The sequence below is a fragment of the Primulina eburnea genome, chromosome 5 (genome assembly GCF_022965805.1).
Source record: "Primulina eburnea isolate SZY01 chromosome 5, ASM2296580v1, whole genome shotgun sequence".
Lineage (NCBI taxonomy): Eukaryota > Viridiplantae > Streptophyta > Magnoliopsida > Lamiales > Gesneriaceae > Primulina > Primulina eburnea.
The window spans coordinates 27590702-27734880 of NC_133105.1; the positions used below are offsets into that span (position 1 = coordinate 27590702).

The 144179-nt window shown below is 40.2% G+C and overlaps 1 protein-coding gene and 1 pseudogene across 1 annotated transcript; one reads left to right on the forward strand and one right to left on the reverse strand.

Moving 5' to 3' along the window:
* Positions 1-4320: 4320 nt before the first annotated feature.
* On the forward strand, positions 4321-79234 carry LOC140833158 (nuclear transcription factor Y subunit C-3-like; annotated as a pseudogene).
* Positions 79235-121384: 42150 nt separating this feature from the next.
* On the reverse strand, positions 121385-124411 carry LOC140831473 (uncharacterized). The gene is made up of 5 exons (XM_073195227.1): positions 124266-124411; positions 123867-124107; positions 123104-123276; positions 122947-123019; positions 121385-122080 (listed from the first exon to the last, which is right to left on the reverse strand). The coding sequence occupies exons 1-5, from the start codon at positions 124409-124411 to the stop codon at positions 121385-121387; spliced, it is 1329 nt and encodes a 442-aa protein (XP_073051328.1).
* Positions 124412-144179: the final 19768 nt, after the last annotated feature.

Consider the following 144179-nt stretch of genomic DNA (forward strand, 5'->3'; position numbering starts at 1 on the left):
AACATTACTTGAATTTACTCAAGTCCACTAGTTAAATAATTTATTTAAATTGGGCTCTACAAGACTCAATATGATTTAATTAATTCAACACTTGAATTAATTTAATTATTTGGACTCTACTAGGTCGACTAGTGTTTAATTAATTCAACACTTGAATTAATTTAATTTAGTCCATAATAATGTTCATGAAAATCACAATATTCAAATACATTATTTATTTGGCCAACTTTTAATTTAGGAACACATTCATAAATTAAAAGTTACATTCTCATCATAGAAGTCATACTTCTAATTTTCCTTACGCTTATAAACTCCTTTATAAGCCGTTCAACACATTGAACTATTTTACTTCTCAACGGGATCTAGAATGTTAGCACTTACCCTCAATGGTTCATTGATACAACTAGTCGTGGGTTCACATCTCCATGTGATTCGGACTAAACATGTCCTTATACGAGCATACCCCAATTGCCCCATTCTTACTTATCAACACCTTGATAACAAGAACGTCAGAACTCAAGTCTGATAGTACCCAACCAATAATGTTAAACGCCTAGCAGCATCGCTTACATGATTCCCTAGGTATCAAATGACAGTGCTTGCAAGAACCATTCTATTATGGTTAGCGTACAGTACGGTCCCTTCAACTCATATATCCCGACCGATTCGACAACCATTGGTTTATCGAGAGTTGTCAATGAATCGATACTATGTGTCATGTCGTAGTTGCATCGATGGTGTAATCTAAGATCGAAACCCCTTTCTTAATTACCACCATACTCTGATCAGAGATTTCAAACTACATATACATGAGAACACATAGGATATCCATACCCGAAGGTAAGCGGTGAATCCTCGACTACAATGCATCGACTCATATGTGTTTCGACAGAACACCCAACCTTGCCACCTGATGACCCCATGAGAGTCGGTAAACAAGTCAAAGTGTAATTCTAGCACATAGAGTCTCAATGTTGTCCCGAGTCATAAGGACTAATGGTATACAACCATAAACTAGGACGTTTCCACTCGATAAGTGAGAACCACTTGGAAAGTCCTTTATGGAGGGTTGTTCAGTGCACTCTACAAGGAGCACCTATCTGCATGTTCGGACATCACAATGTCCCCTACCAATGAAACATGGTACTCACATCACAGATACTAGTCTCGATCTCTAGCGGCCTATATCATTCTTAGTGGCGGCTGAATCGACTAGGAACCGTTTAGAATATACAGTATTACAAATATGAGTTTCAAGATACTCATCATATGAGCATCTCATATTCTTTCTACTATTTGTATATTCAAGGGCTTTATCTATGCAACTAGCATGGGTATACAGATAAAGATGTGCCAAAATAATAATTTCAAATATTACTAAAATAAAGATTGCTTATACATAGAGTTTCATTGTGAACCCTCGGCCAACACTTGGCTTGACGGGCACCTACTCCAACAGTTATGTTCATAGTTCATTCAGCAAAACCGAAATCATGGTAGCAATTTTCGAAAATCATGTGCAGATTTTTCGGCTCTCACTTGTTCTTCACGGTTTTGTAGTGTTTTTGTGATTTCAGGGGTTGGCTTGGTTCCAGGCGTTCAAGACTGCATCTAGGCATGTGCTAGGGTGAGTTTGGATCATGTTGGTCCATTATTTTAAGCGCCCAACTCGCTGGATTCAAGACTTGACAGCAACTCCACCATAGTTGCGAGTTGAGTCTCAAAATTTCTGGTTTTGATTGTTCAAGGAGGTTCGAATCTTGGTTTGCTTTTGGGCCTGTAACCATGGTTAGGACCTTCCCTTAACATGTCTAGGACGTGACCAAGATGGTCTTTCATGGCTTGGTTCATGATCCCATCAAAATTTTAAACAAACAAGACAAGTCCCTCGGTTTCTCTTTTCTGATTTGTGTGTGTGTGAGTTTCGAATTTTTGGGTGTTGTGTTGATCTTGGTTGGCTTCTAGCCATTAGCCATGGTTCACATAATACTTCATGATTTCTAGATCAAGCCATGGTCGATCATATGGCTACCGGAATGATATATGACAACAAAATGAAGCAACACCCCCACGGTACATCATGGTGTTCTCGGGTGGAACTTTGGATTGTCGTAGGTGTTTGTTTAGATTGTGGTTGGCCTAGGGCCCTTAGCCATGGTTCAAGCCTATACCTTAGGATGTTGGGAAGAGGCTCTGGTCGGTGGTTCAAGCCTCAATGACCATTAGCCTTGTAATCGAAGCGAAGCAAGCACAGATGCTGCCGCTGGAATTTTACAGCAGCTTTGCTGCGGTTCAGAGGTCACGTACGAGTTCTTGGTTGGCTTTTAGCCTATGGCCTTGGACTAGACAGTACCTTATTGATTTAGAAAGATCATGTTTTTGGCCGTTTGTGATTTGGTTAAGTTTAGAAGTCGTATGAGAATTTACGTTGCAATGTGCCAAAGTGACTCTCGAAAGAGCGTTCCATAATTTTGGCCTCCATGCACAATTTTCTTGTATTACAGCCCTTGGTATGTATTTTCTATCATTTTAGGTGTATTTTCATCACGACTGAACGATGGTTCAATGTTGATTCGGTTTGATACGAAGCCATGGATGGATACTAAGTTTGTTGGGCATAATTGTCTCGTTTTGGGTTCGGTTATGAAGTGTTGGTCAAGTTGAGATTATTTTCATGTGTCTCATGTTAGAATTAGGTTGCAGCGAGCCTGGAAACGATCCAACCCATTTGGTAAAAACATGATTTTAATTATATTACGTGCATAAAAATAGAAAAATGTTTATTTTGAGATATATGCGATATGTCTTGTATGCACCTAACGCTTATGGGATTATTGCTTCACCCGGTGATTTACGACCGGTTCTTGTTCATGTATGGGTACGGATATCCAGTCCAAGGGCTGTGATGATCTCTACCGCCCAGTATACTGTGGTTTAGTCTGATCAGACGTGCATGTTATGCTATGTTATGTTAGGGGCCACTTTCGTAGAACATTATCTCAACAGACAATTATGATATGCTATTTTATGACAGGACTCTATCGAGCAAACATTTTACGTACGATTTTTCAGATATGCACGTATTTATAATTATCCATGACACGATTTTTACCTCACGCTTTATGATATTTTTACATGGCATGAAATTTTATGATATATTTTACTTGTTATTCGATATATGCATGCTGAGTCTTTAGACTCACTAGACTTGATTGTTGTATATACTGATGAGGTCGGGACCGAGGACGGGGATCAGTGAGCTAGCTTGGGTCGGCAGTAGTAGGAACCCTAGGACATCATGTTTATCATTTACTATTTTTGTTCAAACTCAGCTTTTTACTTTGAAGAATTATTTTAATGTGTGGTTTTGAAAACATTATTTACTTCCATTGCTACTTTAAACATTAAATATTTTATCAGTTTATTTATGGATGAGGCATGTTATTTATTTAAAGAGAAATTTTTTAAATAATTCCGCAAATTTATGTTTACGAAATACGGGCCTCTACAGTAAGTTTCTTTAAAATATAATAAATAATTATTTTCGTTAAAAGTTTTAATTTTTTGCATTGTAATACTATTACTATTATTTTCATAACATAATGATGTATTGTGGTCATGATATAGTCTCTTGGAAAAGAAATTTCAAGATCGAAAGAAATAAAACTTAATAATGAGTAATTAATTAATAATTTTGAAAAAAATGATAAAGATAGGTTAGGGCCTTTAAGCTTGCCTACCATAACTCGGGGTGCTACTTTTGCAAAAGGTACTAAAAGGTGTTTTGAACTGAAAATATAAAAATGGTTTAAAACATTATTTTAAAAGTTCATTGGGTAATGGTTAGTGAGTCAAGCCATGTGGAGACAAGCTAAAATAGTTTTGATATGGTTTTTTATAATAGGTGTTGAGTTTGTGAAGTTTGTGAAAGTTTGATTAATAGTTATGAGTTCGATTTCTCGTACCAAATGATTCAAAATGAATTAACAATTTAAATTAATCATGTTTAGATCTTCTTCATCCCATCTATGAGCTTGACATAAATTAAAATTAATATATTTTTTAGTGATATCTTTATTGCTATCCAATGGGATAAAAAAATTTGTACAAGATGTAATATATTTAAATATAATTCATCCCATAGATGAGATATGCAGTTTGATTTAAGTTTTAACACATAATATTAGTACATATATATTTTGAATTTTATTTAAAAATCATATGAGTAGGGTTATTCTGGTAATTCACAAAGAATCTAGTTTGACAAACCAAACTTTGTCCTCGGAAGGTTGCTTTAATTAAAAAAAAATAACAATAAATGCAGCTGGATTCAAATTGGTTATTCCAGACTCCAGAGGCCCCAATTCAATCACAAATTCCAGCTTCCACTGACTGGTAAAAGCCCTAATCTTTTTCTTGACTTTGGTTTTCCTACATTTTTTATCAGAAACTTATTGTTTTATGTCTCGTTCAGAGATTTTTATTGCTGGAAAAGGTCTAGATTTGATTTTGATATTTTGCTAAACTATGGTTTTTTCTTATTTGTGGGTTTTTTCTCGATATTTATCTACTTTTGTTCTGTTTTTTTTTGTTTACCCGTTGTAAGTTATTTTTCTATGATAGTACGTACCTATACATGCTTGCAAAATGCAAGTTAATTGAATTTTTGGTATGATTATTTATATGCGAGAGGAGAAATGGAGCATGAGATGAGTTTTAATTTCTGCAAGATAGTGAGGAGTCGTAATTCTTTACACCTGGGGGAAATTATTAGTATTAATAGGTATAAGGTGTGATTCCTTTACTTGTGTGGGGACCCGGACTATAACTTAGTTCTTTTCGGGATTAATCGGATCTTTATTAAAAAATGTGGGTCAAAATTTTTCTTTTGACATTAAATCAAATGTACATAAAACAAACACAAAATAGTTCTCTATTTTATTTCCACAAACATAATTACATGTCTTGTTCTAATACATTCATACAAACCAGTGTTTAATAAAATCTACAATCCACCAATAGTACAAGTCTAATAAAAATCACTAGCAGCTCTCTGCGCCCGAAGTCACCACTCTATCTCGATCTCATCTCTGTCGTGACTCTGATCCTGCCCCACCTGTTGTTATGCACACATACAGACATAACAACAGCCGGAAACTCCGGTGAGAACAAATCCCAGTATAAAACATGGTATACATGCATATACAAAATATAAATCATGAAGAATACTATCATGAATAAAATCAAAAGACATAGGTTCCATAGTCTTTGAAACCCAATCCATATAAGCATGCAACTCAAATCAAATCATGTCTTGACTCGACTCAACTATAACTCTAGGGAACCCGGCGTGAATAAAACGTCGCTATCTGTCACCTACCCTCCCAATCGGGGTGACGTTACATCTTATTCCTAGACTTCGGTCATGTCTGTATCGAATGTCTACAATCAGAGGAAGTCTGCTCCTATGCGTCGATACACCGAACATCTAGAAGTTTGACAAATCTGCCGATGACTCTCCTAACTTAGATGCATGAATATAAATCTATAAATGCATAATCATATCAAAAGATTTGAATATAAATGTATAAACAAATCATAATCATATCAGAAAATAAACAGCTATTCTAGTATGTGATTTTGTTGGGAAACTCAAATTGAATCTCATTTGAGTTATATCTCCCCAAAGTCACATGAATTATACCTTTCTTATCGTAGTCTTTGCCGAGGTCGAAGTCTCGAAGTCGAATTTGTCGATATATCAAATCTGAAATATCAATGTCGGATAACACTCTATCAATCAATAAACCAACACGTTTATGTGAAGTGTAATACTCAATCCTGATGTTATTTCGACGGCATAACAGCGTAATCTCAAGATACTGGTAATGCCAACAAATCAAACATCAATATTTCCATATCACCAACTCGTAACACAAGCATATACATCTAATAACTTCAATATGCTTCATAAACTCATCACATATATGCTGTAATTTCATAACAAATGCATGCGATACCATTTCTTCGATCCGTTTTCGAATCTACAATCACTATAATCATATAAAGATATAATCTCAATTATATCAAGCTTTCTCCAGCATCTATACTTCAGAAGATGCTGAAACTTACCCAAACTTACATATCCTTGTAGCCCTTGATGAGAGGAGCAAGAATTATGCTTGGAATGAAGTTTAGATGGTTGGATGTTATACAATCTAAATTCTAAAATGAGAGAAGCCTTGCACCTTTCTGAAAATGCTCTCGGTTCTTGATGTTGATTTCTGTAGGAAATGAAGACACATATAACTCATATTGCATGGCAAGGACAAGTGTTATTATTTTTCAAGCACCACGTATGACCGCGGGTGCAGTCATCTACTGCCGCGGGTGCGCCTAAGCTTCGGCATCTCATCCTAAAATTCTGGAAAGTCCACCATGGGTGCGGTCCCTCTATGACCGTGGGTGCGGTCTTGATTCTGCAAATTTTGCTACCCTACTGGTCATCAACCGCGGGTGCACTCTTTCTTTAACCGCGGGTGCAGTGTCCTTTCGGCCTCACCTTCCAAAATTCAGAATTTAATAACCGCAGGTGCGGTTTATGTTTAGGTGCGGGTTTATACTCTCATAACATGCATACTCATATCTTCCGAGTCTTACATCAATGAAGACTAATAAATTTCAAGCCTTACAACTTGAAACTTAGATCCACATATCTGATTTCATTTTAACTAGTTTTCTTTAATCGGAACGTGCAGTTAAATGTTTTACTAGTTTTATTTAATCGGAACGTGCAGTTAAATGTTTTACTAGTTTTTCAACAATCGTGGTTTGCACCGGTTTGGAGCTGGGGCATGATATTCATCCTTTTCTGCCATGATTAGTTTCTTGGGATAGAGTTTCTCCTCTTTGTTCTTGCGCTTGGTTGACTATAGTTTCAATTTTTGTGCTTTTTCATAGCTGTTTCCATTTAATTGTCCTACTTGTAGAAAATAGTTGTTTTCGTGGTCCTTGAAGAAATTTTGACGAAGAGATCAGTTTCGAGTGCTTTATACATGGAACGTGTGCAGTTAAATGTTTTGGTTGCATTTAATACTTCGAACAAACAATTTCTCGTAAATGAGCTGGTGCATTAACTACCGTGGTTGCATGCGAGACACAGTTTAATTATTCTTTATGACATGTCTTTATTATGAAATGACTCGTATGTTAGTTTGTTTTGGAAACTAAGGATAAAATGGGTAACCTTTAGTTCTATTCTATCCAATACTTCCATTTTGAAGCTCTGAAGCAATCTGTCTTTAGAGTGAGAATTTACGGAAGCATCATTGACCTAGCCTTGGGAACTTTGTGGTTAGTTTTTCTTTGATTTTAAGTTCTATAATACGTATTTTGTTGTGAAGCATGAGATGCGAACTGAGATTTAGAAATGTTGAGGTCTCTCGTTTTATTCTTCATCTTTTCCTTGGTTGTAGAGATGTGTATATTTTCTTGAGAGGGTGTGCATATGTGTGTTTAATTCTACCTTATTTTACCCATTTTAATTTGCCAATGTATATGAGATAAGATACATAAATATAACCACAGATTCTATAATTGAAAATTTTAGTTTCCATTTTTCTATTAAGATTTGACACCACGTTTGGATTCCATCACAAGCGAATTTTTCGTTTTAGTCATTTGGTTTAAAAGTTATGCAGTACAGAAGTACGCTGTTTATCCATGTCTTGCAGCTTTATAATGTTTTATCATGTGGAGGGTTCATATTTGTTTTTATCGTATTTCTGTGCTTCAGGGGAATTGTGTTTGTTTCAAGCACTTTTTATGCTTTGTCTCTTGAGAGCATTATAACTTTATAGTTTTTATCATGTGGAGGGTTTATGTTGGTTTTTATCGTATTTCTGTGCTTCAGGGGCATTGTCTTTGTTTCAAGTACTTTTCATGCTTTGTCTCTTAATAGCATTATAAAATTATTCAGTGGCTAATCTTGATTATTCGATATTGGAGACACGTGTGTCCTGTGTAGTGAAGATATTGTGATGCTGAACCATGATTATAAAAGCCGTCAATCAGAAATTCAATTCTTAAATTTTTAAAAATTTGGAGTGTCGTTCTTATCATGTGTTACTGGTGATTTAGGGAGTTTGAAGAGTAAAATATTTCCGAAGATTATAATTTGTAATGGAGCAGAAAGGAAATGGACAGTCGCCGGGTATTGGGGTGGTGGGTAGCTCTGCTCAGATGCCATATGGCATGATGTCATATCCGGCCAACCAAATGGCTGGAACCTCTTCTCCAGCACCGGTTGGATCGATTCAGTTGTCCCAAGCTGGTGGTCTTTCTGCTTCTCCAGCTCAGATGGCACATCATCATCTGCCTACCAGCACATACATCAGCAGCAGCAATTGCAACAGCAACTCCAAAATTTTTGGGCCAGCCAATATGAAGACATTGATCAGGTAACGGACTTTAAGAACCATAGCCTGCCACTGGCTAGAATCAAGAAGATAATGAAAGCCGATGAAGATGTTAGAATTATCTCAGCTGAAGCACCTGTTATCTTTGCACGAGCCTGTGAGATGTTCATCCTTGAGTTGACACTACGTGCATGGAACCACACTGAAGAGAACAAAAGGAGGACGCTCCAGAAAAATGATATTGCTGCAGCGATTACAAGGACCGACATATTTGATTTTTTGGTTGACATTGTATGTGGGGACCCGGACGCTAATCATCTTCTTAATCATCGTTGGGATTTAATTATCAGTTCTGATAAACAGGGTCTAAAAATTTTTCTTTTTAAAATAAAGTGCGGAAGGTAATGGCATCTACATGATATACATATCTGTATAAAACTACATTTCAGTATAAAGATACAATAATGTACAACAGTCTTTTTAATTAATCTAAGGTTCAACTACTGAAGTTCAAGTAGTAAAATCCAATCTACTGTAAGTCCGGAATCGCCACGCTAAACTCGTCTTCTCTCGTCATCTTCTCGACCCTGATCCAGCCCCACCTGTTGTCATGCACACATACAAAACACGACAACAGCCGGATAACTCCGGTGAGAATAAATCCCAGTATAAAACATGGTAAGCATGTATATACACAAACTAATTCATAAAACATGCGATCATGTATAAACACAATATATTTCATAATCTATGAACTTAAGCATGCAGATCAAATCAGATAAACATGCATATAAACAATCTAAATCATAAAACATGCTAGCACAACTGAAAGCAATAACGATGGGTCCCATGATCTAGGAGCCACATCCATATAAGCATGAATTCCTAATCAAATCATGTCTAGACTTGACTCGATCTATAACTAGGGATCCCGGGGTGAATAAGACGATCTATCACCTACTCTCCAATCGGGGTGACGGTACGTCTTATTCCTAGACTTCGGCCTGATCTGTATCCACGTCTACAAAGGGGCGGTGATCTTCCCCTAAGCTGAGATATCGCCGAACATCTAGAAGTCTGCCTGATCTCCAGACTGTCCTATCTTAATGCATGAATACACAATCTGTAAACAAGCATAATCATTCTAATACCATGCCACATGATCTGTAAACAAAGTATAGCAAGATTTGTATACAAGTTCTATAAACAAATCTATAAACAATCATAATCAAAAGATAAACAATAGGTCTAGTATGTGATTTAATTGGGAAACTCAAATAGGATCTGATTTGAGTTATATCTTCCCAAATATCACATGAATTATACCTTTGTCGTCCCCGTCTGAGGAAGACGAAGTCTTGAAGTCCAGTCTGTCCATATCCGATCTGAAATGACAATATAAATACACTGTATCAATGTGTAACTCAATTCACAATCTGTTCTGATCAATACTCAATTCAGTATACAATCTGATCAATGTCTGAACAAGATACAATCTGAGTCATATCAATAATATCACAATCTAATCGAAATCATATCTGAATCTGATCAATCTGTTTCCAGCATATGAATATCTAACAATTACATCTTCAGAGATGCTGAAATCCAAAACACAAACATACGGTATTCTTTCTTCGATCTGACTTCACATATCTACTGAATAATCTATCCAGACATACAAGAATAATCATCTCTCTATTCTTCAATCAAGAACAATACAAATCTAGTGTTTAATCTCAATCAATATCTTTTGAAAATCATCACAATTGTATAACCAATCTATTCTTCAATCTGTCTTCGATTATACAATGATCACTACAGCAAAAACACCATATCTGAATCATATTCAGTTCTAACAACATCCTAATTTCAAAACATCACAAAACGTAACGAAACTTACATCCTTGTGTAGCTCGTGTCGAGAGGAACACGCTGCTGCGTTCAGATTCGAATTCTGATAGACAGATTCTTCCACAATCGCAAATTGAAAAGGCGTAAGGATTTTCTTCCAAGATTCCGCCTCCTTTTCTGCATTTTCTGAAGAATAAACGTGCCATCACCTCTATATATACTACATGCATAAAGGAAAACGTGGCACGCTTCTTTGTGCAGCACGTCGCACCGCGGGTGCGGTCATATATGCACCGCGGGTGCGCTCCATGCAATGTCTAACCTTACTTTTTCGGCAGCTCAGACCGCGGGTGCGCTTCCTACAAGACCGCGGGTGCGGTGTCATCAGCGCGGGTGCGCTCCGTCTACTACCGCGGGTGCGGTGTGTCTACGGGATTTGTACTTCATTTTCTGCACATGCACCGCGGGTGCGGTCGTGCTAGCACCGCGGGTGCGGTCGTGCAAACTTCTAAATTCTAGCTTTCTGATCATGCAACACCTGGTTTCTCAAATCTTTCTTCCCTCATTGCATGTCATGCATTCTCATATCTTTCGAGTCTTACATTAACGAAGATTAACAATCTTGGTTTATCAATTCTATAATTCTTGGGCATTACATTATACCTCAGGAGGACTTGAAAGATGAGGTTCTTGCATCAATGCCGAGAGGACCAGTTCCTGTTGGATCTCCTACTGAAGGGCTTCCTTACTATTATATGGCACCACAAGGTGGCACTCCAGAGATGTTCTTGGGGAAGCCTGTGGATCCTGCTCTTTATGGTCAACAACCTCCTCCTTATATGGGTCAGCCAATGTGGGCGCAACAACCTCCGTCGCCTGCAGATTCTTAAGCAGGTTTGGTATCTACATAATTTATAGTCTGTGCGCCATCTAGAAACCTAAGTTCTATTAATTGCTCTTCTTGGCTTATTCTCTTGATATTTGTTGTTATAAATTCAATTTTCCTTTATTTTTTACATTTAATCTCCATGATTGCGGCGTGTCAGTTCTTTAGGACCAGGAACTGGATTGATGCTCTCTGTGTGATCAATCTTTCAGTTACAAGGTTCCATTTTTAAGATAACTTGGTTCAATGATTTAGATTACCCGAACCTTTCTTCTATTAGTTCAAGTTCGGTAATTGATAAATTGTTTGCCATGGCCCGTTTATACACAAGACAAAATTCAGACTAGTAAATTGTCTTTCCACTTTCGAGTATAAAATTATACTTTTTAATATGTCCCTATGTTACTATTACCAATTATAGGCTTGGTACATGTGGGGACCCGGACGCTAATCATGTTCTTTAATCATCATTGGGACTAATTAATCAATTATAATAAATATGGTCTAATTTTTTTAAAAAATACAATATTAAATGCGGAATGTAATGACATTCATTCTAATATACATATCTGAAAGGATCGGTGAATCGGGTGAAGAGTGTTTAGAAGGGGGGGTTGAATAAACACTGCCCAAATAAAATTATTCTTCGACAAACTGATTTCAGTTGTGTTACAAACTGAATCTATATATCCCTTCGATCAATAACAATCAGTTAAATTGAATAAAATAGTTGCAGGAAATCTAACTGAATGAAATATAGAGTATCTAACTGAAAAAGATAACTGAAAGTAATAACACCACAATTTGTTTCTAGATGTTCGGAGACTTGAATAACTCCAACGTCACCCCTTCTATCACGAAGATAGGATATTCACTAAAAGACTTTGATCAAATACAAAATGGTATACTGACCCACTTCAGTTTGGACTTATCACTTTGCCAATACTGAAACTCTTAGTATACAACAATTTTACAGATCGTAACTGATCTTAGCACAACTTAGAAAATCTATCAATAGATTACAACGTGCTATTTGATGTCGAGAACGTAGTCTTGAATACTACTGATATAACTGATAAGCATGAGCTTTGATTTCTGAATGTGAGTAGATATTTTTGCAGCGTAACAGCAAGTAAGATAAGATAACTGAGAGTCGGGGTATTCTTCAGTTGTTGCCTTCGACTATTTATAGGCTTCCCTCTCAACGGTAACATTAAAGATATTTGAATATTCTAACCGTTAATTGCCACGTCGATATACTCTGACAATCTTACACTGTTCATTCTGAAATGCGACGAGCCACTACCAGTTGCAGATAGCTGTACTATTTGTCGGTTGTCGCTTTCAACTGATGAGACGATGGAATAGACTTCAGTTGAAGCGATCAGCTGACTGATGACGTGTTCAGTTACGTCGATCAGTTAGTTGCTGGATTCAGTTGGTAAATCTTTTGTCAAACTCCGGAATTACGTTTCCAACAATTTCCCCCTTTATGGTGTTTGACAAAACTATAGTGAAAGAGACTTGATTGAATTCAAAGTAGATAAAATAAGATGTCGATTAAATGAATCAACTGAATTCACATTTCTTCAAATAAATACAATAGATACTGCTCTTATTGTTTCTTCTGCTGTTCTAAGATCTCCTTGATCTCTTCCCTCTTTTTGTCAAACAGCTCCATCTTGAGAGATAATTTTCGAACGTCAGTGGAAAGGAGCTGAACAGAGGTTGAAATGTTGTCAATAGCAGTAGACATAGTGACTTGTAGCAGTTCGATTTTTCTTGATACAAGTGACTCCACACTGTCGACTCGTTTGTTAATAGAGTCCTGAGTGGCAGTCAGACTTGAAAAAATTCCTCTATTTTTCTGAATCTCATCAACCGCAAACGAAAGAGAAGTAACAGCAGTTTGTATGGCGTTCAGTTTCTATAAGGACTGCTGATTATGGTCCATCTTCAGAGTATGTGATAACTGCGTATTTTGAATCTTGGAGATAGCAGTAAGCATTTGATTCATAATGTCCTGCATATTCTGAACTTCTTCAAAAATAAGATCAAACTCTGATGAAGATGGAGGAGGAGACTGTCGAGAAGTTCCTGGTTCACTTGTAGTAAGTTTAGAAATTATTAAGGCTTGGTCAGTTGAGACTGTTTCAGCAGCATCTCGAACTGAAATATCAGCAGCAGTGATTTCTCCTTGATCCCGAGGTGGTGAAGGAGGATTCTGTTCAGCAGATGGTGACAAAACTGAAACTGGTGCCTCTAAAAGATGATCGATTGAATCAACTGGTACATCAGTTGGGATTACCTGATCAGTAGATAGATCTGGATGAACAGGTTCTTCTGAATGAATAGTGACCTCTGGATTGATTTGATCAGCAGAGTGATCAACTTTGTCAGAAATGGGTTCACTTATCTGGGATTCTTCCACAACGGCCTGAATAACTTCATCAATGTGTGCGAAAGAAAGCCCGGCTTCAGTATACAGTTGATGTTCACCAGGAGGTGAAAGCGGCTGTAAGGACCGTGTATCGTATTATCGTAAATCTTATATGATTATCGATAATTAATGAAATTGCCATGGGATTATGTACTTGATGTATATCATGACAATGGAATTGAGAAAATGAATATTGAATATGAATTGAGATTGTACAAACTCGAATTGAAAGGCCGGACGCCAATATAGTACAAAAAAAATCCAATGTTTGTACAGAACATGTGGCGCCCGGGTGGTAGAAAATAACCGCCCGAGCGCTAAGGTATGTAAAGTTAGTGTTCGGGCAGAACACTCCGCGCCCGAGCGGTAACTTTTAACCGCCCGAGCGCGGTGTAAACATTTCTCGGGGACAGAACACTCCGCGCCCGAGCGGTAGTTTTTGACCGCTCGAGCGCGGTGCATTTGAAAGCCGGGGGCAGAATGTCTCGCGCTCGGGCGCGAGAATTCTACCGCCCGAGCGCGAGAGGCAGGTGGGATGAGGATAAATTCTTCTTTCCTTTTCCTCCGTCAGTTAATTTCAGAGAATTCGAGAGACGCGAAGGAATTTTGATTTCTTTCTTCCAAATCGACTTCGAAACGCTGTCCAAACGCGAAACAAATTATATATTTGTGATCGTCGCGTCGAGGGCTTCTGAATGAGGTAAATTTCTTCTAGTTCCAGCAGCTATAAATATCAAGATGCTGGAATAGAATGTATTTGAAGTTGAATTTCTGATATGTAGTAGAATAACCGACAAGAAACTCATATTCGAAGTCGGAATTGAATTATGATATGATTTTGATTTGATATGAATTATTGAAGTTTCAAATGATATTTGAAACTCATATTATTGATTTTGGAGTATGTTATTGACTGGAATGAATATGTTATTGATGTAGATAAAGTATTATATCAATATCTTCAAGCTACATCAACTGGAACGAAGAATTGAGGTATGTTGCGACCGGGTAATATACGACAGGTATATGATTGGATTGGATTGGATTGGAATACGTGTCTATGTGCCTATTTGATGATTTGATATGGCATACATGACATTGAAATTTGAGTATCGATGTATAAAATAAATGTTTTGTTAACACACATCATTTTATGCATACATCGATACATGACATGCACGTTGAGCTATGATCCTTGGATACCCTGATATGATTTGATTGGATTCCGGGGTTTGTGAACACAATCGCTATGCCGGTATTATATGACCCGTAAAGCATAGACAATTGTGGCCCCATATGATTGGATATGAGATGTGAGATTGACGGCGCTTCGTCGACGCTGTCATATGTGTATTCCCATATCGGCCGGTGTGCTAGCTCGAGCATTGATTTGATTTGATAGCGATTCGATTGATTCTGACATGTGCTCAGTGGATGGGCATTTGACCTGATACCTCCACGACATACATGCATTGCATACCATATATCATTGTTTAGATATCTGTGGTATATATGATTGGTTGTTCCATACGGAGCTTTGCTCACCCCCAAGGGGGGCTGTTGTTGTCTTTGTGTGTGGACAATGGCAGGTACTCCAGGATATCAGGAGACCAGAGAGGGTACTTCTGGAGGGAGCCACAGCTTGGGCTGAGGTTTTATGTTTATGTCTTGTTCCCAGTAATATGTATATGTATCTATATACCGGGGCATGTCACGAGGATATGAGTTGTTTGTATATGATTGGTTTTGATTTCGTGTGGGCATGTTTTATGATTTGAGATTAAATACTATTTTTAGTATTATAAATCTAGAAGAGATGTTTTGGGCTCGTCGTAAAAGAAATTTTAAACCCGTTTTCCGCTGTGATTAATTAAATCCTAATCTGATTGCATTGTAATAACGATTAGGAGCTAAGGGCCCCACACAAAGTGGTATCAGAGCATAGCTGGGAATGCTCGATTGAGTCTTGTGTACACTTTTTATAGGCACAAATGAACTGTGCGTATGTGTTTGAATTATTTGTATTACTTGCTCTTATGTGATTTGATTTGAGTAAGTATCTGATGAGACTGATGACATGAGATGATGATATTATGAATTGATATGAAATTGTGATATTCATCTTTTGATTTGTAGATGGATCACACAAATGAAACTGTGAGTAGCAGTACTGAGAGGATTGTTGGGCAATTTGAAGGATTGTCCATGGATGTTGTGATGGCTCGATTCCAGGATCTGAAACCACCGAAGTTCTTTGGCACTGAGAGTGCTGAAAGAGCTGAGGCCTGGCTAAAGGATATCGAGCACTTGTTTAATATTGTTGAGTATTCCAAGGCTCGGAGACTGAAACTTGCTTTGTATCAGCTGAAAGACCGAGCTAAATCTTGGTGGGAAGTCGCTGAGATTGGATTGAAAGAGGTCCGGGACTGAAGTCACATGGGATGTCTTCAAGGCCCAGTTTTTGGAGCAGTATTCCCCTCCTTCTTATTATACTGCTCAGGAGAATGAATTCAATAATCTGCAGCAGGGAACGATGTCTGTTGCAGAGTATGCTTCAAAATTTTCTACTTTACTGAAGTATGCACCTCACGTAGCTGGGAATGCGAGGACAAAATATAACAGATTTGTAAATGGTTTACATCCTGCTTTATATACATATGTTGTTTCTGGATTGCCTACCAGCTACGCAGAGGCAGTTGAACGAGCTAAGGCAGCCGAGGCTAGACTTATGCGGGGAGGTCCACAATATACTCCTCCACCACCGGTGTCAGCTCAGCAGCCTACTTTGCGACCGAGAGGTAAGAAGTTCAAGAAGACGGGCTCTGCTTCTTCGTCTTCTTCGAGCTGTAGTGGATCACAGAGAGGGAGTCCTGTGATTGCTCCCTATTGTAGTCATTGTGGGGGTAAACATACTATCGAGCAGTGTCGAGGTATGTTTGGTACTTGTTATCAATGTGGGCAGGAAGGCCATTTCTCTCGAGTATGTCCGAACAGGGGTACGACTTCTGCTCAACCCCAGTCAGGATTTAGAGGTGGCCCTAGTACGATGAGACCTGCTATTCCTGTTTCATCTTTTCAGAAGTCGAGTGTCCCACGATATCGAGGACCGGGTGGTCAGAGTGCCCAAGTTCCTCCTCAAGTGAGAGTGTACGCCATGACTAAGGATCAGGCGAGAGAAGCTCCTAGGTGGCGTGATTGCAGGTATTTGCACGCTTTGCGATTATCCTGCACGTGTTTTACTTGATACAGGAGCATCTCATTCATTCATATCTCATGCATTTGTTGCATCTCACGATATTGAGTGCACCCCGTTGTATGATACTTTGTCGATAGCCACGCCAGCAGGGAAGATTATTTTGTCTGAGAAAGTTGTGCATAATTGTGTATTGATATATGAGGATAATGTGGTATTTCTGAATTTGATTGTCCTCCCAATGCACGACTTTGATTGTATTGTTGGCATGGATATCTTGATAACAAATCGAGCTACCGTTGATTGTTGTCATGGAGTGGTTCGATTTCGACCAATTGATGGACCCAAGTGGAATTTTTATGGCAAGGGTTCCCAAGCCAAAATTCCATTAGTATCTTCCTTGGAAATGTCTCGATTGTTGACTAGCGGAGATGAGGGTTATCTTATCTACGCTATTGATATTTCGAAGAAGGAATCTTCTTTATCTGAGATTCCTGTTGCGAAAGAATTCCCGGATGTATTTCCCGATGAGATTCCTGATTTTCCTCCTCATCGAGAAGTTGAGTTTAGTATTGATCTTGTGCCGGGGACTGCGCCTATTTCTAAAGTTCCCTATCGCATGGCACCATTGGAATTGAAAGAATTGAAAGAACAATTACAGGATCTTCTCGATAAGGGATATATTCGACCGAGTGTATCACCTTGGGGAGCTCCAGTTTTATTTGTTTGAAAGAAAGATGGTACGATGCGAATGTGTATCGACTATAGGCAACTGAATCGGGCTACTGTGAAAAACAAGTACCCACTTCCTCGTATTGATGATTTGTTTGATCAGCTTCAGGGTACTTCTGTTTACTCGAAGATTGATCTTCGCTCTGAGTATCATCAAGTACGAGTTCGAGACGAAGATGTACCCAAAACTGCTTTTCGTACGAGGTATGGCCATTAGGAATTTCTGGTTATGCCTTTCGGTCTTACGAATGCTCCTGCTATTTTTATGGACTTAATGAATCGGGTCTTTCGAGATTATCTTGACCGATTCGTTATTGTGTTTATTGATGACATTCTTGTCTATTCGAAATCGAAAAAGGAGCATGCTGAACATCTGAGATTGGTACTTCAAACCCTTCGTACTAGTCATTTGTATGCCAAATTGTCCAAATGTGAATTCTGGATGGACAAGGTGGTATTTCTGGGCCACGTCATTTCGAGACATGGCATATCTGTTGATCCTGCGAAGGTCGAATCTGTATTGAATTGGCCGAGACCTACGAACGTTCCTGAGATCCGTAGTTTCATGGGTTTAGCCGGATATTATCATCGCTTTATTGAAGGATTTTCAAAGATAGCTAAACCTATTACTCAACTGACACAGAAGAATCAGAGATTCATTTGGTCAGATGAATGTGAAGCTAGTTTTCTTGAATTGAAGACGAGATTAACCACAGCACCTGTGCTTACTATTCCCTCAGGTACCGGAGGATTTGTGGTGTGTACAGATGCGTCTGGTAAAGGTTTGGGCTGTGTTCTGATGCAACACGGCAAAGTGGTTGCTTATGCATCTCGTCAATTGAAATCTCATGAAACACGTTATCCGGTTCATGATCTTGAACTGGCCGCCATTGTATTTGCTTTGAAAATCTGGCGCCATTACTTGTACGGAGAAAAGTTTGTTATCTATTCGGACCATAAGAGTCTGAAATATCTCTTTTCTTAATCTGATCTGAATATGAGGCAACGCAGGTGGATGGATCTCCTGAAAGATTTTGATTGCGAGATTCAATATCACCCTGGATCGGTGAATGTTACTGCGGATGCCTTGAGTCGTAAAGTTTATGATTCTGTTTTATCTTCTGTCAATATCGCCAAAGTACATGAAGATATATGTACTTCTGGTTGGACTTTTCACTCGAATTGGAATTCTGTCACTGTCTCAGCATTGCAAATTGAGCCGAATTTGATATCGAAAATACGAAAGGCCCAACGAAGCGATGCTCAGATTCAAAAGTCGAAAGAACTGGTATCTGCTGGACATCAGTCTGGATTTCAGATTTCTTCTGATGGTTCTTTACGACTTAATGGTCGGCTGGTAGTTCCTGATGATTCTGATTTGAGATCTGCCCTTCTTCGAGAAGCACATTGTAGCAAATACAGTATTCACCTGGAGGTCGGAAGATGTATTTGACATTGAGACCTCAATTCTGGTGGAAACGTATGAAGAAGGACATTGCTGAGTTTATCTCTAAATGCTTGGTCTGCCAGCAAGTGAAAGCCGAGAGAATGAAACCAGGAGGATTGCTCCATAGTCTCAAGATCCCGAAATGGAATTGGGAGCATATTGCTATGGATTTCGTGACTCATTTACCTCGTTCGCCCAAGGGCTGTGATGCTATTTGGGTTATTATTGATCGGCTTTCGAAATCTGCACATTTTATCCCGTATGAGCGGACTTATCCTTATAAGAGAATGGCCCGTTTATACATCGAGAATGTTGTGAGACTGCACGGTGTGCCAGTCTCGATTGTATCTGATCGTGATCCCATGTTTGCTTCTAAATTCTGGGGTAGTTTTCAGGAAGCGATGGGTACGCGTTTGGCTATGAGTACTGCTTATCATCCTCAAACTGATGGCCAAACTGAGCGTACGATTCAGACTCTAGAGGATATGTTACGTGCGATTGTGATGGACTTTAGAATGGGATGGCAAGATGCCTTACCATTGGTTGAATTTTCGTATAATAATAGCTTTCAGACGAGTATCAGTATGGCACCGTTTGAAGCTCTATATGGGAGACGATGTAAATCACCGTTATTCTGGGATGAGATTGGTGAGAGACAATTGACTGGACCTGAAATGATACAGGAAATGAATGATAAGGTTCAGTTGATTCGGCAGCAGATGAAAGCTGCTCAGGATCGTCAAACGAATTATGCAAATAAGCGAAGACGACCCTTGGAATTCCAGAAAGGTGACAGAGTGTTTTTGAAAATATCTCCCTTTAGAGGCACTGTTCGATTCGGCATGCGAGGGAAGTTATCTCCTCGATATGTTGGTCCGTACGAGATTCTCGATCGAGTTGGTGATCTTGCGTATCGATTGGCATTGCCACCAGCTCTATCTGCTATTCACGATGTATTTCATGTTTCTATGTTGAGGAAATATGAACCTGATCCATCACATGTACTTGCACCAGATGAGGTTGAACTTGATCCTTCTCTTTCCTATGTCGAACAACCTGTTCGTATTATGGATCGAAAGGAAAAGATACTGAGAAACAAATCGATTCCTTTAGTACGAGTGCAATGGACAAGACATGGTGTTGAAGAATCAACGTGGGAATTGGAGAATAAGATGCGAGATTCGTATCCGCATTTGTTTGATTCTACGACATCTATTCCATTATATTCAATGTATTCTGATCCTTATTATGATTTTAGTTTTGATATGTACTATAACTGGTGACATATGTATGTTTGCCAATGTTATGAATATTGTGATGTTTGAGATTTCGAGGACGAAATCTTTTAAGAGGGGGAGAAATGTAAGGACCGTGTATCGTATTATCGTAAATCTTATATGATTATCGATAATTAATGAAATTGCCATGGGATTATGTACTTGATGTATATCATGACAATGGAATTGAGAAAATGAATATTGAATATGAATTGAGATTGTACAAACTCGAATTGAAAGGCCGGACGCCAATATAGTACAAAAAAAATCCAATGTTTGTACAGAACATGTGGCGCCCGGGTGGTAGAAAATAACCGCCCGAGCGCCAAGGTATGTAAAGTTAGTGTTCGGGCAGAACACTCCGCGCCCGAGCGGTAACTTTTAACCGCCCGAGCGCGGTGTAAACATTTCTCGGGGACTGAACACTCCGCGCCCGAGCGGTAGTTTTTGACCGCTCGAGCGCGGTGCATTTGAAAGCCGGGGGCAGAATGTCTCGCGCTCGGGCGCGAGAATTCTACCGCCCGAGCGCGAGAGGCGGTGGGATGAGGATAAATTCTTCTTTCCTTTTCCTCCGTCAGTTAATTTCAGAGAATTCGAGAGACGCGAAGGAACTTTGATTTCTTTCTTCCAAATCGACTTCGAAACGCTGTCCAAACGCGAAACAAATTATATATTTGTGATCGTCGCGTCGAGGGCTTCTGACTGAGGTAAATTTCTTCTAGTTCCAACAGCTATAAATATCAAGGTGCTGGAATAGCATGCATTTGAAGTTGAATTTCTGATATGTAGTAGAATAACCGACAAGAAACTCATATTCGAAGTCTGAATTGAATTATGATATGATTTTGATTTGATATGAATTATTGAAGTTTCAAATGATATTTGAAACTCATATTATTGATTTTGGAGTATGTTATTGACTGGAATGAATATGTTATTGATGTAGATAAAGTATTATATCAATATCTTCAGGCTACATCAACTGGAACGAAGAATTGAGGTATGTTGCGACCGGGTAACATACGACAGGTATATGATTGGATTGGATTGGATTGGAATACGTGTCTATGTGCCTATTTGATGATTTGATATGGCATACATGACATTGAAATTTGAGTATCGATGTATAAAATAAATGTTTTGTTAACACACATCATTTTATGCATACATCGATACATGACATGCACGTTGAGCTATGATCCTTGGATACCCTGATATGATTTGATTGGATTCCGGGGTTTGTGAACACAATCGCTATGCCGGTATTATATGACCCATAAAGCATAGACAATTGTTGCCCCATATGATTGGATATGAGATGTGGGATTGACGGCGCTTCGTCGACGCTGTCATATGTGTATTCCCATATCAGCCGGTGTGCCAGCTCGAGCATTGATTTGATTTGATAGCGATTCGATTGATTCTGACATGTGCTCAGTGGATGGGCATTTGACCTGATACCTCCACGACATACATGCATTGCATACCATATATCATTGTTTAGATATCTGTGGTATATATGATTGGTTGTTCCATACGGAGCTTTGCTCACCCCCAAGGGGGGCTGTTGTTGTCTTTGTGTGTGGACAATGGCAGGTACTCCAGGATATCAGGAGACCAGAGAGGGTACTTCTGGAGGAGCCACAGCTTGGGCTGAGGTTTTATGTTTATGTCTTGTTCCCAGTATATATGTATATGTATCTATATACCGGGGTATGTCCCGAGGATATGAGTTGTTTGTATATGATTGGTTTTGATTTCGTGTGGGCATGTTTTATGATTTGAGATTAAATACTATTTTTAGTATTATAAATCTAGAAGAGATGTTTTGGGCTCGTCGTAAAAGAAATTTTAAACTCGTTTTCCGCTGTGATTAATTAAATCCTAATCTGATTGCATTGTAATAACGATTAGGAGCTAAGGGCCCCACAATGGCTTATCATGAACTGGCTCTTCAGTTGGAACAACTGCCAAAGCTGATGATGGTTCTGTCTTCTCAGAGGATGGTTCTTCAATTATTTCCTTGTCGTCATCATCTGAATCTCCTTGATGGAGAACCAATTCTTGATCCAATTCCCAAAATTTGATTCTAGATTGTAACCCTATAAGATCAGCGTCTAGCTGAGTAATTACAGCTTGATCAGCATAGGCAGTAGGGCTTGTGGGTAAGTAGTTGGTCTTCAGCTTGGTAACAATTTGAGCCAACTTCTTCGCTCTCATCCGATCAAATAAATAACTCTTCCTCTCCATATCTTGAGCAATTGAGGCAGCTTTGACTGTCTTGAGGACAAAAGCCTCCAGTTTGATAAATTTGCTCAGTACAGGATTTCTTCTTCAGTTGCTTGGCAAAAATCTCAGTACGATAGACTGTCCAAGCATCATAGGACTTAGTCTTTGAAGCAGCAAAACTATTAATCTTTGACCATACAAGGTCAATATGAGTCTGAATTGGGTTGGAGGGTCTGGGCTCTTCAATCAACTTTCCATTCCCTTTATCAGTACTCATGATGTGAGGGATTTCCAATCCTGTACGAGTGGATTCCACCTGCTCTATAAATTTTGATGCCTTTGGGTCTAGCAGGTGCCACACCAGTAGGACGAGAAATCTGAATCAGAGGGGCTTTGGTCCTAACTGATTCCTTTTTGGTACCAACTGAAGCTTCTGGTGGAATGATCTTTAGAGGGACTGCCTCTATAGGCTGTTGATCATCTGTCGAAATCATTGTATCAGTCGGAAAGTATACCTCCGAAGTTGTTTTAACCCTTTGGGTTCTTGGTTTCTTAGCAATCTGAGGAGATGGAGTTTTCTCAGACTCATATGCACTCAACACTAATTTTCTCTTGGTGGCCTTCAGTTGAGCCAATGTTTTGGCCTTCTTAACTGATTTACGAGCTGCTAGCTGAGTCCCAATCTCCTGTTTGATTTTCACTAACTGAGCAGGAGTTATGTCCATTTTGGTTTTGAGTGGCATCGTGTTCTTTGCATTGAACACCTTAAATTTCGATGACCTTTCAGAATCATCAGCCACTAATCCTTTCACTTTCAGTAAATAACTGATTTGTACAGCAAAACCCTTGGACTGTTTTGAAGACAGAAACATATTCTTCAGAATGTTAAAGATAAGATGCTTCCAGTTGAGTTTTCGATCAGCCATAATAACCGAAATGGCTTGAAATTTCTTCAAGGTGAGGGCAGCAAACGATCCAGCTTTTGCCAAAAGCCCTTTGGATACTACATCAGCAAACAACTAAACTTCATGCTTCAGTTCCTTCTTAGGATCGGAAACCTTAATCTTCCGTCCATCAGCAGAGAGAAGGGTTTGCATCTTTTCAATATCAGACGCCTTAACATCCGAGAGTTGTGCCAAACCATCAGAGGGTAAAGAAAATAATTCCCCAAAGGAGTCTTCAGTGATGGTCAGCACGACCATTGGCAGTAGAATAGATGTTACCATCAGAATCAATCATGTCGGTGGAGTAGAAATCCTGAAGTTCTTTGGGATATATGTCCTGTGATGATTGTCCCAAAAATGTTCTCAGACTAGCAGTTTCAAGCTTCTGAAATACCTTCTTGACTTCAGCATCGCCGAAAGATAAAATGGATCCAAAGTTAATAGCCATAGCATTCAACATAAAAGCGGGAATTTGGGTTGCCATTGTGAACTGAGTGAATTCCTGAAATAAAATTTGAAGGATGAAATAGTTCTTGCTCTCAAAAGTTTGTGAATAAACGTAAGGTAAAACTGAAATGAAGCGGGTAATGGTACACATGTACGTGACTATTCAAATTCTGGACACGTGTCAATCCGTAGAAATTTTGGAAAAACAAAGTGTGTACGTGTGCTAAAAGCGTGTGTACAATTTTGAGCGGTTAAAAATGTGTCCACGTTATAAACTGAAATTCATCATGAGTTAGCAGACAGTCACGTCACTTGATTTGGAATATAATAAATTTAATTGGTTAACTTATATGAGAAGATTAGTGAAATATTCAACTGAACGATCAGTTAGTAAAACTGAGTCCTTTCAGTTGAGAATTTACTAACTGTATTCTCAGTTAACCTCTTAAACCATTATTCCCCCTTAATAGATGCATTAAAGAAAATGACGATAATATAAGCAAGATTAATTAAGAAAATCCTGAGGCTTGGTAGAGTAATCGTCACTTAAAGAAGTTTCCTTTCATCTTCCTCGACTTGGCCTATAAATAAGAGTTGAGGAGTTAATCACAAGTATCAGCAGATAATATTCAAAAAGAAATGGAAGGTGCAAGTAGCTCAAACGTCTCTCCATTCTCTCTTGACGCCCGAAAAGCTGCAATAGAGGACAACGTCTTCTATGCCAATCTTCCCTACTGGGAAGAGTTACAGGAGCTGGAGCTCCTGTACAACTCTGGGAGGGCTACCACCTTCAGGCGGATGGCCCAGCTGAGAGAAGTGCGGGAGCACTTAAACATTTCTGCAAGGGTGGATGTCTTCAAGGAGGGCCACCTCTACCAGCTGATACTTCGCAAGGAGCTGGAGACTCTTAGGGGAATAGCTTCTTCGCACAGCTTCTGCAAGACCTCTTCCTCAGCTCTAGCTGTTTGGTTGAGGATGTGGATAGCTAGTGTAGAAGAAACTTATGAAAATGTAGTCATCTCCAACATTTATGGATAAATAAAATTTTTGTTTTGTTTAAGCACCGTTTCTCTTATTTCTGCACGTAATGAGCTATATGAGATACTATGCAAACATATGAACTGGTGAAATGCTAACTGATATCAGTTAAAAGTCATATGAATAAACAACTCACTGAATAATCAACAAGAAAACAGTAAAACTGACAAATTAATTACGAGTTAAAATAGCAATGACAGCTGATTAAGATAAATCAATTAATCCAAGTATATTGCGAAAATGAGAAAAATTAGTCTCAGCCAGTAGTTTGGTGAAGATGTCAGCCACTTGCTGTTCAGTTGATACATATTCTAATCTGATTTTCTTCTTTAAAGCATGATCTCTGATGAAGTGATGTCTGACATCTATGTGCTTAGTCCTGGAGTGAAGAACTGGATTATATGTGATAGCAATTGTACTCGTGTTGTCACAGAATATTGGCGATTCCTTTGCATCAACACCATAATCTTTCAATTGTTGCTGAATCCAGAGCAGTTGGGCACAACATCTTCCAGCAGCAAGATATTCTGCTTCAGTTGTGCAAGTTGCTATGGATGTTTGCTTCTTACTGAACCAAGAGATCAGTCTGTCTCCTAGAAACTGACATGATCCACTTGTACTCTTTCGATCAAGCTTGCATCCTGCATAATCTGCATCTGAATAGCCAACTAAATTGAAAGATGAGTCTTTAGAGTACCATAATCCAACATTTTGCGTGCCTTTAAGATATTTCAAGATACGTTTGGCAGCAGAAAAATGTGATTGCTTAGGATTAGCTTGGAATCTTGCACACATACATACAGCAAACACAATATCAGGACGACTAGCAGTTAGTTACAATAATGAACCTATTACACCTCTGTAAAGCGTCGTCTCAACTGATATTCCCCCTTGATCAGTGTCTAATTTAGCTGATGAGCTCATAGGGGTGCTTGCAGCTGAACATGATTCCCTGCCAAATTTCTTCAGCAATTCCTTAGTGTATTTGGTTTGACTGATAAAAGTTCCTGAATCCAGTTGTTTCATTTGTAGACCAAGGAAGAATGTCAGTTCACCCATCATGCTCATCTCGAATTTTTCCTGCATTAACTTGGAAAACTTCTCTCATAATTTGGGGTTAGTTGACCCAAAAATAATATCATCAACATATATTTGAACAAGTAGAATATGATCATTCTTGGAGAATTTGAACAAGGTCTTATCAACTGATCCAACAGAAAAGTCATGATCAGTTAGGAATTTTGAAAGGGTTTCGTACCAAGCTCTTGGAGCTTGTTTAAGACCATATAAGGCTTTGTTCAGATGATAGACATGATCAGGAAGGTGATGATTGATAAAACCTGGAGGTTGTTCAACGTAGACTTCTTCTTGCAACTGGCCGTTCAGAAATTCACTCTTTACGTCCATTTGATAGACTTTGAAGTTTTTGAATGAAGCATAGGCAAGGAATATTCTGATTGCCTCCAGTCTTGCAACTGGTGCATATGTCTCATCGTAATCAATTCCTTCTTCCTGCCTATATCCTTGTGATACTAGCCTTGCTTTGTTGCGCACAACTGAACCATCTTTGTTCATCTTGTTCCTGTACACCCACTTTGTATCTATAACAGTTTTTGAGAGTGGTCTTGGAACTAAGTTCCAGACATTGTTATGGATAAACTGATTTAGCTCTTCTTGCATTGCATTTATCCAGTTAGGATCAGCAAGAGCTTCATCAGTTTTCTTTGGCTCCAATTGAGATACAAAGGATGAATGAATAAATAAGTTAAGCATCTGATTTCTTGTTCTTACCGGATCAGATGGATTACCTATCACCAGTTCTGGAGGATGTGATTTCTTCCATCTAAGTTCAGCATTTGTTTCTTCTATATTAGCGATTTCCTCAGTAGGTAACTGAGTGTCTTCAGTTTCAGTTGGAGCTAATTCAGATGGCAACCGATTCTCATTTGTATGCTCCACTAACTGATTGTCAAGATTTGCTTCCAATTCAGCTGATTGATCCAATACTTCAGGTTCAGGTGATTGGAGGTTGTTTTGATTAAGATGGATATCTTCTTCATCATCATCATCCAAGCTTATATCTGTAAATCTATCAGCTAGCTCAACTGTATAAGTTGGCTTAAAAGTTAGTGTAGATTCATCAAAAACAACATGAATAGTGTGGGGACCCGGGTTCTAACTCTTTTTCTTTGGGATAAAATGGATCGTTAATATAAAAGTGGGTCAAATTTTTCTCTTTTTAATATTAAATCTAAGGTATATAAACAACATACATGCCTTATTTAAAATACAAACAAAAGGTACAATATGTCTTGTTCCAACTACTCTGAACAACTAGAAATAAAATACAGTACATGTCAAAGTACAACTACTAGTTTTTCTGCTAAACCCGAGATCACCACGCTATGTCCATCTCTCATCCTCTGCGTGACCCAGATCCTGCCCCACCTGTTGTTATGCACACATACAGACATAACAACAGCCGGAAAACCGGTGAGAACAAATCCCAGTATAAACATGTATACATGCATATAATCAATTAAACATGAAACATGTTATCATGAATGACATCATATGCACATGCAATGCAATGCGAATCAAACCATGTCTGGACTCGACTCGACTAGAACTCTAGGGATCCCGGGGTGAATAAGACGTCACTACCTACCCTCCAATCGGGGTAATGAACGTCTCATTCCTAGACTTCGGTCTGAGCTGTATCAACGGCGGCAATAAGAGTAATGCCTACTCCTATGCTGAGATACACCGAAACGTCTAGATATTTGACAATGCCTGTCAAAGACTCTCCTATCTCAAATGCAATGAATATCAATATGTAAACAACGTATAATCATATTCATGGCTGAATATCACACTGATCATACATGCTTGAATACAATTCTGAAATCAAAGCATAAACATGTTAAAAGATTGAATATAATACTATACACAATTCATAAACATGTTACAATATATCTAATAATACTCGTATGTGATTTTGGTTGGGAAACTCAAATAATATCTTATTTGAGTTACATCTCCCCAAACAAAACATGACTTATACCTTTCGTCGCACACTATCTGTCGATGCCAATTACTCGATGTCAAAGTCGTCGACACCAATCTGAAATAGCAATGTAATATGTGTTTCATCAATTCCTAACCCAATCAATACATATACTATCAATTCACTAGTACATTTCAACACCATTGACGGCATAACGGTGTACTTCTCGATACCGGTCAATCCAATTCTCCCTAATCAAAATTGTATCATTCCTCAATTCATAATCATCACCATATCCAAGACAAGATCTCAAAATCTGCATATACTTCCTTCTATACATGCTGAAAAATCATAATAATACCATACGATATCCGTTCTTCGATCCGTTTACGGTCCTACAATATCTACCATCTCAAGAACACAATATAACTATCATAATCTAATTTCCCAATCATCTGAATTTCGAAACTTGCTGGAAATGAATGAAACTTACCTCACTTTGTAGCTACTAACGAGAGGAGTTCAAAACCGAAGTCAGATTTAAGGTTGGATGGCTAAATCTTGTAAAAGCACAAATTATAAGCTAAAGGAAATGAAGCTTTTCTCCTCTGAAGTCTACCTTTTCCCTGCTGAATGAAGAAGAAATCGTGCATTTAGTATATATACTTTGCATGTTTCAAGACACATGGCACATCCTTTGGTGTACACGGCTCTCGCTCGGGCGGTCCAAAGTTGCCGCCCGGGCGAGAAACTCTCGGCCCTGGACTACTTGTACACGCTCGCTCGGGCGAGCAAAAACTTCCGCCCGGGCGAACAACTCTCGGCCTTCGCCCATGCCAGCAGCCTCGCTCGGGCGGTCAAAACATCCGCCCGGGCGAGTGACTCTCGACCCTCTTCTCCGAGGCATTCTCGCTCGGGCGGTCAAAAGCGTTCGCCCGGGCGAGTCACTTTCGCCCAAAAATTTACATATTTAACTTTTAAATCTCAACATAATCTAGTTGCATTCATATCTCAAACTAACGTGTTATAAAATCTTGGGCATTACATTTCTCCCCCTCTAAGACATAAGTTCGTCCTCGAACTTGATATAAATCAATTAGAGTATTTAAAACAGCATTATCATCTAAAACTGGATAAATACTCACATCATTGAAATAACTCGGGGTGTTTCTGTCTCATGCTGGCTTCTGTCTCCCAAGTCGCTTCTTCGATGCCATGACGACTCCACTGAACTTTCACAAGTGGAATAATCTTCGTTCTGAGTTGCTTATTTTTCCGATCAAGAATCTGTATCGGTTGTTCCACATAGCTCAACGTCTGATCAAGTTCAGCTTCGTCAGGTTGAATGACATGAGAAACATCTGGCATATATTTTCGTAACATTGATACATGAAACACGTCATGTATTCCGGATAGAGAAGGAGGAAGGGCAAGTCGATAAGCTCGATCCCCAATCTTTTCAAGAATCTCGTAAGGACCAATGTATCGAGGAGATAGTTTCCCGCGTTTACCAAATCGAACAACGCCTCTGAATGGAGAAATCTTTAAGAATACTCTATCTCCTGCCTCAAATACTAACGGTCTACGTCGAATATTGGCGTACTTTGCTTGTCGATCTTGTGCTGTCTTCATTCTCTTCTGAATGAGTTTCACCTTCTCTGTCATGTCACGAATCATATCTGGCCCAAGTTCTGGCACTTCTGAGATATCATCCCAATATAGCGGAGATCTGCACTTCTTGCCATATAACGCTTCAAACGGTGCCATCTCAATGCTCGTCTGATAGCTGTTATTATAGGAGAATTCACAAAGAGGTAGGGATTCTTGCCAACTAGTACCAAAGTCTAGTACTACGGCTCTCAACATATCCTCTAATGTCTGGATAGTCCGCTCTGACTGTCCATCTGTCTGAGGATGATAAGCAGTACTCAGGTGTAAAGTCGTACCTAAGGCCTGCTGTAAACTGTGCCAAAAGTGTGAAGTGAATCGTGGATCACGATCTGATACGATAGACTTCGGCACACCATGTAATTTGACTACCTCTCGAACATATATCTCCGCCATTTGATCATGTCTGTAAGTCATTCTATACGGAATAAAACAAGCGGATTTGGTCAGTCGGTCGATAACGACCCAAATCGCATCGCAGCCTCGAGAAGATCGGGGTAACTTCGTCACAAAATCCATGGAGATGTGGTCCCATTTCCATTCAGGAATAGACAAACTCTGAAGTAACCCTCTGGGCTTCTTCCTCTCGGCCTTCACTTGTTGGCAATTCAAGCATTTAGATACAAATTCCGCAATGTCTGACTTCATCTGCTTCCACCAGAACTGTGTCTTCAGATCATTGTACATCTTTCGGCCACCAGGATGAATACTAAACCGACTACAATGTGCTTCAGACAAAATCTGATGTCTCAACTCTGAAACATCCGGCACAACCAGACGGTTATTTACGTACAACACATTCTCACGCACCCGATATTCTGATACGTGTCCTGTTCTGACCATCTGAATCGATCTCTGCACATTCTGATCTGTTCTTTGTGCTTCTTTTATTCTTCTGATCAAGTTTGGCTCGACTTGAATAGTAGCAAGTCGTAGTGGCTTCCTATCTGTATCAAATTCTAATCCAGAAAAACAGCAATTTTCAACGAGTTTCGTAACACCTATCGTCGACAAGGATAAGGCACATACCTTTCGACTCAAGGCATCAGCTGCTGCATTCGACTTTCCTGGATAATATTTGATTTCACAATCAAAATCTTTTAACAGATCAAGCCATCTACGCTGTCGCATATTCAACTCCGACTGAGTAAACAAGTACTTTAAGCTTTTGTGGTCTGAATAGATCTCGAATTTCTCGCCATAAAGATAATGGCGCCAGATCTTTAGCGCAAATACAATAGCCGCCAATTCAAGATCATGAATGGGGTATCGCGTCTCGTGAGTCTTCAATTGTCTCGAGGCATATGCAACCACATGCCCTCGCTGCATAAGAATACATCCCAAACCTCTGTGAGAAGCATCACAATATACAACAAAATTACCCGTACCTGAAGGAATCATCAGGACAGGTGCGCTGGTCAGCCTCTTCTTCAATTCCAAAAAGCTAGACTCACACTCCTCAGACCATAAGAACGGTGCATTCTTCTGTGTCAATTGCGTAATTGGCTTCGCAATACGGGAGAAATCTTGGATGAATCGTCTATAGTATCCCGCGAGACCCATGAAACTGCGTATTTCAGACACGGAAGTCGGTCTCGGCCAACCAATCACAGCTTCCACTTTACTCGGATCTACGGAGATACCATCTCCCGATATGATATGTCCCAAAAAGACAACTCGGTTCAACCAAAATTCGCACTTTGACAATTTGGCATACAATTTCTCATTTCTCAGTGTTTGCAACACAATTCTGAGATGTTCTGCATGCTCAATCCTGTTCTTAGAATACACCAAAATATCATCGATAAAGACAATAACAAAATCATCCAAATACCTCTGAAAGATTTGATTCATCAAGCCCATGAATACCGCCGGAGCATTTGTCAAACCAAAAGGCATAACAATGAATTCGTAATGCCCATACCTGGTTCGAAATGCTGTCTTCGGTATGTCTACATCTCGAACTCGAAGCTGATGATATCCGGATCGTAAATCAATCTTGGAATATACAGACGATCCTTGTAATTGATCAAATAAATCATCGATCCTAGGCAATGGATATTTATTCTTTATCGTGGCCTTATTCAGTTGCCTATAATCGATACACAGCCGCATGGATCCATCTTTCTTTCGCACGAATAGCACCGGAGCACCCCAAGGAGATACACTAGGTCTGATATATCCCTTGGCTAGCAGATCTTCCAACTGTGCCTTTAATTCTTTCAACTCTATCGGTGCCATCCTATACGGAGCTCTCGAAATAGGAACGGTACCGGGTGCAAGTTCAATGCTAAAATCTACCTCTCGAACCGGAGGTAATCCTGGGATTTCGTCTGGAAAAATATCTGGAAATTCCCGTACGACTGGCAGATCTGACAATGCCGGGCTCGACTTTTGCATATCTACAGCATAAATAAAGAAACCATCCGCTCCTTTCTGTAGCAATCTATTCATAGTAAGAGCCGAAATCAAGGGAATCCGAGATCTGGAACCCTTCCCGTAGAATTTCCACTCGTCTGTCATCTCGGGTCTGAATCTGACAATCTTGTGGAAACAATCCACGGTGGCTCGATACTTCGTTAGCATGTCAATACCAACTATACAATCAAAATCAGCTAGACCCAACACTATACACTCTAGGTCAATCTCATGCCCCTCAAACTGTAGAATGCAATGTCTAAACGTAGTTACAGATATCAATCCACTTCCCAACGGAGAATTAATAGACACAACATCTAGCAAAGACTCAACAGGCAAAGAATGCAACAATGCAAATCGCTCTGAAATGAATGTATGCGATGCACCCGTATCTATCAATATATAAGCAGGATAACCGCAAAGGTAACAGTTACCTGCAATGACATCATCTGGGGCATCCTGTGCTTGCTCTTCAGTCAAGGCAAACACCTGAGCCTGTTGTCTCTGAGGCTGACTCCCTGGCTGGCCACCTCTGGCTCGAGGCTGGGTTTGTGCAGGTGGCGGCAGAAATGAGTGAACAGATGAAGCTTGCCTCTCAGGCTGAGTCACGGAGGCAGACGATCCTGCAGCCTGGAATCTTGATGCACCACTCCTCTGAGGACAGACCTTGGCATAATGCCCCTGTTGTTTGCATACGTTACACCTGCCCACTACACCTTGACATTGTTCTGTGGCATGCTTACCTCCACAAGTACTGCAATATCCACTTGCCACCTCTAGACTCTGGCCAAAACCTCTCTGTCTTGACCCGCTGGAGCTCGAAGAACTGCTCCCTGCCCTCTTAAACTGTTTACCCTTTGCTTTCAACTGATCTTTGCGTCCGCTACTGCTACCACCACTTTCGAATCGAGGAGGAGGAACTGGGGATGGAGGTAGTGGCGGTCTCGGACTCGGAGCCACATACGGAACACTTCGTTGTCTCAGCAACCCTGCTTCTGCCCCTTTGGCACGATTCAATGCATCCGAGAAATTATCGGGTCTCCCGGTATTGACCAACGTAAAGATATCTGGATTTAGGCCATTTATAAACTGATCCGCCATGGCCTCATCATTACCGGAAACGTGAGGTGCAAAACGAAGCAAAGAAGAAAATTTAGCAACGTACTCTTCGATATTCAGTTGCCCTTGCCTCAGGTTTGCAAATTCAGCGCCTTTATCTTTCCGGTAGGATACAGGGAAGAATCGCTGATAGAACTCAGTCTTGAACACTTTCCATGTAATCTCAGTGCCACGCTGTTCTAGTGCTCTTCTCATATTCACCCACCAATACTTAGCCACGTCTTGCAGTTGATGGCCAATGAGCTTCACTCTCTTCTCATCACTGTACCCTAGAGACTCGAACAACATCTCGATATCCTCCAACCAGCTTTCGCATTCAATTGCATTTTCTGTACCCTTTAAGGTCGGTGGTCGGAATGACTGGAATCGCTTTAATAGAGTCTCCATGGGCGTAGCAGTGACATCCATCGTATCTCCGGATGTGCTACCCTGCTCTGGCGCTGGTGGTCGTACTGGCACAACTGCTCTTCTAGGAGGCATGTATCTACTAATCCAACTGATTAGAATACAAGATATACAACTATCTCAGCCCTCCTCTAGTCAGTTACCTCTGATCTAGAATCGGTTCTGATTCAGTTTATTACATGCTGTAATCACATCAGATACAATACAACACATAATAGGGAAAGCAATAATCATGCTAGCACACAAAAGCAAGGAAGATGACTCGATCTACCCCGCTCATTCTACTCTATTTCAGTCTACAGAACCTAAGGCTCTGATACCACCTGTTGTGGGGACCCGGGTTCTAACTCTTTTTCTTTGGGATAAAATGGATCGTTAATATAAAAGTGGGTCAAATTTTTCTCTTTTTAATATTAAATCTAAGGTATATAAACAACATACATGCCTTATTTAAAATACAAACAAAAGGTACAATATGTCTTGTTCCAACTACTCTGAACAACTAGAAATAAAATACAGTACATGTCAAAGTACAACTACTAGTTTTTCTGCTAAACCCGAGATCACCACGCTATGTCCATCTCTCATCCTCTGCGTGACCCAGATCCTGCCCCACCTGTTGTTATGCACACATACAGACATAACAACAGCCGGAAAACCGGTGAGAACAAATCCCAGTATAAACATGTATACATGCATATAATCAATTAAACATGAAACATGTTATCATGAATGACATCATATGCACATGCAATGCAATGCGAATCAAACCATGTCTGGACTCGACTCGACTAGAACTCTAGGGATCCCGGGGTGAATAAGACGTCACTACCTACCCTCCAATCGGGGTAATGAACGTCTCATTCCTAGACTTCGGTCTGAGCTGTATCAACGGCGGCAATAAGAGTAATGCCTACTCCTATGCTGAGATACACCGAAACGTCTAGATATTTGACAATGCCTGTCAAAGACTCTCCTATCTCAAATGCAATGAATATCAATATGTAAACAACGTATAATCATATTCATGGCTGAATATCACACTGATCATACATGCTTGAATACAATTCTGAAATCAAAGCATAAACATGTTAAAAGATTGAATATAATACTATACACAATTCATAAACATGTTACAATATATCTAATAATACTCGTATGTGATTTTGGTTGGGAAACTCAAATAATATCTTATTTGAGTTACATCTCCCCAAACAAAACATGACTTATACCTTTCGTCGCACACTATCTGTCGATGCCAATTACTCGATGTCAAAGTCGTCGACACCAATCTGAAATAGCAATGTAATATGTGTTTCATCAATTCCTAACCCAATCAATACATATACTATCAATTCACTAGTACATTTCAACACCATTGACGGCATAACGGTGTACTTCTCGATACCGGTCAATCCAATTCTCCCTAATCAAAATTGTATCATTCCTCAATTCATAATCATCACCATATCCAAGACAAGATCTCAAAATCTGCATATACTTCCTTCTATACATGCTGAAAAATCATAATAATACCATACGATATCCGTTCTTCGATCCGTTTACGGTCCTACAATATCTACCATCTCAAGAACACAATATAACTATCATAATCTAATTTCCCAATCATCTGAATTTCGAAACTTGCTGGAAATGAATGAAACTTACCTCACTTTGTAGCTACTAACGAGAGGAGTTCAAAACCGAAGTCAGATTTAAGGTTGGATGGCTAAATCTTGTAAAAGCACAAATTATAAGCTAAAGGAAATGAAGCTTTTCTCCTCTGAAGTCTACCTTTTCCCTGCTGAATGAAGAAGAAATCGTGCATTTAGTATATATACTTTGCATGTTTCAAGACACATGGCACATCCTTTGGTGTACACGGCTCTCGCTCGGGCGGTCCAAAGTTGCCGCCCGGGCGAGAAACTCTCGGCCCTGGACTACTTGTACACGCTCGCTCGGGCGAGCAAAAACTTCCGCCCGGGCGAACAACTCTCGGCCTTCGCCCATGCCAGCAGCCTCGCTCGGGCGGTCAAAACATCCGCCCGGGCGAGTGACTCTCGACCCTCTTCTCCGAGGCATTCTCGCTCGGGCGGTCAAAAGCGTTCGCCCGGGCGAGTCACTTTCGCCCAAAAATTTACATATTTAACTTTTAAATCTCAACATAATCTAGTTGCATTCATATCTCAAACTAACGTGTTATAAAATCTTGGGCATTACATTTCTCCCCCTCTAAGACATAAGTTCGTCCTCGAACTTGATATAAATCAATTAGAGTATTTAAAACAGCATTATCATCTAAAACTGGATAAATACTCACATCATTGAAATAACTCGGGGTGTTTCTGTCTCATGCTGGCTTCTGTCTCCCAAGTCGCTTCTTCGATGCCATGACGACTCCACTGAACTTTCACAAGTGGAATAATCTTCGTTCTGAGTTGCTTATTTTTCCGATCAAGAATCTGTATCGGTTGTTCCACATAGCTCAACGTCTGATCAAGTTCAGCTTCGTCAGGTTGAATGACATGAGAAACATCTGGCATATATTTTCGTAACATTGATACATGAAACACGTCATGTATTCCGGATAGAGAAGGAGGAAGGGCAAGTCGATAAGCTCGATCCCCAATCTTTTCAAGAATCTCGTAAGGACCAATGTATCGAGGAGATAGTTTCCCGCGTTTACCAAATCGAACAACGCCTCTGAATGGAGAAATCTTTAAGAATACTCTATCTCCTGCCTCAAATACTAACGGTCTACGTCGAATATTGGCGTACTTTGCTTGTCGATCTTGTGCTGTCTTCATTCTCTTCTGAATGAGTTTCACCTTCTCTGTCATGTCACGAATCATATCTGGCCCAAGTTCTGGCACTTCTGAGATATCATCCCAATATAGCGGAGATCTGCACTTCTTGCCATATAACGCTTCAAACGGTGCCATCTCAATGCTCGTCTGATAGCTGTTATTATAGGAGAATTCACAAAGAGGTAGGGATTCTTGCCAACTAGTACCAAAGTCTAGTACTACGGCTCTCAACATATCCTCTAATGTCTGGATAGTCCGCTCTGACTGTCCATCTGTCTGAGGATGATAAGCAGTACTCAGGTGTAAAGTCGTACCTAAGGCCTGCTGTAAACTGTGCCAAAAGTGTGAAGTGAATCGTGGATCACGATCTGATACGATAGACTTCGGCACACCATGTAATTTGACTACCTCTCGAACATATATCTCCGCCATTTGATCATGTCTGTAAGTCATTCTATACGGAATAAAACAAGCGGATTTGGTCAGTCGGTCGATAACGACCCAAATCGCATCGCAGCCTCGAGAAGATCGGGGTAACTTCGTCACAAAATCCATGGAGATGTGGTCCCATTTCCATTCAGGAATAGACAAACTCTGAAGTAACCCTCTGGGCTTCTTCCTCTCGGCCTTCACTTGTTGGCAATTCAAGCATTTAGATACAAATTCCGCAATGTCTGACTTCATCTGCTTCCACCAGAACTGTGTCTTCAGATCATTGTACATCTTTCGGCCACCAGGATGAATACTAAACCGACTACAATGTGCTTCAGACATAATCTGATGTCTCAACTCTGAAACATCCGGCACAACCAGACGGTTATTTACGTACAACACATTCTCACGCACCCGATATTCTGATACGTGTCCTGTTCTGACCATCTGAATCGATCTCTGCACATTCTGATCTGTTCTTTGTGCTTCTTTTATTCTTCTGATCAAGTTTGGCTCGACTTGAATAGTAGCAAGTCGTAGTGGCTTCCTATCTGTATCAAATTCTAATCCAGAAAAACAGCAATTTTCAACGAGTTTCGTAACACCTATCGTCGATAAGGATAAGGCACATACCTTTCGACTCAAGGCATCAGCTGCTGCATTCGACTTTCCTGGATAATATTTGATTTCACAATCAAAATCTTTTAACAGATCAAGCCATCTACGCTGTCGCATATTCAACTCCGACTGAGTAAACAAGTACTTTAAGCTTTTGTGGTCTGAATAGATCTCGAATTTCTCGCCATAAAGATAATGGCGCCAGATCTTCAGCGCAAATACAATAGCCGCCAATTCAAGATCATGAATGGGGTATCGCGTCTCGTGAGTCTTCAATTGTCTCGAGGCATATGCAACCACATGCCCTCGCTGCATAAGAATACATCCCAAACCTCTGTGAGAAGCATCACAATATACAACAAAATTACCCGTACCTGAAGGAATCATCAGGACAGGTGCGCTGGTCAGCCTCTTCTTCAATTCCAAAAAGCTAGACTCACACTCCTCAGACCATAAGAACGGTGCATTCTTCTGTGTCAATTGCGTAATTGGCTTCGCAATACGGGAGAAATCTTGGATGAATCGTCTATAGTATCCCGCGAGACCCATGAAACTGCGTATTTCAGGTACACGAAGTCGGTCTCGGCCAACTAATCACAGCTTCCACTTTACTCGGATCTACGGAGATACCATCTCCCGATATGATATGTCCCAAAAAGACAACTCGGTTCAACCAAAATTCGCACTTTGACAATTTGGCATACAATTTCTCATTTCTCAGTGTTTGCAACACAATTCTGAGATGTTCTGCATGCTCAATCCTGTTCTTAGAATACACCAAAATATCATCGATAAAGACAATAACAAAATCATCCAAATACCTCTGAAAGATTTGATTCATCAAGCCCATGAATACCGCCGGAGCATTTGTCAAACCAAAAGGCATAACAATGAATTCGTAATGCCCATACCTGGTTCGAAATGCTGTCTTCGGTATGTCTACATCTCGAACTCGAAGCTGATGATATCCGGATCGTAAATCAATCTTGGAATATACAGACGATCCTTGTAATTGATCAAATAAATCATCGATCCTAGGCAATGGATATTTATTCTTTATCGTGGCCTTATTCAGTTGCCTATAATCGATACACAGCCGCATGGATCCATCTTTCTTTCGCACGAATAGCACCGGAGCACCCCAAGGAGATACACTAGGTCTGATATATCCCTTGGCTAGCAGATCTTCCAACTGTGCCTTTAATTCTTTCAACTCTATCGGTGCCATCCTATACGGAGCTCTCGAAATAGGAACGGTACCGGGTGCAAGTTCAATGCTAAAATCTACCTCTCGAACCGGAGGTAATCCTGGGATTTCGTCTGGAAAAATATCTGGAAATTCCCGTACGACTGGCAGATCTGACAATGCCGGGCTCGACTTTTGCATATCTACAGCATAAATAAAGAAACCATCCGCTCCTTTCTGTAGCAATCTATTCATAGTAAGAGCCGAAATCAAGGGAATCCGAGATCTGGAACCCTTCCCGTAGAATTTCCACTCGTCTGTCATCTCGGGTCTGAATCTGACAATCTTGTGGAAACAATCCACGGTGGCTCGATACTTCGTTAGCATGTCAATACCAACTATACAATCAAAATCAGCTAGACCCAACACTATACACTCTAGGTCAATCTCATGCCCCTCAAACTGTAGAATGCAATGTCTAACCGTAGTTACAGATATCAATCCACTTCCCAACGGAGAATTAATAGACACAACATCTAGCAAAGACTCAACAGGCAAAGAATGCAACAATGCAAATCGCTCTGAAATGAATGTATGCGATGCACCCGTATCTATCAATATATAAGCAGGATAACCGCAAAGGTAACAGTTACCTGCAATGACATCATCTGGGGCATCCTGTGCTTGCTCTTCAGTCAAGGCAAACACCTGAGCCTGTTGTCTCTGAGGCTGACTCCCTGGCTGGCCACCTCTGGCTCGAGGCTGGGTTTGTGCAGGTGGCGGCTGAAATGAGTGAACAGATGAAGCTTGCCTCTCAGGCTGAGTCACGGAGGCAGACGATCCTGCAGCCTGGAATCTTGATGCACCACTCCTCTGAGGACAGACCTTGGCATAATGCCCCTGTTGTTTGCATACGTTACACCTGCCCACTACACCTTGACATTGTTCTGTGGCATGCTTACCTCCACAAGTACTGCAATATCCACTTGCCACCTCTAGACTCTGGCCAAAACCTCTCTGTCTTGACCCGCTGGAGCTCGAAGAACTGCTCCCTGCCCTCTTAAACTGTTTACCCTTTGCTTTCAACTGATCTTTGCGTCCGCTACTGCTACCACCACTTTCGAATCGAGGAGGAGGAACTGGGGATGGAGGTAGTGGCGGTCTCGGACTCGGAGCCACATACGGAACACTTCGTTGTCTCAGCAACCCTGCTTCTGCCCCTTTGGCACGATTCAATGCATCCGAGAAATTATCGGGTCTCCCGGTATTGACCAACGTAAAGATATCTGGATTTAGGCCATTTATAAACTGATCCGCCATGGCCTCATCATTACCGGAAACGTGAGGTGCAAAACGAAGCAAAGAAGAAAATTTAGCAACGTACTCTTCGATATTCAGTTGCCCTTGCCTCAGGTTTGCAAATTCAGCGCCTTTATCTTTCCGGTAGGATACAGGGAAGAATCGCTGATAGAACTCAGTCTTGAACACTTTCCATGTAATCTCAGTGCCACGCTGTTCTAGTGCTCTTCTCATATTCACCCACCAATACTTAGCCACGTCTTGCAGTTGATGGCCAATGAGCTTCACTCTCTTCTCATCACTGTACCCTAGAGACTCGAACAACATCTCGATATCCTCCAACCAGCTTTCGCATTCAATTGCATTTTCTGTACCCTTTAAGGTCGGTGGTCGGAATGACTGGAATCGCTTTAATAGAGTCTCCATGGGCGTAGCAGTGACATCCATCGTATCTCCGGATGTGCTACCCTGCTCTGGCGCTGGTGGTCGTACTGGCACAACTGCTCTTCTAGGAGGCATGTATCTACTAATCCAACTGATTAGAATACAAGATATACAACTATCTCAGCCCTCCTCTAGTCAGTTACCTCTGATCTAGAATCGGTTCTGATTCAGTTTATTACATGCTGTAATCACATCAGATACAATACAACACATAATAGGGAAAGCAATAATCATGCTAGCACACAAAAGCAAGGAAGATGACTCGATCTACCCCGCTCATTCTACTCTATTTCAGTCTACAGAACCTAAGGCTCTGATACCACCTGTTGTGGGGACCCGGGTTCTAACTCTTTTTCTTTGGGATAAAATGGATCGTTAATATAAAAGTGGGTCAAATTTTTCTCTTTTTAATATTAAATCTAAGGTATATAAACAACATACATGCCTTATTTAAAATACAAACAAAAGGTACAATATGTCTTGTTCCAACTACTCTGAACAACTAGAAATAAAATACAGTACATGTCAAAGTACAACTACTAGTTTTTCTGCTAAACCCGAGATCACCACGCTATGTCCATCTCTCATCCTCTGCGTGACCCAGATCCTGCCCCACCTGTTGTTATGCACACATACAGACATAACAACAGCCGGAAAACCGGTGAGAACAAATCCCAGTATAAACATGTATACATGCATATAATCAATTAAACATGAAACATGTTATCATGAATGACATCATATGCACATGCAATGCAATGCGAATCAAACCATGTCTGGACTCGACTCGACTAGAACTCTAGGGATCCCGGGGTGAATAAGACGTCACTACCTACCCTCCAATCGGGGTAATGAACGTCTCATTCCTAGACTTCGGTCTGAGCTGTATCAACGGCGGCAATAAGAGTAATGCCTACTCCTATGCTGAGATACACCGAAACGTCTAGATATTTGACAATGCCTGTCAAAGACTCTCCTATCTCAAATGCAATGAATATCAATATGTAAACAACGTATAATCATATTCATGGCTGAATATCACACTGATCATACATGCTTGAATACAATTCTGAAATCAAAGCATAAACATGTTAAAAGATTGAATATAATACTATACACAATTCATAAACATGTTACAATATATCTAATAATACTCGTATGTGATTTTGGTTGGGAAACTCAAATAATATCTTATTTGAGTTACATCTCCCCAAACAAAACATGACTTATACCTTTCGTCGCACACTATCTGTCGATGCCAATTACTCGATGTCAAAGTCGTCGACACCAATCTGAAATAGCAATGTAATATGTGTTTCATCAATTCCTAACCCAATCAATACATATACTATCAATTCACTAGTACATTTCAACACCATTGACGGCATAACGGTGTACTTCTCGATACCGGTCAATCCAATTCTCCCTAATCAAAATTGTATCATTCCTCAATTCATAATCATCACCATATCCAAGACAAGATCTCAAAATCTGCATATACTTCCTTCTATACATGCTGAAAAATCATAATAATACCATACGATATCCGTTCTTCGATCCGTTTACGGTCCTACAATATCTACCATCTCAAGAACACAATATAACTATCATAATCTAATTTCCCAATCATCTGAATTTCGAAACTTGCTGGAAATGAATGAAACTTACCTCACTTTGTAGCTACTAACGAGAGGAGTTCAAACCGAAGTCAGATTTAAGGTTGGATGGCTAAATCTTGTAAAAGCACAAATTATAAGCTAAAGGAAATGAAGCTTTTCTCCTCTGAAGTCTACCTTTTCCCTGCTGAATGAAGAAGAAATCGTGCATTTAGTATATATACTTTGCATGTTTCAAGACACATGGCACATCCTTTGGTGTACACGGCTCTCGCTCGGGCGGTCCAAAGTTGCCGCCCGGGCGAGAAACTCTCGGCCCTGGACTACTTGTACACGCTCGCTCGGGCGAGCAAAAACTTCCGCCCGGGCGAACAACTCTCGGCCTTCGCCCATGCCAGCAGCCTCGCTCGGGCGGTCAAAACATCCGCCCGGGCGAGTGACTCTCGACCCTCTTCTCCGAGGCATTCTCGCTCGGGCGGTCAAAAGCGTTCGCCCGGGCGAGTCACTTTCGCCCCAAAAATTTACATATTTAACTTTTAAATCTCAACATAATCTAGTTGCATTCATATCTCAAACTAACGTGTTATAAAATCTTGGGCATTACAAAAGTTGACTCAGAAGGTATCATAAATTCTACTGTCAATAATCAGTCGCTGACTATATCTGAAGATTCTTTTGGGGAATTATTTTCTTTACCTTGTGAGGGATTAGCACAACTGACGGATGTCAAAGCATCTGATATTGATGAAATTCAAATACTTTTATCTGCTGATGGACGGAAAATTAAAGTTTCCGATCCTAAGAAGGAACTGAAACATGAAATTCAGTTGCTTGCTGATATAATTGCTAAAGGGCTCTTAGCAAAAGCAGGATCATTTGCTGCTCTTACATTGGAAAAGTTTCAAGCTATTACCGCTATTATGACTGATCAAAAATTCAACTGGAAACGGATCATCTTCAACATACTGAAGAATATGTTTTTATCGTCAAAACAATCCAAGGGTTTTGCCGTACAAATCAGTTATCTTTTAAAAATAAGAGGTTTAGTGGATGCTGATTCTGAAAGATTATCGAAATTCAGGTGTTCAATGCAAAGAATACCATGCCACCAAAAATCACCATGGATATTTCTCCTGCCAAATTGTCAAGATTAAGAAGGAGATTGGAATTGATCAGGCGACTACAAAATCAGAAAAGAAAGTCAAAAATCTACCTCCACGGAATATCACTAAAAGAAAATTGATTCTGAGTACAACTGATTCAGAGAGAACCCCATCACCCTCAGATTGTCAAGAGAACAAGAACTCAAAGAGTGAGGTCAGTTGCTGAAGTCACCATTGTTGCTGATCAGTCAATGACCACAGAGAGTCAGCAACCGATAGAAGCTGTTCCCCTTGAACATCATTGCACCTGATGATTCAGCCAGCACAAAGAGGAATCAGTTAGGACCAAAGCTCCCTTAACTCAGATATCTCGACCATTGGTGTCGCACCTGCACGCCCGAAAGGCATCAAGTTTGTAGAAGTGGTGGATTCAACTCGAACTGGATTAGAAATTCCACACATCATGAGTTCTGACAAAGGAAAAGGGAAGATGATTGAAAAATCCCGACCAAAAATCCGATTCAGACCACATTGACCTTGTTTGGGCAAATGTTAATGATTTTGCAGCTTCAAAAATCCAAGTCTATGATGATTTGAAGGCCTACCGAACTGAAATTTTTGCCAAGAAACTGAAGAACAAATCTCAACTGAATAAAATTCATTAAACTGGAAGATTATGTTCTGAAGACAGTGAAAGCAAGCCTCCATTACTTTGGCTATGCAAAGGAAAAACTACTTATTTGATCAAGTGCGAGCAAAGAAGTTGGCTCAAATTATTAGCAAATTGAAGAACAAATATATTCCCACAAATCCAACTGCCTATGCTGATCAAGCAGTGATCACTCAACTAGATTCTGATCTGGTTGGGTTGCTATCTCAGATAAAATTTTGGAAATGAATCAGGAATTAGTTATTCATCAAGGAAACTCAGACACTGATGATGAAAACGAAGATGATGAATCACTTACTGAACAGCAGCAACCATCGTCTGAACTGGCCCTTGTTACAACTGACGCACCAATTATAGAAAAACTTCCATCACCTCCGACTGAACAACAACTATACACCGAAGCTGAGCTTTCTTTTGCTCCCATTGACGAGATCATTTCAGTAATCGTTCAGGATTCTCACTTGAATAAATCTACACATGATAAAATTGATCATCCAGTTGATCAAACTGATGAAGAGATCCCTATCTCTGCAAAAGAACCAATTCAGCAAGCTTCATCTACTGACATGAATACTCCAACGGAAAACCCTCATGCTTGTCAAGATCCTCCGATACAAGAACCAGTGCTTAATTCTCCATCTGCTATTCTTCAAACCAGTCTTTCTACTGAACAGAATTCATCTCCTCCACTTACAGTTCAAGGAGAAATAATTGAAACTGATGTTTCAATTCAAAATGTTGATGATCCAGTCTCAACTGATCACACACTAGTCGTTTCTGAACAAATCACCAAAGAAACAGGATCATCCTATCAATCTCCTCCTCAAAATGCTTCAGATATTGATCTTATTCTGGAAGAAGTCCAGCATTTACACAAAATTTGGAGCAAATGATCTCTGCTATCTCTAAAATTCAGAACACCCAATTATCTCATACTCTAAAATTGGATCATCTAAATGAGTCCAACTTAGAGAAAATGAATGCTCTTAGAGTCAAAATGGACTCTCTTGTCACAACTATGGATCAAACAAAGAAGGGGTTACTCGATTCCTTATCTACAGATCAAAATGTAAACAGTCAACGATTTCAGCGACTGGAAACCTTTGTTTCAAAGCAAATGGAGTTACTACAGATCTCCTTCAACACTGTTACTTCAAGCATCACATCAGACGTCAAAATTCTCTCCCTTCACGTTCAAAAGCTAACGGACAAAATGGAGGTATTTGACAAAAAGGGGGAAAACAGCTAAAGAATTATCAGAATTTATCAGATTATTATCAACTGATGTTATTTTCTTCAACTGATGTTATTCTCTCAGAATTTATATTATCTACAAGGAATTCTGTTATCTTATGATTCAGTCGCACAATCCATTATTAACAAAGAGCTGAGTCAAATCTCTTGGTTTTGTCAAACACCATAAAGGGGGAAATTGTTGGAAACTGAATTCTGGAGTTTGACAAAACATAAACCAATCAACTAAATCAACTAATACATGAAAGCATATTCGGCAGCTGAACATTCAACTAAAATCAGTTGACACAAACTGATCAGTTGAGAACTGATCAGTAAAACATTCAGCCGAATATATTAAAGCTTCTCGACTGAAGATACCTTGGGAAAGATCATTCAAACAGACAAAAAGACATATCAGACAGTAACTGAATGTGGAAAGCCGCACTGCATAGAACAATGTGTTTCGGCTATCAAGATTTATACGCCGTCTTGCAATAAATGATGAAGCAGGCAATCAAGAACATTGTCCAAGAAAAATAAAAGTGGCAATCAACGGATACGAGAATTAAAAATTACCGTTGGAAGAGAAGTCTATAAATATGACTAAAGAGCAGTTGACAATGACGATCATTGACCAATCTTAAACTTGCCATTACTCTGTCAAAATCTCTGCTCACTCGTATCAGATCTATTCGTAGCAATCAAGGCTACACATTGAGCAAATTAGCACTGTGAAATATTGAAAATTCAATTAAGTGCTAAGTTCAGTTACTTACAGAGATCATTGTATTATACTAAGAGTTTCAGTTCAGGCAATAGATAAGTCCTAACTGAAGTGGGTCTGTACAAGCGTTGTACTCGATCAAAGTCTTCAAGTGGATCCTTCCCAAGGGGAAGAAGGGGTGACGTAGGAGTGTTTGAAATCTCCGAACATCCATAAACAAATTCGTGTCTATTTCTTTATTGCATTTACTTATCATTTCATAGTTTTAAAGATGCATTGTTGAAGCATTTTATGTGTTCTTCAAATACCAAAATATTGTACACCAAGTGTTTGATAAAATGCTTCAACTGAATATTTTAACTCATTCAACGTGCATATATTTTAAATGGTTTACAAATTTATTCGGTTTCTACGAAGGATTATTTCGAGTATTTTCCGCTTGGTTTGTGTTAGAGTAGGTGCCCGTCGAGCCAAGTGTTGGCCGAGTGTTCACAATGAAACTCTATGTATAAGCAGTCTTTATTTTAATAATATTTGAAATTATTACTTTGGCAAATCTTTATCTGTATACCCATGCTAGCTGCATAGATAAAGCCCTTGAATATACAAATAGTAGAAAGAATATGAGATGCTCATATGATGAGTATCATGAAACTCATATTTGTAATACTGTATATTCTAAACGGTTCCTAGTCGATTCAGCCGCCACTAAGAAGGATATAGGCCGCTCGAGTTAGAGACTAGTATCTGCGATGTGAGTACCATGTTTCATTGGTAGGGGACATTGTGATGTCCGAACATGCAGATAGGTGCTCCTTGTAGAGTGCACTGAACAACCCTCCATAAAAGGACTTTCCAAGTGGTTCTCACTTATCGAGTGGAAAAGTCCTGGTTTATGGTTGTACAGAATTAGTCCTTATGACCCGGGACAACATTGAGACTCTATGTGCTAGAATTACACTTTGACTTGTTTACCGACTCTCATGGGGTCATCAGGTGGCAAGGTTGGTGTTCTGTCGAAACACATAGGAGTCGATGCATTGTAGTCGGGGATTCACCGCTTACCTTCGGGTATGGATATCCTATTTGTTATCATGTGTATGTAGATCGAAATCTCTGGCCAGAGTATGGTTGTAATTATGAAAAGGGTTTCATAGATTACACCATCGATGCAACTACGACATGACACATAGTATCGATTCATTGACAACTCTCGATAAACCAATGGTTGTCGAATCGATCGGGATATATGAGTTGAAGGGACCGTACTGTACGCTAACCATAATTGAATGGTTCTTGCAGGCACTATCATGTGATACCTAGGGAATCACGTAAGCGATGCTGCTAGGCGTTTAACGTGATTGGTTGGGTACTATCAGACTTGAGTTCTGACGTTCTTACTATCAAGGAGTTGATAAGTAAGAATGGAGCAATTGGGGTATGCTCGAATAAGGACATGTTTAGTCCGAATCACATGGAGATGTGAACCCACGGCTAGTTGTATCAATGAACCATTGAGGGCCACACAAGTACTAGCTTTGTAAATCCCGATGAGAAGTAAAAATAGTTCAATGTGTTGAACGGCTTATAAAGGAGTTTATAAGCGTAAGGAAAATTAGAAGTATGACTTCTATAAAGGAGAAAATAGTTCAATGTGTTGAACGACTTATAAATGAGTTTATAAGTGTAAAGAAAAATAGAAGTCTGACTTCTATGAGAGAAATGTAAATTTTGATTTATGGAAGTGTTCCTAAATTAAAATTTGGCCAAGAGAATAATGTAATTGAAAATTGTGATTTTCATAAACATTATTATGGACTAAATCAAATTAATTCAAGTTGTTGAATTAATTAGACACTAGTGGACCTAGTAGAGTCCAAATAATTAAATTAATTCAAGTGTTGGATTAATTAAATAATATTGAGTCTTGTAGAGCTCAATTAAAATAATTATTTAAACTAGTGGGACTTGAGTAAATTCAAGTAATGTTTAATTAGTCTCAAATGTGTTTGAGATAATTAAATTTAGTCCAAAGTTTTAATTTGATTAAAAACTATATTATATGCATGCATGGGAGGTGAAGGGTTGGAGATTACTTTTTATTAAAAATAATGCAAGGCATGCACCTTTTGTTTTTTGCTTTTCTCACAACCAAGGCAAGGGAATTAACCATTCTTCCCCCCCCCCTCCACATGCATATGGCCGAAATCTCCCTCTCCCATTTCTCTCCAATTTTTCTTCCATTTTGTGTTCTTCAATTGTTGGAGAATACTCACTTCTCTTTGATAAATCCTCAAATATTTCTAGTGCAATATTTGAGGGGATTTACCTAGTTGGTGGTGGGCTTAATTTTGGAGTAAGGAGGAGGCTTGAAGATCTTCATCCATTCAAGAGCTTTGTTGTTTAACAACAAAGTTGGAGCCACAATCAATCTTTTAAAGATTGATAGGTATATTTTCTAAACACACTATGAATGTCATTTTTGTGTTTTATTGTATTGTTGTGCACAAAAGATAGGGGTGGCCGAAATTTTTGATTATAAACTTGATTTTTTAAAACTTCCGTTGCGCTTCCGGCCACCGTAACCGATCCGCTTTCAGTTTGAACACCAAACTCGATTTAATTCATCGGTGTTCAATATTTCAAGAACCGAGCTATTTTAGCTCAACGATTACCCCCATAATCGATCCTATCACTATTGGATAGAAATAGGGAGATGATAGAACTCGAAGAGGTTCGAGAGACACCCACAATTGAAGAACCCACACCCGAAGAGCCAAGAGAGGAGATACAAGCTCCTAGAAGATACGAGAAGTCTCGAGACCACCTATGAGGTATGGTCAGCTTCTTGAAGAGGGCCATGATGAGCCTAACCATGGATGTGATCCAAGGACCTTCAAGGAAGCGTTATCTGATGCCGATTCATCCAAATGGCTTGAAGCGATGGAATCTGAGATGAATTTCATGCATCCGAACCAAGTGTGGGATCTTATAGATCCACCTGAGGGAAAGGTTCCCATAGGGACTTGGGACGGATGGGAAGGTATTGACCTTCAAGGTGCGATTGGTGGAAAAAGGATATACTCAAAGACAAGGAGTTGACTTTGAGGAAACCTTTTTCCCCAGTCGCAATGTTCAAGTCCATAAGTGAAGAACCTAAAGGGGGGGTGAATAGATTCTTTAAGGCCCTTTAGCGTTTTTAAAACGAGTTTGCAAAAATTGCAAGCGGAAGACTTGAGGGACAATCACAAATAAAATGAATGCGTAAAGTAGTGCGTAAAATAAATGCGTAGTAAAGTAAATGCGTAAATTAAAGGGATAGAGATGTTTATGGAAGTTCGACGAAGAATCGTCTACGTCTCCCCTTCTCGATGAGGATCGAGGTATCACTATGACGACTTGGCTTTAGGAGCTCCAAGCTAGCTTTTACAACCACGCCTCGATGCGTCTATTTGGCCTTGAGGGCTCCAAGGATAGCCACGAACTTTACAACCCACTCGAGAGTATTACTTCCACTCTTTTTCTACAACTCTTTTGATATTACAACTCTTTTAATCAACGCAGACAAGAGATAATAGAATCTTACGTACAACAAGAAAAGCTATGCCACGTTTTATATGGTTGCATGCAATATATATATGATAGTTACACGTGTTTTCTCTCAGAATTCATCAAAGGGTCGAAGCTTTTGGAGAGAAAATCCTTACGCCTTTTAGATTTGAGGTTTCGAAGAATCCGTGCATCAGAATTCGAATCCGAACGCAATATCGTGTTCCTCTCGACACGAGCTACACAAGGACGTAAGTTTTATTACGTTTTGAGATGTTTTGGAAATATGATGTTGCTAGAATTGCATGTGATTCAGATATGATGTTTCTGCTACCGTAGACATTATAGAATTGAAGTCAGATTAAAGAACAGACTGTTTCTGTAATTGTTATGATTTTTGAAAGATATTGACTGAGATTCTATATCAGAATTGCGTTAATATTCAGATTATGAATTGTATTGACACAGATTACGGGTTCTAGATTTATATCTGTGATGTTCAGAATTGACGGAGTTATTCAGATTGTATTGTTATGCCGTCGAAACATCAATATTGATTTAGATTGATCAGATATGATATTGATTGAAAATCATTGTTATATTGTTGACTTGGATCAGATTGTGTACCGAGTTGAGTATTGATCAGAACAGATTCTGAACTGAGATATATACTGATATTGTATTTATGTGATTTGTCATTATCAGATTGATATGGACAGATTTGACTTCGAGACTTCGTCTTCGTCAGACCGGGACGACAAATGTATAATTCATGTGATATCTGGGAAGATATAACTCAAATCAGATCTCATTTGAGTTTCCCAATAAAATCACATACTTGATTATTGTTTATCTTCTGATATGATTACGATTTGTTTATAGACTTTATATTCAAATCTTTTGAAATGAACATGCTTTGTTTACAGATTGTTATACATTGCATTTGAGATAGGAAATTTTGACAGATAGTCAGACTTCTAGACGTTCGGTGTATCGTTACATAGGAGCAGACACCCTCCTATTGTAGATTATTCGATACAGATATGACCGAAGTCTAGGAATAAGACGTACGTCACCCCGATTGGGAGGGTAGGTGACAGACAGTGACGTCTTATTCACCCCGGGATCCCTAGAGTTATAGTCGAGTCGAGTCTAGTCATGATTTGACTAGAACTGCATGCGTTTATGGATGTGGTTTCATAGACTATGAAACCCATGTTTATTGCTTTCAGTTATGACAGCATGTTTATATGATTTGATTTAAATTGCATGTTTATCTGAATTGAGTTGCATGCTTATTTTGAGTTGATTTCATAGATTATGAAATCTATTACTTTTGAATATGATCATGATAGCATGTTTTAAGATTTAGATTGTTTCTATACATGCTTACCTTGTTTTATACTGGGATTTATTCTCACCGGAGTTATTCGGCTGTTGTCTTGTTTTGTATGTGTGGATGACAACAGGTGGGGCATGATCGGGGTCGAGAAGATGACGAGAGAAGACGAGTTTAGCGTGGTGATTCCGGACTTACTGTAGATTTGGTTTATTACTTGAACTTAGTAACCGAACCTTAGACTTAGATTGTACAGTATTGTACTTTTATACTGAAATGTATTTTATACTGAGATGTATATTATTTAGATTCCATTATCTTCCGCATTTACATTTTAAAAGGAAAAATTTTTAGACCTTGTTTTATCAGAACTGATAATTAAATCCCAAAAGAAGATTAAGAAAAAGATCAGCGTCCGGGTCCCCACAACGCATGTAAGGCAAGTGGCAAAATGTGCATACTGCACGTCTCACCGTAGGTGCGCTCACTCTGCACCGCGGGTGCGCTGAGCATACTGGTCCATGTTTAACAATTCAGAACACACGACCGCGGGTGCGCTATGTTTTTCACCATGGGTGCGGTCCTGTCTCGGTGTATTTACCGCGGGTGCGGTCCTTATCTCACCGCAGGTGCGCTGCCTCTACTATACCAACACGTAAAATTTCAGAACAACGATCGCGGGTGCGCTTATTCTTGTACCACGGGTGCGCTCACCCTACTGCCTCCACACCGCGGGTGCGGTAGTTTTGTTGGCGCGGGTGCGATGTCACTTTGCCATTACACTAAAATTGCAAAATTGCTTCTCCATGTATGCTCTTTCATTCCCCTATTCAGAATACATGATACCTCACAAGTATTAAACTAAACCCTCGGGCATCACATCACTTCATAATTTTGTTTTACCAACCTAAAATCTCGGGCATTACATTTCTCCCCCCGTAAGATATGATTTCATCCTCGAAATCACCGGCAATCCATTCCGAAATCATAGGCAATCAAATCAGATATCAAATCAAATATAAGAAGGAGATATATAAAGAGGCTAACAGAAAACTCACCTCTATGAAACAATTCTGGAATCGCTGTTTCATTTCGGATTCTGTTTTTCAATTAACTTCTTCAATATTCTATTGAACTTTCAACAGCAAAATAGTCTTCATTCTGAATTATCTTTCTTTTACTGATTCTGATTTTATTCTGGAATAATACTTCAAGAAATATAATATCATCATATAACTTGAAGTAACTCTGAGAAAATCAATCCCAAAATATTGGCTATACAACATCCGTATATACCAATTAACAGCTCATAGCAAATAAATACTATCATCTCCTATCAATCTGATAATTTCAATCAGGATTATATTCAATCTCCAACCTCAAATATCAACAGCCATCATCCGACGTTAACATATTCAATCTATTTATTTTGGGCTATCTTATTCTCTTCCGAAGCAGTTTCAATTTCTTTTTTCATGTTTCTGATCCTATAAAATCCAATCTCAGGTATCATTGAGATATAATCCCCATACGAAGAAAATCTGCAGTTCTCACTGTACAATGCCTCGAATGATACTATCTCGATACTCATCTGATAACTATCGTTATACGATAATTTACAAGTGACAATAAATCATGTCAACTAGTGCTAAAATCCAGCACTACAGTTCCTGGATATTCTCCAGTATCAGGATAGTTCGCTCCGACTATCCGTTGATCTATATACGATAGGTGAAAGATCTTGTTGTATATTTTGTCAAAAGTACAAAATCAACCGACAATCGTGGATATGATAAAATCAAATTTGGCATTCAGTGCAATTTGCCTGCTTTTCCGACATACAACTCAGTCGTCTGATCATGTCTGTACATCTTCCTGTACAAAATAACACATGCTGATTTGGTCGATTTGTCAATCATACCCAAATCGCATTACAATCTCAGAAAGAATATAATAGATTCATCATGATATCCCTGGAAATGTGATCCCATTTCCATTCAGGAATCTAGAATCTATATAACCAATCTCCTGGTTTCATTCTTTCTGTCTTCATCTATCAACAATTGAGACATTTCAATGTAACTCTGTCACCTTTGAGTTCATCTGTTTCTATCATAATTGTCTTTTGAAATCATACATTTTCCTATCTTCCAGATAAATGATAGATCAATTACTGTACACATCTGACACTACCTATAGTTTCAACCCGAAATATCTAGTACAACAAATCAATTATTCACGTATAATGCAGTATCACATACCTGATATTATGATCAATACTCTGCTCTGATCAACGAAATCAAGTTCCGAACATTCTGATCAAATTTTCTGAACTGCTTTAATTTGCAAAATTCGCTCTGATTTAATTCACACCATATAGAATCCCAACGATATGTAATCTGTATCAAATACTGATCTAAAAGATAACAAGTCTCAAACAGATTCAATACAACAATCGTATATAATAGCCTGCTAATCTCATGCATCGATAAATATCTGACACCGATGTCGTTCTCAGCCAATTGATCACGGTTTCACTGTGCTGAAATCAATCGGTATATTGTCTTCGGATATCAAATACCCCGAATACCATCTGTCTCATTCAAGATTCACATTTCAAGCATTTCTGTATATAACATCTCAATCCTCAGAATATTCGATACAATTCTCAGATAGTCAATAAAATCAGTTAGATTCTTCGAATATACCAGAATATCATAGATCAACTAATCAGAAAATCAGCAAAATATTCTGAACACAGAGTTTAACAACTCACGACCATAGCTGATATATCTCAAAGAGAAACATTCAATCAGATGCAACTTTCGGCTAGTAAATCTTCTAACTGATATTTCAATTCTTCCGATTCAATCAACATCATACTGTATGGAATTCTAACAATAAGAATAATACATGGTATCACATCAAGGCTGAAATCACTCTCCCTGATATAAGGCAAACCCAGAATTTCATCTAGAAAGACTTTAGCAATTCTCCTGCTACTGGAAATTCAGTCCATGATACTCTTAGTTTCAGTAATCAACTGAATACATAAGAAATTATTCCATTCCTTTCGATAATTATCGAGTCATAAATAATACGGTTATTAAAGGGATTTTAAATCGAAAATCCTTATCGTATATTATTCATTCTTCGACCATTTCAAGTCCGAATCTTACCATCTCCTGGCAAGATTCTACAATAGTTCTGTACTTGTCAACCCATCAATATCAATACTGCAGTCAGAATCAGACAACACAAGTACAACACAGTATAATTCTATCTCATTCTCGTCTTACTGAAGTATACAATATTTACAGAATTCACTGATATCAATCTTTCCCCCAAAAGATAAAGAAATCAATACTACAGTACATACAGACCCAACAGATAAAGCATATATCAATGCAATTCATACAGAATCATGTATAGGATGTATGAGTATCTCTAAATACATACTCAAAATAATCATAAAAGAATAGTTACCTGCTACTATCTCATCAAGTACATCCTGGGTCTGTTCCTCGGTCACTACAACCATATGATTCTGCTCCATGAGCTCTCCGGGAACCTCTCTGTGGACAAACTCTAGCAAAATCTCCCTGTTGTCTACAGATATTGCATCTACCAGTCACTCCCTGGCATTGCTCCGTGGAATGTCCCCCTCCACAAGTTCTGCAATAAATTCCAGTATAACTCGGGCTAGAACCGCTGGAGCTAGATGAACCGCTCCCTAACTTCTTGAACTGGTTCTTTCGAGCTTTCAACTGTTCTTTCTTTCCACCACTGCTGTTGCCAATATCTATTCTGGGAGGCAGTTGTTGTGGTCCCGGTGCTGGAAGAACATACGAGGCTTCCTTTTGTCTCATCAGAACTGTTTCTGCTCTTCTGGCTCTGTTCAGAGTATCAGCAAAGTTATTCGGTTGTTTCACATTTACCAATATACGTATCTCCGGATTCAATCCCTGGATAAACTGATCAAATACAGCTGCATCATTCCTAGCCATGTGAGGGGCAAAACGTAGCAAGGTGAAGAACTTGGCCAAATACTCATCAATATTTAATTGACCATGTCTCAAATTTGCAAACTCTGCACCTTTATCCTGTGTATGATACCGGGAAAAATCTTTGATAGAATTCAACTTTGAAAATTTTCCACGTAATCGCTGGACCACGCTATTCTAAGGCTTCTTTGGTTATCAGCCACCAACTCCTTGAGACTTCCCGTAACTGGTTCCCAATTAGTTTAACTCTACAATCATCTGTGAAACCCAGAAATTCAAACAACATTTCTATGTCATCTAGCCAATTCTCACAATCGATTGGCGTCTCATTACCCTTTAGAATCGGTGGTTGAAACGATTGAAACCTCTTTAACTGTGTTTCCATCAGAGTTTCTGATACATCCATCTGATCAGTCGAAGTACTATCTCGTTCTGAAATCCTTCGAGGAGGTATATCTGATGATCACAAAAGTTAGCAATCACACGAGATAAATCCATCTCAGTCCCTTTCTGATCAGCTTACCTCTGATCAAGAATTGGTTCTGGTCCCTTTTCAAATAATATATATTACCAAATCATATCAGATATTCAGGTAACATGTATTTAAAAGCAGTAAAACATAATATCATGCTAGCATACACAATGTAATTCAACATTATAATAAATCACATGCTAGCATTCACATGCAAGGAAAGAAAACTCATTCTACCCCGCTCACTCTCCTCTATCTCAATCTAAGGAACTTACTATTGTAGGATTTAATGCTCTGATACCACATGTTGTGGGGACCCGGACGCTAATCTTGTTCTTTAATCATCATTGGAACTAATTAATCAATTATAATAAGCAGGGTCTGATTTTTTTTTAAAATACAATATTAAAGGCGGAACGTAATGACATTCATTCTAATATACATATCAGTATTAAAGTACACATCTAGTCCTATGTACAATAATTCAAACTAGGGTTTAACAACTAAATATCAATTATCCAAACCCTATCTTTACTCCAAGTCCGTAGTCTCCACTCTAATCATGATTTTTCTCCGTTTCCTCGACCCTGAACCTGTCCCACCTGTTTTCATGCACCGGATAACTCCGGTGAGAATTATATTCCCAGTATAAATCATGTATACATGCATTTCATATAAAGAAGTATAAAAGCATGAACAAAGAATCATAAAATGTATCAAATCTGAAACATAAATTAAGACAAACTCAGAATATAACATGTATCAAATCCGACACATGAATCAATACAACTCGGAGTTATACTTCGTAATTCTTAGACTCAGACTCGACTCATCCTAATCTAGGGATCCCGAACAGAATAAGAACATACATCCACCTACACCTCTCGACTCGATGCGGGGTGGGGGTATTTCGGACGGACCCAGATTACGAACATACCCCACCCTACACTCTCGATCGGGGTGGTGGTATGTTCGTATTCACGGACATTGGCCCTTTCCATATCGAACATCAGTAATAGAAGAAAATCCAATTCTATCCACTTCGATATGACCAAACATCCGGTGTCTTGACCTATCCGTCACAGACTTTGGCATTATCACCAATATCCTATCTTGTGACAATGTGCAATGTGCCAGTGACGATTTCATCACTATCCGGCACTACTGTCACGAGATTACTCATTTACGACTAGGCGTATCCGCTTATGACTCAATACATAAATCAATAGATCAAAGATATCAATCTCATTCAATTGCAAATAACAATGCAATAAAATAAAGTATGTGATTTTGGGAGACTCAAGTTAAATCAAACTCGAGTTGTGAAATCCCACATCCACATCAATTTATACCTTTATCTTCTCCGTTTGACGAAGTCGAAGTCTCTATTTCAAATCTGTCCATACCCAATCTGGCAATGACAATATCGAGTAGGCACAATATAAATATACAATTAAATTCAATCTCCATAAATACTGAATCTAATCAATATCAATGTACTGATGTTTCGACATCATAACAATACAGTCGCGATAACCCCGTTAGTCTTAACATCACAGATATAATAACCGAACTCATAATCAATATTGGTATAATTCATAATCTCAACAATAACAGACAGTAATCTCAAATCTGTATAATCTCGGTTAAGTTGTAAGGTCCAGAAATTTAATTTACGTAACCTGAATGCATGCAATATATGATTTTATTTTAAATTATATGTTTGATTATTTTTATGAATTTTATGCATAATTAATACATAGTAGTAATTATTTCATAAAATTTTTGAAAAATAAACTCATGCATTAGGGCTTCTAGATGTATCTCACACTCGAACGAGGAACAGGGACCGGACCGGAGAATTTTCCATAAAATTATTTTTATTACATGATTTATTTTTATTAATTAATATAAGATGTTTTAAAAGTATTTTTTTTTAGAATTGAGATTTATTGGATATTTTTACTCGCATGATTTTAATTTTTAACGGTACATAAATTTTAGTGAATCGGGGGAATTTTTGAGTGTTCGGCTAGTATTTTAAAAATCTTTCCAAAACGAAATATTTGTCGGGATTGTGTTTGGATTTAATGGGCTTAATTTTAAGCTTATTGGGCTTAAAACTCTTTTTATTTTAATTAAAGCTCATTAGTGCACATTTTAATTAACCTAAACTACAATTAAATTAAATCTAACCCTACCCTACATCAATTACTCTACCATCAACCGACACCCCCTTTCATTACCACATTTCCCTCTTGTTTCAGCCTTTAAAACCCCAGCTAAAGTTTCGGATCTTGCTTGTCTTAGAATAAAGAAATTCCTCCGGCTTTCGGCTCGATTTCCTCCCGCATTTGCATCATTCAGGCACGCATTGTATCTATTTTTCCTGCATTATACATGCTATATATACTGTTGAATGCATTGTTGCATGAGAATTTTCGATTCATCATGAGGGTGAAAAGCTTTCAAATTTTTTTATGTTTCTGTCATTCTTGTTTTTGGTTCATGTTTTCTGAAATTTTGAGTGCAAGGTGCTGCCACGATTAAGAAGTGATAAGGGAAGATTTGACACGAATTTAGGAGGTCCTAGAACACTCCAATATATTACCCAACATGAAGAAACACAAGCTGGACAGAAAATACTTTAGGTGATCATGGGTTCGGTTGTAAGGATTTTGGGGCTTGGCTTGCTCAGGGCTGGGACCAGGGCTAGCTAGGGTCCGTGAGGGGTCAAAGGAAGAGTCCTAGCCACGCTAAGACTCGAAAACCAGGGCTGGGAAGGAGTCCTAGCAAGCTAGGACTCCAAACCCGAGAGCCCAAGGGAAAGCAACGCATGTTGCTGCTGGTGCAGGAAGGATAGGGCTCGGTTTGAGGGCTTTGGGCTGGGATAGGTTGAGCTATTAGGATCTTAAGAGAGTGCCTAAAGAGCTGGTTCAAGGTCTGGACTGTTGGTTAAGAGGATAAGCAAGAAAACATAGTGATCACCCGAGAGCTTCAAGGAGTAGCGCACAGGTTCAGCAGCTTGTGCAGGTAGAAAGGCTCGTCTAAGGGGGTTCTGGGCTGGGCTAGGATAGGTCCTTAGGGTCCTAAGAATGTGCACCAAGGGCTGGTCCAGGGTATGGGTCTGTGGCCTAAGTCCTAGCAACAGAAATGAGAACCCATGTCAATTTGTGGTTCTCGGCCAGTTTGGGTTGTGGGTTGGGAGCTTCGGTTTTGGGGTTTTGGGTTGTTCCTAAGTGTTCTAAGGGTCCAGTAGTGTCCATAGAGGGTCTGGCTTGAGGTTGGCTCACGGTGGTTCGAGCATGGCTCAAGGAAAACTCAAGTTGGCTCAAGGGTAGTCTAGGTGGGTTTCTTGATTGTTTTTGCAGCTTATGTATAGCTTCGGTTTTGGAGCTTAGGTGCAGGTCCAATGGGTTCTAATGGTCCAGGAGGGTTCCTAGGTGGGTTGGCTCGGGTTTGGTTCAAGGTGACTCGGGCGTGGCTCGAGTAAATTATGAGATGGCTCGGTGTGTTTGATAAGGTGTCAAAAACGAAAATTTAAGAACTGAAAATGGAACCATGGGTCCACGGGTGTGGTTCATGGCTCAAAATGGTAGAATAAATAATAAAAAAGGTTATGTTTAAAATTTGAGACAAAAATAATGAGTTTTGGATTTATCCGGGATTTAGTCGCCGCACGAAACGTAAATTAAAGGATTAATTGAAACGCCTAGATTTAAGCTTGATAAAATTATGGGAAATTATATTTAAGCTCAAATAATTATTAGAAGTCTAAGTTTTTAATTTGGGAATTTTATGCTAAGGTTTGGTTTAATTCGGGATTAAAACGCATTAATATGTTATAGTTAAAGATTAATTTAAAAGTCATAGATTTAAGCCAAATAAAAATATGGGAAAATTCATGTATGCTTAAATAATTATTTGAGACATGTTAGAGTCAATGGAATTAACAAAATGTCAAAAAGGTGAAATTTTACGTCTAGGGGCAAAACAGTAATTTTTGGGTTTCCAGGAGCAAAATGGTCATTTTGCACCCGGGGTGAGATTTTGGTCATGGCTGTGTCCTGAGCACAAATTGTGATATTTTTAAATATTCATGCATCACGTTTATGATATTTATGAAATTATGATAAAAACGGTGCATGCTTGGTTTAAAGGAAAAAATTACGTATATGCATGATTTTATTAAGTGATGAATATGATGACACGTTTTGAAGGAAGTGATTTAGTTGTGACTAATACGATGACACGATGACATGATGATATGATTGGAGATATCGTGAGGGAAAAGTCCCCAGAGGGAGCCCGTTTACGGGAAAGGCCCCAGAGGGAGCCCGACGATCGTATTTCCATTGACATGATATGATGATATGATAGGCCAAGGCCCAGTTGACGGGTGAGAGTGTCGTTGGTGTCCCCGCCGCCCAGTACTGTGGTTATACGTAGATGGATCCATCGACTGACATGATGACATGATGATACGAAAGTCACAGCTAATGAACTGAATTCAATTAAAAGAAAATGTATACATATATGATGATATGAGATGACATGGTTTTTTACGATACGATTTTACACGACACGTATATGTATATGATGACATGAGATGACATGCTTTTACACGATACGATTTTACTCGACACGTTTACATTATGCTTCTAAGTTCATGAAAGATATGTTGAGTATGATATTTTTCACTGCTGTGTGCTATGTATATGTACTTGTTATTAACGGTGCAGGTGTGTTGAGTCTTTAGACTCACTAGGCGTGTGTGATGCAGGTGAGCTTAATGATGAGGAGACTGGAGGTGCCGAACTCTGAGTTGGCAGACCTGGTGCGGTGACATGACCCGAGGACCACATATTTTCCGCATTTGATTATGAGTGTTGTGAGGAGATGAATGTTTTTATATATTGATGATTTTAAGATTTTTAAGTGTTCACGTTTACGTATGATTCTGGATAAGTTTATGATTCTGGATAAAATTGGTTATTTTAATTGGCGCTATTTTTATGGTTAAATGTTTAAGATCATTTTTAAATGTTATATTTTTCTATTACGATTTCTATAAAAAAAAAAAAAAATTTTGCACTTTAAAAATGAGTAGACGTTACAGTTGGTATCAGAGCAAGGGTCCTGTATAGAGTTGTGCCACCGCCAGCTTCTGCAGCTCAATCTTCAAACCTCAAGTCTGTAAGCTTTTATGTTTTAAATGTTTAAAATGATTTACTATTATCACATGCATGTTTGAATGATTCACGATTTACAATGATTTACTGCACATGTTTAACTGCTTTTACGATTTAAAGTTTATTAATATATATATATATATATATATATATATATAAATATATATATATATATATATATATATATATATATATATATATATATATGATAAGATTAATTGCATAATGGGTTACGTTTATAAATTGGACTGTTTTCAGATATGCCTCCCAGACGTGATCTCAATAATGATAGGCATGAAGAGATTCCTGGAGGAGGCAGATGACCACCACCACCACCACCAGGGGACCCCGCTACCCGAGTACTTGAGGGGATAGCGAGGCTCATGGAGCAGGCCCAGCAGGCGCCTCACCAACAGACTGATATTTTTGAGCAGTTTCGTAGGCTCAACCCGAAGGAGTTCGGGGGTACTACTGATCCGTTCATAGCAGAGGGATGGATCCGATCTCTGGAGCTACATTTTGAGTATCTGCAGATGAGGGATGGCGATCGGGCCAGGTGTGCCATCTATATGTTGAGAGACGATGCATCTTTGTGGTGGGAGGGAGCCGCTCATGCTGTGGACGTGGCTACCCTTACCTGGGACAGATTCAAGGAACTATTTTACTGGAAGTACTTTCCAACCGATGTCAGGGGCCGCCTGACGAGAGAGTTTATGAGTCTCCGTCAGGGGGACTCATCTGTGGCGGAGTTTATTCGCAAGTTTGATCGAGGATGTCACTTCGTGCCTCTTATTGCCAGGGATGCCGGACAGAAGCTGCGGCACTTTATGGATGGACTGAGACCTACCCTTCACCGAGATGTGATGTTGATGAGGCCTGCGAGTTACGATGAGGCCACTTCTTGTGCCTTCCAGGCGGAGCAGGCGCTCCGAGACATAGATTTTGAACTACAGCGGAAGCGGCACCAGCCTCAGTCCAGTTTCTCGCCACAGAAGAAACAGTTTATTGGGCAACCGAGACAGCAGGGGCAACAGCAGCCCCAAAGGCAGATTAGGAGGCAACAACAGCAGCAGCAGATAGCTCCTCAGGCGCCAGGAACGCCTAAGCCAGATGAAGGGAAGCCTTGCCCGCAGTGCGGTAAGTTTCATTTCGGTAAGTGCATGTGGGGAACCTTCAAATGCTTCATGTGCGGACAGGAGGGCCATAAAGCAACAGATTGCCCGAGGAACAAGGGCCCCACTACTGGCCGGGCTTATGTGATGCATGTCGAGGAGGCCGAGGCAGCGCCAGATTCGACACTGATTACCGGTAACCATATTATTTACGCTTTTAAATTTCCGCATGATTGCTTGGACTTAATGCTTGCTTGATGATTTACTTATTAAGACTGACAACATAGAAAGAATTAGGATTCATGTTCTACTTAATAGATGCTATGTTCGAAATTTCTGTAATTTAGAGGATTTATTAGTAAAATTTTCAAAATTTTGTGAAGTTTTGGGGTTAAATTCGAAAATAAGGTCAAGGTCGTGTTGCCATTTTCGAGAATTTGAAGGATCTGGGTACAATCTTTGAAACTTTAAGGGGTTAATTTGCAATTTTCGATTTTCTGAGGTTGAATTTCGAACTTCTGGGAATTTATGCTTGGGTTAATACAGTGATTGTTCGAGGATTTGGATTAATTGTCGATAAGAAGTTCCTTAAGTTCAACTCCATCAGATTTGATGGTATTTTTTGTCGCAGGGAGGATACATATTGCAGGTGTAGCCACGCATGCATTGCTAGATTCAGGGGCTACACATTCGTTTGTATCCGAATCTTTCGTGAATCGGCTAGGAATCATACCAGTAGCGATGGATTCAGGGTTCAGATTATTGATTCCATCCGGAGAGCAGATGTTCACCTCCCAATTAGTGAAGAGACTGGAGCTTCGATTACAGAAGTTTGCGGTGCACGCAGATTTGATAGTGCTACCATTACCGGAGTTCGACATCATATTGGGTATGGACTGGCTATCTTCTCACGGTGCAGTAATAGATTTTCGACAGAGGTCAGTTTATGTTAGACCACCAAGTGGGAAGCCGTTTGTTTTTTAGGCATCTAGACATCAGCAGATGCCACACGTCATTTCCTGCTTGTGTGCGATAAAGCTTATCAAGAGAGGATGTCAGGCATTCTTAGCCAGCATCATATCAATGACGGAACCAGTCAGTCAGAGATTGGAGGATGTTGATGTTGTCAGGGAGTTCTCTAGTGTGTTCCCTGACGATGTTTCAGGTATCCCACCAGACAGAGAGGTGGATTTCTCTATCGAGCTTATGTCAGGGACAGTGCCGATATCTAAGGCACATTACCGATTAGCGCCTGCAGAGATGAAAGAGCTCAAGGATCAGATTCAGGATCTTCTGGATAAGGGTTTCATTCGCCCTAGTTTTTCTCCTTGGGGCGCCCCAGTGCTATTTGTTAAGAAAAAAGATGGCAGCATGCGTCTTTGTATTGACTATCGAGAGCTGAATAGAGTCACAGTTAAGAATAAATATCCGCTGCCGAGGATCGAGGATTTATTTGATCAGCTTCAAGGAGCCTCAGTGTTTTCCAAGATAGACCTTCGATCCGGATACCATCAGCTGAAGGTAAGAGAGTCAGATGTGCATAAGACAGCTTTTCGGACACGTTATGGGCACTATGAGTTTTTGGTGATGCCTTTCGGGTTGACGAACGCGCCAGCGATTTTCATGGATCTCATGAATCGTGTGTTCCAGCCATTTTTGGATCAGTTCGTCATAGTATTCATTGATGATATACTGATTTATTCGAAGAGCAGGGAGGAGCACAGTCATCATCTGAGGACAGTATTGCAAACTCTACATGATAGACGACTTTATGCCAAGTTCAGCAAGTGTGAGTTCTGGCTTGACAGGGTGGCATTCTTGGGTCACATTGTATCTCAGGATGGCATAGAGGTCGACCCCAGCAAAGTAGAGGCGGTCAGAGATTGGCCAGTTCCGAAGAGCGTGACAGAGATCCGTAGTTTCTTGGGATTGGCAGGTTATTACAGGAAGTTCATCCAGGGCTTCTCTTCGATTGCAGTACCTTTGACTGCCCTGACGAAGAAGAATGCCAAATTTATCTGGAGATCTGAGTGTCAGGAGGGTTTCGACAGATTGAAGCAGGCCTTGACCACAGCGCCAGTTCTAGCTATGCCATCAGGGCAGGGAGAGTTTGTGGTATATACAGATGCTTCTAAGCTTGGTTTGGGCGCAGTTCTGATGCAGCAGGACAGAGTGATAGCCTATGCTTCCAGACAGTTGAAGGTTCATGAGCAGAACTACCCGACTCATGACCTCGAGCTAGCAGCAGTGGTTTTCGCCCTGAAGATCTAGAGACATTATCTATATGGGGAGAAGTGCAGGATTTTCACAGATCATAAAAGCCTAAAGTACTTTTTCACACAGAAAGAACTGAACATGCGACAGAGGAGATGGCTTGAGCTGGTAAAGGACTATGATTGTGACATTAGCTACCATCCGGGTAAGGCTAATGTGGTTGCAGACGCTTTGAGCAGAAAAAAACACTGTTATTGCCCATTTGTCAGTGCAGAGACCGCTACAGACTGAGATTCAGAGATTTGAGCTTGCATTTTATGCCAGGGGCGAGGCCCCGGATCTTGCTACTCTGACTGTACAGCCGACTCTGAGAGACAGAATTCGCATAGGGCAGACATCTGACGAGCAGTTACAGAAGTGGAGACAGAGGGACGAGGCCAAAGACCAGAAACTGTATACAGTTATGGATGGCATAGTCAGATATAGGGACCGTCTATGGGTTCCTAACAGTGATTCCCTTCGAGCGGATATCTTGAGCGAAGCCCACAGCACCCCGTACTCCATCCATCCAGGGAGTACGAAAATGTATAAGGATCTACAGACTCTGTATTGGTGGCCGGGCATGAAGAGAGATATTATGAGGTTTGTATCTGAATGTTTGACTTGTCAACATGTCAAGGAGGAACATCAGAGACCTGCAGGGAAGCTAAGACCACTCCCTATTCCCGAGTGGAAATGGGAGAACATTACTATGGACTTTGTGACGGGGCTTCCGAGAACTACTGGAGGATTCAATGCCATCTGGGTGATTGTTGATCGGCTCACTAAATCAGCTCATTTCTTACCGATCAGGAAGACATTCACCATGACTCAGTACGCAGAGTTGTACATCAGAGAGATAGTTAGACTGCATGGAATTCCCGTGTCCATCGTGTCAGACAGGGATCCGAGATTCACATCTGCATTCTGGAGGAGTCTCCATCAGGCGTTGGGTACGAAGCTACTGTTTAGTACTGCTTTTCATCCTCAGACAGACGGTCAGTCAGAGAGGGTAATTCAGATTCTGGAGGACCTACTCCGAGCTTGCATGATCGACTTCCAAGGCAGCTGGGAGCCGAAATTACCTCTTGTGGAGTTCACATACAACAACAGTTATCAGGCATCGATAGGTATGGCTCCTTACGAGGCTCTTTACGGGAGGAAGTGTAGGTCGCCAGTTTATTGGGATGAGGTAGGAGAGCGAGCAGAATTGGGGCCGGATATTGTCAGACAGACAGCAGATTTAGTGGCCAGGATTCGGGACAGGATGATGACTGCACAGAGTCGCCAGAAGAGCTATGTTGATCAGAGACGGCGAGATCTTGAGTTCGCTGTAGGGGATCATGTGTTTTTGAAGGTAGCACCAATGAAGGGTGTGATGAGATTTGGGAAGAAGGGCAAGCTCAGCCCTAGATTCATCGGACCATTTGAAATCCTAGAGAGAGTGGGGACACTTGCGTACAGAGTTGCTTTACCGCCGAATCTGGAGGGAGTTCATAACGTGTTCCACGTCTCTATGCTGCGGAAGTACCTGTCGAATCCTTCACATGTGCTTAATTATGAGCCACTTCAATTGAAACCACATCTATCATTCGAGGAGAAACCCACTCAGATTTTGGACAGACAGGAAAAGAGACTTCGAAACAAGGTGATTCAGATGGTCATGGTCAAATGGATAAATCATTCCGAGGAGGAGGCTACGTGGGAGACCGAGACCGAGATGAGGAGTCGTTATCCGGAGTTATTCGGTACGTTTTAATTTCGAGGACGAAATTTGATTTAAGGGGGGAAGAGTTGTAAGGTCCAGAAATTTAATTTACGTAACCTGAATGCATGCAATATATGATTTTATTTTAAATTATATGTTTGATTATTTTTATGAATTTTATGCATAATTAATACATAGTAGTAATTATTTCATAAAATTTTTGAAAAATAAACTCATGCATTAGGGCTTCTAGATGTATCTCACACTCGAACGAGGAACAGGGACCGGACCGGAGAATTTTCCATAAAATTATTTTTATTACATGATTTATTTTTATTAATTAATATAAGATGTTTTAAAAGTATTTTTTTTTAGAATTGAGATTTATTGGATATTTTTACTCGCATGATTTTAATTTTTAACGGTACATAAATTTTAGTGAATCGGGGAAATTTTTGAGTGTTCGGCTAGTATTTTAAAAATCTTTCCAAAACGAAATATTTGTCGGGATTGTGTTTGGATTTAATGGGCTTAATTTTAAGCTTATTGGGCTTAAAACTCTTTTTATTTTAATTAAAGCTCATTAGTGCACATTTTAATTAACCTAAACTACAATTAAATTAAATCTAACCCTACCCTACATCAATTACTCTACCATCAACCGACACCCCCTTTCATTACCACATTTCCCTCTTGTTTCAGCCTTTAAAACCCCAGCTAAAGTTTCGGATCTTGCTTGTCTTAGAATAAAGAAATTCCTCCGGCTTTCGGCTCGATTTCCTCCCGCATTTGCATCATTCAGGCACGCATTGTATCTATTTTTCCTGCATTATACATGCTATATATACTGTTGAATGCATTGTTGCATGAGAATTTTCGATTCATCATGAGGGTGAAAAGCTTTCAAATTTTTTTATGTTTCTGTCATTCTTGTTTTTGGTTCATGTTTTCTGAAATTTTGAGTGCAAGGTGCTGCCACGATTAAGAAGTGATAAGGGAAGATTTGACACGAATTTAGGAGGTCCTAGAACACTCCAATATATTACCCAACATGAAGAAACACAAGCTGGACAGAAAATACTTTAGGTGATCATGGGTTCGGTTGTAAGGATTTTGGGGCTTGGCTTGCTCAGGGCTGGGACCAGGGCTAGCTAGGGTCCGTGAGGGGTCAAAGGAAGAGTCCTAGCCACGCTAAGACTCGAAAACCAGGGCTGGGAAGGAGTCCTAGCAAGCTAGGACTCCAAACCCGAGAGCCCAAGGGAAAGCAACGCATGTTGCTGCTGGTGCAGGAAGGATAGGGTTCGGTTTGAGGGCTTTGGGCTGGGATAGGTTGAGCTATTAGGATCTTAAGAGAGTGCCTAAAGAGCTGGTTCAAGGTCTGGACTGTTGGTTAAGAGGATAAGCAAGAAAACATAGTGATCACCCGAGAGCTTCAAGGAGTAGCGCACAGGTTCAGCAGCTTGTGCAGGTAGAAAGGCTCGTCTAAGGGGGTTCTGGGCTGGGCTAGGATAGGTCCTTAGGGTCCTAAGAATGTGCACCAAGGGCTGGTCCAGGGTATGGGTCTGTGGCCTAAGTCCTAGCAACAGAAATGAGAACCCATGTCAATTTGTGGTTCTCGGCCAGTTTGGGTTGTGGGTTGGGAGCTTCGGTTTTGGGGTTTTGGGTTGTTCCTAAGTGGTCTAAGGGTCCAGTAGGGTCCATAGAGGGTCTGGCTCAAGGTTGGCTCACGGTGGTTCGAGCATGGCTCAAGGAAAACTCAAGTTGGCTCAAGGGTAGTCTAGGTGGGTTTCTTGATTGTTTTTGCAGCTCATGTATAGCTTCGGTTTTGGAGCTTAGGTGCAGGTCCAATGGGTTCTAATGGTCCAGGAGGGTTCCTAGGTGGGTTGGCTCGGGTTTGGTTCAAGGTGACTCGGGCGTGGCTCGAGTAAATTAGGAGATGGCTCGGTGTGTTTGATAAGGTGTCAAAAACGAAAATTTAAGAACTGAAAATGGAACCATGGGTCCACGGGTGTGGTTCATGGCTCAAAATGGTAGAATAAATAATAAAAAAGGTTATGTTTAAAATTTGAGACAAAAATAATGAGTTTTGGATTTATCCGGGATTTAGTCGCCGCACGAAACGTAAATTAAAGGATTAATTGAAACGCCTAGATTTAAGCTTGATAAAATTATGGGAAATTATATTTAAGCTCAAATAATTATTAGAAGTCTAAGTTTTTAATTTGGGAATTTTATGCTAAGGTTTGGTTTAATTCGGGATTAAAACGCATTAATATGTTATAGTTAAAGATTAATTTAAAAGTCATAGATTTAAGCCAAATAAAAATATGGGAAAATTCATGTATGCTTAAATAATTATTTGAGACATGTTAGAGTCAATGGAATTAACAAAATGTCAAAAAGGTGAAATTTTACGTCTAGGGGCAAAACAGTAATTTTTGGGTTTCCAGGAGCAAAATGGTCATTTTGCACCCGGGGTGAGATTTTGGTCATGGCAGTGTCCTGAGCACAAATTGTGATATTTTTAAATATTCATGCATCACGTTTATGATATTTATGAAATTATTATAAAAACGGTGCATGCTTGGTTTAAAAGAAAAAATTACGTATATGCATGATTTTATTAAGTGATGAATATGATGACACGTTTTGAAGGAAGTGATTTAGTTGTGACTAATACGATGACACGATGACATGATGATATGATTGGAGATATCGTGAGGGAAAAGGCCCCAGAGGGAGCCCGTTTACGGGAAAGGCCCCAGAGGGAGCCCGACGATCGTATTTCCATTGACATGATATGATGATATGATAGGCCAAGGCCCAGTTGACGGGTGAGAGTGTCGCTGGTGTCCCCGCCGCCCAGTACTGTGGTTATACGTAGATGGATCCATCGACTGACATGATGACATGATGATACGAAAGTCACAGCTAATGAACTGAATTCAATTAAAAGAAAATGTATACATATATGATGATATGAGATGACATGGTTTTTTACGATACGATTTTACATGACACGTATATGTATATGATGACATGAGATGACATGCTTTTACACGATACGATTTTACTCGACACGTTTACATTATGCTTCTAAGTTCATGAAAGATATGTTGAGTATGATATTTTTCACTGCTGTGTGCTATGTATATGTACTTGTTATTAACGGTGCAGGTGTGTTGAGTCTTTAGACTCACTAGGCGTGTGTGATGCAGGTGAGCTTAATGATGAGGAGACTGGAGGTGCCGAACTCTGAGTTGGCAGACCTGGTGCGGTGACATGACCCGAGGACCACATATTTTCCGCATTTGATTATGAGTGTTGTGAGGAGATGAATGTTTTTATATATTGATGATTTTAAGATTTTTAAGTGTTCACGTTTACGTATGATTCTGGATAAGTTTATGATTATGGATAAAATTGGTTATTTTAATTGGCGCTATTTTTATGGTTAAATGTTTAAGATCATTTTTAAATGTTATATTTTTCTATTACGATTTCTATAAAAAAAAAAAAAAATTTGCACTTTAAAAATGAGTAGACGTTACATATTCATTCAGAAAATCATAACAATTGTATATACAGTCTGTTCTTCGATCTGATTCCAAATATATACTGATCAGTATGTCCAGAACATATAAGACTCATCAACTCTCAATTCATAATCAGTAACGATACAAATCCGATATCAAATCTCAATCAATTCCTTCCGTAAATCATAACAATTTCATACAGTATCTGTTCTTCAATCCGGTGTCGATTATACGATGTCTACTATCTTGAGAACAAAATATATTGAAGAACCTAAAGGGGGGGTGAATAGGTTCTTTTAGGCCCTTTAGCGTTTTTAAAACGAGTTTGCAAAAAATTGCAAGCGGAAGACTTGAGGGACAATCACAAATAAAATGAATGCGTAAAGTAAGTGCGTAAAATAAATGCGTAGTAAAGTAAATGCGTAAAGTAAAGAGGGATAGAGATGTTTATGGAAGTTCGACGAAGAATCGTCTACGTCTCCCCTTCTCGATGAGGATCGAGGTATCACTATATCGACTTGGCTTTAGGAGCTCCAAGCTAGCTTTTACAACCACGCCTCGATGCGTCTACTTGGCCTTGAGGGCTCCAAGGATAGCCACGAACTTTACAACCCACTCGAGAGTATTACTTTCACTCTTTTTCTACAACTCTTTTGATATTACAACTCTTTTAATCAACGCACACAAGAGATAGTAGAAAGCTTTGTAAGAGACAAGAGAGAGTGGAGTGGATGTTTTAAAATGCATCCTCAAAGGCCTATTTATACTAGTCTTGGACGCCAAGGTTCGGATCTTCTGTTTATGCTTCGGAACGTCCGATGTGATTGAAATCAATTTCCGTAATTTTGGGATGACTTCGGATCGTCCGTTCTTGACTTCGTAGGGTCCGAACATGTGCTTCGGAGGAACCGATCAAACTTCGTATCTTCCGAACAGTTCTTTCAGACAGTGTATGCACAGCTTCGGAAGGTCCGAACTCCAGTTCGTACCGTCCGAACATTCCCGCGTTTCCGGAGATTTGAAATCTTCAACACTTCGTAGCGTCCGATCATGTCTTCGTAGCGTCCGAAATCTTACTCGATCAATCAGTCATATCAATTTGTCTCCGCATTGAAGTGATTTGATTGCTTGTGTTCGGAACGTCCGATCACGTCTTCGGAACGTCCGAACGCTCTCCTCGCAGCTTCCGAACAGCTTCTATTTTGCTTCTGATTTGCAATATTTCGGAACGTCCGAACAACATTTCGGATCTTCCGAACGTCACTTTGTTCTTAATTTCCTGCATGCCTCAATATAAAACATTAGTACATTTTTAAGCCAAGTTTTGGTATCATCAAAACAAAAACTTTGGGATATGTTACAGCATTAAAAACATTAATCTCATCCTCGAGATTTGTATGCGTTTAAGGCGTAACAATCTCCCCCTTTTTGATGATCACAAAACTTGGTTAAAAATTGAGAAACAATAATCAACATAATCTAAATTATTATTAAATAACTCCCCCTTAATCAAATAACAAGTCTAAGAGGTTGAATTAAGGCGAATTTATTTAATAACCAATTAACAGCAATTTTAACCAAATAAATTCTCCCCCTTTTTGTGATAAGCAAAAAGACATAAGCATAAAGAGAGACAAATAAACAGGTAAAATATCCACTAATAAATGCAATTCTTTTATACAATGATGCATAAAGATAAAATAAAAAATAACAAAAACATAATCTAAGAATCCGCATCCCGCGACTCTCTATGTCTCCTCATCTCAGCCTCGATGGAATCCAGACGCGAAGAAGTCTCGGTATGATGGCGCTCTAAGGTAGACTCTAAAAGAGAAAAACGAGTGTCGAAACGAGTCTCCAATCGCTCGAGATACTCGAAAATCCGATCGTAGGGTCCAGAGGGAGCAGGCGGAGTGAAGCCATGAGGAAGGTCATCCATGGTCATCAAAGGAGTGCTAATAGGGTCGGGAACACGCTGATGGGATGTAGAGGGAATATCAAACGAAGGGGTAGGAGTGGTACCCGTAGTAGGGGGACCAGCGGGAAATCCTCTCGTCTGAACGTGAGGAGGAAGGAGACCGAAGGGAACATGAAAGTGTTCGGTCGGACGATAGGACGCAAAGATGCGATCCTTGTCGATGACCCAAGAGGATAAGACGGGATTCCAAGAGAGTCCCATCTTAACAACAGTATCATGGTCGATAGTCTCGCGAGGAGAAATAGATAAGGATTCTTCATCTGTAAAGTCAATGCCCAGATGAGCTAGAATCCGGTTAATGAACCGGCCAAATGGAAAAGAGACACGAGTAGAAGAAGCCGCGTACTCCATGGCGTACATAAGAAAACGGGGAAGGTTAAAAGGACGCTGGGAGACTAAATAATAGAGAATGTACAGATCGAGATATTTGCAAGTGGAGAGGTCTCCACTGCGAGGAACAATAGAAGAAGTGATGAGCTTCAGAACAAGCTGAAGCTGAGGAGAAAGGTCCTTCGCATGAGGACGGTCATCGGCAGGAGTAGGCGGACGACCGAAGATGGTGGTCAAGGCAGTGACTCGATCAAAAGTGGGGTCATTCTCAGTCCAAGACTGAGAAAAGAACTCACTCGGTCCGTCTCGAGGAAGATCGAACCAAGTGGAGAGGTCGGCGGTAGAAAAGAAATGAACCGACCCTGAACAATGGTAACAACACGAGTGTCATCACCACCAAGAACTAGGGAAAAGTTCGCATAGAACTGATGCATGAGAGAAGGGTAGATAAGATCGGGTACGGAAGGTAGGAAAAAGTTTCCCCAACGTTGAGACTCAATAAGAGTAATCAACGTAAAGAAATTTGCACGAAGGTAATCGGTGTGAAGGGTACGACCAGGCAGAATGTTACGGGTTTCGAATTCAGGTGGGGTAGGACGAGGGTTGGGTGGTTGGGTAAGATCATGGTGAAAGGCACCGTGACGAGGGCGAACATTTCGGCCAGCTACGTTACGGCGCGGAGGCATAGTGAGTAGTGAGTGTTTTGTGTGGGGAAAGAAAGAAGGAGTGAATGAGCAAATAAATCAGAGGATCCGAACGCCTATTTATAGGCCATGTTCGGACGGTCCGAACATGAGTTCGGAAGGTCCGGAATTTGAACGGAACGGTTATCTGGCAGTAAGTTCGGACGATCCGATTCTCAATCGGACGATCCGATCATAGAACGGAGGCTACGAAGCGTAAACGGAGGGTCCGAAGTCTGACAATCAGGCATGGGAAGGCGCGAACATTTAATGACATCGGAAGGAGGTTCGGACGCTCCGATGTGTGTTCGGATGGTCCGAAGAGTGAATCGGAGGTTCTGGAACCTATGGTCAGGTTCGGACGATCCGAACACGTTCGGTGGATCCGAGGTGAAACGGAGCATCCGAATAGGAGCGGTGATTCCGAAGTAGCCAAGATGAGGAACACCTAAAATTTAAAATATTTAGCACATAAATGAATGTTGAGCCATAATTATGGATAAATACAATTAATTTGTATTATCCGACATTATAATGCTCACATTAATAATACTCCCCCTCAATTTAACAAATATGTACGAGAGTATTCGACTAGTGTTTACAACTCAATCATGCCAAGTTCACCACGCAAACGAATAAAAGTAGATTCATCTAGTGGTTTTGTAAAAATATCAGCAATTTGATTCTTGGTGTCAACATAGTGAAGTTCAACATCATTTTGCTCAATGTGATCACGAATGAAATGATGTCGAATGTCAATATGTTTAGTACGAGAATGTTGAACTGGATTCTTTGTTAGACATATGGTGCTTGTATTATCACAAAAGATTGGAATTTTTGAAAAAGTAACACCATAGTCGAGTAATTGATACTTCATCCAAAGAATTTGTGCACAACAACTACCGGCAGCCATATACTCGGCCTCGGTCGTTGAAAGTGCAACACAGTTTTGCTTTTTAGAAAACCATGACACCAAGCAATTTCCCAAAAAGAAACAAGTTCCACTAGTGCTCTTTCTATCCACCTTATATCCTCCAAAGTCGGCATCACAGTAAGCTTTTAAATCGAAAAATGAGTTCTTAGAATACCATAATCCGAGATTTGGAGTATTTGAAAGATATTTGAAAATGCGTTTTAAGGCGAATAAGTGTGATTCCTTTGGACATGATTGAAATCGTGCACACAAGCAAACACTAAACATAATGTCAGGTCTACTAGCAGTCGCATAGAGTAGGGAGCCAATCATGCTACGAAATAACTTTTGGTCAACAGGTTTACCTCCCTCATCTTTGTCGAGTCTGACTGTCGTGCTCATAGGTGTGGATGAGGCTTTGGAAGACTCCATCCCAAACTTTTTTAGCATATCCTTGATGTACTTCCCTTGGTTGACAAAGAAACCATCCTTGCATTGCTTGATTTGGAGACCAAGGAAGTAGTTGAGCTCGCCCATCATGCTCATCTCAAAGTGATCCTGCATAAGCTTAGAAAAATCTCTACACAAGTGTTCATTAGTAGCACCAAAAATAATATCATCTACATATATTTGTACTATCAGCAAATCATTATTTTTAGTCAAGGTAAATAAGGTAATATCAACTTTACCTCTACAAAAACCATTAGACAGCAAAAAGGTAGATAATTTCTCATACCAAGCTCTAGGAGCTTGTTTCAAACCATACAAAGCCTTATCAAGTTTATACACATAATCAGATAAGTGCACATCTTCAAAACCAATAGGTTGCTCAACATACACTTCTTCTTTCAAATCACCATTAAGAAAAGCACTTTTAACATCCATTTGAAACAATTTAAAGTCTCTAGAGCAAGCAAAAGCAAGTAGCATGCGAATGGATTCTAGTCTAGCAACAGGGGCATAAGTCTCATCATAATCAATTCCCTCTTCTTGGCTATATCCTTTAGCTACTAGCCTAGCTTTATTTCTAGTGATTGTACCATGCTCATCTAACTGTTTCTAAATACCCATTTAGTTCCTATGACAGGTCTATCAGTGGGTCTAGGTACAAGATTCCAAACTTTATTCCTTCTAAATTCATTTAGTTCATCTTGCATAGCAATAATCCAAGAATCATCAAGTAAAGCTTCTTCTATGTTCTTAGGCTCTATGTGAGAAAGAAAAGCAAGATAATTGCACATATTAGAAGAGCGAGTAGATACTCCCTTCGATGGGCTTCCAATGATGAGGTCCATGGGATGATCCTTGTGTGTAGTCCACTCCTTCGGAAGAGGTGCGTCCTCTTGATCTTTAGGAACATCATCTAGGCTTGTGGACTCCAACTTTTCGCCAAGGATATCTATATCATCATCATCAGAAACAACAGGTCTAGGCAAGCAAGGGTTAGTTTCATCAAATATGACATGAATAGATTCTTCAACTAGTAAAGTACGTTTATTAAAGACTCTATATGCTTTGCTAGAAGTAGAGTAACCAAGAAAGATACCTTTGTCCGATTTAGCATCAAACTTACCCAGGTTGTCCTTACCATTGTTGTGGATGAAGCATTTTGATCCAAAAGCGCGGAAGTAAGAAATGTTAGGCTTTCTCCCTCTCCATAGTTCGTATGGAGTTTTCTTGAGAATTGGCCTTATTGATACGCGATTGATGATGTAACAAGCAGAACTCATTGCTTCAGCCCAAAAATATTTTGGTAGAGAATGCTCACATAGCATGGTCCTTGCAATCTCTACTAGGGTCCTATTCTTCCTCTCAACGACACCGTTTTGTTGAGGAGTTTTAGGACAAGAAAAGTTGTGACCAATGCCTTTGCTTTGACAAAAAATTGAAAAATTTTCATTTTGAAATTCCGTTCCGTGGTCACTACGGATTTGTTTGATCAAAAGATTTTTCTCATTTTCAACCTTTTTGACAAAAATTTTGAAATGATCAAAGGCATCATTTTTGTGGGCTAAAAACAATGTCCAAGTAAAACGTGAAAAATCATCTACAATGACAAAAGCATAAGATTTTCCTCCTAGACTAGTTGTCCTCGAGGGACCACATAAATCTAGGTGAAGTAATTCAAGGGGCATAGAAGTGGATACAAAATTTTTATTTTTGAAAGATTCCTTTGTGTGTTTACCAAGTTGACAAGCATCACAAAAAGAATCTAATTTTAAATTCAGCTTTGGCATTCCGGAAACTAGGTCAAGTTTTAAAAGTTTTTCTATGGTGCTCATCCCAACATGACCAAGTCGTCTATGCCAAAGAATGTTGTCATCAACATTTAATGTTACAAGGCTTTTTATTTTTGAAAAAGATGAAATCTTTAAATCGACCTTGTAAACATTTTCACTTCTATAACCTTTGAAACTAATGGTTTTGTCAGTTGTGAGTGATACAGTGCAATCGTGTGGTGTGAATTTGACTTCATAACCCCTATCGCACAATTGACTAATGCTTAGGAGGTTATGTTTAAGCCCTTTCACAAGAAGTACATCATCAATAATAGTAGAGTTAGATATACCTATTGAGCTGATGCCTTCTATGATCCCTTTGCTGTTGTCTCCGAAGGTCACCGATCCCTTTTCTTTTGGTCGAATGGATTGTAGCAGCTTCTTTTCTCCCGTCATGTGTCGAGAGCATCCACTGTCAAGATACCAAGTGCTCGATGACTTGTCTCCCCTTTGTCCCTACAAGGTTGAGATACAGTTTGATAGTTGGTACCCGTTTCTTTGGGTCCTTTGGGGTTAGTAGTAGTTGGGGATTTGGGGATCCATTTCCAATAACTATTCTTGTTGTGTTGGTGTCTAAGTTTCTTGCATTTAGGTCTTATGTGGCCTATCTTACAACAGTAAGTGCATGTTGGTGGTGTTCTTGGTTTTGCCTTTGCGATAAGACTAGCGAAGTTGACTGATTTCTTTTCATATCCTAGACCTCCTTTGTCGAAGTTACACCTTTGCATGCTCAAGAGGTTTTCTAGTTTACCGCTACTCACATTGAACTTGTTGAAGGCTTTCTCTAAGTCTCTTAGGTTTGTCTTAAGCTTAGTGTTGTCATGCATCCTAGCTTCTAGTTCAGTTTTAAGTTGCTTATTCTCATTTCTAAGTGACTTAGCCTTATTGTACATACTAGTGTAAGCGGAGAGTAATTCATCGTAAGAGGGTACCTCGTCGTCATCCGAGTCGGTCAGATGATCTTCCTTTGCCATGAAGCATAGGGTAGACTCCTCTTCGTTGTCGCTGTCGCTCCACGTGGCTAGAAGGGCCTTTTTCTTGTCTTTGCCGGCCTTCTTCTTGGAGGGACATTCGTTTGCATAGTGACCCTTTTGTTGACAGTTGTAGCAGGTCACTTCCTTCTCAAACTTTTTGTCTTTCTTGTTGAAGTTGGAACTCCGCATGAATCTTTTGAACTTTCTAGTGAGGAGTGCCATTTCTTCATCGTCGCTATCTTCAAGTTGACTGGTCAAGGCGATCCCTTTCGCCTTTACTTTATCGTCATCTTTCTTTGTCTCCTTCCGGGTAGATACTTCAAGTTCATGGGTCTTTAGGGTCCCATGAAGTTGATCAAGGTCGTAGGATGCCGCATCTCCCTTGTTGGATTCAATGATAGCCGTGCGCTTTGCATCCCATTCCACCGGTAATGCTCGAAGGGCTCTCCTCCACACTTGTTTAGTTGGGTAGTTCTCACCAAGTTGGGCAAGCTCATTGATGATTTGGGTGAGCCGCCGGAACATGGTATCGATATCCTCCTTGGGTTCCATCTCAAAGGTCTCGTACTTGAGTTGGAGAAGGTCTATCTTCGTTTCTTTGACTTGATTGGTTCCCTCGTGGCAAATCTCCAATTTGTCCCAAATCTCTTTGGCGGAGGTACAAGCCGAGATTCGGTTGTATTCATTCATATCTAGAGAACAATGAAGAATATTCATAGCTTTAGCATTTTGAGAGATAAGTTTCATATCGTCCTTGGTAAAGTCATCCATTCCCTTAGGAATTTCCTTATTATCCACCGTTTTCATGGGGATATAGGGACCTTTCACCGTTATTTTCCAAAGGTCGTAATCGACGGATTGGATGTATAGAGATATTCTATTTTTCCAATATCCGTAATTAGTACCATTGAAAAGAGGGGGACGATTTGTGGATTGTCCTTGGGCATACTCGCTTGCTAGATTGGCCATTTAAAAGATTTTGAAAAACCTTGCTCTGATACCACTTGAAGAACCTAAAGGGGGGGTGAATAGGTTCTTTTAGGCCCTTTAGCGTTTTTAAAACGAGTTTGCAAAAAATTGCAAGCGGAAGACTTGAGGGACAATCACAAATAAAATGAATGCGTAAAGTAAGTGCGTAAAATAAATGCGTAGTAAAGTAAATGCGTAAAGTAAAGAGGGATAGAGATGTTTATGGAAGTTCGACGAAGAATCGTCTACGTCTCCCCTTCTCGATGAGGATCGAGGTATCACTATATCGACTTGGCTTTAGGAGCTCCAAGCTAGCTTTTACAACCACGCCTCGATGCGTCTACTTGGCCTTGAGGGCTCCAAGGATAGCCACGAACTTTACAACCCACTCGAGAGTATTACTTTCACTCTTTTTCTACAACTCTTTTGATATTACAACTCTTTTAATCAACGCACACAAGAGATAGTAGAAAGCTTTGTAAGAGACAAGAGAGAGTGGAGTGGATGTTTTAAAATGCATCCTCAAAGGCCTATTTATACTAGTCTTGGACGCCAAGGTTCGGATCTTCTGTTTATGCTTCGGAACGTCCGATGTGATTGAAATCAATTTCCGTAATTTTGGGATGACTTCGGATCGTCCGTTCTTGACTTCGTAGGGTCCGAACATGTGCTTCGGAGGAACCGATCAAACTTCGTATCTTCCGAACAGTTCTTTCAGACAGTGTATGCACAGCTTCGGAAGGTCCGAACTCCAGTTCGTACCGTCCGAACATTCCCGCGTTTCCGGAGATTTGAAATCTTCAACACTTCGTAGCGTCCGATCATGTCTTCGTAGCGTCCGAAATCTTACTCGATCAATCAGTCATATCAATTTGTCTCCGCATTGAAGTGATTTGATTGCTTGTGTTCGGAACGTCCGATCACGTCTTCGGAACGTCCGAACGCTCTCCTCGCAGCTTCCGAACAGCTTCTATTTTGCTTCTGATTTGCAATATTTCGGAACGTCCGAACAACATTTCGGATCTTCCGAACGTCACTTTGTTCTTAATTTCCTGCATGCCTCAATATAAAACATTAGTACATTTTTAAGCCAAGTTTTGGTATCATCAAAACAAAAACTTTGGGATATGTTACAGCATTAAAAACATTAATCTCATCCTCGAGATTTGTATGCGTTTAAGGCGTAACATATATTAATCGTATCTGATTCTTTCATTATCACATTTTCAGAACATGTCAAAACGTAACAAAACTTACGTCCTGTTGTAGCTCTCGTCGATAGAAACACAGTGCTGTACTCGAATTCAAAATCTGACGGACAGATCTTCACCACGTCAATTTAAAAGCTTCGAAGGAATATAAAGCTTTTCCTCAGCCTTATCGTTTCTTTTTCCTCTTCTGAAATCGAATTTGTATGTGTATATATATACACTTTCACGCATGTAAGGCAAGTGGCTAAATTTGCATACTGCACGTCTCACCGCGTGTGCGCTCACTCTGCACCACGGGTGCGCTGAGCGTACTGGTCAATATCGTACAATTCAGAACACACGACCGCAGGTGCTCTATGTTTTTCACCGCGGGTGCGGTCCTGTCTCGGTGTATTTACCGCGGGTGCGGTCCTGTTCTCACCGCGAGTGCGCTGCCTCTACTGTACCAACACGTAAAATTTCAGAAAGACGATCGCGGGTGCGCTTATTCTTGTACCGCGGGTGCGCTCACCTTACTGCCTCCACACCGCGGGTGCGGTAGTTTTGTTGGCGCGGGTGTGATGTCACTTTGCCATTACACTCAAATTGCAATATTGCTTCTCCATGTATGCTCTTTCATTCCCCTATTCAGAATACATGATACCTCACAAGTATTAAACTAAACCCTCGGGCATCACATCACTTCATAATTTTGTTTTACCAACCTAAAATCTCGGGCATTACAGTACATGATATTTATTGAATTCTGATAAACTAATACAGTTTATGATTTGCAGAAGCTATTGCTGAACCGAGTTTCTTGATTTTTGTGGCTCAAGAGGAGCATGTGAAGTTTGTATTCAAGCAGATGCACGACGACCTCTAGATACAGAAATGCGTGCTTAGTATTTGCTATCTATCTTGGCGGGATTGTCAGTCTACTGTTTAGCTTATCTCGAATCCTAGTTTTTTTGTATAATAATTTAACGTTGGATGTGTGGAACTTTGTGGTGTTGCCTTACAATCGAACATTTTGCTTATTTTCCTGCTGTGGATCATGCTTCAGTGGAGCCTAATATTCAAATTTCAATGGTTGGTTATTCATAACAAGCATAACTTGTTATGTGTTTATATTTTCTTTGTGTTTTTTCTAAAAAATTATCTTATTATTAATTCGTCAAATTTTAAATTTATATAAATGAATATCTCATCTTGTTTGCACAATATTTTCTGGATTGCGGGCATGCCAGATGTAAGATGTATCAATTTGTGTAAAAAATCTAACTTCTAAAAGTTTAAATGTAGGAACCGAATTTTATTGTAAGTTCTACTCTCCTAAAAAATATTACGTTAAAAACAAAAGAAAATAGTCTATAAATTGAAAACATAAATTATCAACTTAATTTTTGTATTAAAAATGTAGGAATTTAGCAAGCATAAAAATATATTAAATTTGCAAAAAAGTTGGAAACTGGAATAAAACTGAAAAACATATCTAGAATTAAAAATGAATTTGCTTGAACTGATGTATGTAATTTTTGTTGAGAGTTTGCAAGAGTTGTGATGTTGAGTTCTCTTCTGCGTTCCTGACGATTCTTTATTTTTCTTTAAACTTCGGGGACTGTTCTCTCACTCTCCTTACTGCCCATTATCTTTTCCACAATCTCTTCCATTATCCACAATCTACCCGACTTACTCAAACTATTTTCTTCTCGCTATTCTCAAATTTCTAGGCTTGTACTTCAATTAATTTTTGGTAAAAACAAAAGTCCCTGGCATTTGGCCCATTGGACCAAAATTTTTGTATTTAAATTCATATCTTGTCTTCAACTCACCCACTTTCAATATGAGTTCCATTAATTAATTCAAAAGTCCGTATATAAATCTATATCCACTTTACATACTTACAACCATCATACTCATTAATTAATTCAAAAGTCTCTTATATGTTTTCTTCATCTCTTCATATTTCCTGACAAAATGGATATGCAACACATGCCAAAGTTCCATCTAATTTCCTTACTCATTCACTTTCCATTCACACACTGAAAATCGTAGTTAGATCGAAGCAAGGTGATCTCTGTGTATTTTGTTGGCAGAACTTCGTCAGAAAGCTCACCAGAGAATCTTAAATGCCGACTGGAAGATGGCTGAAAACAAAGGAAAAACATGGACTTCAACTATGAACACTAATCCACAAAGAGCATCCAAGAATCAGAGCCAAAATTTTACCTGAAAAAGAAGGAGAAGTGGCATGTAGAACCAGCCATAATAACAGTTTCCATCTAGTTGAATCATTGCTTAAAAATTCTGATTTATTACTTGAATCGAAGCTTAGGATATTAGGAACACAACCCTTCAAGAATTTTTGAGTTTCGACATCAGACGAAGAAGTTATGACGATTCTACAACAGCTGCTACAGTGGTGACGGGAATTTGGGGTTGGAAATGGTTTCTTCGTTTTTCTTTCTTCTTCCTTTTTCCTTCTATCTCTATATAAGGTAAGTTTGGGAGTGTATGTATATGTATATAATATAAAGCAATTTAATTTAAAAGAATAGTAACTCATGCCCTTTTTTATCCCAGTTTTGCAATTATGTAGCTCTCGTGTATTATTTAAACTTCAGATATATTTTATATCCTATTAACTACGATATTCTAAAATACATATTTTTAACAAACTTTCAAAATTTATTTGACATAAATAATTATTATAACTTACAACTCAATAATTATTCTAATTATGCCAAATTAGCGGATAATATATTTTAGGGCCTTACAATTCCTTTCATTATGGCAGTCATGACGTTAAACTTTTCCAACGTCAAGGACGCAAAGGAACCAGCCTTGGCCAAGATGCCCTTGGCAGCAATATCTGCCAGCAACTGATATTCTGGCTTCAGTTCTCTTTTGGCATCTGAAACTTTAATCAGTTGCCCACTTGTAGAAAGAAGGATTTGCATTTCTTCAATGTCAGTAGTAGCCACTTCAGAAAAGCTTGAGATTCCTTCAGCTGGTAGTTGAAAGAGATTGCTGAGAAATGCTTCATCAATAAGTTTCGAGTGATTGTTGACTATCATTTGAATCTTAACATCATAAGGAAGTAATTTGGTCTAGAAATTTTAGAGAGATGAAATTTTAGAAACCTTAAAGTGAAATATGAGAAAGGTAGTTTCTAAATATGTATCGTGACTTTTCAAATTTCGGACACATGTCAGTTTGTGAGTAGTTTGACCATAATTGTAGGTAATTTAACCGTTTTAATTTATTTGAGAAATTGAAATCAGGCAGTTACACAAAAACGAGATTGAGATTTAAAATTTGAATAATTTAAATTAACAAGTCTCAATGAATCACGATTTTCATTAAAGAACAGAATCGAATTAAAGTTAGTCAACCGATTTGATAAGATCAGTTGATTTAGGTACTGACTGATCAGTTTGAAACTGACTTAATTTAGTTCATGAACAACCGACATTTGTCTTATCATTTAACTCATAAAATCCAACGTTCCTTTAAATTAAGCATCAAGATAAATCAATAAGCCCTAATATATTTCTGAAGTAAGAAAACTTAGTCTCGGGTAGAGGCTTTGTGAAGATATCTTCTGCTTGCTGTTCAGTTGATATGTATTCCAGTCGAATGTCCTTATTTAGAGCATGATCTCTAATGAAGTGATGTATGACATCAATAATCTTGCTCCTGGATTGAAGAACTGGATTATATGTAGTCGCAATTGAGCTGGTGTTATCACAGAAGATTGGTGATTCTTCAACCATAACTTCATAATCTTTTAGTTGTTGTGAATCCAGAGAAGTTGAGTACAACAACTTCCAACAGCTGGATATTCAACTTCAGTTGCAGCAATAGCAATTGACTTTTGCTTTTTGCTAAACCATGAGATCACTCTATCTCCTAGAAACTAACATGATCAACATGTAATTTTGTGATCTAGCTTACATCATGCGTAATATGCATATGAGTATCCAACTAAATTGAAAGAAGAATCTTTAGCATATCATAAGCTCACATTTTGTGTGCTTTTGAGATATTTAAATATACATTTAGTAGCTAAGAAGTGAGATTGTTTAGTGTCAGCTTGAAATCTAGCACATAAACATACAACAAATATAATATCAGGACTACTAGCAGTTAGGTACAATAATGAACCAACTAAACCTTTATAGAATGTCATATCAACTGATATTCTTCCTTCATCTTTGTCTAGCTTAATCGATAGACTCATGGGAGTAGATGCAGCTGAATATGTTTTAATGCCAATTTCTTAATCAGTTCCTTCGTATATTTAGTGTGACTATTATAGATATCAGTTTTCAGTTGCTTCACTTGCAGAACAAGAAATATGTTAGCTCACCCATCATTCTCATCTCAAATTTGTCCTGCATTGATTTAGCAAACTTTTCGCATAATTTGGAGTTATTTGACCAAAAAATAATGTCATCAACATAACTTTGAACAAGTAAGGTAAAATCTTTCTTTTTGAATTTGAACCGTGTCTTGTCAACAGTACTCACAATAAAATCATGACCAATTAGAAATTTTGATAAGGTCTCATACCAGGCTCTGGGAGCTTGTTTAAGACCATATAATGTTTTTTTTAGATTAAAAATGGTCAGGGAATAGATGATTTTCAAAACCTTGTGGCTGTTCTACGTAAGCTTCTTCCTGCATCTGATCATTCAGAAAAGCGCTTTTTACATACATTTGATATACTTTGAAGTTTTTGAAGGATGCATAGGCAAGGAATATCCTGATTGCTTCCAGTCGAAAAACTGGAATATAAGTTTCATCACAATCTATTCCTTCTTCTTGCTTATAGCCTTGTACCACTAGCCTCACTTTGTTGCTCACAACTGAACCATCTTCGTTAAATTTTTTCCTGCCACCCATTTTGTACCTATAATAGACTTTGAAAACTAAAGTCCAGACATTGTTATGGGTAAATTAATTTAGCTCTTCTTGCATAGCAAGTACCCAGCTGAGATCAACTAGAGTTTCATTAGTTTTCTTTGGTTCTAGTTGAAATATATAGGTAGAGTGTATGAATAAATTAAGAATTTGATTTCTAGTCTTTACCTGATCAGATGAACTACCTATTACCAAATCACGAGGATGATTTTTTCTCCATCTATAGTTTGAAGCTGTTAAAATTTTTTGCGTAACTGGTTTAGTTTGTAACTGACCGGTTTTTCTGCTTCAGTTGAAATTACTTATGTTTGTGTTTGAATATGTTCTTGGTGTATTACAAAATGATCATTAAGAACTGTGTCATGTTCAACTGGTTGTTCTACCACATTGGTTTTTGGTGTTTGAAGGAAATTTCTGACAACGTGATCTTTATCTTCACTGTCATCCTCCAAATTGATATCTGTTAAGCAATTTGTTAGCTCAACTGGATCAGTTGGCTTATCAGTTAGTACAGTTTCATAAAAAACAAGATTTATTGATTCTTCAACATTAAGAGTCAAGTTCTTCCATGCAAAGTTAATAGATCTAAAATCAAATACCTGATCTGATGCGAACATGGACGTCCCAAGGAAAGCATGGGATCCTTTGCAGTTGCCGGAGGGACCAATCACGAGGGGTCGACTAAAGAGATTCAAGGAGGCACTACTAGGAGTCATGAGCAAGCTTAAAGTGGTCGTGATGCATGGGAGTACGTTTGGAGGCCAACGGAATGTCATTCAAGCATTGGGGGAGCTGACCGAGTCTGGACGGACCTGCACACGGACCTACACACGGGGTCCGTGTCCTTTACAACCTGAGATGAGCTTTTCCAGTGCCTGCACGGACCTGAAGACGGAACCAGGCACGGGGTCCGTGCCCTATGTATTTAGCGAAGACAGTGCCTACACGGACCCGTACACGGAGGTGAGCACGGGGTCCGTGTCCCTTGATCCCGACTGAAGATGAGTTACAGTATGTACACGGACCCAGACACGGAGGTCTGCACGGGATCCGTGCCTAGTGTTTTCTGCACGACAAAATTACCTTTTTTAGAGTTTTATTTTGTTAGGAAACTAGATTTCATGGTATCTTTTGATATCTAGACTATGTTGGACGAAATTCAAAACACAATACACATAATATTTTGAGTTTTATCAAATTTGTGAGAATTTTCTCTCAACTTTCAATGCCTTGCTTTGTTAAAAATCAAATCAAACTTATCAAAGTTTTCAACTTTGTGGCGTTTGTCGATCGTTCTTCTGCGGATTGTCGTAGGCATCGTTCTTCGAAGGTTCGTTCTAATTTTCGATTATGAATCTTTGTACGAATAAATAGCAAACACATTTAAAAATAAATCGCACCCTCTATTCAATTACGATAATAAGATTCGTGTGTTTTTCCCGATCTTTTGAATCAAGTAAGGTTGTGTTATTCACCTCTAAACTAGAAAAGTTTAGCAACAAATAAACACGGAGATAAACAATCGAAAATTAGAACGAACCTTCGAAGAACGATGCCTACGACAATCCGCACAAGAACGATCGACAAACGCCACAAAGTTTAAAACTTTGATAAGTTTGATTTGATTTTTAACAAAGCAAGGCTTTGAAAGTTGAGAGAAAATTCTCACAAATTTGATAAACTCAAAATATTATGTGTATTGTGTTTTGAATTTCGTCCAACATAGTCTAGATATCAAAAGATACCATGAAATCTAGTTTCCTAACAAAATAAAACTCTAAAAAAAGGTAATTTTGTCGCGCAGAAAACACTAGGCACGGACCCCGTGCAGACCTCCGTGTCTGGGTCCGTGTACATACTTTAACTCATCTTCAGTCGGGATCAAGGGACACGGACCCCGTGCTCACCTCCGTGTACGGGTCCGTGTAGGCACTGTCTTCGCCAAATACATAGGGCACGGACCCCATGCCTGGGTCCGTCTTCAGGTCCGTGCAGGCACTGGAAAAGCTCATCTCAGGTTGTAAAGGTCACGGACCCCGTGTGTAGGTCCGTGTGCAGGTCCGTCTAGACTCGGTCAGCTCCCCCAATGCTTGAATGACATTCCGTTGGCCTCCAAACGTACTCCCATGCATCACGACCCCTTCAGGCTTGCTCCTGACTCCTAGTAGTGCCTCCTTGAATCTCTTTAGTCGACCCCTCGTGATTGGTCCCTCCGGCAACTGCAAAGGATCCCATGCTTTCCTTGGGACGTCCATGTTCGCATCATGATCACTGCTAGATTCCAACTCAGCATCATCACTCACGAGGCATATCACATCTTCTTCTTAAATGGAGTTGCTTGAGCTCTTAGTTTCTGGTGCTTCGTTAGCAGTTTCTACCCATTTTGATTTGTTCTCTTCAGCTACTAGGGCTTCATGCTTTCTCCTTGATAATTTATTATCATCCTTTGATCTTCTCATGTGCTCGAAGGGCTTCTTACCCTTTTCAACTGATATGTTGCTGTCATTCTTTGATTTTGGACAGTTAGTGATGAAGTGATCAGTTTTGCCACAGTTATAGCATGCATTTGGATTCTCTTTTGATTTATTCATGTGGTAGTCTCTCTGGAATGATCCTTGATTTTTTCTCATTATCTTCCAAATTTCCCGACGAACAATGACATCGCGTCATTGCTCAGTGGTTTAGCTGTCTTCTCAACTGAAACGTTTGGCTCCAGTTTCAGAGCGCTGAGGGCAGTTGTGACTAGTGGGACTAATGGTTCGCCCTTTGTTGTTTGCATTTCGAATTCATATGCTTTTAAGTCTACAAACAAATCATGTAGTTCCACCTTATTGAGTCCTTTTGATTCTATCATGGCCATAGTTGTAACATCCCATTCTTTGGGAAGGCCACACATCACATTTAGAGCAATTTCTTTGTTTGAATGCACTTTTCTTAGTACATTCAGTTCATTTACGATGCAGCTCATTTTTTCATCAAACTCGTTCATTTATTCTCCAGCCTTCATTTTTATATTATCAAATTTTTGTACAAAAATTGAAAGTTTATTCTCCTTGGTTATCAGATTTGAGTATATGGAATATTCAAGACAAGATTTTAATCGCTCTGATACCACTTGTTAGGATCGGTTAATGGAGATGATGTGTTTAGAAAAGGGGGGGGGGGGGAGCGAGTTGAATAAACACTTCGGGTTTTGAAGTATTTTCGAATATGAATCAGTTTTTTAACGAACCGGTTCTCAAATCTTGTGTGTCAATAACGATCAGTTAACTAATAGTAATAGTGAGAAAATAAATTAAAGGATATATTGAATATTTTTTAATAAGGTATCAATAACAGAATGAATAAATTGATGAATACAAAGAGTTTTATAGATGTTTGGAGATTTCAAATACTCCTACGTCACTCTTTCTATGTCTAGAATAGAAATTCACTAAAAGACTTTGATGATTACAAAGAATTGTAATAACTCACTTCAGTTGGACTTATACAATGTCAAACTAAAACTCATAACTTTTCTTTTTACTTATCAGTTGACAACTAAATAGCTCTAATAAGTAGTCTGAATGCTATGAATAAATCAATGAAGCGAGAGTTAAATTTTATGATTTGTAAACTGAATAAACTAGAGAGTGAATCACAACTGACTGATTTGTTCTTGATGTAGTTGTAAGTGAATGTTCGTTAATCGTCTGTCTATTATTCTTCAACTGAATTCATCTGCTATATATAGTCTTCGATTCCAATGGTCACATTGAATGCATAATATCCGTTGAATTGTCTTCTAGTCCATGTAGATGACTTTTTCTAATAGAGATACAATGTATCAAACTGTTCTGGTTTGGTACGGCCTGTCAGTTTGTCTGCCGAGATTCAAATTGCAACTGATGACGTGGCTAACTTATCAGGAGTCACACTGGTCGACTGATCAGTTTAGCTGGACTAAATCAGTTCTAAATGAAGTCTTTTCAGTTTGAACATTCCAGTTCAATTAGGTCATTTCAGTTCAGTTTTGCGAAATCTTCAGTTATGATCTTCAATCTGTTTAATGATCTTCAAATCATCAGTTTTTCAACTTATTTACTTATAAGAACTTTAGTCTAGTTTCTTAATCCATTTTAGTCCAATAAATCTTCTTTAGTTTCGAGATCAGTTAAAAATTCTCAGTTTCGTCAGTTCAATTTGGATCTTCATTTCTTTTACCGATTTATTTCTCAAACTCTGAAACTCGTAATTTCTAACACACACATAAGAAAAGATTTATTGCACTACCTACCTTACTTCATACAAAATAAAACCTGTGGAGGCACACAGGTTACCCAAATTACTCTTGAAATAGGTAAATATTTAAAAAACAACCGAGTTTTTGAAACTCGTAATTTCCAACACACACATAAGACAAGATTTACAGCACTACCTACCTTACTTCATACAAAATAAAACTTGTGGAGTAACACAAGTTACCCAGAACTACTCTTGAAATAGATAGATATTTAAAAAAACAACCGAGTTTCACATTCTTACTCAAATCAATAAACTTCAAATATTTAAAATAATCATGTGTAACCAATATAATTTTCAAGTTTAAAATTCTTATCAATTCCCCCATTTCAGTTAATAAAATAAAAAGAGTCGTTGAAATCAATTGAAGAAACTATGATTTTCCTAAAATTGATGTCTGTAAATTTTTCAGTACCAAGAACTCAATAATAATTGTTTTGATCAACAAATAATTGGGCAGGTCGAACCAAATTCCTCCAGCCATTTTGCTATAAATTTAATAGCTAACCTGCGTGAGAACCATTGTATTCTTCCCTATACCAAACTCAATAAGCAAAAAAAAAAAAAAAAAAAAATTAAAAAATTGCATTCAATAAATCTAATCAATAAATAAATTTATACAAAATCAACAATCACCGTGTATGCTTTTGGAGAACGATACTCATGCTTTAGTCCCGTAAACAGGTTCCACTGGGTCTTAGTCCCTCACGAATCCCCATTTCCTGTAGTGACCCGTTCCAGAATCACCTACTAATCAAAAACTAAGCATGCAATTAACCTAATCAATTATAATCAGAGATAACAGCGGAAATATGGCCAACAACAATAGTTATACAACCCAATCGAAATCGAAGTCTAGACTAACTCAAAATGAAATATCCAGTACAACCATATCGAATCAAATGGAAAACACTGAAAACTAAACCAACCAGCTACTCAACGTCCTCCTCCTGCTCCTCCTGAGCCATCCAACCTGAGGCCTGCCCCGTGGGAATGGGGTGTCCAAGAATAAACAAAACCGAGGACGTGAGCGATAAGAACGCCCAGTACAAAAGTATGAGTATACAAACCTATCAGAAATGCACATGCTATGATATGATACCAGGGTAGTCAAGAAACAGGAATCACAAAGGATCTCAAAATGCTCAGTATAGAGGCGCCAAGTGGATAGTGCCGCGCGGTCCAACCTCTGGGTCACTGCATCCACTACAAGACAGACGTGGACCTAAAATGTCCCGGACCACCGAAGCCCTCCCGACCCGTCGGCCACTGTGTACTCTCGGTGTCCATGCGTCCACAAGACAGGGCTGAGCGGCCCCAAGATATAGCTTATCTCGAAAGAGATACAGCTCAACAGTAAAGGCTATCTCGAAGGAGATACGGCTCAACATGATATGCAATATGCATCATAACTCGTGACATAATAGCATGCATCATATGACATATAACAATGCAGCAAATACTCATGCAACACATATAAGAATGTATACTCAACCAGGATATCTCGGATAGTACTTTCGTACCTCTATCACAGCAAGCCTAGCCTTACGCAACACCGCTAATCAAGTCTAGCCCAAGCCTACGCATCAAAAGCATACTCAATCAATACTACCATGCTCGACTAGCAAAACCAGTACTCCCTAGTACTACCAAAGGTTTAGGGTTTACCTTCGTCCGTCGACAGCCCTTTGATGTCGATTGCCTTGAAACTCAGGCGCCGCTACGCTACTACTCCTGGCAGCTCTTGGCTATCGCTCGACCAACAACTAACCCTAGAAACCTTCCAAATCCTCTCAACTATGAGGCAAAACTCAAGAAATTGGCAAGTCAAAATGAGGAAATCCGAGCACTATTTATAGGCCATGTTCGGATCCTCCGAACAACACTTCGGAACGTCCGAACGCTACGTGTCCATTGGCTCTTGACAGCTCATGATCGGATCCTCCGATCATACACTTCGGACCGTCCGAACATGCATGGAAAATGACGTGTCGATCAACACTTGACACCTATGATCGGATTCACCGAACTACACTTCGGATCGTCCGAACTCTTCGGTGCTTCCGAACCCTCTTCGGTCCGTCCGATCATGACCATAGTCAAAATTACACCTTAAACCTTCTTAATCACCATTACTCCGTTAATTACCCAATTTGGAATTCGGGCTACTACATTCTCCCCCCCTCAAAAGATTTCGTCCTCGAAATCAGGCTTAGAGAATGAACAAAATGAAATAACAACATCATTAATACATCTCAATTGTTGTTGAATACAACTGATACTATGATTACAACTGAAAACACAAACTTATACAAAGCACAACTCAAAAGAGCTCTGGATGCTCCGAACGCATACGACTCTCTAACTCCCAAGTGGCTTCTTCAGTGCCTCGACGCTGCCACTGCACTAAGACAAGAGGAATGATCTTATTCCGCAACACCTTATCTTTGCGATCTAGAATCTGAACTGGTCGCTCCACATAAGACAAATCCGTATCAAGTTGAACTTCAGATGGATGTAAGATGTGCGACTCATCTGCTACATAACGTCTTAACAAGGATACGTGGAACACATCATGAATACTTGATAGGTACGGCGGCAACGCAAGTCTGTAAGCTAAATCTCCCACACATTCCAGTATCTCGAATGGACCAATAAATCTCGGAGACAGCTTACCCTTGAGACCAAATCTCAAAATCCTGCGAAAAGGCGAAACTCGGAGAAACACCTTCTCACCTGGCTGAAAATGAAGAGGTCGACGCTTTGTGTTCGCATAACTAGCCTGTCGATCCTGAGCAGTCTTAATCCGCTTCTTGATTACTGCAACCTTATCTATAGCCTGCTGGACTAACTCCGGTCCCTCTACCTGTCGTTCTCCGATTTCATCCCAGAATAATGGAGTACGACAACGTCGCCCGTACAACGCCTCAAATGGTGCCATACCAATACTACGATGATAGCTGTTGTTGTACGCGAACTCAATCAAAGGCAAATGATCCTGCCAAGCGGGTCCGAAATCCATAACACAGGCTCGCAACATATCCTCAAGCGTACGGATAGTCCTCTCTGATTGACCGTCAGTCTCCGGATGATAAGCAGTACTCAGACTCAGTGTAGTACCCAAAGTTGACTGGAAACTACCCCAAAACCGTGAGGTAAAACGAGGATCTCTGTCACTAACAATACTGACAGGCACTCCATGCAAACGTACAATCTCCTGAATGTACAATCGAGCCATACGATCGAAAGTGAAATCACGATTATACGGCAGAAAATGAGCAGACTTGGTGAGTCGATCCACCACTACCCAGATAGCATCGCTGTTCCTCGAAGATAATGGCAAGTGAGTAATGAAATCCATCGTAATATGCTCCCACTTCCATTCTGGAATAGGTAAGTTCAACAACAATCCTCCCGGTCGACGGTGCTCTGTCTTAACCTGTTGGCAAACTAGACACTTGGAGACAAACTGATACACGCTGCGCTTCATCCCTTTCCACCAAAACCGCATCCTCAAGTCTCTATACATCTTGTTGCTTCCTGGATGAACACTTAACTTGCTTCGATGCGCCTGAGACAATATCTCGTCCCTCAAAGTGTCATCCTCTGGTACTACAACCCGATTAGATAAGCACAGAAGACCATTGGACTGATAATGGAAATTACTATCACCACCAACTAACCGAGCTAATCTCTGAGTCTTGAGATCAGACATCTGAGCTTCTCGAATCCGAGTGAACAAATTGGGCTCAGATAAAATGGTAGCAACACGAATGCTCTCCATACCTTTCCGATGCTTGAAGTTAAACCCCAACGAGCAACTATCCTGGATGGCACTAGTCATAGCACAAGTCTGAAGTGCAGAGGCTCTCACCTTGCGACTAAGCGCATCAGCTGTGAGATTCGCAGAACCTGGATGGTACTTGATCTCGCAATCATAATCCTTCAGCAAATCCATCCAACGACGTTGCCTCATGTTCAACTCAGCCTGAGTGAACAGATATTTCAGACTCTTATGATCAGTAAAGATTTCAAACTGAACACCGTACAAATAATGACGCCAAATCTTCAGCGCAAACACAATAGCTGCCAATTCCAGATCATGAGTGGGATACTTCTCCTCGTGAGATTTCAGCTGTCTGGAAGCATAAGCAATCACATGACCGTTTTGCGTCAATACACACCCTAAGCCTTGAGTGGAGGCATCGGTGTAAACACTGAAACCATCAGATCCTGACGGTAACGCCAAAACAGGTGCAGAAGTCAGAAGTCGACGAAGCTCTCTGAAACTATCTTCGCACTCGGATGACCACTCAAATGGAACATCCCTCCGAGTAAGTTGCGTCAATGGTCTGGCTATCTGAGAGAAATTCACGATGAAGCGACTATAATACCCTGCCAGACCTAGAAAACTACGGATCTCAGCCACCGTCGTCGGACGTGACCAATTCAGCACTGCTTCAATCTTGCTGGGATCCACAGAAACTCCTTCCTTGGAAATCACATGACCAAGGAATACCACACGATCAATCCAGAACTCGCACTTACTCAGCTTAGCATACAATTGCTTCTCGCGAAGAATCTGCAACACAATCCTCAAGTGTTGGGCATGCTCTTCCACACTGTGGGAATAGATCAAGATATCGTCAATGAAAACCACCACAAACTGATCCAGAAAATCTTGAAAGACTCGGTTCATCAGATCCATGAACACCGCTGGCGCATTCGTCAATCCAAATGGCATAACTAGAAACTCGTAATGCCCATAACGAGTACGAAATGCAGTCTTGGAAATATCATCATCTCTGACTCTCATCTGATGATAACCCGATCGCAAGTCGATCTTGGAGTAAACAGAAGTACCCTGAAGCTGATCGAACAAGTCATCAATACGGGGTAAAGGGTACTTGTTTTTGATCGTCACCCGATTCAGCTGGCGATAATCAATGCACAACCGCATCGATCCATCCTTCTTCTTGACAAACAAGACTGGAGCTCCCCAAGGCGAAACACTCGGGCGAATATAACCCTTATCAAGAAGATCCTGCAATTGCTGCTTCAGCTCTCTCATCTCTGAAGGAGCAAGACGATAGGGGGCACGAGAAATAGGTGCAGTCCCTGGCATTAAATCTATGCCAAATTCCACCTCTCTAACCGGAGGAAAACCAGGAATCTCATCTGGGAAAACATCAGGAAATTCACAAACCACTGGAATATCCTCTAGACCAACACTACCTGTGGATGAATCAATCGCATAGATGAGGTAGCCTTCCCCGCCCGACTCTAAAGCACGACAGGCTTTCAGAGCAGATACCACTGGCATCGGAGGTCGCGCTCCCTCACCATAGAAAAACCAACTAGAGCTTTCAGTCGTACGAAACTGAACAAGCTTCTGGTAACAATCCACAGTAGCTCGGTAGGTAGTCAATAAGTCTATACCCAAGATACAATCAAAATCTTCCATCTCTAGGATCATAAGATTCGCAGTCAACTCGTTACCCTCAAAATCTAAAGGACAACCCATCACTAGACGCTTTGCTAACACCGAATGACCCATCGGAGTAGAAACAGAAAGAATGACGTCTAGAGAAACATAGGGTAACCTATGACGCTTAACAAATCGTGCAGAAATGAAGGAATGAGAGGCTCCTGTATCAATAAGAACAAAAGCAGGAATACCGCATAAATGAAAAGTACCTGCTATGACTCTCTCCGTCTCATCTGCAGCCTGATCCTGGTTCAGCGCAAAAACCTGACCTTGGGCACGAGGTCGAAGATTCGAACTACCCACTGCCTGACCCTGCCTCCTCTGCTGAACAGTCGTCTGAGATCCAGAACCGGATCCTGCTCCACCTCGCAACTGAGGACAATTCTTCTTAATATGCCCCATCTCTCCGCACTGATAACAAGCTCCTGCGGCTACTCGACATTGCTCCGTTGGATGGTTCTTCCCACAATGCGCACAAGACTCCTTCTTCTTACCAAAGCGGAAAACACCACTAGATCGAGATCCAGATCCAGAAGAAGATGAACCAGATTTCTTGAATGACTGAGATCGAGGCCTCAAAGTACTCGGAGGTCTAGAAGAAGAAAGAATAGCCCTACCACGCTGGAGACTGATCTCTGCCTGGCGACACCGGTTCACTAACCCATCATAAGAAGTAGGATTATCACAGACAGTGACTCGATCAAAGATCTCCTGATTAAGGCCCTGGAGGAAATGATCATACTTGGCCTCAGAACTGCCACTGATATGAGGAGCGAAGGGTAACAACTCAAAGAATTTCTGCTGATACTCATCAACAGACATACTCCCCTGCTTAAGGTTCAGGAGCTCAATCGTCTTGGCCTGGCGAAGGGCTGGAGGAAAGTACAGCTGCATGAACGCTGCACGGAAATCGACCCAAGTCGCTCTACCCTGCAACTGAACTATCGGCGCAGAAGTCGATCGCCACCACCTGCGAGCACGGCCCTCGAGAAGAAAACTAAGGGTCTCCATCTTCTGCTCATCGGTGCACTGGAATGCGCGGAAACAACTCTCCATGCGCTCTAACCAATCCTCCGCATCATCGGGAGTCTCACCGCCAACTAAAGGCTTAGGCCCCATCTGCATGAAACGATGCATATCGAAACGCCTAGGACCATCCCGACGATGACGATGCTCACGATGACGTCTATGATCGTCCTGGTCACCCCATCGACCTACGCTCCCCTGACTACTCCCGTCATCAAAATGGTCAGCCATCGCTACAAGATAGAATAGGGAAAATGGTAAAATGGTCAACGGAAATCCCAAAACAGAATCTATATCCCAAAATCGTACGCATGCTCTGATACCATAAATGTAGTGACCCGTTCCAGAATCACCTACTAATCAAAAACTAAGCATGCAATTAACCTAATCAATTATAATCAGAGATAACAGCGGAAATATGGCCAACAACAATAGTTATACAACCCAATCGAAATCGAAGTCTAGACTAACTCAAAATGAAATATCCAGTACAACCATATCGAATCAAATGGAAAACACTGAAAACTAAACCAACCAGCTACTCAACGTCCTCCTCCTGCTCCTCCTGAGCCATCCAACCTGAGGCCTGCCCCGTGGGAATGGGGTGTCCAAGAATAAACAAAACCGAGGACGTGAGCGATAAGAACGCCCAGTACAAAAGTATGAGTATACAAACCTATCAGAAATGCACATGCTATGATATGATACCAGGGTAGTCAAGAAACAGGAATCACAAAGGATCTCAAAATGCTCAGTATAGAGGCGACAAGTGGATAGTGCCGCGCGGTCCAACCTCTGGGTCACTGCATCCACTACAAGACAGACGTGGACCTAAAATGTCCCGGACCACCGAAGCCCTCCCGACCCGTCGGCCACTGTGTACTCTCGGTGTCCATGCGTCCACAAGACAGGGCTGAGCGGCCCCAAGATATAGCTTATCTCGAAAGAGATACAGCTCAACAGTAAAGGCTATCTCGAAGGAGATACGGCTCAACATGATATGCAATATGCATCATAACTCGTGACATAATAGCATGCATCATATGACATATAACAATGCAGCAAATACTCATGCAACACATATAAGAATGTATACTCAACCAGGATATCTCGGATAGTACTTTCGTACCTCTATCACAGCAAGCCTAGCCTTACGCAACACCGCTAATCAAGTCTAGCCCAAGCCTACGCATCAAAAGCATACTCAATCAATACTACCATGCTCGACTAGCAAAACCAGTACTCCCTAGTACTACCAAAGGTTTAGGGTTTACCTTCGTCCGTCGACAGCCCTTTGATGTCGATTGCCTTGAAACTCAGGCGCCGCTACGCTACTACTCCTGGCAGCTCTTGGCTATCGCTCGACCAACAACTAACCCTAGAAACCTTCCAAATCCTCTCAACTATGAGGCAAAACTCAAGAAATTGGCAAGTCAAAATGAGGAAATCCGAGCACTATTTATAGGCCATGTTCGGATCCTCCGAACAACACTTCGGAACGTCCGAACGCTACGTGTCCATTGGCTCTTGACAGCTCATGATCGGATCCTCCGATCATACACTTCGGACAGTCCGAACATGCATGGAAAATGACGTGTCGATCAACACTTGACACCTATGATCGGATTCACCGAACTACACTTCGGATCGTCCGAACTCTTCGGTGCTTCCGAACCCTCTTCGGTCCGTCCGATCATGACCATAGTCAAAATTACACCTTAAACCTTCTTAATCACCATTACTCCGTTAATTACCCAATTTGGAATTCGGGCTACTACATTTCCTTACCGTCAAAATTAGGTCACTTCATTCAAAACATTTTTAGCATTTCCATCACTTCATAAAAATACATGCATAGATATCATTTTTTTTAAACCAAGCATGCAACACGTCTTTTATTATTTAAGATTTTCCATCATAAAGTTCTGTTAGAGTAGATGCCCTGCAAGCCAACGGTTGGCTAGGGAATTTATTGACTCAAGTGAAATAAACAATCTTTATTTTAATATAATTTAACTTTTTATGGTCTTGTTATACTTTATCTGTATACCCATGCAATCAGCATAGATAAAGTCCTTGATTATGCTTTAATACAAATGAATCGTAATTCGATTTTGAATTTCATTTGTAAACACTGCATATTCTAAATTCGTTCCTAGTCGATTCAGCCGCCTAAAACAGGGATAAAGGCCGCTTGAGCTCGAGACTAGCATCTGTGATGTTGTGTACTGCGTTTCTTGGTAAGGGCATAGAGATGTCCAAACATGCAGATGGGTAGTCATATGATGATTATACCGAACAACCCTCCCTCGGACTTTCCAAGTGGTTATCATTCATCGAGAGGATAAGTCCGTGGTTATGATTGTACACCATTAGTCCTTACGACCCGGGACAACACTGAGGCTCTATATGCTATGGCTGTGCTTTGACTCGTTTACCGGCTCCAGGAGAGTCATCAGGTGGCGAGGTTGGGTACAGTTGCGACACATATAGGAGCCAGTGCATTGTAGTCGGGGATTCACCGCTCACCTATGGGTGTGAATATCCTGTGTGATCTAATGAAATAATAGTGCATGGAATCTCTGGCCAGAGTATGAGATGTATGTTGGAGAAGGAGTTCTCTAATAGTACACGCGATGCCACTATTATAGTTATCACATAGTTATCGAATTAATATGCAACCCTCGATGAACCAATGGTTGCAGATTCGATCGGGATATATGAGATGAAGGGACCGTACTGTACGTTAATCATAATCGACTGGTTCTTGCAGGCACTATCAGTGATACCTAGGGGATCATGGGGCGATGCTACTAGACGCTCTTACCATGATCCGATGGGTACTATCAGAAATGAGTTCTGACATTCTCGATCAAGGTGTTGATGAAAAGAATGGGGCTAATTAGGGTAAGCCCGAATAAAGGATTATGTCCCGAATCACAAAGAGTTGTGAACCCACGGCTAGCTGTATCCCTGAATCATTGAGGGTCACACAAGTACTGGATTGTTTGTTCCCGTTGAGAGAATAAATTCAAAAGTTGAATTTATATTATATAGTAAATTCAAGGAGTTTAATTTATGATAACTAAATTTTGAGAGAATAAATTCAAGGAGTTGAATTTATAAAATTTGAGAATTTAATTTATTAAATTCAAATGTTGGGTTTATTAAATATTAAATTTTGGAGGTGATAAAAATTCAAGGAGTTGAATTTATAATTTAAATAATAAATTCAAATGTTGAATTTATAATGTATTTAATTTATTAAGCTCAAAAGTTGAGTTGATTAATTAATAAATTAAATATAGTGGATAATATTTTTAATGGGCTTGTAGGGGTACAAGTCCAACATATTAAATAATTAAAGTTTTAATGGACTTTGATTAAATTAATTAAACTAGTTGGACTAGCCCAATTAATTAAATCAAGCACATTAATGTTAATTATGTAATTAGGGTTTATTTTAATTATAAATACCACATGCAGACAAAAACCCTAGCCTACCAACCCACAATTGCAATTGTGATTCTCGGCAATCACAAATAAAATTCCTCCAAAATATTTTGCCCACTTTTTCAAGAAAAAGAATTTTGATTCATCTCTCAAATATTTGATCTCAACGTAAAAGTTCTTCCATATTTTCTAGTGCAAATTGGAAGAGGAACACACTATCTAGTCGTGGACTTGATAGGAGGATATCTTGAAGAAAGTTCGTAGGGATTCATCAAGAGCCAGATCTGTTATACCGGATCGGTTGGTGTCCAGTGATTAATTCATCAAAGGTATAACGATTCTAACATCCTATGTATGTTTTGTTAAATCATACGAGCGCCCAAAGAAAATTATTTTGTTTTTCAAAATAAAATAAATATTTTAAACTTCCGCTGCGTTTGGGTGTGTAGAAAATCGGATCCAACAGTGGTATCAGAGCCAGGTTGTCTGAATCGTATGATTTTAAATTATATTGAATAATTTATGTCTAACCACACAAGAAAATTTTTGAGAAAATTTAGCACCACGAAAATTTATTTTTCAGATTTTCGAAACAAAAAAAAAAATTAAATTAAATCTGCCCGGAACTGTTCCGGGCAGTCCGTGCGCGCAGGGCCGCGCACGGCAGCGCGCAGCGTGCGCGCAGGCGGGGGACGCCTGCGCGCACCGCGCTAGCGCAGGGGCCGGACGCCTGCGCGCCCCGCGCTAGCGCAGGCGCGGGACGCCTGCGCGCACAGCGCTAGCGCAGGCGTCCGACGCCTGCGCGCACTGCGCTACGCCTGCGCGCGGCGTCGGCGCGCCTGTGCGCACTCTGCGCGCACAGGGCCGCTGCCGCTGCCCGAAGCGTTCGGGCAGCGGGCGGTCAGTGGGCGGGCGGCTGCCCGGGAGCGCGCTGAATAATGGGCTTGAATTGTTTGGGCCTAGGGTGCGATTTTCTGATTTTTCAAAATTTTGGGTAAAATTGATATTTTTTAAAATTGGTTCAATTTTTATTTTGGAAATTAATTTTTGTAAAATTAATAATTTTCTTGTGAAATAAATAATTAGAATATGATTTTAATTATTTATGGTAAAAATGAGTTTTTTACAAGAAATCAATTATTATTGATTTAATTGGAAATAAAATAAAGGGGTTTATTTAATTTATTAAATTTTTTAATAATTGTGGTGGTTTGTGATAAATTATTAGATATATTATTTATCAATTAATTAAATTGTTTAATTAAATTGATGTTAATATTTGATATTAAATGCATGAAGGATGATCGAGAGCCTTGACCAATGTGTTAGGTGTATGTTAGGATATTTTACTGTTTTTTTATTCATTTTTATAATATTTGATATTATTAAAGTGGGCCTGGTTTATGGCTCGTTCCCACCCCCATGAGATATATCCCTTATGTGCCATGGTTATTCAAATGTAATAATTAGAAATAGTGGGAGATCAAGACTGGAAGATGGTGGGCCCGATGATCAAGATGAAGACATGTAAAATATTGGAAGCTTTTGTAATAGTTGCATTTGCATCCCTGCATTCACCTAGGTTTGGACCTGGATCCATGTATGGCTCACATGGATCTAATAGTGTTGGCGATCGATCATCCTTATTTATTGTTGAATATCATATTATGATATATGTAGTATGCATGTATGTATATTATTAGATAATATAGTTGCATGAATCCGGCAAACATACAAACTCGTGGCACGCGATTTTCAAATTAAAATGATGAGACAATTTTTAAATTAAAATCCCTCATTTTGAATATGATTCAAAATTTATATCAAACCGGAAAAGTAAAAATTAAAAGAGTTTAATTTTTTCTTGCCTTCCATCAACCGTGGTTGCATGTTGATCGCTACCCGCGGACATTGTCTGGCTCATATTATTGGGGAGGCATGTACGCCGGAAAGCTGTGACTTCCACCGGACATATGATGTGAATTGAGGGGAACTCCCATGACTTCGGCTCATATTATTGGGGGAACTCATGGCGACTGTAGTGACCCGTTCCAGAATCACCTACTAATCAGAACTTAAGCATGCAAAATTAACATTTAAAACTGAATCAGGTAAACAGCGGAAAAACAATAATACAACCCAATCGAATCTGTAAATACAAAATACTTAAACAACCAGATCGAACTAAATTCCAAGAACAAATACCAACAACTACAGGTCAACCTCTGCCAGCTCCCTGTCCACTCCCTCCTGGACCGCCCAACCTGAGACCTGCCCCATCGAATAGGGTGTCCAAAACAGAGATAAACCGAGGACGTGAGCATAAAACGCTCAGCACCGAAAGCATGAGTATACAAGACTATGACATGCATGTATGCAAAATGTACTGGATACCAGGATCTGGGTATATCGAAATACTGCTCAGACAAATGACGTCAAGGTATGTAGCACTCTGCGCCGTCGCACCAGGAGGTGGCTCCCATACCAAATGAACCTGTGGATATACCGGTGACCTGACCACCGTCGGCCAACGGGGTCCAACCATCCACAACAAATGAGGGCTGAGCACCCTCTCAACAGGCTATCTCAAAGATAATCAGGCTCAACATGATTATGCAAATGCCGCATAATAAACCATGCATCATATGACAGATAATAATGCAACATATAAACATGCAACACATAGTAAAGCATACTCAATCCTGCTATCTCGGATAGTACTTTCGTACCTCAAACCAGTAGATCCTAGCAATCAGCCCTAGAATCAAGCCTGCGTCCGTAGTCAGCCCACTGATGCCGCTAGCCCCCAACTAGAGCACAGCTCCGCTACAAAACCAGTAGCTCCCCGCTAGTGCCCGAACCTCGGGAAAAGACTAGAAACCCATCAGAAACGACTAAAACGCTCTGGAACTCTCGGAATTGGCGAGTGAAAAGTGAAGCCTCGCGCTTCTATTTATAGACAACGATCGGACGATCCGATCCACTTCGGACGCTCCGATCCGGTACACTTCGGACGATCCGATCCACTTCGGACGATCCGAACATTGCATGTCTTCCACGTGTCCAGCCACCTGTCTTCGGACGATCCGAACCCTGATCGGACGATCCGAACTCTGACATGACATGACTCGTCTGACTCCGAACAGAACGGACGATCCGAACCTACTTCGGACGATCCGAACCAACTTCGGACGATCCGAACCCGGTTCGGTCCTTCCGATCCCACCGAAATACAATTAATCCAATAATTAACTCAAATTAGGTATCGGGATACTACATTCTCCCCCTCTAAAAAGGATTTCGTCCGCGAAATCGAGTCTGAAGAATGACAATTCTGAACAACAATACATTCAACTTAAGAATGAATTACAACTGAAAGTACAACTGAAATTACAATCATAACTGAAAATACTACAACTAGAACAACTCTGGATGCTCTGACCGCATGCGACTCTCTAGTTCCCAAGTAGCTTCTTCAGTACCTCGGCGCTGCCACTGCACTAAGACAAGAGGAATAGTCTTATTCCGCAGTACCTTATCCTTCCGGTCTAAGATCGAAACCGGTCTTTCCACAAAAGACAAATCCGGATTCAGCTGAACTTCTGTTGGATGCAAAACATGAGACTCATCCGCTACGTATCGTCTCAACAAGGACACATGAAACACATTGTGAACACTAGACAGATACGGTGGCAAAGCTAATCTGTAGGCCAAATCTCCCACACATTCTAAGATTTCAAAAGGACCAATGAATCTCGGAGATAGCTTACCCTTGAGTCCAAATCTCAGAATCCTCCGAAAAGGTGATACCTTGAGAAACACTTTCTCGCCTGCATCAAAATGAAGAGGTCTGCGCTTGGTGTTCGCATAACTCGCTTGTCGATCCTGAGCAGTCTTAATCCGCTGTTTGATCACAAGAACTTTGTCCATGGCCTGCTGAATCAATTCCGGACCCTCGATCTGTCGTTCTCCGACTTCTTCCCAGAACAGGGGAGTACGACAACGTCGACCATACAATGCTTCAAACGGAGACATACCAATACTCCTATGAAAACTGTTGTTGTATGCAAACTTTATCAGTGGCAGATGATCCTGCCAAGCTGGCCCGAAATCCATCACACAAGATCTCAACATATCCTCAAGAGTACGAATAGTCCTCTCTGACTGACCGTCAGTCTCTGGGTGATATGCAGTACTCAAACTCAAGGTAGTGCCCAAAGCTTGCTGAAAGCTGCCCCAAAATCTAGACGTAAATCGAGGATCTCTGTCACTAACGATACTCACGGGCACACCATGAAACCGTACAATCTCCTGAATGTACAACCGTGCCATCCGATCGAAAGTGAAATCTCTGTTATACGGAAGAAAATGGGCAGACTTAGTAAGTCGATCCACTACCACCCAGATAGCATCTCTATTCCCCACAGACATAGGCAAGTGAGTCACGAAGTCCATCGTGATATGCTCCCACTTCCACTCTGGAATAGGAAGATTCTGCAACAAACCTCCAGGTCGTCGATACTCAGCCTTCACCTGCTGACAGACTAGGCACTTGGAGACATACTGATAAACATTACGTTTCATACCCTTCCACCAAAATCGAGTCCTCAAATCTTTATACATCTTGTTGCTCCCTGGATGAACACTCAACTTGCTACGATGAGCCTGGGACAAAATCTCCTCCCTCAAAGTGTCATCTTCCGGTACAACAACACGACCAGATAAGCACAAAAGACCCTCGGACTGATAGTGGAATCCAGAAGTATTATCTCCATCAGCCAACCGAGCTAATTTCTGAACCTTAGAATCAGACATCTGAACATCTCTAATCCGAGAATACAAAACTGGCTCGGACAAAATAGTAGCTATACGGATACTCTCTGTTCCCTTCCGATGCTTACAATTGAATCCCATCGAACAGAAATCCTGAATAATCCCAGATACAGCACAAGTCTGAAGAGCAGATAACCTCACCTTGCGACTAAGAGCATCGGCCGTGAGATTCGCAGATCCTGGATGATACTTGATCTCACAATCGTAATCCTTGAGTAGATCCATCCAACGACGCTGACGCATGTTCAACTCAGCCTGAGTGAACAGATACTTCAAACTCTTATGATCAGTGAAGATCTCAAATCGCTCACCATACAGATAATGGCGCCAGATTTTCAAAGCAAAAACGATCGCTGCTAATTCCAGATCATGAACAGGATAGTTTTCCTCATGAGGCTTCAACTGCCTCGACGCATAAGCAATCACATGCTCATTCTGCATCAGAACACACCCTAGTCCCTGCAAAGAGGCATCGGTGTAAACACTGAAACCACCAGATCCAGACGGTAAAGCCAAAACAGGCGCAGATGTCAAACGTCTGCGAAGTTCCCAGAAACTCTCTTCGCACTCTGATGTCCACTCAAATGAAACATCTTTCCGAGTGAGCTGAGTGAGTGGCTTAACAATCTGAGAGAAGTTGGCAATGAAACGGCGATAATACCCAGCCAATCCCAGAAAACTGCGGATCTCGGCTACTGTCGTCGGACGCGACCAGTTCAATACCGCTTCCACCTTGCTCGGGTCAACTGAAACTCCCTCGCTAGAAATGACATGACCAAGGAATACAACCCTGTCAATCCAAAACTCACATTTACTCAACTTCGCATAAAGCTGATTCTCGCGAAGTGTCTGTAAAATAATCCTTAAGTGTTGTGCGTGTTCTTGCTGATCATGCGAATAGATTAAGATATCATCTATAAACACCACCACAAACTTATCCAAGAATTCCCGAAAAACCCGATTCATCAGATCCATAAAAACTGCTGGTGCATTCGTCACTCCAAAAGGCATAACCAGAAACTCATAATGCCCATACCGGGTCCTGAATGCAGTCTTCGATATGTCTCCCTGATGAACTCGAAGCTGATGATAACCAGACCTTAAATCAATCTTGGAATATACAGAGGTACCTTGCAGTTGATCAAATAAATCATCAATCCGTGGCAACGGATACTTATTCTTTATCGTCGCACGATTCAACTGCCGATAATCTATGCAGAGCCGCATAGAACCATCCTTCTTTTTGACAAAAAGAACTGGTGCTCCCCACGGGGACACACTGGGTCGAATATACCCCTTGTCAAGAAGATCCTGCAACTGCTGTTTCAATTTTTGCATCTCTGATGGAGCTAAACGATAAGGAGCTCTAGAGATTGGTGCCGTGCCTGGCACTAAATCAATGCCGAAATCTACTTCCCGAACAGGAGGAAAACCAGGAATCTCCTCGGGAAAAACATCCGGAAAATCGCAAACCACTGGAATGTCACCGACACCGATACTACCTGCGGACGAATCAATAGCATAGATAAGGTAGCCTTCCCCGCCCGACTCTAAAGCACGACAGGCTTTCAGAGCAGAAACCACAGGCATCGGGGGTCGTGCTCCCTCTCCATAGAAAAACCAACTGTCGCCCTCAACTGGACGAAACTGCACAAACTTCTGATAACAGTCCACAGTAGCTCTAAACACAGTCAGCACATCTATTCCCAGAATGCAATCAAAATCCTCCATCGCAAGAATCATCAAATTAGCAGTTAAAACATTACCCTCAAACTCTAGAGGACAACCCAAAACTAGACGTTTAGCTAGCACCGAATGACCCATCGGTGTGGAAACAGATACCACAACGCCCAAAGAAGTGAAAGGTAACTTATGACGCTTAGCAAACCTCGCAGATATGAATGAATGCGATGCACCAGTATCAATGAGAACGTAAGCAGGTAATCCACATAATAAAAACACACCTGCGATAACTCTCTCGTTCTCCTCAGCCGCCTGATCCTGGTTAAGAGCAAAGACCTGCCCTTGAGTACGCGGTCGGAGGTTAGAACCCTGAGTAGACTGTCCCTGCTGTGGCCTCTGATGAACTGAAGCCTGAGAACCAGATCCTGATCCTCCGCCCGTCTGTGGACAATCTCTCTTCATGTGGCCCAACTCACCGCACTTGTAACAAGCACCCGCAACCTTGCGACAACGCTCCGTCGGATGATCCTTCCCGCAGTGCTGACACGGGCCCCTCTTCTTCCCAAAATGGTGAACTTCTCCAGATCCAGAGGAAGAAGAAGTAGATCCAGCCTTCTTGAATGCTTGGGCGCGGGGACCCAAAGAACTAGTAGGACGAGCAGACTGCATGGCTCGACCTCTCAACAAACTGCCCTCAGCCTGGCGACAACGATTTACAAGGCCCTCATACGATGTCGGATCATCGCAGACAACAACCCGATCATAAATCTCCTGATTGAGGCCCTGAAGAAAATGGTTATACTTGGCACTAGCATTGTCACTGACATGCGGAACATACGGAAGCAACTCAAAGAACTTCTGCTGATACTCATCAACAGACAAACTTCCCTGCTTCAGATTGATCAACTCAATCGCCTTGGTCTGCAGAAGAGCTGGTGGAAAGTAAAGCAACATGAAAGCGGCTCGGAAATCGGCCCAAAGAACTCGACCCTGTCGCTGAACTATCGGTGCAGAGGTAGACCTCCACCACTTGCACGCACCACCCTCCAGCAAGAAATCAAGGGTATCAATCTGCTGCTCCGCCGAGCACTGAAAAGTCTTGAAGCAGCTCTCCATCCTCTCAAGCCAGTTCTCCGCAACATCCGGAGTCTCACCGCCCGAAAGAGGTTTCGGCCCCATCTGCAAGAACCGATGCATACTAAAACTCCGAGGCTCATCACGACGGTGTTGACGACGTTCTCGATGCTCTCGACGACGTTCCCGATCGTCGCGGTCTCCCCAGCGTCCAACGCTGCCATGACTACTAGCATCGTCGTCAAAACCAGACATCTCTTAGCTACAAAAGTTACCAGAGATTAAACCCAAAAGAACAGTTCTAAATCCCAAAATCTTAATGCATGCTCTGATACCATAAATGTAGTGACCCGTTCCAGAATCACCTACTAATCAGAACTTAAGCATGCAAAATTAACATTTAAAACTGAATCAGGTAAACAGCGGAAAAACAATAATACAACCCAATCGAATCTGTAAATACAAAATACTTAAACAACCAGATCGAACTAAATTCCAAGAACAAATACCAACAACTACAGGTCAACCTCTGCCAGCTCCCTGTCCACTCCCTCCTGGACCGCCCAACCTGAGACCTGCCCCATCGAATAGGGTGTCCAAAACAGAGATAAACCGAGGACGTGAGCATAAAACGCTCAGCACCGAAAGCATGAGTATACAAGACTATGACATGCATGTATGCAAAATGTACTGGATACCAGGATCTGGGTATATCGAAATACTGCTCAGACAAATGACGTCAAGGTATGTAGCACTCTGCGCCGTCGCACCAGGAGGTGGCTCCCATACCAAATGAACCTGTGGATATACCGGTGACCTGACCACCGTCGGCCAACGGGGTCCAACCATCCACAACAAATGAGGGCTGAGCACCCTCTCAACAGGCTATCTCAAAGATAATCAGGCTCAACATGATTATGCAAATGCCGCATAATAAACCATGCATCATATGACAGATAATAATGCAACATATAAACATGCAACACATAGTAAAGCATACTCAATCCTGCTATCTCGGATAGTACTTTCGTACCTCAAACCAGTAGATCCTAGCAATCAGCCCTAGAATCAAGCCTGCGTCCGTAGTCAGCCCACTGATGCCGCTAGCCCCCAACTAGAGCACAGCTCCGCTACAAAACCAGTAGCTCCCCGCTAGTGCCCGAACCTCGGGAAAAGACTAGAAACCCATCAGAAACGACTAAAACGCTCTGGAACTCTCGGAATTGGCGAGTGAAAAGTGAAGCCTCGCGCTTCTATTTATAGACAACGATCGGACGATCCGATCCACTTCGGACGCTCCGATCCGGTACACTTCGGACGATCCGATCCACTTCGGACGATCCGAACATTGCATGTCTTCCACGTGTCCAGCCACCTGTCTTCGGACGATCCGAACCCTGATCGGACGATCCGAACTCTGACATGACATGACTCGTCTGACTCCGAACAGAACGGACGATCCGAACCTACTTCGGACGATCCGAACCAACTTCGGACGATCCGAACCCGGTTCGGTCCTTCCGATCCCACCGAAATACAATTAATCCAATAATTAACTCAAATTAGGTATCGGGATACTACTGCGACCGTCTACTACAATTCAATATTGATGGGTCGGTTTGACACGCGAAAATAAACGCGTCATATTATTGGGTCCTTATTAAACGTGAGGCAAAACACGCGGAGGTTGCATAGGGATGCAATTGGATTCTACCTTTTAGAAATTATAATTGGCTGATATTATTCGGGATTATAATTGGCTAATTGGACTCTACGTGCCCACTAAGGAAATACGATTTCCCTTTTTCATCAGAGGGTGGTGGAAATGTCAAAATAGTGGGAGGGAGATTTATAAAATAAAAATCCATATTTTATATCTTAAAATTATTTTAAAATAATCAGCAACCATTATTCTGTTTCCATATCAGTATATTTTCGATTTCGTCACGTAATACATTTCTGTTATTAACTAAGCTAACCGAATCTAATTTTCAAGACTGGTTGGGAAATTGTTCTGAATTCGGAGAAAATGACATACACACTAATGTCAGTCTTGTTGAACTGACAAAACATGGAAGATGGTAGGACCATAGTGTGCAAAGCTAAAGTGTGATGTGCTCGCTTCTATGTCAAATTAACTGTAGGGACATTTTGAGGATATGTTGAATGTTGCTGACATTCGAATAAACATGCAAGAGTTGCATGGTGCATGAAACTCGTACAGTGATGCACAGCACTTTTAAAAGCTCATTACTACACGAATGCAAGATGGAGCTTTGGTCCATGAGCGTGGTGTATATATGATTGGGTTTAATGAGAAAGTGGTGGGCCTGGAATAGGTGATTCCTAACAAGTTATTTCATGACAATCAATTTGTTGTCATTCTTTTTCTCATTTGACGGGTTTATGTTGAACTTCAATTTGAATAAAATTGATGATAGCCTTGAAGAGCTATTCAACATGCTTATGACTTATGAAGTCATCATAAAATAGGAAAATGTTGTTTCTTAGTTGGGCTTGTTGACATGAACAAAAGTGGCCCGCAATATAAGGGAAAGAAATGTTCTGCCCCTCACAAGAAAAACAATCCCAATAAGAGGCAAACTCTGAAGGACACTTAAAGGGCCTACAAAGCCCGATAAGTCAGAACATATTTATTTCACTGCAAGAAGTTCGGACATAAGAAATTATATGTGCCAGAAATGTTCTGGAAATGATAAGTGAATGTCCAAGTAAACACGATTTCAACAACAAACAAAAGAAAGTTAAATGATCCAAATCCCGCACAAATATGGCATGCTAGACTATGTCACATTTCCCAAAGAAGGATGCACAAACTAGTGGGAGAAGGCATGTTTGACTTGTCAGACATAAATTCTCTACTTGCCTGTAAATCCTGTCTAAAAGGAAAAATGATTAAGAATCCATTCAATGGAAACGTGGAACGTGCACATGGTCTACTGGATTTGATCCACACAGACGTTTGTGGCCCGCTAAGTGTTAGCACAAAATATGGGCAATCCTACTTCATTACCTTTACTGATGACCATTCGATGTATGGGTGTGTTTATTTGATAAAACACAAATCTGAAGCATTTGAAAAGTTCAAAGAATTCAGATCTAAAGTAGAAAATCAGCAAGAAAGAAGTATTAAGGCATTTCGATCTGATCGAGGTGGAGAATACTTAAGTGCTGAATTTTTGGGTTATCTAAAAGAGAATGAGATTCTTTCACAGTGGACTCCACCAGCAACACCACAATTGAATGATGTTTCTGAACGTCATAAGCGAACCTTGTTGGACATGGTTCGATCAATGATGAGATTCACTGAATCGCCTACATCGTTTTGGGGCTTTGCGCTTGAAACTGCGGCAATGTTGTTGAATAATGTTTATACTAAAGCAGTGGATAAAACACCATATGAGATATGGATGGGTAAAACTCCCAAATATTCTTACATGAGAATATGGGGATGTCCTGCTTACGTGAAGCAGACAGTGGGAGACAAATTGGATAGTAGATCCACTTTGTGCTACTTTGTAGGATATCCAAATAATTCTGTTGGATATTATTTCTATCATCCCAATGAAGCAAAATGTTTGTTTCAAGAAATGCCACCTTTTTGGAAAGGGAATTTCTATTAGATAGAAAATGCAAGATGATAGAACTTGAAGAAATTCAAGATACTCCCTCAACTATAGTAGTTGAACCTAATCCCCAACAACCAGTAGTTTAAGTACAAGCTCCTAGAAGGTCTGATAGGGTTATTAGATCACCTGCAAGATATACGCTTCTTCATGAACAAGGCCATGATGAGTCTTGTGTTGGATGTGATCCAATGAATTTCAAAGAAGCAATATCTGATACTGATTCGACCAAATGGCTTGAAGCCATGCAGTAAGAAATGGACTCTATGTATTCGAACCAAGTCTGGAAATTAGTGGATCCACCTGAGGGAATCGTTCCCATAGGATGCAAATGGATCTACAAAAGAAAGTTTGGGGCGGATGGGAAGGTAGTGACCTTCAAAGCAAGACTGGTTGAAAAAGGATATACTCAAAGGCAAGGAGTTGACTATGAGGAAACTTTTTCACCAGTTGCTATGATTAAGTCCATTAGAATACTACTAGCCATAGCAGCATGGTATGACTATGAGATATGACAAATGGATGTAAAGACTGCTTTCCTCAATGGAGACATCAAAGAAGAAATTTATATGTCTCAACCCGAGGGATACACATCAGTAGGAAGTGAGCATAAGGTATGCAAACTTCAGAGATCAATTTATGGTCTCAAGCAGGCATCAAGGAGTTGGAACCTCAGATTTGATAGCACTATCAAAGAGTTTGGTTTTGCTAAGAATCCTGAGGAACCATGTGTGTACAAGAAAATTAGTGGGAGTGTAGTGACATTCCTAGTGCTTTATGTTGATGACATCCTGCTCATTGAGAATGATGTAGGATTACTGCAATCAACTAAAGTATGGTTAGCAAGTAAATTCTCCATGAAAGACATGGGTGAAACATCCTACGTATTGGGAATACAAATCTATAGAGATAGATCAAAGAGGATGCTCGGACTCACCAAGCCACCTATATCAATACCATTATAAAACGATTCTCTATGGAAGAGTCCAAGAGAAGATACTTACCAATGTGTCATTGTATTACTCTATCTAAAACTATGTGTCCCAAAACTGATAAAGAGATAGAGATGATGACACGTATTCCATATGCGTCAGCTATTGGTAGTATCATGTATGGTATGATATCGACACGTCCTGATGTTGCTTACGCTTTGAGTGTTACAAGCAGATATCGGGCGAACCCTGGTCCAATGCATTGGAAGACCGTGAAAGATATTCTTAAGTACTTGAGAAGAACTAAGAACTTGTTCATGGTCTAAGGGGGTGGAGAATTAAAATTGGAAGGCTACACTGATTCTAGCTTCCAATGTGACGTAGATGATTCGAAATCAACCTCTGGTTTTGTATTCATGCTATATGGTGCGGCTGTCTCTTGGAAAGGTTCCAAGCAAGACACCGTTGCAGATTCCACTACTGAAGCTGAATACAATGTTGCATCTGATGCAGCCAAAGAGGTAGTTTGGATGAGGAATTTTGTCCAAGAGTTGGGCATTATTCCTAATAGAGTTGATCCAGTCCCGTTGTACTGTGACAACACAGGTGCCATTGCGCAAGCAAAGGAACCAAGGTCTCATCAGCGATCCAAACATGTACTGAAGAAGTTCCACATCATACGGGGATTGTGGGAAGAGGAGACATATCGGTCGAAAGAGTTCCTCTGCAGATAATGTTGCTGATCCACTTACATAGCCCTTGCCAGGACCATTGTTTCAAAAGCATCGCGAAGCAATGGGATTAAGGGTAGTTGGCTCTAGGGAAAGTGGGAGATTGTTAGAGTAGATGCCCTGCAAGCCAACGGTTGGCTAGGGAATTTATTGACTCAAGTGAAATAAACAATCTTTATTTTAATATAATTTAACTTTTTATGGTCTTGTTATACTTTATCTGTATACCCATGCAATCAGCATAGATAAAGTCCTTGATTATGCTTTAATACAAATGAATCGTAATTCGATGTTGAAACTCATTTGTAAACACTGCATATTCTAAATTCGTTCCTAGTCGATTCAGCCGCCTAAAACAGGGATAAAGGCCGCTTGAGCTCGAGACTAGCATCTGTGATGTTGTGTACTGCGTTTCTTGGTAAGGGCATAGAGATGTCCAAACATGCAGATGGGTAGTCATATGATGATTATACCGAACAACCCTCCCTCGGACTTTCCAAGTGGTTATCATTCATCGAGAGGATAAGTCCGTGGTTATGATTGTACACCATTAGTCCTTACGACCCGGGACAAACTGAGGCTCTATATGCTAGGGCTGTGCTTTGACTCGTTTACGGGCTCCAGGAGAGTCATCAGGTGGGGAGGTTGGGTACAGTTGCGACACATATAGGAGCCAGTGCATTGTAGTCGGGGATTCACCGCTCACCTATGGGTGTGGATATCCTGTGTGATCTAATGAAATAATAGTGCATGGAATCTCTGGCTAGAGTATGAGATGTATGTTGGAGAAGGAGTTCTCTAATAGTACACGCGATGCCACTATTATAGTTATCACATAGTTATCGAATTAATATGCAACCCTCGATGAACCAATGGTTGCAGATTCGATCGGGATATATGAGGTGAAGGGACCGTACTGTACGTTAATCATAATCGACTGGTTCTTGCAGGCACTATCAGTGATACCTAGGGGATCATGGGGCGATGCTACTAGACGCTCTTACCATGATCCGATGGGTACTATCAGAAATGAGTTCTGACATTCTCGATCAAGGTGTTGATGAAAAGAATGGGGCTAATTAGGGTAAGCCCGAATAAAGGATTATGTCCCGAATCACAAAGAGTTGTGAACCCACGGCTAGCTGTATCCCTGAACCATTGAGGGTTACACAAGTACTGGATTGTTTGTTCCCGTTGAGAGAATAAATTCAAAAGTTGAATTTATATTATATAGTAAATTCAAGGAGTTGAATTTATGATAACTAAATTTTGAGAGAATAAATTCAAGGAGTTGAATTTATAAAATTTGAGACTTTAATTTATAAACTCAAATGTTGGGTTTATTAAATATTAAATTTTGGAGGTGATAAAAATTCAAGGAGTTGAATTTATAATTTAAATAATAAATTCAAATGTTGAATTTATAATGTATTTAATTTATTAAGCTCAAAAGTTGAGTTGATTAATTAATAAATTAAATATAGTGGATAATATGTTTAATGGGCTTGTAGGGGTACAAGTCCAACATATTAAATAATTAAAGTTTTAATGGACTTTGATTAAATTAATTAAACTAGTTGGACTAGCCTAATTATTAAATCAAGCACATTAATGTTAATTATGTAATTAGGGTTTATTTTATTATAAATACCACATGCAAACAAAAACCCTAGCCTACCAACCCACAATTGCAATTGTGATTCTCGGCAATCACAAATAAAATTCCTCCAAAAATATTTTGCCCACTTTTTCAAGAAAAAGAATTTCGATTCATCTCTCAAATATTTGATCTCAACGTAAAAGTTCTTCCATATTTTCTAGTGCAAATTAGAAGAGGAAAACACTATCTAGTCGTGGACTTGATAGGAGGATATCTTGAAGAAAGTTCGTAGGGATTCATCAAGAGCCAGATCTGTTATACCGGATCGGTTGGTGTCCAGTGATTAATTCACCAAAGGTATAACGATTCTAACATCCTATGTATGTTTTGTTAAATCATACGAGCGCCCAAAGAAAATTATTTTGTTTTTCAAAATAAAATAAAAATTTTAAACTTCCGCTGCGTTTGGGCGTGTAGAAAACCGGATCCAACAAGTTCAATATTCTTTCAAGGCAAAAACTTGTGTGAGACGGTCTCACGGGTCGTATTTTGTGAGACGGATCTCTTATTTGGGTCATCCATGAAAAAATACTACTTTTTATGCTAAAAGTATTAATTTTTATTGTGAATATCGGTAGGGTTGATCCGTCTCACAGATAAAGATCCGTGAGACCGTCTCACAGAAGACAATTCTTCCTTCAAAATAAATATTTTAACATTCATTACAACATTCAAGAAACTGTCAGGACTCCTAATATTTTTAGTTGTAAAATGACTGTTTTGCCCTTGAAACCCTAACTTTTCCATTTTACCACTAGACCTTAAAACTTCGATATGAACTCATCCAAACTTTCCATAACACCTTAAAACACTCTCATAAACATTTTTTAGACCTAAACTTAAGTCTCTTGGCTATATTCATAATTCATTTTAAAACTTGAAACGAAGTTCCAGTTTTAACCAGAATCAACTTGAATTTTAACCAAACTTTGCCAAACTTTTACCATAACTTAACCACAACTAACCAACCCTTTTTGCAACCCAATTCAAGCCATCTAAAACCCTTGAAAATGCCTAGAATCCGCTGGAATTTTTCTGCCCATGTTCAAAAAACCCTAACCCCAACAAGCCCTACATTCCTTCTATCCTAGCCCCTAGCCAACGAGACCAGACCCCAACTAGGCTTACTAGGATCAATAACAACCCTTTAGGACACCTCTGGACCAAGACTAGTGAGCCATGCATGAGGACATGCATGGTTTGTTCTCCTTGCACGCGGAACGACTAATTTTTGCCCTAGCCGTGTGTCTACCCTTTCACCCCCTCTCCAGCCTTGCATGGACCATTTCTGATGCGAATATGGGTGGTCAAGCTCCAAGGAAAACATGGGATCCTTTGCAGTTGCCGGAGGGACCAATCATGAGAGGACGACTAAAGAAGTTCAAAGAGGCACTACAGGGAGTCATGAGCAAGAATGAAGGGGTCGTGATGCATTGGAGTACGTTTGGAGGCCAAAGGAATATTATTCAAGCATTGTTGAATACGGCCGAGCCTACACAGATGTCCACACGGACCTGCACACGGGGGCCGTGCCCTTTACAGCCGAGGATGAGGAATTCCAGTGTCTACACGGACCAGAGCATGGACCAGTAAACGGGGTCCGTGTCCTATGATATATGCGAAGACTGTGTGTACACGGACCCGTACACGGAGGTGGACATGGGGTCCGTGTCCCTTATTTCCAGCTGAAGTTGATTTCCCAAGTGTACACAGACCCGAACACGGAGGGCTACATGGGGTCCGTGTCTTTGACGGCTTGGCGAGAAAATTTCCTTTTCTAGAGTTCTAATTATTTTGGAGTCTAGATTTTTGATATCTTTTGTTATCAAAACATATTGGGACGAAATTTTGGACACAATTCAGATTATTATTGATATTTTATCATTGTTCTTGAGTTTTTCTCTCAAACAATTAAAGCTTTTGCTTTGTTAAACAAAGTCAAACTTATCAAAGTTTTTAACTTTGTGACGTTTGTCGATCGTGCTTGTGCGGATTGTCGTCGACTTGTTCTTTGAAGGTTCGTCATAATATCGATTGTTTATTCCGTGATTATTGTTGCTAAACTTTTCTTAGTTTAGAGGTGAAAATCACACACACACTTGATTCAAAAGATGGGGCAACAACGATTCTTTGTTCGTTATTGAAATGAGGGCGCGATTCGATTTTAATCGTGTTTGCTATTCGTTCGTACAAATATTCACATCATTTGGTGTCAGAGCCTTTGGTTAATTGAATTCAAGTAAGTTTATCATTCGTTCTATTAGCAGATCTAATTATTCTTTAGTTCCGATTTCAGATCTGTTTTGTTCTATCGTTCTTCGTCGTTCGTGAATCTGTGATACACGAAATTTTGGGTCTTATTTATTTTTCTTTGAATTTTCGGACATCTTAGAGGAAAAAAAAATACAAAAAATTCCAAAAATTCACCATTATTTCTTTTTGATATCTTGTTCTATTTCCTTTAGAGAGTCATATTCAATTGCCTCTCACAGTCAAAAAAAAATTTATTATATATCTTTGAATTTCTTGTCTACGCAGTCCAAGTGAGTCGGTCACAATTGTTCACGAGTTTGAACTTGATTGTTTGATATACACAAATACAAAACTTGAGCACCATTTCGAGAATACTATCAAATTTTGAGTGACATTACTTGAGTGCGAGTGAATTTTCTTTGGAGTGACTAGTGAGGATTTGTTGTGAGCAAAAAAATAAGAGAGGAGAGACGAGTGGATTTTCTTTGGAGTGATCGTGAGGATTTGGGTGGGGACTATTTTTTTTTTGTTTTCTACTAATGTTTTCTTGCAGGTACAATTCAAAAAATTAAAATGGAGAGGGAGGTAGGAGATAGTTCGAACCAAGGGTTATCTAAGGTTCAAATGGAGGTGTTGTTTGGGCATTTTAGTAGGATGATGCGAAATGAGTTAGAGCCCTTACATGGGAGGTTGGATAAGCTTGAAGTGAGTACTAGTGGGAGTAAATCTAAGCCTAAAGATGTGGGTAGAGGAGAAGAAGAGGAAGAGTATGATTTGGGAGGAGATGAGGAGAGTCAAAATGAAAATTGGGGTAGGAATGGAAGAGGTAGAGGAATTGGTAGAGGAAAAAGGGAAGCCGTACGGGGTAGATATGACGGGAATAGGGAAGATGGTAACATGGGTAGTATTAAGATGAAAATTCCATCGTTCCATGGGAAATCTGACCCGGAGGCATATTTAGAATGGGAAAAGAGGGTAGAGTTTGTGTTTGAATGTCACCACTACTCCGAGCCAAAGAAAGTTAGGTTGGCGGTGGTGGAGTTTCTAGACTATGCTCTCATTTGGTGGGATCAATTAGTGACCACTAGAAGGAGGTATAATGAGAGACCCATTGAATCTTGGGGTGAGATGAAGAGGGTCATGAGAAAGAGGTTTGTGCCCAACCACTACTATAGGGAGATGTTTAAGAGGCTACAAACTTTGAGGCAAGATTTAAAGAGTGTTGAGTCATGTTAGGGCAAATATCGAGGAGGATAGTGAGGCGACCATGGCACGTTTTCTTTGTGGTTTGAACAGGGAGATACAAGATCAAGTGGAGCTTATGCACTACTTGGATCTAGACGAGATGGTGCAAATGGCCATAAAAGTGGAGCAACAACTCAAGAGGCGAGGAGCTGGCCGCACCAATCAAAGTGGGAGTTTGTCATCTTGGCGACCAAGTGAGGCAAAACGTGACGAAAGCAAAGTGGTGACCAAACCCAAGATGGAGACCAAGCACGAAACGCCTAAGCAAGGAGTGCAAGGTAAATCTGAAACTCCTCAAACTCGATCTAGAGATACTAAAAGTTTTAGGTGTTAAGGGTTGGGTCATATTTCTAGTGAATGTCCTAATAAATGGGTGATGATTTTGAATGACTATGGTGAGTATGAGTCTGAAAGTGAGGAGAAAGACGATGATGATGAGATGCCGGTGTTAGAGGATCCCGATGAGGGATATGGGGCGGTTGTAGGTGAAGCACTAGTGACTAGGCGTATCATGAGTGCCCAAGTCAAGGAGGAGGAGACTAATCAAAGAGAAAACTTGTTCCATACTAGATGTTTTGTGAATGACAAGGTTTGTGAATGACAAGGTTTGCAATCTTATCATAGATGGGGGAAGTTGTACTAATGTGGCTAGTAGTGAGATGGTAGAAAAATTGAGTTTACCTACATTGAAGCATAGTCAACCATATAGGCTTCAATGGCTGATTGATTATGCGGAGGTGAAGCTGAACAAACAAGTTTTGGTGTCTTTTTCTATTGGGAAGTATGTTGATGAGGTCTTGTGTGATGTGGTACCTATGCATGCATGTCATATCTTGTTGGGTAGACCTTGGCAATATGATAAGCGTGTGTCACATGATGGGTTCAAGAATAAGTATTTATTTGTCTTGAAGAAAGAAACCATTGTTTTACTTCCTTTGTCCTTAAAGAAAGTGTTGGAGGACCAATTGAAAAAAAAGAAGAGAGATGAGGCCGAAAAAAAGAGTGAATTAAATAGTGAGACGGTCTTTGAAAGTAAAAATGAAATGGCTGAAAAAAAGAGTGATAAAAAGAGTGAGATAGCCATACAAAAGAAAAATAAGAGGAAAGAAATTGAGAGAAAAAAAATAAGAGGAAAGAGGCCAAAAAAAATCATATATGGCCCAAAAAGGTGAATTGAAACAATTGTTGCACACACATGAACCACTTGTGTTAATTGTTTACAAGGAGATCCTCCTTAACACAAGTGATATAGTCGGGTCTCTTCCGAGCATTGTTGTTTCACTTTTTCAGGAATTTGAAGATGTGTTTCCGGAGGAGTTGCCTCAAGGCTTACCACGATTGAGGGGAATCGAGCACCAAATCGATTTCGTGCCGGGGAGTGCGTTGCCAAATCGTCCAGCCTATAGGAGCAACCCGGAGGAGACTAAGGAGCTTCAACGGCAGGTAAGTGAGTTTTTAGATAGAAGGTTTGTGCGTGAGTCAATGTCTCCTTGTGCTGTACCTGTTTTATTAATTCCTAAGAAAGATGGTTCATGGCGTATGTGTGTAGATTGTAGTGCAATCAATAACATAACCATTAAGTATAGGCATCCCGTACCTAGACTAGATGATATGTTAGATGAATTGCATGGTGCATGTATTTTTAGCAAGATTGACTTGAAGAATGGTTATCACCAAATTAGGATGAGGGAAGGCGATGAGTGGAAAACTGCTTTTAAAACCAATTACGGGTTATATGAGTGGATGGTCATGCCATTTGGCTTATCTAACGCTCCTAGCACCTTTATGCGGTTAATGAACCATGTGTTGCGTGCATACATAGGGAAGTTTGTGGTTGTTTACTTTGATGATATCCTAGTGTAAAGCAAAAACTTGGATGAGCATGTTGACCACTTGAGACTTGTGCTAATCACGCTAAGGGCTGAGAATTTATATGCTAACTTAAAGAAATATGATTTTTGTACAAGCAAACTTGTCTTTCTTGGTTTTGTGGTAAGCTCGCAGGGAATACATGTGGATGAAGACAAGGTAAGTGCTATTTGAGATTGGCCAACGCCTACTACTGTTGGTCAAGTTCGAAGCTTTCATGGTCTTGCAAGCTTCTATAGGAGGTTTGTAAAGGATTTTAGCACATTGGCAGCACCAATGACAGCGGTTATTAAGAAGAACGTTCCATTCTATTGGGGCGAGGAGCAAGAGAAATCCTTTAATATTATCAAGCAAAAATTAATTAATGCTCCTTTACTTGTTTTACCTGATTTTGCTAATACTTTTGAAATTGAATGTGATGCATCAGGTGTAGGTATTGGTGGAGTATTGATGCAAGGAGGGCAGCCGGTGGCATACTTTAGCGAGAAGCTCAATGGAGTAGCGCTGAACTATCCCACGTATGATAAGGAGTTCTACGCACTTGTGAGGACCCTAGAGACATGGCAGCACTACTTGAGGCCTAAGGAGTTTGTGATTCATACGAATCATGAGTCTCTAAAGCACCTTAAGGGGGAACAGAATTTGAACAAGCGGCATGCCAAGTGGGTGGCATTCATTGAAACATTTCCCTATATCATCAAGTAAAAACAAGGTAAGGAGAATGTAGTGGCCGATGCACTATCACGGAGGTACGTACTAACCTCTACCTTGGAATTTAAGATTTTGGGGTTCGAGCATGTCAAGAAGTTGTATGTGGTAGATGATGATTTTAAGAGTGAGTTTGAAACTTGTATGCACGGTCCACATGATAAATTTTATTTGCTTCATGGTTTCTTGTTTAGAGAAGATAGGTTGTGCATCCCTAAATCATCGATTCGTGAATTACTTGTTAGGGAGGCACATGGGGGTGGTTTGATGGGACACTTTGGTGTGCAAAAACTTTGAATGTTTTGCCTTAACATTTTTATTGGCCACATATGAAGCGTGATATTGAACGTGTGTGTGATAAGTGCATAACTTGTAGGCAAGCTAAGTCTAGAATACAACCGCATGGATTGTATACACCACTTCCTGTCCCTAGTGAGTCTTGGATTGACATTTCTATGGACTTTGTTTTGGGGTTGCCTAGGACTAAGAAGGGGAGGGATTCAATATTTGTTGTTGTTGATAAATTTTCTAAGATGGCACATTTCATTGCTTGTCACAAAACCGATGATACTTCTAACATTGCGGACTTGTTCTTTAGAGAAGTCGTTAGGTTGCATGGCATGCCTAGGACTATTGTGTCTGACCGTGATGTTAAGTTTTTGAGTTACTTTTGGAAAACTTTATGGGCTAAACTTGGCACAAAATTGTTGTTCTCTACCACTTGTCATCCTCAAACAAACGGGAAAATTGAATTTGTTAATAGAAATTTAGGAACACTTTTGCGTGCTATTCTTAAAAAGAACTTAAAGAATTGGGAGAATTGTTTGCCATTTGTTGAGTTTGCTTATAATCGCAGTGTGCATTCTACTACAAATTATTCACCATTTGAGATTGTTTATGGTTTTAATCCTTTGACTTGGATTTGATGTCTTTACCTGTGAGTGAAAGGTTAAACATGGATGGGAAAAAGAAGGCTGAATTTGTTAGGGGTTTGCATGAAAAGGTCAGGGCCAACATTGAGAAGAGAAATGAGCAATATGCCAAGCAAGCCAACAAAAGGAAGAAGAAGGTGATATTTGAGAAGGGAGATTGGGTGTGGCTATACTTGAGGAAGGAAAGGTTCCCCGAGAAGAAAAGTTCAAAGCTATTACCTAGGGGTGATGGACTATTTCAAGTCCTTGAAAGGATTAATGACAACGCCTACAGACTCGATCTACCAGGTGAGTATAACGTGAGTTATACTTTTAATGTTAGTGACTTGTCGTTGTTTGATGTAGGTGACGAACTAGATTTGAGGACAAATCCTTTTCAAGAAGGGGAGGATGATGCGAACATGGGTGGTCAAGCTCCAAGGAAAGCATGGGATCCTTTGCAGTTGCCGGAGGGACCAGTCACGAAGGGACGACTAAAGAAGTTCAAAGAGGCACTACAGGGAGTCATGAGCAAGTATGAAGGGGTCGTGATGCATGGGATTACGTTTGGAGGCCAAAGGAATATTATTCAAGCATTGTTGAATCAGGCCGAGCCTACACGGACCTGCACACGGGGGTCGTGCCCTTTACAGCCGAGGATGAAGAATTCCAGTGTCTACACGGACCCGAGCATGGACCAGTACACGGGGTCCGTGTCCTATGATATTTGCGAAGACCATGTGTACACGGACCCGTACACGGAGGTGGACATAGGGTCCGTGTCCCTTGTTTCCAGCTGAAGTTGATTTCCCGAGTGTACACGGACCCGGACACGGAGGGCTACACGGGGTCCGTGTCCTTGACGTCTTGACGAGAAAATTTCCTTTTCTAGAGTTCTAATTATTTTGGAGTCTAGATTTTTGATATCTTTTGTTTATCAAAACATATTGGGACGAAATTTTGGACACAATTCAGAGTATTATTGATATGTTATCATTGTTCTTGAGTTTTTCTCTCAAACAATTAAAGCTTTTGCTTTGTTAAACAAAATCAAACTTATCAAAGTTTTTAAATTTGTGGCGTTTGTTGATCGTGCTTGTGCTGATTGTCGTCGACTTGTTCTTTGAAGGTTCGCCATAATATCGATTGTTTATTCCGTGATTATTTGTTGCTAAACGTTTCTTAGTTTAGAGGTGAAAATCACACACACACACTTGATTCAAAAGATCGGGACAACAACAATTCTATGTTCGTTATTGAATTGAGGGCGCGATTCGATTTTGATCTTGTTTTCTATTCATGGCTACGACCCTCACGAGCCCAACCACTTGCCTGGACAGCCTTTGGACATCCCCATCTTCTATTTCCTTCAAAAAAAACCTTACCCTAGCTTTTGTTAAAACCCAAAAATCGTGCGGATCCTTGCCTTCCTTTCCAGCCCTTAATCGTGCATCTAAAGTCCTTAAACCTGCTGTAAATCGATCCACTAACATCCCTAACCTGGTAGCCACTTCCCTTTAACAAGTACCATTAAGAATCATGCAAGAAAAATCATGTTTTCCATGTATAATGCATAAAAATGAAACAAAATAAGTGGATATCATATTTTCATGCAACCATGTATATTCACACATAATACAGTATGAACGATGAGAAACGAATGAATAAAGCATTCCTTTGCGTGAATCACGAATAAATAATTCTAGACGTGAAGGGACGTTGCTGGAGAGACGAGGAAGATCCTTTATGGTGAATTGCTAAAACGTGTGGTGTGTGTTCATGTGTGTGGCTGCTAGGGATAAACCCTAGAATTCTAGTGTTGGGCATGAGTTTTGTAGGGAGATTAGGGCTTGGAACAATCAAGTTTTAGACATAAGTAATAAGGTAGAAACTTAGGCCCAATATCCTTAGTATCATAGGCCCATTCGAAAGTAGGAAAAATACTTCGTTTAGAAAAAAATTCGAAAATATTAAACGAGCCTCCAAAAGTTCTTGTTTTCGTCGAAAATCGATTATCGGTTTAAAATACGACTCGACGTGTAAAAACACCTCAAAAGACACCATTTTCAAAATTTTCACATTAAATATACCATATATTAAATAATTAAAAATAATCATTTACTAAAAATATTTTTTCTTTACAGTCCCCGGTCTCTGTCTTAGTTCACGTCTCGAACAACCTTTGAAACACAGCTTTATGCCTTCTTATAGCAAAATCATATTTTAAATATGTAAACATGCCTATCATATTTAAATAATGCAATTAGAATAAATTAATTAAAAAAATTTCATTTTCCTAGATTTGCATGCAATTGGATTAAGTTATCGCATTTTGAACCTTACAATTCCTCCTTCCCTTAAATGAATTTCGACCTCAAAATTTTGAATCTCCAAATAACTCCGGTTAGCGACTCCTCAGGTCGCTCTCAATTTCACAAGTAGCTTACTGCTCAGAATGATTTAGCAACTTCAAATCGACCATTTGAATGACCTTATTCAGGAGCCTTGTTTCTTGTCTATCCAGAATCTAAGTAGGCCTTTCTGGGTATGACATATTCAGAATAAATTGTAGAGGTTCACAATTCAGCACATGTGAAGGATTCGACATGTACTTTCGCAACATCAAAATATGGAACAAATTATGCACTTGAGCCAGCATCGGTGGCAACACCACGCTATAAGCTAATGTTCCAGTCCTCTCTAGAATCTCAAACCGTCCAATGAACCTCGGACTGAGTTTGTCTTTCTTGCCAAATCGCATAACGCCCTTCATAGGTGTTACCTTCACGTCACCTACTGCAAACTCTAGCTCCCTTTGACGCTTATCTCGTAGCTCTTCTGCGCGGCTTTGAGCAGTACTCATCCTATCTCGGATTTTGAATACTAGCTCTGCTGTCTGCTTGATCAAATCCTGGCCTAACTTTCCTCTTTCACCAAACTCAATCCAATATATTGGTGATCTACATTTCCTCTCATAAAGTGTCTCATAAGGAGCCATACCTGTAGACGATTCGTAGCTATTGTTATAGGTGAACTGCACTAGAGGTAACTTTGGTTCCCAGATGCCCTGGAAATCGATTGCACATGCTCGTAGTAGATACCCCAGAATATGAATCACCCTTTCAGATTGACCTTCAGTCTGAGGATGCAACGTTGTACTGAATAATTTGTTCCCATAGCTGAATGCAGACTCTTCTAAAAGGACGATGTGAACCTCGGGTCTCTGTCCGAATTTCGTGCAGTCGAACTATTTCTCAGATCTACAGCTCTGCGTACTGAGTCATGGTGAATGTCGTCTTAATAGGTAGAAATTGATTTGATTTCATAAAACGATCAACTATCACCCAAATGACATTGAATCTCCTGATAGTCCTCAGCAATCCCACTACAAAATCCATCGTGATATTTTTCCATTTTCACTTGGGAATAGCTTAAGTTTCCCGGCTGGCCTTTGATGCTCTGTCTTAACTCGCTGTCATGTCAAACACTAGACACAAAACGAAAGATGTCTCGTTTCATGCTCGGCCACCAATACAATGTCTTCAAATCTTTATACATCTTCGTACTTCCAGGATGAATGGAGTACAGAGTATTACGGGCTTCCTTCATAACGAATTTTCTCAGTGAATCGCAACTAGGAACCCAAATTCGATCTCTATATCGAACTATGACATCATTCTCCGAATACAGTTTCCGACCCTTAGATTCATATCTCAGTTTCCATTTCTATAATTGCTCGTTAGAAGACCGACCTTCACGGATTCTATCCCTTAGGGTTGACTGAACTATCATAGTAGCAAGATTAGGAGCCTTGCTCCTAGCATACACTGCAAGTTCGAATCGCTGAATCTCTGCCTGCAATGGTATCTGAACTGTAAATTGAGCGATAACAGTTGTCTTTCTACTCAAAGCGTCTGCGAACACATTAGCCTTTTTCCGGATGGTAGCTAATATCGCAGTCGTACTCCTTCACCAGCTCTAACCATGTTCACTGCCTCATATTCAACTCTTTCTGGGTGAAGAAGTACTTTAGCTTTTATGATCAGTGAAAATCTTGCACTTCTCCCCATATAAGTAATGTTTCCAGACCTTTAGAGCAAAAACTATTGCTGCAAGCTCGAGGTCATGAGTCGGGTGATTCGTCTCATGAACCTTCAACTGTCTAGATACATATGCTATCACTCGATCATTCTACATCAGGACTGCACCTAAACCAAGATTCAAAGCGTTTATATAGAGAATATACCCTCCTTGCCCTGATGACATCGATAGAACTAGCGCTGAAGTCAAAGATTTTTCAGATTCTCGAAACTCTCCTGGCAGCTTGATCCCCAAATAAACTTCCCATTTTTCTTCGTCAAGGCAATCAGGGTAATGCAATAGTAGAGAAACCTTGAATAAACTTTTGGTAATAGCCAGCTAGACCAAAGACAATGCGGATCTCGGTCACATTCTTAGGTACTAGCCACTCTCTAGCTTTCTCGACCTTGCTGGGATCGACCTCAACTCCATCTCTAGAAATAATGTGGCATAAGAATACCAATCTCTCGAGCCAAAACTCGCATTTGCTGAACTTAGCGAACAACTTTCTATTTTGCAATATCTGTAGATCCGTTCTTAAGTGCTGACTGTGTTCTTCTCTACTCCTAGAGTAAATCAGAATATCATCTATAAAGACCATGATAAACTGATCCAGATACGACTGAAATACGCGATTCTTGAGATCCATGAAAATCGCTGGCGCATTGGTCAACCGAATGGAATCACCATAAACTTATAGTGCCCATATCGAGTATGAAAGTCGTCTTATGAACATCTGGCTTCTTCACCTTCAGTTGATGGTATCCTGAACGAAGATATATCTTCGAGAAAATTAAAGCTCTTTGCAGCTGATCAAACAAGTCTTCGAATCTAGGTAATGGATACTTATTCTTGATGGTGACAATGTTAATCTCTCTATAGTCAATACAGAGTCGCATACTACCATCCTTATTTTTCACAAATAATACCGGTGCATCCCACGGAAAACAACTCGGGCGAATAAAGTCCTTGTCCATCAACTCCTGAATTTGATCTTTCAGCTCTTTCATCTCGACTGGTGCTAGATGATAGGGTGCCTTAGAAATTGGCACTGTACCCGGCATCAACTCAATAGAAATTTCCACCTCTCGGTCTGGTGGAATGCCAAAAATGTCCTCAGGAAATACGCTAGGAAAGTCTCTGACAACCTCTGAATCCACTAGCTTCTGACTGTCCGGAACAGGTATTGAAATAATACTCGCTAGAAAATTTTGGCAGCCTTGTCTCATAAGCTTCCTCACACAGATGCAGGAGATAATGTGTGGCATTTGCTTGTTCCTTGCTGTCTCAAAGACAAAAGATTTTGCTGGACGGTAATAGATACTAACCTCTGTCGGAAATCTATCGAAGCTCCATTCAAAGACAGCCAATCCATGCCAAGAAGGATGCCAAACTCAGGCATCGGGAGTATGATGAGATCTGCCTGAATCACATTCTTCAGCAAAAGAAGCTCCAGATTCCTCGCAATGCTCATGGTAACCATCTGATCACCAGAAAGAATGGAAACTCTAAAGCCCAAATCCAAAGCCTCAGGTATAATCTTGAGTCGTTTGACAAACGTCTCGGATATAAATGAGTGTAGCTCCTGAATCTAGCAATGCATACATAGCTACAAGCCTACACTTGATATAAATATACTTCATGCGACGAATATACCATCAAATCAAATCGAGTCGAAAGCTTAAATAATTTCTATCATTAATCACCCAAAATTCTTGAAAATTACCATATTCACCCTTATTAAATCTTGAAATTGCACAATTTGCCCAAAAAAGTTTCTAAAATTGTTAAAGTTTCGAAATTCTTCATTTTGGCCCTTATAATTACGAAAATTTAATCTTTTGCCCAATAAATTTCGCACTTAAGGCCCTAACTTCTATAAATTCATTGTTTTGATCTCTAAAGTTCCATAAATTACTAAAACAACCCCTGTTTTCTAGAATTTGCAAAACAGCCTGTTGGAACATTTCATGTTCGCAATCTTAATTTTGATGTGAACAAAACTTGTTTGTTTGTTTTTAATAATCTACCTTAGTGCGCAGATAGCTGAAACAGAAACAATCAGTTACGAGCCAAAACTGAAGCTTTCGAAGACTCCAACTGAAAGCATCAAATGATCAACCAAACTGAACCAGTTCAACTGATGTATCGTAAAAGAGTTCAACTGATTGTTCAGTTGATAGGTGGTTCAGCAGGAAAACCTCAGAAGCCCGGCTAGCTGAAGGAGTGTTCAACTGATGACGAACCCAATTGAAGATCTGTGAGACCCCGAGAATAAAATAACTTTGATGGCATTTTGGTAAATAAGTTGAAAAATATTCAATTTATTTTGATGGCATTTTCGTAAATAAGTTGAAAAATAATGAATTAATTTTAATGGCAAAATGGTAATTAGTGACATATCTTGATTATATAAAGTCCAAATGCTTTGAAATTTGGATATAACGTAGAAAACTCAAAGATATAGAAGTTTCAAGTTTTGCGTTTTGGAAAATTTGATCGTTTAAATAATCCAAAGGGATATATCGATGTTAAAATGTTAAATAGTATATATAATATAATATAATATAATATTGAAAAAAAAAAGATAACTTTGAAATCATTCAACGTAACTTTGAAAGTTACAGAGAAAGGTGATCGAGAGAGAGAAAGGCGAGAAGAGAGTTTTTGATTTTCTTTTCGATCGTATGACTTATCGGCTTATCTAATCGACGAACCGACTTCAATTCTGGGATCGTTGACACGAGGTCTTCGATTTGAGATATATAAATTATATGGTTTTAGTGATGTTTGAAATTCGTCGATTTTTGGAATAAATCCGATAAATTGTTAAATCATACAGAAATTGAAGATTGTTGAATAGTGTATGATTTTAACGAAGAAGAGATGATTATAGTGAAGTTATTTTGAATTATTCCTAATTTATTATAATTAGAGAATTTTAATCGTTGGATTGAGATTGAATAATTATTTGTCAGTTTTTATTAATTCTGATAAATATATGCGGTAGAATAACCGACAAGAAACTAAGTTTTGAAGTCGAAATTGAATTATGTTATGATTTCAATTTGATATGAATTTTCAAAGTTTCAAAAGATATTTGAAACTTATATTGTCAAATTTGAATGAAGTAATATATTGAAATGGATATGTTATTGATGTAGATAGATTATTATACTGACAACTTCAAGCTACATCGACTAGAACGAAGAATTGAGGTATGTTGCGACCAGGTAACATACGACATGTATCTGTATGATATGATCTGTGATTGATTGATTGGATTGAGAATACATGTCTATATGCCTTATTTGTTGAGTTTCTGTGGCATACATGACATGCACGTTGAGCTATGACCCTTGGATACCTTGATATGATTGGATTTGATTCTGGGGTTTGTTAACACGATGCTATGTTTGGCATTATGTGGCCCTTAAAACACAGACATTAGTGGCCCCGATGATTGATTGAGATTTGGGAATTGATGAAGCTTTGTCGACGTTATCATACGAGTATCCCTGATTGAGGCCGGTGTGCCAGCTCGATTGAGTCTTGTGTACACTTGAATAGGCACAAATGAATTGTGAGCATGTGTTTGATTTATTTGTATTACTTGCTCCTACTTGATTTAGTTTGAGTAAGTTATTGATGAGATTGATGATATGAGATGACGATGATATGAAATTGATATTGATTTGTAGATGGATAACACAAATAAAACAGCGAGTAGTAGTACTGAGAGAATGTTTGGACAATTCGAAGGAATGTCCATGGATTTGGTGATGGCTCGATTCCAGGATCTGAAACCACCGAAGTTTTTTGGTACTGAGAGTGCAGAAAGAGCTGAGGCCTGGTTGAAGGATATTGAGCATCAGTTTAATATTGTTGAATATTCTAAGGCTCGGAGATTTAAACTTGCTCTGTATCAGTTGAAAGACCGTTCAAAATCTTGGTGGGAACCCGCTGAGATTGGACTGAAAGAGACCGGGATTGAAGTCACATAGGATGTCTTCAATGCCTAATTTCTTGAGCAATATTCTCCTCCATCTTATTATACTGCTCAAGAGAATGAATTCAATAGTCTGCAGCAGGGAACGATGAGTGTTGCAGAGTATGCTTCGAAATTCTCTACGTTGTTGAAATATGCACCTCACGTAGCTGCGAATGCAAAAGAAAAATATAACAGGTTTGTAAATGGTTTACATCCTGTTATTTATACTTGTCATATCTTGTTTGCCTACGAGCTACGCAGAGGTAGTTGAATGAGCAAAGGAAGCCGAAGCTGGATTAAGGCGAGGAGGTCACAGTATACTCCTCCACTTCCAGTGACAGCTCAGCAGCCTGCCTTGCGTCCGAGAGGTAGGAAGTTTAAGAAGACTGGTTCCACTGTTTCTTCATCTTCTTCGAGTTCCAGTGGATCCCAGAGAGGGAGTCCCGTGATGGCTCCTTATTGTAGTCATTGTCGAGGCAAATAGACTATCGAGCAGTGTCGAGGTATGTTTGGTACTTGTTATCACTGTGGACAGGAAGGTCATTTCTCTCGAGTATGTCCGAACAGGGGACGACTTCTTCTCAACCCCAGCCAGGATTTAGAGGTGGCCCCAGTATGATGAGACCTGTTGTTCCTGTTCCCTCTTTCAGCAGTCGAATGTTCCACGATATCGAGGACTGGGTGGTCAGACTTCCCATGTCCCTCCTCAAGCTCGAGTGTATGCTATGACTGAGGATCAGGCGAGCGAATCTCCTGGTGGTGTGATTGCAGGTATTTGCATGCTTTGTGATTATCCTGCACGTGTTTTATTTGATACATGAGCATCTTACTCATTCATATCTCATGCATTTGTTGCATCACATGATATTATGTGTACTCGGTTGTATGATACTTTGTCGATAGCCACACCAGCAGGAAAGATTATTCTGTCTAAGAAAGTTGTGCATAATTGTGTATTGATCTATGAAGATAATGCGATATTCTTGAATTTGATTGTCCTCCCAATGCACGACTTTGATTGTATTGTTGGCATGGATATCTTGACAACAAATCGAGCTACTGTTGATTGTTTTCATGGAGTGGTTCGATTTAGACCTGTTGATGGACCCAAGTGGAATTTTTATGGAAAAGGTTCCCAAGCCAAAATTTCATTGGTATCCTCTTTGGAAATGTCTCGACTTTTGTTTAGCGGGGATGAGGATTATCTTATCTACGCTGTCGATTTCTCTAAGAAGGAGCCTTCATTATCTGATATTCCTGTTGCGAAAGAATTCCTGGATGTATTTCCCGATGAGATTCCTTACTTTCATCCTCATCGAGAAGTTGAGTTTTAGTATTGATTTTATACCGGGGACTGCGCCTATTTCTAAAACTCCTTATCGCATGGCACCATTAGAATTGAAAGAATTGAAAGAACAATTACAGGATCTTCTCGATAAGGGATATATTCGACTGAGTGTATTACCTTGGGGAGCTCCAGTTTTATTTGTTTGGAAGAAAGATGATACATTACGAATGTATATCGATTATAGGAAACTGAATCGGGCTACTGTGAAAAACAAGTATCCACTTCCTCCTATTGATGACTTATTTGATCAGCTTCAGAGTACTTCTGTATACTCTAAGATTGATCTTCGTTGTGGGTATCATCAAGTACGAATCCGAGACGAAGATGTGCCTAAAACTGCTTTTCGTACCAGGTATGGCCACTATGAGTTTTTTGTTATGCCTTTCGGTCTCACTAATGCTCCTGCCGTATTTATGGATCTAATGAATCGTGTCTTTCGAGATTATCTTGACCGATTCGTTATTATATTTATTGATTATATTCTTGTATATTCAAAAGAGAAAAAGGAGAATGCTGAACATCTGAGACTGGTAATTCAAACTCTTCGGAGTAGCCATTTATATGCTAAATTGTCCAAATGTGAATTCTGGATGGATAGAGTGGTATTTTTAGGCCACGTCATTTCGAGACATGGCATATTTGTTGATCCTGCTAAGGTTGAAGCTGTATTGAATTGGCCGAGACCTACGAATGTTCCTGAGATCTTTAGTTCATGGTTTAGCTGGCTATTATCGTCGTTTTATTGAAAGATTTTCGAAAATAGCTAAACCTATTACTCAACTGACACAGAAGAATCAGAGATTTATTTGGTCAGATGAATGTGAAACTAGTTTTCTTGAATTGAAGACGAGATTGACCACAGCACCTGTGCTTACAATTCCCTCAGGTACCGGAGGATTCGTGGTGTGTACAGATGCATCTGGTAAAGGTTTGGGTTGTGTACTCATGCAACGTGGCAAAGTGGTTGCTTATGCGTCTCATCAATTGAAATCTCATGAAACACGTTATCTTTTTCATGATCTTGAATTGGCCGCCATTGTGTTTGCTTTGAAGATTTGGCTCCATTACTTGTACGGAGAAAAGTTTGTTATTTATTCAGATCATAAGAGTCTTAAATATATCTTTTCTCAATCTGATTTGAATATGAGGCAACGCAGGTGGATGGATCTCTTGAACGATTTTGATTGTGAGATTAATATCACCCTGGATCGTTGAATGTTACTGCGGATCTCCTGAGTCGTAAGGTTCATGATGATGTGTTAGCATCTGTCACTATAACCAAAGTACATGAGGGTATATGTACTTCTGGTTGGACTTTTCACTCGAATTGGAATTCTGTCACTGTTTCAGCATTGCAAATTGAGTCGAACTTGATATCGAAAATCCTAAAGGCCCAACGAAGCGATGCTCAGATTCTAAAGTCGAAAGAACTTGTATCTGCAGGACATCCGTCTGGATTCCAGATTTCTTCTGATGGTTCTTTACGACTTAATGGTCGGCTGGTAGTTCCTGATGATTCTGATTTGAAATTTGCCCTTCTTCGAGAAGCACATTGTAGTAAATACAGTATTCACCCTGGAGGCGGAGAAATGTATTTGACATTGAGACCTCAATTCTAGTCGAGACGTATGAAGAAGGACATTGCTGAATTTATTTCGAAATGCCTTGTATGCCAGCAAGTGAAAGCCGAGAGAATGAAACATGGAGGATTACTCCATAGTCTCAAAATCCCAAAATGGAATTGGGAACACATTGCTATGGACTTTGTGACTAATTTACCTCGTTCGCCCATGGGCTGTGATGCTATTTGGGTTATTATTGATCGGCTTTCGAAATTTGCACATTTCATTCCGTATGAACAGACTTATCCTTATAAGAGAATGGTCCGTTTATACATCGAGAATATTGTGAGACTGCACGGTGTGCCAGTCTCAATTGTATCAGATCGTTATCCCAGGTTTGCTTCTAAATTCTGGGGTAGTTTCCAAGAAGCGATGGGTACGCGTTTGGCTATGAGTACTGCTCATCATCCTCAAACAGATGGCCAGACTGAGCGTACAATTCAAACGTTAGAGGATATGTTACGTGCGATTGTGATGGATTTCAGATGGGATGGCAAGATGTCTTACCATTGGTTGAATTTTCTTATAATAATAGTTTTCAAACGAGCATTGGTATGGCACCGTTTGAAGCTTTATACGGGAGACGATGTAGATCAACGTTATTCTGGGATGAAATTTGTGAGGCCTGGGGCCGAAGAGGGCGAGGGGTGATCGCCGGTGCCATCAGTTGCACGCATAATGAGCGGCTCCTAGCAGGCTTCTAGGTGTAGGGAACATGAATGAATCGACCCACACGGGAATGAGAGGGATTCCGAGACTGTTCAATGTAATGGACTGTACAGTTGAAGAGGTCTTAAAATATTTGATTGGTATTACTCATATCACGAAGGTACATCTACTTTTCGGTAGCTCATCACATAGGTACATCTACTTTTCGGTAGCTCATCACATAAGAACTCTAAAATTAAGCGTGCTTGACTTGGGGCAATTTTGAGATGGGTGACCTCCTGGGAAAGACTCGTCTTGATATAGTGGGGACAGTCGTCGAATCTGGGGCTTTACCGTTGGTATCAGAGCCTATGTTCTTGTAAAGGGTTGTATTACTACTGACCTCGAGAAGCTCATGAAGTCACTTCTTCGGTCTGTAAGTTTTACATTTACGCATTTTATTTAAAGCATGAATTATTTTAACAGCATGATTTCGTTAAATTTTACGTTCAGATTTTTATTATTCAGTAATTTTTTAATTTAAAAGAAATTATGGAATTATGCATGTTAGTTACGTATGGGTTAAATATGGAACAGTATGCCTCCTAGACGCCTTGTTGGACGCCCGAGAGGTGGTGATGAGCCTCGCAAAGAGGACGGTGAGGAGCAGGCAGGAGGGGCAGGGACCTCCACCCCCTCCACCTGACATGAATGCCCAGATGCTAGCTGGGATGACTCAGTTCTTCGCACAGTTTGCGGAGAACAGTGCTGTGACAGCTAGGTCGACAGGGCCCGAGGCTACTTATGAGAGATTTATGAAGATGCGTCCGAATGAGTTTTCAGGGACGACGGACCCCATGATTGCCGAGGGCTGGATCAAGTCCCTCGAGGTTATCTTTGAGTTCATGGAGCTTGGAGACACAGACAGAGTTCCATGTGCCACCTATTTATTCGGAGGAGATGCCCGCTTATGGTGGGAAGGAGCATCAGTGGCCCTGAACTTGGCTACACTGAGTTGGACGCGCTTCACGGAAGTATTCTACTCCAAATATTTTACTGAGGAGGTGCGCACCAGGTTGACCACGGAATTGATGAGCCTGAGGCAGGGATATCTGACTGTTACGAAGTTCATCCGTAAGTTTGAGAGGGGTTGTCATTTCGTGCCCTTGATCGCGAATGATGCTAGATCCAAGTTAATGTATTTTCTGGTGGGTCTACGGCGGATCTTGCGCCGTGATGTTAGGGTGGCTGACCCTACTACTTATGAGGTCGACGTCTCCAGAGCTCTAGCCACAGAGCAAGATAAATATGATATTGAGAGGGATCACCAGGGCAAGCGCCCAATCCAGATACCACACCGGCCTCCTCCTCAGCAGCAGCCTCAGAATAAAAGGCCATTTCACGGTCCACCTAGAAACAGAGGTCAGCAGCAGCATCAGCGGGGATGCACAGTCCCGATGACTTTTGAGCATCCAGTTTGTCATAAGTGCAAACGCCGCCATCTTGGAGTATGTACGTTCGGCTCAGGAAAGTGTTATAAGTGTGGTAGTCCAGACCACGTGCTACCGCAGTGCCCTCAGAGGAATCTGCCTACCCAAGCAGAGTTTTTTGCCCTTCATGCGACAGAGACGAACCCAGATATGATGCTTATGACAGGTACCTTTAAGGTTTAAGTTAATATTTGAATTTCTGTGTTTTGGGAATCGGGATTAAGATCTGAACTTAGAACTGCGATAGGATTGCATGCTCTACTCAGTATTATTTTAGGAATTTAAGTTAGAAGAACTTTGACCTTTGCATGTCTATAAGTTAGTTCTTGTGATTATTGGGTTCAGCTTAGTGTTCCGAACTTTCAGGGAGAATTTTTATAGCGGGGTCAGCTACGAAAGCCTTGATAGATTCAGAGGCTACTCATTCCTTCATTTCGGAGACCTTTGCTAATTTTCTCAAGGTCAAGACCATTGGGCTAGATATAGCCTATTCAGTAGTATTGCCTTCAGGAGAGGAGATGACAGCTACCAACGTGATCCGAGACATAGACCCGGAGCTGCATGGCAATCTTGTATATGCGGATCTTATCGTGCTGCCGATGCCAGAGTTTGACATCATCTTGGGGATGGATTGGCTATTGCAGAACAGAGTACTGATAGACTTCTAGCGGAGATCTGTTCTCGTCCAATCGCCTGGGATGGCGCAGTTCTTATTTGAGCCGGACAGGTACTTTCCTTTACCACGCATTATATCTTATCTCCAGGCTAGGAAGCTCATGCATAGAGGGTGTCGTGAGTTCTTAGCAACATTTGTATATGTCCCCAAAACACCCAGTCAGTCAACCTCAGACGTTCCGATTGTAGAGATTTCTTAGACGTTTTTCTCGAGGACGTCTCCGGTATGCTACACGAGCGAGAGGTGGAGTTTTCTATTGAGCTTATGCCAGGCACGGCTCCGATCTCCAAAGCGCCGTACCGACTAGCACCGACAGAGATGGCAGAGCTTAAGAAGTAGATTCAGGAACTTCTCGACAAGGAGTTCATTCGCCCGAGCTTTTCACCATGGGGCGCGCCAGTCTTGTTTGTGAAGAAGAAAGATGGTTCTATGAGACTTTGTGAAGATTACCGGGAGTTGAACAGGGTTACAGTGAAGAACAAATACCCACTCCCGAGGATTGAAGATCTATTTGACCAGTTGCATGGAGCTTCGGTATTCTCCAAGATAGATCTGCGTTCCGGTTATCACCAGTTGAGGGTGAAAGATGCTGATGTATCCAAGACTGCTTTCAGGACTCGTTATGGCCACTACGAGTTCTTTGTGATGCCGTTCGATCTGACGAATGCGCCACCGATCTTCATGGATCTCATGAATCGTGTATTTCAGCCGTACCTCGATTAGTTTGTGATAGTGTTCATAGACGACATTCTCGTCTACTCTAGGAATCAAGAGGATCACAGCAGACATCTAACCATAGTGTTGCAAACCTTGCAGAAGCACAAATTATTCGCAAAGTTCAGTAAGTGCGAATTCTAGTTAGAGAAGGTGGCTTTCTTAGGCCACATCGTTTCTAGAAATGGGATTGAGGTAGACCCAGCAAAAGTTGCAGTAGTCAGGGACTGGGTTGTGCCACAGAATGCATCAGAGATCCGCAGTTTTCTCGGTCTAACAGGATATTATCGGAAGTTCATTCAGGGATTCTCTTCCATCGCAGTTGCACTCACATCGTTGACGAAGAAAAATGTGAAATTTGTGTTGAGCGATGAGAGTGCCAGAAGAGCTTCGATACCTTGAAGCAAGCTCTTATCTCAGCACCAGTTTTGGCATGCCGTCAGGGCCCGGTGAGTTTGTGCTGTATACCTATTCTTCGAAGCTCGGTTTAGGCGCAGTAATGATGCAGCATGGGAAGGTAATAGCATATGCTTCTCGTCAGTTGAAGACCCATGAGAAGAACTACCCTATCCATGATCTAGAGTTGGCTGCCGTGGTTTTTGATTTGAAGATCTGGAGGTACTATTTGTATGGAGAGAAGTGCCAGATCTTTACCGACCACAAGAGCCTCAAGTATTTCTTTATGCAGAAGGAGCTGAATATGCGTTAGAAGCGATGGTTGGAGCTTGTGAAAGACTATGATTGTGACATTAGCTACCACCCGGGTAAGGCTAATGTAGTTGCGGATGCATTGAGCAGGAAAGTTGCAGTAATGGCCCATTTGTCGATTCAGAGACCTCTTCAGCTTGAGATGCAAAGGTTTGATCTAGAGTCTTATCCTCAAGGTAGAGTTCCCCGTCGATCTACTTTGACGATTCAGTCTTCCCTTATTGACCGTATTCGCAGTGGTCAGCCAGCAGATGAGCAGTTGGCACAGTGGAAGCAGAGAGATGAAGCCAAGGGCAGTATGTTGTATTCAGTTAGTGACGGTATTGTGAGATACCGAGACAGGATGTGGTTCCCAGCACTGGTTCTGTCCGAGCAGATATTCTATCAGAGGCCCACATGTCGCTGTACTCTATTCACCCTGGGAGTACAAAGATGTACAGAGATCTGCAGTTATTGTACTGGTGGCCCGGAATGAAGAAGGACATTAGACGTTTTGTATCCGAGTGTCTGACTTGTCAGTTAGTGAAGGCGGAGCATCAGAGACCAGCATGTTTGCTCAAGCCTCTTCCTATTCCCGAGTGGAAGTGGGATAATGTTACCATGAACTTTGTGACCGGTTTGCCGAAGTCAGTCATATGATCAAATGGTATCTGGGTGATTGTAGATCGTCTTACCAAATCAGCGCACTTCTTGCCTATTAAGACGACTTTCACCATGATTCAGTATGCAGAGTTGTATATCCGGGAGATAATCCGACTTCATGGGATTCCAGTTTCTATCGTATCTGACAAAGACCCAAGATTAACTTCCTCGTTTTGGAATAGTTTGCATTCGACCATGGGTACAAGAGAAGAAGCTTCGGAACAAATTGGTTAAGCGAGTCAAAGTCAAATGCCTTAACCATTCAGAGGAGGAAGATACGTGGGAGTCTGAGCCGGAGATGAGGAGTCGCTACCCCGATTTATTCGGTGAGTTTTAATTTCGAGGACGAAATTTCTTTTAAAGGGGGAAGGACTGTAGAACCCGTAAATTAGACTATGTATAATCCATGCATAATTCCTAGTATTTTAAATTAAATCGATTTTTATTGCATGAGTATTTAAATTCCTTTATTTAAATTTAACTATTTTATACAGTAGGTTAGTTGCAATCTTTTCAGTTAATTAAGTGAGGCCTGACCGAAGTTGGAGTATTGATATAAAAGTTAATAATGAGAAAATATTCCCAGATTCAATTTAAGATAAAGAATAATTTATTTTAATTGAAAAAGAATGTTTAAGGAATTTATTTAATTAACTTGAGATAAGTAGTAAATAAATTCTTTATGTCCGATAATTTAATTAAAAGCCTCAAATAAAATAGGTGATCAATTGAGATAAGTTAATCTGGACTTATTTTAAATAAGAAATTATAATTTAATATGATAGTAAAATTACCTTTAAGATTTAATGAATTATCCATGCATGCAAGATAATGTTAGTCCGTAATAAATTTATTAATTCACTAAAATATTTAAAGGGTAGATAAAACTCTAAAGAATTAAAATACAAGGTTAAGAAATATTTCTCCTCCATTTTTATTGTAAATTTCGGCCATATCTCTTTAAGAGATTTAAATATTGTCAACTCTCCATTTTAATATCTTTCCTTAATCCTTTCATGGCCTAGTTAATTCCTTCAATTTTAAATCCTCAATAATCTTTATTTAAACAAATCTTTACCTCATTTTGAAAGATAAAAATCGGTCCCCTCCCTCTTTTCTAGATTTAAATTTGGTTGACAATTCATCTCTTTGTTATCTTTCCTTAATCTTTTTCTAGGTAGATATTTTCCCCATTTTTAAATTACCATTTAATCTTCAATAATTAAACAATTAAGCAATATCCTCCCCCCCCCCCCCCCCCACACCCCATCTACTTTGAGTTAAATTTCAGCCCCCTCCTCATCTAGATTCAAGATATTTGACAACTCATACCTTGATTCATTTCCCCATTCTTTACTTGGTAGATAATTCCCTTCTTTTTAATCTCCACTAATTAACAAGTAAGAAATATTCTCCCATGATTTGGTAGATGAAATAATCGGCCATCACCTTCAAAACTATCCCTCAAAAGATCCCTTGATATCAAATAATATCACAACCATTCCTTATCTCACAAACTAGAAGATAGAAAGAATATTTTTATTCCTTTATCTTGCCATCTTCCCTATTTTCCCTAGCCATTCTCCCAACCTCATTTTCGAAAATTTCAGAAGGAAATTAGAGAGAAAAACCGTGAGAATTCAGTGAGGAATCAGGGAGAAAAATCGAGTAGAAGAAAAGATAAGTGAAGTACTCCGTCTCCTCCGCGCCGCGTCGTGTTCTCTTTTTGTTTTCTTCAAAACAAAACAATGGCATGTTTATATCTTCCTTGACACTTCAATCAAGCCATATTAGTATATTTTTAAAAACATCATACCCATGAGTTTATTGCATGAAAACCGAAACAAATGAGTTATATTTTCGAAAAATGCATGTGCAGATTTTCTGGTTTCTTTCCTTGCTTCACGGTTTGGCTGAGTTTGGTTGTCTCAGGTGTTGGCTCGATTCCAGGGGCTCGGAGCTGCATCTATACATGTACTAGGACATGTTAGGGTCATGTAAGAACTTTGGTTCCAGCCCCATACATGCTGGAAATCTAGAAACACAGCAACTCTTCCGCAGAACCATTTTTGAGCCTCGATTTCTAATGTTGCTGTCAAGGGATAAAGTTCCTGATCTTGGCTGCCCTAAGGACCTATAGCCATGGTTAGAACACCTCCCTATCATGTCTATGACGTGACCAAGTCTCCTTTTCGAGGCTTGGTCCATGGCGGAATTGGTTTTCAAATAAAAGTAACAAGAACAGCCACCCACCCCCTTCGGCCCCTTCAGTTTTACTGCATCTGTATTTTCGGTTTTGATGGTTGGGGTGAATCTCGGCTGGCCTCTGGCCCTTAGCCCCTGTTCACTCCATACCCATTGACATCTAGATTGTGCCATGGTCAATCAAATGGCCACTGGAATGGCCCGTGGCAGCAAGCGAAGCCAATAACCCCACGCGCGCAGAAGTGCTCTCGGGTGGGACTTTTCGGTCCGTTTCATGGTGTGGTTTGAATTGTGGCTGGCCTAGGGCCCTTAACCATGGTTCAAATCATTCCTTAGGGCATTGATAAGAGGTTCTGGTCGGTGGTTCAACCCCCAATGGCCGGTAGTCTCGAAAACGACGCAAGGAATCGAAGGCACACGCTGCTGTACTTTTTGACAGCAAGTGTGCTGCGGTTCAGAGGTGTGTTTCGAGTTCTTGTTTGGCTTTTAGCCTATGGCTTTGGACTGGACAGTACCACATTGAGTTAAGAAGGTCATGTTTTTGTCCTTTTGTGATTCGGATCATTTTAAGGGTCGTACGAGAATTTACGGTGCGATGTGCCAAATTGACTCTCGAAAGAGCGTTTCATGTTTTGGCCTCCATTCACCAAAATTTTGACTTGTACCATTTTAGGAGCATTATTTCATCATCTTAGGTGTATTTTTATCATGACTAAATGATGGTTCGGTGTTGGTTCGGGTTGGCACGGAGTCGTGATTAAATACTAAGTCATCGGGCGTAATTGTCTCGTTTTTGGAGTTCAATTACAAAGTTTGGTCAAATAAATCATTTGCATACTTTTCATGTTAGATTTAAGTCACAGCGAGCCTGAGAACGATCCAACCCATATGGTAAAATTAATACAGGATATTTAATTACGTTTTTTAATTATATTACGTGCCTAAAACATTCATTTTTGATATTTATGCGATATTGCTTGTGGCCGCTTCACTGTTATGGTATTATTAGTTCATCCCGGTGGTCACTTACCGGTTCAGTTCAGTTCATCCCGATGGGAACTTACCTGTCCCACCCAGTATACAGTGGCATTAGTCTGATCAAACGCTCATTACTTCACCCGGTGGTCACTTATCGGTCAGTTCAGTTCAGTGAATTTCAGGGGACCACTTGCGTAGAATATAATCTCACCAGAAAATCATTACACGCTATTTTATGACAGGGCTTTACGGAGCAAACATTTCACTTACTACTTTCAGTTCAGTTCAGTTCAGTTCAGTTATGCACGTAACATTAATTATTCATGATACGATTTTTAGTTCAGTTATGCAATTATTATAATTACTCATCACAAGTTATTTTCACGTTTTGCCTCATGACATGATATTTATAATTCCATGCAATATTATTATATTATTTACTCGTTATTTACGATATATGCATGTTGAGTCTTTAAACTCACTAGACTTGATTGTTGTAGGTGCTGATGACGTCGGGATCAAGGGCGGGGACCAGTGAGCCAGCTCGAGTCAGGAGTAGTGGGACCCGAGGACCTTATTTTCAGCATTTCTCATTTTTAGGTTCAACCATTTTTATCGTTGGTGGATTATTTTAAATTGTTATTTTGCAAACAAACATTTAATTCTGCTGCTATTTTGAACATTAAACTTTATTTATTAGTTTATTTATGAATGAGGCATTGCTAATTATTTGAAAAGAAAATTTTTAATTTTTTCGCAAATTTTCAAACACCAATTTTTAGGGCTTTACCATCTTCCCTATTTTCCCTAGCCATTCTCCCTACCTCATTTTTGAAAATTTCAGAAGGAAAAAAGAGAGAAAAACCGTGAGAATTCAGTGAGGAATTAGGGAGAAAAAGCGAGTAGAAGAAAAGAAAAGTGAAGCACTCCGTATCCTCCGCGACGCGTCGTGTTCTCTTTTTGTTTTCTTCAAAACAAAACAAAGGCATGTTTATATCTTCCTTGACACTTTAATCAAGCCATAGTAGTATATTTTTAAAAACATCATACTCATGAGTTTATTTCATGAAAACCGAAACACATGAGTTATATTTTCGAAAAATACATGTGCAGATTTTCTCGTTTCTTTCCTTGCTTCACGGTTTGGCTGAGTTTGGTTGTCTCAGGTGTTGGCTCGATTCCAGGGGCTCGGCGCTGCATCTAGAAATGTACTAGGACATGATAGGGTCATGTAAGAACGTTGGTTCCAGCCCCATACATGCTGGAAATCTAGAAACACGGCAACTCTTCCGTAGAACCATTTTTGATTCTCTATTTCTAATGTTGCTGTCAAGGGATAAAGTTCCTGATCTTGTCTACCCTAGGGGCCTATAGCCATGGTTAGAACACCTCCCTATCATGTCTATGACATGACCAAGTCTCCTTTTCGAGGCTTGGTCCATGGCGGAATCGGTTTTCAAATAAAAGTAACAAGAACAACACCCCACCCCCTTCGGCCCCTTCAGTTTTACTGCATCTGTATTTTCGGTTTTGATGGTTGGGGTGAATCTCGGCTGGCCTCTGGCCCTTAGCCCTGGTTCACTCCATACCCCTTGATGTCTAGATCATGCCATGGTCAATCAAATGGCCACTGGAATGTTCCGTGGCAGCAAGCGAAGCCAATAACCCCACGCGTGTAGAAGTGCTCTCGGGTGGGACTTTTTGGTCGGTTTCATGGTGTGGTTCGAATTGTGGCTGGCCTAGGGCCCTTAACCATGGTTCAAATCATTCCTTAGGGCGTTGGTAAGAGGTTCTAGTCAGTGGTTCAAGCCCCAATGGCCGGTAGTCTCGAAAACAACGCAAGGAATCGAAGGCGCACGCTGCTGTATTTTTTGACAGCAAGTGTGCTGCGGTTCAGAAGTGTGTTTCGAGTTCTTGGTTGGCATTTAGCCTATGGACTTGGACTGGACAGTACCTCATCGAATTAGGAAGGTCATGTTTTTGGCCGTTCGTGATTCGGACCAGTTTAAGGGTCGTACGAGAATTTACGGTGCGATGTGCCAAATTGACTCTCGAAAGAGCGTTTCATGTTTTGCCCTCCTTTCACCAAAATTTCGACTTGTACCATTTTAGGAGCATTATTTCATCATCTTAGGTGTATTTTAATCATGACTAAACGATGGTTCGGAATTGTTTCGGGTTGGCACAGAGTCGTGTTTAAATACTAAGTAATCGGGCGTAACTGTCTCGTTTTTGGAGTTCAATTACAAAGTTTGGTCAAATAAATCATTTGCATACTTTTCATGTTAGATTTAAGTCGCAGCGAGCCTGGGAACGATCCAACCCATATGGTAAAATTAATAGAGGATATTTAATTACGTTATTTAATTATATTACGTGCCTAAAACATTCATTTTTGAGATTTATGCGATGTTGCTTGTGGCCGCTTCACTGTCATGGTATTATTAGTTCATCCTGGTGGTCACTTACCAGTTCAGTTCAGTTCATCCCAGTGGTCACTTACCGGTCCCACCCAGTATACTGTGGCATTAGTCTGATCAGACGCTCATTACTTCACCCGGTGGTCACTTACCGGTCAGTTCAGTTCAGTGCAGTTCAAGGGGCCAATTGCGTAGAACATAATCTCACCAGAAAATCATTACACGCTATTTTATGACAGGGCTCTACGGAGCAAACATTTCACTTACTACTTTCAGTTCAATTCAGTTATGCACGTAACATTTGTTGGAGTAGGTGCCCGTCGAGCCAAGTGTTGGCCGAGTGTTCACAATGAAACTCTATGTATAAGCAATCTTTATTTTAGTAATATTTGAAATTATTATTTTGGCACATCTTTATCTGTATACCCATACTAGTTGCATAGATAAAGCCCTTGAATATACAAATAGTAGAAAGAATATGAGATGCTCCTATGATGAGTATCATGAAACTCATATTTGTAATACTCTATATTCTAAACGGTTCCTAGTCGATTCAGCCGCCACTAAGAAGGATATAGGTCCGCTTGAGTTCGAGACTAGTATCTGCGATGTGAGTACCATGTTTCATTGGTAGGGGACATTGTGATGTCCGAATATGCAGATAGGTGCTCCTTGTAAAGTGCACTGAACAACCCTCCATAAAGGACTTTCCAAGTGGTTCTCACTTATCGAGTAGAAAATTCCTAGTTTATGGTTGTACACCATTAGTCCTTATGACCCGGGACAACATTGAGACTCTATGTGCTATAATTACACTTTGACTTATTTATCGACTCTCATGGGGTCATTAGGTGGCAAGGTTGGGTGTTCTGTCGAAACACATAGGAGTCGATGCATTGTAGTCGGGGATTCACCGCTTACCTTCGGGTATGGATATCCTATGTGTTCTCATGTATATGTAGTTTGAAATCTCTGATCAGAGTATGGTGGTAATTAAGAAAGGGGTTTCTTAGATTACACATCGATGCAACTACGACATGACACATAGTATCGATTCATTGACAACTCTCGATAATCCAATGGTTGTCGAATCGGTCGGGATATATGAGTTGAAGGGACCGTACTGTACGCTAACCATAATAGAATGGTTCTTGCAGGCACTATCATTTGATACCTAGGGAATCATGTAAGCGATGCTGCTAGGCGTTTAACATGATTGGTTGGGTACTATCAGACTTGAGTTCTGACGTCCTTATTATCAAGGAGTTGATAAGTAAGAATGGAGCAATTGGGGTATGCTCGTATAAGGACATGTTTAGTCTGAATCACATGGAGATGTGAACCCACAGCTAGTTGTATCAGTGAACCATTGAGGGCCACACAATGAACTAGCTTTCTAGATCCCGTTGAGAAGTAAAATAGTTCAATGTGTTGAACGCCTTATAAATGAGTTTATAAGCGTAAGGAAAAATAGAAGTATGACTTCTATAAGAGAAATGTAATTTTTAATTTATGAATGTGTTCCTAAATTAAAAGTTGGCCAAATAAATAATATAATTGAAAATTGTAATTTTCATAAACATTATTATGGACTAAATTAAATTAATTCAAGCGTTGAATTAATTAAACACTAGTGGACCTAGTAGAGTCCAAATAATTAAATTAATCAAGTGTTGAATTAATTAAATCATATTGAGTCTTGTAGAGCTCAATTTAAATTAATTATTTAACAAGTGGGACTTGGGTAAATTCAAGTAATGTTTAATTAGTCTCAAATATGTTTGAGATAATTAAATTTGACCATGGTTTTTAATTGTTAAAAACACCATATAATATTGCATGCATGGGAGGTGAAGAGTTGGAGACAACTTTTTCAAATATCAAGGCTTGGCATGCTACTTTTGCTTTTTGCTTTTTGCAAGACCAAGACAAGTCTTCCTCTCCCATTTTTGGATATGCAAGGGCCGAAAATTTCTTACACTTTTCTCTCCATTTTTCTTCAATTTTTGGTGGAGGAGATCTTGCACTTCTCTTTGAAAAATCCTCATATTTTTCTAGTGCAAAATATGAGGGGATCTACCTAGTTGGTGGTGGGCTTTATTTTAGAACAAGGAGTGCTCTTTGGAAGCTTGTAGAAGTTCTTGCCATACAAGAGCTAAGGTGTTTACACCTTAGTTGGAGCCATCATTAATTCTTGTGATTGATAGGTATGATTTCTTTACACCCTATGTATGACATGTGTTTGTTTTTGTATTTGCTACACAAAAGAGGGGTGGCCGAAATTTCTTGATGTAAAAATCAAAATTTTGAACTTCCGTTGCGCTTTCGGTCACCGTAACCGATCCCTTTTCAACATTAATTATTCATGATACGATTTTTAGTTCAGTTATGCAGTTATTATAATTACTCATGATAAGTTATTTTCACGTTTTCCCTCATGACATGATATTTATACTTCCATGCAATCTTATTATATTATTTACTCGTAATTTACTGATATATGCATGCTGAGTCTTTAGACTCACTAGACTTGATTGTTGTAGGTGCTGATGACGTCGGGATCGAGGGCGGGGACCAGTGAGCCAGCTCGAGTCGGAACTTGTGGGATCCGAGGACCTTATTTTCAGCATTTCCCATTTTTAGGTTCAAACATTTTTATCGTTGATGGATTATTTTAAATTGTTATTTTGCAAACAAACGTTTACTTCCGCTGCTATTTTGAACATTAAACTTTATTTATTAGTTTATTTATGAATGAGGCATTGTTAATAATTTAAAAAGAAAATTTTTAATTTTTCCGCAAATTTTCAAACACCAATTTTTAGGTCTTTACAGTTGGTATCAGAGCCGACCTCTCTTAGTACGGTGTGGTTCGGGGACGAACCAAGCGGAAGCTGGTGGGCATGTGAGGCCTGGGGCCGAAGAGGGCGGGGGGTGATCGCCGGTGCCATCAGTTGCACGGACAATGAGCGGCTCCTGGCAGGCTTCTAGATGGAGGGAACATGAATGAACCGACCCACACAGGAATGAGAGGGATTCCGAGACCGTTCAATGTAATGGACTGTACAGTTAAAGAGGGCTTAAAAGATTTGATTGGTATTACTCATATTACGAAGGTGCATCTTCTTTTCGGTAGCTCATCACATAGGAGCTCTAAAGTTAAGCGTGCTTGACTTGGGGCAATTTTGGGATGGGTGAACTCCTGGGAAGTTTCCTAGGGTGAGTGTGAGTGAAGACATAAGAACGCTGAAAAGACTCGTCTTGATACAGTGAGGACAGTCGTCGAATCTGGGGCGTTACAAAATTAGTGAAAGACAAATGACTGGACCTGAAATGATACATGAAATGAATGATAAGGTTCAGTTAATTCGACAAAAGATGAAAGCTGCTCAGGATCGTCAAACAAGTTATGCGAATAAACGAAGACGACCATTAGAATTCCAGAAAGGTGATAAAGTGTTTTTCAAAATATCTCCATTTAGAGACACAGTTCGATTTGGCACGCAAGGGAAATTGTCTCCTCGTTATGTTGCACCATATGAGATCCTTGATCGAGTTGGGGATCTTGCTTATCGACTGGCATTGCCACCAGCTTTATCTGCATTCATGATCTATTTCATGTTTCTATGTTGAGAAAGTAGGAACCAGGTCCATCACATGTGCTTCAACCTGATGACCTTGAGCTTGATCCTTCTCTTTCCTATGTTGAACAACCTGTTTGTATTATGTATCGGAAGGAGAAAGTATTGCATAATAAATCGATTCCGCTAGTTCAAGTGCAATGGACACGACATGATGTG

What these genes read in the sequence shown, in the direction of transcription:
- LOC140831473 (XM_073195227.1), bottom strand. Translation starts at nt 124,411, where the DNA reads ATGAGCATTGCGAGGAATCTGGAGCTTCTTTTGCTGAAGAATGTGATT. An exon ending in GTTTTCCGTGGGATGCACCG is followed by an intron (nt 123,277 to 123,866) that starts GTATTATTTGTG and finishes TCTTTGGTCTAG; the next exon opens with CTGGCTATTACCAAAAGTTT. An exon ending in CAATAGTTTTTGCTCTAAAG is followed by an intron (nt 122,081 to 122,946) that starts GTCTGGAAACAT and finishes AAATTCGGACAG; the next exon opens with AGACCCGAGGTTCACATCGT.